Source organism: Protopterus annectens, chromosome 8.part0, assembly GCF_019279795.1.
Source record: "Protopterus annectens isolate FY-2018-M chromosome 8.part0, PAN1.0, whole genome shotgun sequence".
In the NCBI taxonomy this organism is placed as follows: domain Eukaryota; kingdom Metazoa; phylum Chordata; order Ceratodontiformes; family Protopteridae; genus Protopterus; species Protopterus annectens.
In genome coordinates, this window is record NC_056741.1 from 684976166 (window position 1) to 685120344 (window position 144179).

Consider the following 144179-nt stretch of genomic DNA (forward strand, 5'->3'; position numbering starts at 1 on the left):
TGCCCTTGTTCTAAAAAATCTAATCAAATGTTCACATATGGCCCAATTCCAAAACACGTACTCTGTATTACACAGGAATAAAGTCACTTACACTAAGATAGGGTCTTTTGGAAACTGGCCCTGGTGTAAGCCTGTTTATAGATATGTTTTAACATTGAAGTAAGTCACATACACTGACAGCAAGTCATAAACAGACCAGCTCTTTTGGAATCGGCCCATAGAATTTCTGTTTTCTGAATGTGGAATATCACAATAGGTTAAATAGTCAAATAAGAGGTGCAGTTCTTATTAGCACTTTACAAAGAGTACATGAAGCTTTTTAGTTTGAAATGGAAGAAAAATTTAAGAAACACCAGTAAAACAGCTGCTGATATTCGTATGCTAGAATTAAATTAATTCCTGAGCCACAGACTGGTGCCAGATTTGAAATTCCATCTATTTTTATAAAAAAGCTGACTTCAAGCTTCATGTTATGTGGTGCTTAAGTGTAAATAAGAGAAATAAAAGTATGAATGTGCAGTCATATGACTATACAACAGGTAGATCCACCACACAACGTACTCGCATGTAAGTGTAGGTGCAAAGGCCCAAAAATCATATTCAAACTCAAAAAAGGAAGCCAGCACCAAAGAGTGCGTTTGACTAATGCTCTTTACAAACATGTTCAAAATCACAAAACAGACAAATTTCATTTTACTGTCATAGACAAAATTTAGGGGGACAGATCCAGGAAAATGGGATGGCACAGTATATTGAACAATAAGGAGAAGGCTTGGATAATTAAATTAGGAGGTTTATTTTCCCCTGGCCTAAAGGATCATCTTTGAATGATGGTTTGTATAAGTTATGTATATGATTGTATGTACTGTGCTAAGTCTTTAAATGCTGATTGATCTGCTTAATTAATGTATTCAGGATACTATTTAAGTTTCCTTTTGAATGTTATGAGTGTATCACTGATGAAGGCCTTGGGGCCGAAACCGTTTTGATTTTTTTCTCACTCTTTGGTGCTGGCTTTCTTTTTTGCATTTGTATACAACAGGGATACCCTACTTATAGCCATAATTGTAGTCTGATGGATCCAAAGATATAAAAGATTTCTATGTTGTATTGTGAACATTATGCAAAACTGAATATTAAGAGTATAGAGGCTGCAGTTCAACAGAATGGTTTCCAAGTCATTCATTCATCCATTTGATTATTTATTCACTCATTCATTTATTCATTCTCCATTTTCTCCATCTAGGGATTGAAGATGTGTAGTAGCCTATACCAGAATACAATAAGGAAAAGTCAGATGAGTTACTCCTGGACAGGGCAGCAGGCTATCACAATACATGCCCACACACACACTTACACATGCACACTCACACTCACACATGTCCGTGCACTCCCATGCACCCAAGCATTTTGAAAGACTGAGTCCTTACCTTTGCTGTGTCCTTGTAACATGAAAGAAAACTGAAGTAGCCATTGAATCCCTGTGTAGAAACAGAAAGGAGATACAGACTCCACACAGAAAATCCAGCTGGGAACCAAACTGGAGTACCACAAAACACTAACCAATGTACCACTATGACAATAATATAGACTTCTGAAGTAAAGAACTTAATCAGTCTGGAAAATGATACTATCCTATGTGGCTTACTGGCAAGTGTGATCTCTTGATCGCTTGTCAGTGTTATAGCACCTTTACTAAATATTCTTTGGGGATGAAAATTTGTCTGGGATGCCCTGATACATATACTAGAAAATATGTAGCATTTATAATGGTAAGTATTTGCTCATTAACCTAAACCTTGGCAGCTCTCAGACTGCCAAACGTGTTTCCAGATTTGTAACACAAAGGAATTAATGATCAAATGTTTTAAGAAAACCTGTAGACATTTGTGTTGTTCTTGCAATATGAAGCTGAGAAAACCAAAAAGTAGCTCTTGTAGCTCTGAATATTTAGCTTGAGGTATTCTGACACAGAAAGCAGTTGTCTTGCAGGATTTCCTGCTTTGTGTTTTACCTTACATGTCTTACAGGCAAAATGGCTAGCATTAGTTGACTCTTTAACCTATAAATGTTTAGTGAAATTGTATTCATAGAAACAATGCTGAATGCGGACAAAAAAAGAAAATCAGCATTTTTAAATCCAAGCCAGTAATAAAGATTATGGGATTCTAACACTGCAGCAGGCACTTTTGCCAGGGAAAAATGCATACAAAACAGGGTTTGCACAGCTTACTGATTATTTATATTCTGATACACAATACAAAGAAATATGTATATGTAGGACAGGTATAAAAGAGATTCCATTGGAGTGGGAAATCACCCGTTGGCATCACAGAAGTGAAATCCTTTTCTCACTATGTCTCTTGGCAGGTATGAAAAAATAACATTCAGTCCATAACCTACAGGTCAGATTATTTGCAATGTGCCAGACAATGGTAAATTACACTTCAGTTTGATACAGACAGAAATAATTCTCTACTAATATAAAGGCAATTCAAAGGATTTTACAAACATGTATATGGAGAAGAAGTATGTGAGAGGAATTTAAACTGTAATAAATATAAGCTCTCTCCTATTATACTGAATAAAGACAGCTGTGGTAATTCTACAGGAATGCATAGAATAAATGGAAGATTTATAATTGTTAAAGCATTATCTACAACAGCCACAGACATAGGCAAAACATTCATGAAAAGCAGGTAATTTATATAAACAAAAAGGAAAATACATACATATGTAAGCTTTTAGAAACATGTCTCTGTTTCTCAGAAGGCTAGAATTGTGTGAAGTTGGTCAGGAAAGAATCAATGATTAATGTTGTATTACAAAGGGCAATGAAAGTTTTTAAAAAGAAGGTAGTGAAGCATGGATGTTCTTGCTCTGATAAGAGTTAAGGAAAACATATAACTTCCTAGCAAATCTGAATAGAAGAAAGAGGCATGTGAGAAAATAATTAAATGCTTATTAGTCAACCAAAGAAGGTGGTGTATAGGGACAATAGTCAAAATCATTATGAATGTTTTCTTAGCCTTAATTGACACAGACCTTTTAAAGAACTATGAATTCAGAAGCCATTTCTTGTTAGCTAATATTTACAAAAGGTAAGGATTAAGTCAGATACATTAAAAGTTTAATATAGTGGTGGATATAGTTTCATACCACAAAATTGAAAAATAACTACATTTTATACCTGAAAATTTTGAATATTTAGATAATATACTAAATGTATCACTGGAGTTCTAGATGTATAAATTATTAGAAAGGCTCTATGTAGCAAAATCCATGGTATTCATATACAAATTGTATGAAATATAATTTTCTAAGTCTGAGTCATGAAGGGAGGGAGCTGAATGCAAAATATATTACTGCTAAATTTAGTTGTACTTGCACACAAAATGGAATATCTAGGTTCACTCTGAGTTGTGTGTAACCTGTATGATGTGCAAAATGCTAGACTAAAACTGACATCTAATGTCACCTGCTAAAATAAGGAATGTATCCATAAGGACCAGTAAGACCCAAGTCACCACACAGATGATGGTCAGTGCTAGGTTCCCCTCCATGAGGAAAGGAGGTAAAAGGAAAATGAGTAAAAGAAGATAAACAAAATGACCAATTCAATTTCAATAGAGGAAACACAAGGCAAGTGAAATGAGATACTTTAGATAATTGAAACACCTTTATAAAATCCATTTTGGCTGAAACTTGAAAACAGCTGAGCAGAACAGTTACAGGTTCTGCCACCCACCCTGTGTTGGTATTCTAAAGAATATATCAATTTAAGTGATAAAACTAATTCTGAGGCTTGTAACCCTTAGAAAAATGTATGCCACTTGCACTGAATTGCCACCTACTCAACTGAACTGACTGCAACAAAGACAGCACCAGAGAGCATGCAATTAAATTTACACAGAGATGCTGTTATGAATTTAACTTACTACAGAGTTCATGAAATATTTTACTAGTATAACAAATGTTATTCTAGGTGATTATTTTATTTCAGGAAAATCATTTGGGGAAACAAATACAGTGTAACAAATACCAGGTACAACATTTTCTTTTTTATAAATTTAAATAATGAATGCTCTTTAAAAGAAAAGCAAAAAAAAAAAAAAAAGACAGGAAACAAATGGAAAATAGAACTATTTAAAAAAAAAATAATGATGAAAACAAATTAAAAACCAAAACCAAGTAACTGCAATGTAAAAAAGTGACTTTAACTGAAAAGTATAACAAAAATTAAAGATTTGCCATTGCGATAGTTCAGACGATTCTTCTCTGTCCACACTAATTGCCCAAAGCATGTTGGTTAAGTAGCACTATGCCTCTCAACCTGGAAACATCAAAAATCTGGACAAGGCCCATGAAAAATAGGTACAAATCTGTATGGTGATTAACGTGAAATTTGCATGCATAATTATGTAACCCCACCCACTCCAATGGAATTGTGGGATATCAACTTTCAAACAGAAATTGGAGAACAGACATCCAAAATATGGCACCAGAGTCCCCCTGTAGCTATTTCAATGTCCCATTACCTGGCTATTTTGCACAATGTACCATAAACACTAATGTGTGCATGCATTCTGCTTTACTTCTACAATGATTAATTGGATTTTATTTTTACATTTTATAGCACAATACACAAACACTAATAGATATATGCTAAACAAAGCAATACTGTCTCACAATGAAAATAGACCTGGCAATAAAACTTATCTGCCCTTAAAACTCACATTCATTGAAACAGCATTGAAACCCACACCACATCAAAGAAAATGCATCTGGCCAGTGGTGGGTAAAGATTACCTTTGGGCTGTTTTCAAATCATAGGCCCCTTGCACACAAAACAAGAAACATACATGTATTCTTTGATACGCCTTCCTGACGTTAGATTATATTCCTTGTGTAATACAGCACACTTGTTAGACTTAAGTTAGCGCATTTTAAATTTATTGTTTGAACATTTTTCCAGTAGGCAATGAAACAAAATGCATGAACCAGTAATGACAAAACTGCCCAATTCAGAACATTTTCATCATAAACATCTACTTACACACACACACACACACACAATATATATATATATATATATATATATATATATATATATATATATATATATATATGGGTCTACTTTGAAAGACCGACACGCTACTTCACCGACACAAAAATCACCGACGCCAGATAACCGACAACACACAAAACCAACAACGCAAAACACCGAACACCATAACATCGACACACCGAACGTAAACAACACATCACACTACATAGCATACCCACTAGCCCTAACCCAAACCCTAACCCTAAGGTCCGACACTATCGCACACTCACCCTACCTGCACCCTAACCCTAACTCACTTAACCCACCCCTAACCCCAAGGTCCGACACTATCGCACACTTCACCTACCTGCACCCTAACCCTAACTCACTTAACCCACCCCTAGCCCAAGGTCCGACACTATCGCACACTTCACCTACCTGCACCCTAACCCTAACTCACTTAACCCACCCCTAGCCCAAGGTCCGACACTATCGCACACTTCACCTACCTGCACCCTAAACCTAACTCACTTAACCCATCCCTAAACTACAGTCCCTCACTATCACACACTTACCTTACCCGAACCCTAACTCCGACACTAACACACACTCAAAAGTAGATAGTTCCTGGATTTCAACAATATAAAATAAGACCAGCTGGAAACCAGCAAAGAAAAATCCAGGCAAAGGATCCAAACACAGCTCACGAAGTTTATTGTACAAAGTAACACCAGTTGTTTAGCGCTTCCTGAGGAAGTCCATATGTTTGGATGAAAGCGCTAAACAACTGGTGTTACTTTGTACAATAAACTTCATGAGCTGTGTTTGGATCCTTTGCCTGGATTTTTCTTTGCTACTAACACACACACACCTTTCCCACAGCCTAACCCGAAATCCCACAATATCGCACACTTACCTCACCGCTCCTAACTCCGTCACTGTCGCACACTTACCGAGTCGCGATCACACATTACCCTTGTCGGTCTTTCTGCTGTCGGCAAATCACCCTGTCGGTAAACTTACCTCTCAGTCATTTGGTCTTCGTTTTCCGCGTGTCAGGGAATCGTCGGTTCGGTCTTTTAAAGTAGACCCATATATATATATATATATATATATATATATATATATATATATATATGTATATATATATATAAAATGACATTAGTGTAAGCCATAGGCATCTTGCATGGGGCAAAACACCAAAAACCAGGAACACATTTTAAACATTGCTTGTATAATTTTGGAAAGTTGCTAGAACAAAATGTTGTGTTACCACCATGCATTTCACTACCAACCCAAGACACTATGCACTATAGTCAACGTAACATACCACTATACCAAATCAGCAGTTTCCTGAAAGAAGACAGGAAGACTGAAACTTCAATGGCTATCATTTAGTGAACTCAGTTTTCACTTCTCATCATAGCTGTAAACCTCTTAACACAAAAACCTGGACAACGCCAAAAATGGGGGAATACAGAATTCAGTTCTCACTTCTCACCATAGCTCTCAATTTATTCTCGCAAAAAACCTGGATAAAGCCAATAATGGAGGAATACAGTCCCAAAATAGGGACAAATTTCAAATACTGATCTTATAAACTTAGAAAATTGCTAGAATAAAAAGTTTTGTGTTACCATTTATTATCTGAAATATGAAGTCTGAAATTCAAATGCCTGTTATTATTTAGTGAATTCAATTCTTCAGCGATTTGCCACAACAATCCTGAAAAACCACAGATTTAATAAGGAACAGAACAAAAATATGAGGCAAATTCACAAGTGGTGGTGGCTAGAGACTTTAGGCTCTTTTTACCTGTACCCAAGATACAGGGTTTGAGCCTGAGTACCTCTAGCCACCAGGTGTATTCCCTTGGGGGCATTTACACACACACACACACACACACACTAAATAAATGCACACTTTGGGCAGTAATATCCAGCTAAATAAATGCACACGTTGCACAGTAACATCCAGCTAAATAAATGCACAGTAATATCAAGCTAAATAAATGCACAGTAATATCCAGATAAATAAATGCACACTTTGCACAGTAATATCCAGCTAAATAAATGCACACTTTGCACCATAATATCCAGCTAAATAAATCCACAGTAATGCTAAGTAAATGCACAGCAATATCCAACTAAATGTTTCTCCTAACTAAATATTCAGCTAAATACATGCGCAGTAAATGTTTCCTGTAGCTGTTAAGAGAGCTGAGCCGAAATGCAGCCATTAACATACATAGTTAAGTTAAATCTCTCTCTCTCACACACACACACTCACACACACACACACACACACACACACACACACACACCACACACCTTTTTCTCCTTCCTGCAGCCATTAAGAGAGCTGAGCCAGAATGTAGCCATTAACACACACAGTTAAGTCAATGTTTCCTGCAGCCATTAAGAGAGATGAGCTGGAACTCAGTTGTTAACACACACAGTTATATTAAATCCAACACACATGCCTAACTATTTCTCCTTCCTACAGCCGTTAAGAGAGCTGAGCCGGAATGCAGCCATTAACACACACAGTTAACTTAAATCCTGAGATTTTGGGAAGAAGTCAAGCAACAGTTTCAGAGCCTGTGAAGAAACACATTAAGTAAAATAAAGTAATCATGTAAATTGTTCTGTTGTCTTAGTGCACATATATTCCTTTACATTTGTACCCACAGTTATGATTTACTGGGGGTCCCTATTTTGGTACTTTAAATTTCAACACATTCATTGTTTCTCAATATAACACACACACACACACACACACACACACACACACACACACACACACACACACACACACATTCCTTACTTGCATTGAGTTAATTCTTTCTGGCTGTACCCCAAACGTAAATAATCCATGTTGCTGTTCTGTTCCCGCTCTTGACATAATCCATTTGTTCACTGGCCTGTTGCTGTTCCCACTTGCATTTGAGCAACCAGGCCAGACGGAAATGTGTGGGCACCATGAGCTCAATTCCGACAGGCTGGTAGCCCTGACAGAGCTGATGTCATCGTGCAAGTAATGATGTCAGCTGAAACAGTGCAAAAAATAAAACACAAACGAAAAAATCAGAAATGAGGGGGTGCCACTCGGGAATCATGGCATCCCTTCATTTGGACCCCAAAACTTGGTAAAAACCAAGTAATTTGATATGGTTGGAAGGTATGAGTAGCACAACACAGAGAAATTATGATTCATAGATGTGGTAAAGCTGCACTGATACAGCTCTCATTAGAATCATATCATGCCACTGAATCAAACACTGTACTATCAAACCTGACTGAGATTGGTAAAGCTGCACTGATACACCCCTCATTAGAATCAGTTCATGCCTCTGAATCAAACACTGCACTATCAAACCTGACTGAAGCATACCCCATTACAATAATACCATGCCTATGAAGCAAACATTGCACTGTCATACCTAGTTGAGACTCACTTTATTGCAATCATACCATGCCTCTGAATCCAAGACTGCACTGTCAAACCTGATTGAGACAGACCTCATTAGAATCATATCATGCCTCTGAACCAAACACTGCACTGCAAAAACTGACTGAGATACACCTCATTACAATCATACCATGCCTTTGAATCAAACACTACACTATCAAACCTGACAACATTAGTGTTCTCCATGGCATCTCATGCATCAGATTAGCAAAGTTGCTAAATTATATGCACACACACACAGTCAGACATCCATGCACATGCAACCCTCCCCCCCACACACACACACACATACAGATATGTATACTGGCACAAACCCATTCTCCTGGCTTCACTTGACTTAGCTGTGCAGCAAGTACTCCCATTGAAGAAAATGGGTGACAGTCATCAAAAGACAGCATTCATGTTTTCATCCTATATTTTACTCAACTAAGTGTTAAAGCAGGCTCTGCAAACAAGTCTGGGGGAGACTACATGCATATTGGCAAAGGCTCTTGCCACCCCCATAGTGCCTTTTTTAGGCAAGGCTCAAATTCTAAACCTACCACCCTAGAACACAAAAAAGGAAAGAAACTAAGGGTAATGCTGCTCAATGCCAGAAGTCTCAATCTCAAGATGCACGCACTCAAGGCCCTTCTCAATATGGAGAACATCGATGTCTGTGCTGTGACAGAAACCTGGTTCAAGGCTCCTGAGAGCAGCCCAGCACTATCAGGTTTCACCTCATATCATGCGTTCTGGCCCCAAAATCCGGACAACACCAAGAAAGGAGGGGGGGTGTCCATATTCATAAAGGACACCCACACCTCAAGGTTGGTGGCAACGCACGATGCATCGGAGACCATCCAGGTGCAATTAACCATAGGCAAGACTGCTCTGCAATTTGTAGCATGTTACAGGCCACCCTCTCAAACTCAGGAACCTCACATGGCCTTCCTGAAAACATTGGAGGGGATAAATGTATCTCCAAACACCATCATACTAGGTGACTTCAACTATCCTAATATAGACTGGGAACACTACTCAAGCCCAAATACTCTAACCGAAAGATTCCTGGAGTTCATAAACTCAAATGCCATGGAACAACTAGTCACCATCCCCACAAGAGGAGAAAACATACTTGATCTCATCATCACAAACATGGGATCAAAATGTTCAACACCAGAAGTATACCCCTCACTGGTGAGATCAGATCATAAACTAATCTCGCTGGAGGTCCTCATCCCGCCCCCACCTGAAATAAAAAAGACCACAGTGAAAAACTTCTCAAAAGCCGACTTCACACTTCTAAAACTAGTGTGGTCTCCTTTAAGGCCCCTGAGCCAGTGGTAAACATTACTCAAACCACTGAATCACTTACAAATGCCTTCTACCAGCACCTACAGGACTGCATGGATCAGGCAATCCCAAACAAAACTAAGACTCTCTGTACCAAAGGCAAGCGTCCAGTCTGGTGGACCCCAGCCATAAACAAGCTCTACAACAAAAGGAGGAAGCTACTACAGGACAGAGCAAAATCCTTGAAAGGTAAGACACCTTTGATCATTATAAGTAAAAAACTAAGAGCTCTCATAAAATCATCCAAGGCAAATTTTGAGAGAAAAATCGCCAAGGACTCAAAAGACAATCATAAGGCCTTCTTTAGCTATGTTAGAAACCTAGGAGGAAACTCCCAGATATGCTCAGAATTAGTTCAAAATGATGTGAAGATTACTGAACCTACACACATTGCCAACATACTGGCTGACAGGTTCAGTGCAAACTTCTCCCCAAAAGGAGAGATATCTATACCAGAGGATTGTAGCCCCCCAAACATCTCCAATGCCCAGGTGAGAACTGCTCTCACAAAGGCAAAAAACACAGCATCCATGGGACCGGATGGTGTCCCCGGCTGTGTGCTCCACGAACTCAATGAGGAATTAAACCCACAGTTAGGACAGCTGTTTAATCTTAGCCTCACCTCAGGATACATACCCAAGGAATGGTGCACGGTGACTGTGGTCCCACTTCACAAGGGCGGTGCCTCCACCGACCCTGGAAATTACCACCCCATTAGCTTGACAAGCCTTATCTGCAAAGCCATGGAGAGGATCATAATGGAACTCATAAATAAAGACATAGGGAACTTGCAGAATTTGGATCCAACCCAGATTGGCTTTGTCAAAGGCAGATCGTGCCTCTTAAACCTGGTTGACTTTTTCGAGACAGTCACCAAGGCCATTGATGAGGGAAAGGCAGTCCATACAGCCTACCTCGACCTGGCAAAGGCCTTCGACACAATACCCCACTCAGGTATCATCGAAAAACTCATCAGCTTGAATGTAAACCCATACATCACAAGATGGGTTGCAAACTGACTAAGTGACAGAACCCACAGGGTCAGAGTTGCTGGAGCCATGTCAGACTCAAAGCCTGTCACAAGTGGTGTCCCACAGGGCTCAGTCCTGGGTCCACTCTTGTTCGGCATCTACTTTTCTGAAGTACAAGCAAACACAGGAGGGTTATGGCTGACAAAGTTTGCAGATGACTGCAAACTGGGTGCCATAGTCGAAAACACATCTGACACAGATATCCTTCAGAAGGGCCTCACAGAAATGGATAACTGGTGCCAGAGCCATGGCCTAAAGTTAAACGCCAAGAAATGCATAGTCATACCCTTCGGGAAAAACAAGGTTACCCCTAACTACCATATAGGTGGCAATCCACTGAGCACAGAGGAAGTCATTAGGGATCTGGGGACCCAGGTTGACAGTAGCCTTTCGTTTGACACTCATGTTGCTAAAGTAGTTAGGAAAACCTTCTATATTGCCCACCTGATCATGAAGGGATTCACATCTAGATCAAGGGAGGTCATCGTCCCCCTGTACTCATCACTCATTAGACCTATGATTGAGTACAATGCCCCGTTCGGAATGTATCTGACCCGACACCTGCTGCAGCTAGAAAGGCCCCAAAAGTTCCTCACCAAAAGGATAAATGGTCTCAAAAATATGTCTTATGCTGCCTGACTGAAAGAACTCCAGCTCTATTCAGTCTCATACCGCTTGCTCAGAGGTGATCTGTGCCTGACATATAAGGCCATGTCAAACCCAGATTTGATGAATATGCTTCACCTCAAAAAATCTAGATCCCTCAGAACCACAAGGGCGGGACACTTAAACCTTGACACGGTTATTAATAGAACATGCTGGAGGGACAGATTCATCACCCAGAGACTCCCTATGCTGTGGAACAAAATCCCGGTACATGTGAGGCAGAGCACCTCGCTGGCCTTGTTCAAGAGTAATCTTGACCAATGGATGGGAGATCGCAGATATACCCCAGGGATTACTTCAGTGTCACTGCTTGACAGAGGCACAGCAAAATAATAGGCATAGTTTTATCCAAACTAAAGGGGTGGCGAAAGCCACATAACTATGGGCTAGGCTTATAAATGCCCTTGGGCAGATAGCCTAGTATGAACCTATGAACCTATGAACCTATAATCAACATTACCATTCATGCAGACTGTCATGTGTAGCTTGACTCACAATACTGGTCTCAGTGCTAAGGCCCCAACAAGGAGAAAACTATAAGCAGAAGACTGGTCTATGAACCAAAAAGGCTTACCATAATGCAGAAACCTTCCAAGATAAGGCTTCTGGATCATGGTAACCCTTTCTGAATCTTAGGGCATATTCAGAGTAAAGGACTTGTAGAATTGTAAAACAGTTAACAGGTTATTTGAAAATAAAAAAATAACATTTTTGTAAGTGCTGAAATGGTTTGAATCAGTAACTAAATATGTTGGAACTGGAACACTAAGATAAAATTCAATATGAAACTTTGATGGTCTACTGGATACATGATTACATGTGATAAATGACAATGAGAAGCAGTAAATTGTGGAACTGTAGTTGAATAATATGGATTCATTCTAACTGAATGTACAATTTTATACTTTTTTTTAAAAAACAAATTTATTAATTTTCAAATACAGATAAACAATTATATAGAATGTTTACAAAAAAATTCAACCAGGAAGGAAGAGAATCAACAACAAAACACAACTAAAGTATTTACAGAGATTTCCACAATATAAAACTAATTTAAACCTTAATATACATAAGAAGATTTCATGAATAGATGCACTCTTTATCTAATGTTTCTTTGTGTCTTTCGGCTTTTCCCGGCTAGGGGTCGCCACAGCGGAACTCTGGTCCGCTAATGATTGGCAGTACAGTTTTATGTGCTGGCTTTCCAGGCCTAATGCACAGCCTTCAACGAAGGAACGCCCGTTCACGCATGTTGCCACACAGAAGACGCTCTAACTGAGAATCAAACGGGCAATGTCTAACTGTGAGGCGACAATGCTACCGCAGCACCACCACTGCAGTGCACTCTTTAAGACCCTTAATTTATACCACATGTTAAATGAAGATGTATTTCTGATGGTTCTTTATGTAATGGTCAATAATTCCAAATAACAAACTTCAGTAATGATATTTTTAAATTCTGAGAAAGAGAGTGAAGTATCAGACTTCCAATTTCTTGTTATAACCTTTCTAGCAGCAGATAATATAGACCAAACCAATGGGTATTTAATTCTTTTTACACAGTCAGGAACTGGTGTATTAAAATAGAACCAGAGATTTAAAATAAAGCCTGAAGTGAGTTGTTAATGTTGTCCCAATAGGTTTTAAGGACTATGCAGTGAAAAAACAAATGGAACCTGTCAGCCTTTGTTTCTATTTTACATCTCCAGCATAAACTGTCTCTCTTATTAATTTTACCCATTATGTGTGGTGTTACAAAAAGATCTGTAAATAAATTTCCAGGTAAACAATCTCAATTTAAGTATATTTTCTATATTGGAAAAACTGAGAGGCACTTTAAGGAAAGAGTATACGAACACACATACGCTATACAAAATGGAAAAACAGACAATGCACTGGCCAAGCATACTCTGGCAAACCCAGGCCACAATTTTAAATTTATGGCAATAGACCAGATACAGACTAGTATTAGAGGTGGCCCTTACAACTTGTTACTAGAGGAAAGAGAACTTTTTTGGCAATAGCGTACAAATGCATTTGTCTACCCAGGCCTAAATGACCACTGTAATATTAGTTGTTTACTTAAACTAAGGAGTTTGAACAGGAAATAACAACTTAATACCTTTACTTCAACTTTAGCATGGTCATACTCCCCTACTTAATAGGTTTTTTTAAACTACTATAATAACTAAATATTGGGTCTGTCACTATTTTATAATGATGACATACCTCAAAACACTAGACCGTGTTGAGTAGTTATTAATATAACACATTTGAAACAGTTTTTGCTTGTAAGATATGTATACATGTACGTCTTGTTGACTTTGTTTTAAGTCAGCTGATAATTTAAGATGATTAGATACTACACTGAAAATTCATACTTACATATAGCAAAATAAGTGGAAATAAAGTAGAACAACACTTTTTATACACACTCCTGTGTTTTGCGTAGTGACGTCGTATAATACTCTCTGGGATATTTTTGAGGCTAATTTGAACAAGGATTATATTGTCATATTTTAATACTTAACACTTATTTAATACATATTATATATTTACAAACATATTTACATACTTAGTCATAAGTTAATAATGTAGGGTATAGTAGTTAATAATAGTAGTTAATAATACTAGTGTTTACTAGAACTGATAAACTTTGTGTGGTTATTATACTATTTGAACAGAATTACAGTTACTAACATTGCACTTTGACTTTTAGAACTGTCAATGTAGGAGCGGAACCCTTTGTTCTGAGAGATAAATATCTTTGAATATTACTGTATAAGTGGACCTGGTTTGTCGATAAATGTTTGGCTCTTTAGCTTTGTATATATATATTTATATACATATATACAACTATATATGTAGCTAGTAGGTTTTTGCGAGTTGGTGCAGTTTTTAATAGTTTTTTAACAGTTTTTAACAGTCTTTTCTACATATATATTTTTTTACAGTTTTTCTTATGTAGAAAAATATACACTGATTTGAAGACGTTTTCTCTGAAAGTATATTTTTAAAGTAGATATTTTTAAAAAAACAGCTTCAATAGAGATGTTGAATTGTTTTATTTATTCTTGATGTAACTCCATCACTTTAACCCACAAGACTTAAGTATTAAACACGTGGGTTTTTGGTGAAGGGAGTATAAATTGTTAATTAGGTGGGTGTGTAACTGTCTGAGGAAGTTGCTCACATTGCGAGCAACGAAAAGCGCTTTACATCTATTCGAAATATATCCTTTTGCCTGCAGTCTGTGTTTCGTTGGACAATCTTTTTGTTCAAAGTTTGCAGATGACTGCAAACTGGGTGCCATAGTCGAAAACACATCTGACACAGATATCCTTCAGAAGGGCCTCACAGAAATGGATAACTGGTGCCAGAGCCATGGCCTAAAGTTAAACGCCAAGAAATGCATAGTCATACCCTTCGGGAAAAACAAGGTTACCCCTAACTACCATATAGGTGGCAATCCACTGAGCACAGAGGAAGTCATTAGGGATCTGGGGACCCAGGTTGACAGTAGCCTTTCGTTTGACACTCATGTTGCTAAAGTAGTTAGGAAAACCTTCTATATTGCCCACCTGATCATGAAGGGATTCACATCTAGATCAAGGGAGGTCATCGTCCCCCTGTACTCATCACTCATTAGACCTATGATTGAGTACAATGCCCCGTTCGGAATGTATCTGACCCGACACCTGCTGCAGCTAGAAAGGCCCCAAAAGTTCCTCACCAAAAGGATAAAGGGTCTCAAAAATATGTCTTATGCTGCCCGACTGAAAGAACTCCAGCTCTATTCAGTCTCATACCGCTTGCTCAGAGGTGATCTGTGCCTGACATATAAGGCCATGTCAAACCCAGATTTGATGAATATGCTTCACCTCAAAAAATCTAGATCCCTCAGAACCACAAGGGCGGGAGACTTAAACCTTGACACGGTTATTAATAGAACATGCTGGAGGGACAGATTCATCACCCAGAGACTCCCTATGCTGTGGAACAAAATCCCGGTACATGTGAGGCAGAGCACCTCGCTGGCCTTGTTCAAGAGTAAGCTTGACCAATGGATGGGAGATCGCAGATATACCCCAGGGATTACTTCAGTGTCACTGCTTGACAGAGGCACAGCAAAATAATAGGCATAGTTTTATCCAAACTAAAGGGGTGGCGAAAGCCACATAACTATGGGCTAGGCTTATAAATGCCCTTGGGCAGATAGCCTAGTATGAACCTATGAACCTATGAACCTATAATCAACATTACCATTCATGCAGACTGTCATGTGTAGCTTGACTCACAATACTGGTCTCAGTGCTAAGGCCCCAACAAGGAGAAAACTATAAGCAGAAGACTGGTCTATGAACCAAAAAGGCTTACCATAATGCAGAAACCTTCCAAGATAAGGCTTCTGGATCATGGTAACCCTTTCTGAATCTTAGGGCATATTCAGAGTAAAGGACTTGTAGAATTGTAAAACAGTTAACAGGTTATTTGAAAATAAAAAAAATAACATTTTTGTAAGTGCTGAAATGGTTTGAATCAGTAACTAAATATGTTGGAACTGGAACACTAAGATAAAATTCAATATGAAACTTTGATGGTCTACTGGATACATGATTACATGTGATAAATGACAATGAGAAGCAGTAAATTGTGGAACTGTAGTTGAATAATATGGATTCATTCTAACTGAATGTACAATTTTATACTTTTTTTTAAAAAACAAATTTATTAATTTTCAAATACAGATAAACAATTATATAGAATGTTTACAAAAAAAATCAACCAGGAAGGAAGAGAATCAACAACAAAACACAACTAAAGTATTTACAGAGATTTCCACAATATAAAACTAATTTAAACCTTAATATACATAAGAAGATTTCATGAATAGATGCACTCTTTATCTAATGTTTCTTTGTGTCTTTCGGCTTTTCCCGGCTAGGGGTCGCCACAGCGGAACTCTGGTCTGCTAATGATTGGCAGTACAGTTTTATGTGCTGGCTTTCCAGGCCTAATGCACAGCCTTCAACGAAGGAATGCCCGTTCACGCATGTTGCCACACAGAAGACGCTCTAACTGAGAATCAAACGGGCAATGTCTAACTGTGAGGCGACAATGCTACCGCAGCACCACCACTGCAGTGCACTCTTTAAGACCCTTAATTTATACCACATGTTAAATGAAGATGTATTTCTGATGGTTCTTTATGTAATGGTCAATAATTCCAAATAACAAACTTCAGTAATGATATTTTTAAATTCTGAGAAAGAGAGTGAAGTATCAGACTTCCAATTTCTTGTTATAACCTTTCTAGCAGCAGATAATATAGACCAAACCAATGGGTATTTAATTCTTTTTACACAGTCAGGAACTGGTGTATTAAAATAGAACCAGAGATTTAAAATAAAGCCTGAAGTGAGTTGCTAATGTTGTCCCAATAGGTTTTAAGGACTATGCAGTGAAAAAACAAATGGAACCTGTCAGCCTTTGTTTCTATTTTACATCTCCAGCATAAACTGTCTCTCTTATTAATTTTACCCATTATGTGTGGTGTTACAAAAAGATCTGTAAATAAATTTCCAGGTAAACAATCTCAATTTAAGTGAAGATGTAGTCGATTTGGATGATTCTGGCATTATTACTTATCGTGATCATCAGGTAAATTATTATTAACGAAGGAAAAATAATTCCAGTAATTCTCTGGGTAACTTTTTATTTCATTTTTAATTATTTTATATACTTGTGAGATTTTGCATTATTAGGAAATGTATGTTGTATAGATAAAACCAAAAAGCTGAATAATTTAGGGGCAGACATTTTTATAATAGGTGACATTCTATCTATTTTATTTAGCATGAACTGTCTGCAGGCTTGTATTTCCAACCATAGATTTTTACTTAGTTCAAATTCAGACAGTAAATAATCTGCAGATTTCAATTTATCATTTGCCAGCAGCTGAAACCAATATACTAAATTCTTATCCTTAAAAATCCTCATTTTCATAGAATCAGAATATGACATAATTCTTTGTATAAAGGCAATAGGGAAAAGAAGAAAAAGCCAGGCTTTATTGGCCAGGGTTTTGTAAATAAAGTTTCTAAAATTATTCAGAAATGACATATAATTGGATATATATGTTAGAGAATTGTGTGTAGTGAGAGAGTCCTTTAGCAACCATATAAATGGATTATTCCCTATTGATAGTTGGTGAGAATTTGAGTTATCGCATGGATTAAAAGACAGTATCTCTAAAAATTTCTGTCATTTAGCTGTATAATATGTGTCTGTTAATAAAGATATAGATTCAACAACAGAGGAAATTAAATATAATTCCAAATCTGGTAAACCAATTCCGCCATTAGACCAATCTCTCAGATGATGAGCTAAAGCCATTCTGGGTTTACTTGGAAACCATAAGAACTTTAAAATCACTGAATTAAAATCCTGTATAAGTGATTTCAGAGGTGGCAAGGATAACGACTGTACAATATATAAAATTTTTGGAAGTATTATCATTTTAATAATTGAGAGTCTCTCCTCTATTGTAAAGCTTATTCCATTTGTTTATATGATCTAAACTGTTGCTGTAATTAAGATCTATTATATATTTTATTTTTTAGTTAATACTATTCTTAAGTATGTTAATTGCTCCGACTGAGCTAAGTATTTGGAAAATATATCTAGTTTATTGTTATTAGAGTAAATAGGAAGTATATTTGTTTTATTATCATTGAAGAATAAACTCAACTTCTTTTGAATGTTTTTCATAATCTTAAAAACAGCAGAGATAGGAATATTATTTCTCTTCAAGATAAGGAGATTATCATCAGCCAACAACTGGATTTTAGGAGTCACATCAAGACTTAAGTAGAAACCCTCAATATCCGGTTCCATCCTTATTAAATGGCCAATGGTTCCATTACTAAGGTAAAAAGCAAGGGGGATAAAGGACAACCTTGTTTGGTCCCTTTGAGAAGTTGTATATTTCGCATGGTGTGAGTAACAGTTTTAATGTAGGCTTGACAACCTGTATAAAGATGCAAAATAAGGTGAATTAAGTTAGAAAAATTTAATTCTTCCAAAAGCAAGAACAGATAATTGTAATTAACAGAATCAAAAGCACAATTTTATCGATTATTTTAGATTTTTAGCAGAATCAATTAAGGTTAAAATTCTTTTTATGTTATTATATGCATTCCTGTTTATAATAAAACCTGTTTGATCTTTGACACAATACCCCACTCGGGCATCATAGACTAACTCACCAGCTTAAATGTAAACCCATATGTCACAAGATGGGTTGCAAACTGGCTCAAGGACAGAACCCACAGGGTCAGAGTTGCTGGAGCTATGTCAGACTCTAAGCCAGTCACAAGCGGTGTCCCACAGGGCTCAGTCCTGGGACCCCTCTTGTTCGGCATTTATTTTTCCGAGGTACAGGCAAACATAGGAGGATTGTGGCTGACAAAGTTCGCAGATGACTGCAAACTGGGTGCCATAATTGATACTCCAGTGGACACAAACATCCTTCAGAGAGGTCTCATAGAAATGGATAATTGGTGCCAGGGCCATGGCCTTAAGCTGAACGCCAAAAAATGTATAGTCATACCCTTTGGGAAAAACAAGGTACCGACAAATTACCACATAGGCGGTAATCCATTAAGTACGGAAGAGGTAATCAGGGACCTAGGGACCCAGGTTGACAGTAACCTCTCATTTGACACTCACATTGCCAAAGTGGTTAGGAAGACCTTCTATATTGCCCACATTATCATGAAGGGTTTCACATCTAGATCAAGAGAGGTCATTGTGGCCCTGTACTCTTCTCTTATCAGGCCAATGATTGAGTACAATGCCCCATTTGGGATGTATCTCACCCGACACCTGCAGCAGTTGGAAAGACCCCAAAAGTTCCTCACCAAGAGGGTAAAGGGTCTTAAACATATGTCATATGCTGCCCGACTGAAAAAACTCCAGCTCTATTCAGTCGCATACCGCCTACTCAGAGGTGATCTGTGCCTGACGTACAAGGCCATGTCCAATCCTGAATTAATGGACATGCTCTACCTCAGAAAATCCAAATCCATCAGAGCCACGAGAACAAGTGACTTAAACCTCAACACAGAAATAAATAGGACGTGCTGGAGGGACAGATTCATAACCCAGAGGCTCCCTACATTCTGGAACAGAATCCCAGTCCATGTTAGGAAGAGCCCCTCACTGACTCTATTCAAGAGAAATCTTGATGAGTGGATGGGAGATCGTAGGTTTACCCCGGGGGTCATCTCTGTGTCACTACTAGAATGAGGCTTAGTAAACTAAACCCTAAAAGGGCATAGTATTCTCATCCTAAGGGGTGGTGTAAGCCACATACACTCTGGCTAGGCTTATAAATGCCTTAGGGCAGATAGCCTAGTACAAACCTATGAACCTATGAAATGGGAGAAATATCTTTAATCCTTCTGTTAAATAGACATGAAATAGACATGAATATTTTATAGTCAACATTTAAGAGAGAGACTGGTCTATATGAGGAACAATTAGAAGGATCTTTGTTAGCTTTTACTATTGGAGAGATGAGAGTATATTTCCAAGAAGGTGGGGTGGTAGCTTTTTCTTGAGAAATAGAAAAAGCTTTATGTAATAAGTTTACAGCTTCTTTAGACATTATTTTATAGATTTCAGGGATGATTATGTCATTATCAGGGACTTATTTTGTTTTAATAGTTTAATTTGAAGTTGAATTTCAGAAAATGAAATACGTTTATCTAAGGATTCGACTTGTAATTTTGATAGTTTTTGTTTAGTGTATTATTTTAATAAAGGCTCTTATTTCTTCTTTAGAGTCTAAAATATTTGACTTCTGGTGAATATAATTAAAATATTCCCTAACGTCCAACAATATAAGTAATTAACATTCTTCTTTTTTCTTGAAAGAGAAAATGTCATTGATATGATTAAGTTTACTAAGTCTTTTAGTCTTGTTAACTAAATTATTTAGATACCCAGGGTTGATCGAAAAGTTTATAAATTTAAATTTCTCTAAACTACTCAGTTTTGTAGTTTAATATTTCCAAATATTTATTTAATGCATTAATTTCTTCTTCCTTCCTTTTTTTATTTGTATCATCATATTATAAAGTTTTAACTTGTCAAGTTTCAGTTGTATCTCATGTAGATCTTTGTCCCATTGCTTTTTTCTTATTGAACCAATTAATGATTCTCCCATATAAATAAGCTTTTAATACATCCCATATGTACATCACAGATGTGTCTGCAGAACTATAAATAGGGATGAAGTTTTGAATTTCAAAAGTGATAAAGTCTTTAAAATCTTTTAGTTTCATTATATAAGCAGGGATCCTTCTAAATTGAAGATTAAAGCTTGTGTTGTTATCTCAAAGGTTATAGTGTTATGGTCTGATAAGGGCAGGAAATTACATTTGTTTTACCTAAACTGTTAATCAGCTTATTTGAAATGAGTACTCTATCAATTCTGGAATATGTGCCATGTCTACCTGAGAAGAATGTGAAAAACGTGAGCCTGGCTCAGTAAAATCATTAATATCTTTTAAGTGGTATGTGTCAATAAAATCTCTCAAATGTTTAGCTGAAGATAAAATTCTCCTTTTACTAGAGGCATTTATATCACTATTGGCAAAAATACAATTGAAATCCTCTGATATAATAATATTACCCTTAGATAAATGTACAATTTGGTTTAAATGTTGTTTCAATGTGTTAGACCCAATTCCTGGTATCCAGTAAATATTTATGCGAGTAAATAATTTTCTATTTAGTTCTAATATAACAAAGCAAAAAAATCTGTTATCATCTTTATAAACATCAATAATCTTGGGAAGGGGGTAGAATCTTACTCCATAGAATAGCGACCCCTCTTTTCTTTTGGAAATGATCTGAATTAGATAGTACAGTGTAATATCTAGAATTGAGTTTAGCTATGTCTTTTTCTAAGGGATGTGTTTCTTGTAAAAAGACTAAATGAGATTTGTGAAATTTCAGATACTTAAGTAAACTTCACCTCTTACAAGAATTGTTTAGACCATTAATATTGATAGAAATACATTTTAAAAGATACATATTGATTACTCAGAATATTTTAGCTAAGTTTGACCATTAGTATGCTTTGTGCATAAGAACAGAACTTCATTCCATCAGCATCAAGAGAACTATTGAAAGGAAATATATCTGTCAGAATCCAATGATTAATAGAGTTTAAAACTGAAAATACAGTGGGCATCAAAAAAGAATATGGATAATAAGAATAAGAAGAATTTGTAATATTATTTTCAACCACCCCCTTCCTGGAGTCACAAACTCTCAACCTGAGTAGCATTCACTACTCAAATCAACCACCCATCCAACAATAGCAGTTGTTCAGCTTCCACCAAGAAAAATAAGTTATTTAACAAAACTACTATAATAAATAGTGAACTCATCAACTGTAATTCAGAATTTTTGAGACCAAAGAGTATTGATCAATTATTATAATAATCGGTATATCAATTAACCATTTGATTATATTATATTAAGTAAAAGACCTCAGCGCTGAAGTAAAGAGAGCAGAAATTGTCATGTAACATGTTTCAATGCAAACTGTTGCAGCAAACTGCAGCAGGGAAATTTAAGTATTATACCATCCTAAATAATCAATAAAATTAAAACAGAGTGAGATATAACATGTTGTATAGCAAAATGAACTTAACAATAGTGCTAATTTGGAGTTAAAATTACTTGTTGGCCACAGTCATAACATATACTAGTGACCTAATATGATAGTTACTAATATTCTAGTGCTTAAAAATGAAAACATTATCATAAAATAATTAAATAAAGCATGAATCATTCATTATTCTTTTACCTCAAGAATTATAAACGTTTCTAAATGATTATATAGGTAATATCAAATATTTAACATTACCATAGACTGAGAGAAATGTATCAAACATTCTATTAATGTATTTGCTTTAAGTGTATATTTTGTAATAATAGGTATCTAGTCTCCTTTAATCCTAAAGTCGTAAAAAGGATTATTTATATGCATTAATAACAAAAAAAAAAAAAAAAAAGATTAAGGTCAACAGATCACCAATTCAACTCAATAAAATATTTATAAAACTATGTAATAAGAGTAGCTATACATCCCTAATTATATCTTTGATTAAGCCTCATTACAAACAATTTCAGTAATAGAAAATATTATTAAAGCATCAAGTTAGACTATAACCATCTTTGTTAAATGACTAACAATAATGACATCTGGTTTCCATGAAGCTCAGGAAACAATGGAGTACTGCCTATATATTTCAAATCTGAATGATAATCATCTAAACTCCTAGCATATTAAACCATCTGAAAGACACAGAATGCAAGTTCTATGGTAACAAACCAAATAGTCATTGCAAAGTATCATATAACATTGTCGCCGGAAACATTTGTAACCAATGTATAATATAGAACAATGTGTTGACTCTGAATATAATATATGTCAGTGTGCATTTTATATAAGCAAACCCGAAATTGCTAGAGGTATTAATCACCTCCACAGTGCTATGGCCAGTTTACAACTATGACTTCCTCCCAGATCTATGTACCATCAAGTGATTAGTGCCAGATGTCATGACCATAACAGCAGTAATCCTAACATTTTGTGACATTCACTTTATATCTATCATTCATAATAAAATATATTGCTAAGTAGCAATGATATTATAAGACTGGTATGCTGGATACAAAAGAGAGGTGATTTATAGGTGAACTTGCAAGCATGTGAATGTGTGCATGTGTACCCATTGCGTGGTGTTCAGTACAAAATTTGTACTACTTAAAGACTTTCAATAACGTAGAAAGTGAGTAATCTACCCACCATAATGCTGTCAGCGTCATCACATTGTTATCTATTCAAACACATTTCGGTACTTTTGCATCATTGCAACCAGGCCCCAAACAAGTCACCCCTGACACACCACAAGAAGCATGCAAGCCAAATGCACTCAGCAATGACATCTCCATCTCTGGCCGGCAAACTAGTCAAGATAAACAAACTAAGCAGAGGCTTGAAGTAAGTGTGAGGTATCTGATGTTGCTTATCTGTGAAAAGTGGAGGAATTGTGTTTAGCTGCTGAGGTGTTGGTGTCATTCTAGGGGGCCCACCCGAGGTCAATGCTAATCTTCAGTCACCAATGTTTCTTCCTATTCACTTTCTCTTTTTAAATTCCTAGTCAACACTTCTATGTGGTAATACCTTTTAAAGGTCTGTTTTGTTATCCGGGAACCCCCCCCCCCACACACACACACACACACAAACAGACAATGCACAGCTACACAATTACTACACCCTCAGTGAAAATAATAACCATTACAATTAGCAGACAATATCCAGTCATTGCCTAAATGTCCATAGGTGCAAAGAACCTTAGCAGGTTTAATTACTTCCTCTAAATTTTTGCATGAGTGTGTGTGTGTTCTGTAGTTCTTCAGTTAAGATCACTTTGCAAACTATTTATAGCTTACCAAATGAAATATCAACAAATACAAATACCTCAACGTATCAGACTTTCTGACAAGCTAGTGCATGTAGTATATTTCAAGAACATATTCTGTTATTAAATAACTTGAAAATCAACTGTTTACAAGTGCTTTACAGCTGAAGTTGTTTGGTTGCTTAAAATGGCTTTTAAAAAAAAAAATATGACTTACTTCCATACAGCTCAGCTACAAAATTATTTGGAGCTTTACTGCCAGCTTGCAAAGAAAACCCATAATATCTAGGTAAAGGTACTCTGTACCTCCGGAGTAGGTATGAGAGGGCTTTACTTTACTTAATACTAATTGCATTATTTTTAATGTCAGTCTGAATGACCTCTGGTGAAAATAAAACAGGTACTTATGTATTATCATTTGATAGCCAGCAAAAAAAAATGCCACCAGTGAATATGCCGAACCCACCCACATTCCACAATGCACCATGACTGACCCACTCAGAGCCCAGCCGTGACAATATGCAAGCACCCACATTTCTTGCAAAAGGGGACCTGTGCATATTAATATTGCTGAGCTTTCCAACAGAAAAACAATTAAAAATAAGAACAGAGAACAAGCACCGCTATCCTGTCCCGAGAGACTGAGAGCAGAAATTAATACACAAAAAAAAAAAAAAAAAAAATAGAGGCAGTAATTTATGGCATTATAAACATATGTAAGTCAAAAACTGTGAAGTCCCTACCATGTTATGATACCTAATTATCATTTATAACATCTCAGGCAGTTTCATAGAATCTGGATATGTATTTCAGCTCCATTTCAGCCTGGAGCTGCAAAAGGATTACATTAAAGTGATAGAAATGCATGTTAGATTAACTGACATAAACAATGAAAAATATTATGTATTTAGTTATAAAGTCAAAGCAAGTGCTACATACTGAGAGCATAAAATCTTCCTTCATTGTGTATAACTTACATGGCCAACTTGTTGCAGCATTATTTCCTGGTGTGTATTTAACAGGTTAAAGCTCATGGGTTATTTCCTGTTTAGGTCGTACATATACAAGGCTGAGGAAAACTTGTCAGGATCTAAAATAGCTCTTGTGTGATATCTTAATGCAGCCAAACCAAAAAAAAAAAAGTGATTCTAGTGGGAAAATCAAGAAGTTTTCAACTGCAGATATCTGAGTAAGTCTCGTGATGACAGCAGCCAGTGCAAACAAACAAGTGCATTTAAACAAATTTAAAACTATGTCACACAGACACAATAAATGAAACTAAATGGTACATGTCTATTAGCAAATGCAACACAACCATTCATATTGTAATGAACACAAAAGGAATTTCAAATCATCCATAAATAGCAAAAGAGAAAACAACCACTCGACCTGTCTCCAAATGAAGTACTTACTGTGTAAAATAAAACAACTGTATTTCAAAAACATTGTAGTCAGAGTCCCAGAAGTTAAGGCATAATACCTAGTGTGAAATATAAGGATTTATGTATCTTCTTCCATAAAAGGAATAAAAACATGGAAAACAATATGGAAGATATGAGAAACTATTTGTATTTTGGTGTCTTTTTTTTTAATCTGAAGATTTCCAGGTGTTATTGTCTGCCATTCTCTTCAGTGAGTTATTAACCTATTCCATGTCCTCAGTTTTATCAAGTATTTTATTAGTTCTGATGTATATTTGTTTATTTATTTATTTACTTACTGACATTTGTTGACTGGGATAGTCCACTGGGTCAGAAACCCATTTTCAATGGTGGCCTGGGGAGAATAGCTCCACAATGAGTAAAATAACATCAGATTATAGTAGATAGGTAGTTATACAATTTTGGAAAGAAAGACGTTAAACTATATAAAAAAATATAGCTAACAATTATCAAATCATTGCAAACCCTTTTACAAATACTATAACACCTTCTATTTAACAAAGAGGTGAAGGTAAAGACATTTAAGTACATTGCCTTAGAAATTGAGATATATACTAGTACCAACTCACTATAAATATATATATATATATATATATATATATATATATATATATATATATATATATATATATATATTTTTTTTTTACCAGGGAATGAGTTAGGGAGAAATATTAGGTGGACTGGTCATTAAAGATTGGTTTTAGCTTTGGATAGGGAACCTACAGTCCAAGAGACCCGGGTTCAATTAGCAAATCAGGTGACTGATGATGTGGCATGGAGGGATAGGTGTTACCATCATGGGGAGGGTGGACTTGTGGGTGACTCCTGTGCCAATTTCTGGAGACATCATGTTGATAGGTGTGTCCATAAGGGTGGAATAGGGTGGAGTCTTGTTGAACTGCCTCAGAGTTAAGGTGATATGCCACATGCCTCCATTGCATGCCCTCCCCTTAGACTTGCCATAATGTACTTGGAAGGGAGGGAGGGAGAGACAGAGTAATAAATCATAAACCATAAAATGTATCCCCCCTCCCGAATAAATGTTTGACAGTGTGAATGCTTAGAGCATCCTTAGGATCCCTGCTGGCCCAGAAAAAAAATTGTGGGCATTAGACTGGGGTTATATTGGAATGGAGGCAGTTCCAGCAAGGGCATGGTGCAAGGATATAGGGCCCTGTGATAGCTGTTCGAATGAGAGAAAGTAGAGAAAGTGAAAGAGAGGGAAAAAAGATTTTTGGCATGTATTTGTTTAAGATAACCTATTTTATTGGAAATGAAAAGTATTTGATGACTATAGTTTTTAAGTATAACAGCGTAATAATGCAAATTTTTCAAATGTCTGATGAAATTTCTGAGAATTTTTAATATTCATATAAATATACAACCAACCACTGGTGCAAAAACATTTTTTTATTTCTGTCAGCCTGCAAAAACAAATGATCATGCTGTTTTCTGTTAAAATAGAAAAAAAACACACTGAACAACTGGAGAAACAGTCACCATCCACTTTTCCTGGGTTCCTAGTACTTCGGCATTAAGCCTTCCAGGGAATAATCATGCACAAAAATGGTGTACTTTATATATATTTCACTACATTCATTATTCAATTCAATTATACAATAATTGATCAATTAATCAGTGAGTCAAAAAAATTAAAATCTAAAGTGCATCCTGAGCAGTAAAGTGCTTCAGAAACATTTAAAGTGCATCAAAACATATAAAGTCCAACCCCTTACATTCCTATTGCATTTAACTTAATATTTTATGAAGTTCTTGCCAATGCACATATACATCTTTAGATTAACACATGGTTAAATATTTAAATATTTTACCCTATACGTATAAATCATTCATCCTATATGTCTATGCATTTATAAAATAATGCATACTGAAACATTTCATCCTATACATGTAAATCTAACTCCATATTAAGCCCATGGGGCCAAAAAGTTCCAAAATTAATAATATATCTTCTTTCCACCCTTAACAAAATGTGCCCAAATTCTATGCCTTGTACTGCATAAGGTTTGTTTAAAACAGAAAAAAAATAAACTGCTAGTGTTACCATTGTGAACAGCATGGAAATGCTGGGCCACAGGATTATTAAGCCTAACATGCCTCACATCCCCCAAATGCTCCATAATTCTTCTTTTCACCATTATTCTGGTTTGGCCTGTAAACCAACCACTTTTACAGGTAGACAATCACATCCAATGGCATAAACAACCCCACTGGTACTGCAATTATAAGATCCCAGGGCAAAGAACTTTCCATTAATCAAAGTACCTGAAATGTTCTTGACTTTGTCAAACACCTTGTACCTTCCACATCTAAAGGTGCCTACTGTGTTAGAACCAATTCCCATCCTACTTACCCTACAGTTTAATAATTCCTTCAGGTTGTGAAATCTACTATGAGAAAAAACAGCCCCGCCCTTGAAAATGTTGCCCACTTCCTCATCCTGCTGTATAATAGGCCAAAACATGTACACTAACACCTTCAATGTAGCTAAAAAAGGGGAAATGTATTAACAAAAAATATAGACCTAGACCTAGACCTAGGCAGAAAACATCACATTTCTAAAGAAACTGTACCTTTTCAAATATTCAGGACTACTCAGGACTCTGGGCAGTTCCAGTCCTATTGAAGATTTGAGATTAAGAGCTTCCAACTTCTGGAGTCAAGAAGGATAGATTACCTAAGTTATGTAAGGTTCTGACAGTTGTCCTGTATTGTCATGGGTTGCTCATGTTTGGAATTTTATTTTGTGCTTGAATGCAAGTTGGACAATGCAGGTCTTTGTTTTGGTTCGGATTTCTAAGTGTCAGTTCACAAAACGAATTATGTAAAACATCTCCAAGGCATCCTAGTTGTTAACTAGGTCAAGCAGTTTTGGTAGTTTGGAGGTGCTCCATCTAGAACCTAAATAATCACTGTACTTGGTGCATTTAGAAATCTAAAGTTCTACTTATGATATCAGTTAGACTTATCATGGACAGGACTTTGGATTTCTTACTGCAAGTTACAATTACAGTATGCAGACATTAATGTGGATCTTGCTTCAGGGGTCATATTGTTAGAATTCAGGCTGTAGACAGGCAGTAGTGAAAAAAACTAAGAGAGGAGATCATCATGAGAATTTATTTTCAGGAAACTTACAAAAACTTGATGTAGTGATGTTTGGTAACATACTATCTCCTGGCACTAAAAGAGCCAATGCTGGCCAAAATGAAAAAATCATGACTCTTGTGCTACTGTACTTATGTTGCTTCCTACACTGTGTAACTCCATTCTCTTCAAATGACAAATCAAAATGTGACAGAGAAAGAAACGTGAATATGTAAAATGTAAGCTTTTAACACTTCCGTGTATCTGCTGACATTTATGCATACAAAGAGGGCACCTTATGAATGTTGAAACATAATACCCTCTACACTTATAAAATATATGCAGATGTGTATATTCATAATGCCTGCCAACTCCCATCAAATGTACAGAAAACTAATCATGATAACACTATTCAGAAAAGAAACCATGCAAACTGCCAAAAGCATTGTTCAGAAGCAGCTGATGCAATTAATATAATCACTGAAGTCAAGGGGAAACACTACACTAACTAAAAAAGAAAACACAGAACAAATGACTAAGTGAACTCCAAATGGTCTTCTTTGTATGATATATCAAATATCTTGCCTTAGAGGATCAGTAAAGTAATACCACTTGTGAGGAAATTAATTTTCTAAACATTCAGTATCATTCATTTTATATTGTTATACAACTACCCCCCCCCCCACACTCACTTATATAGGCATGTTGGTATATTAAATAACTACTAAAGAAATAATTATGAATTATGTTATGCAACCTGCACTAAGTATTAAGATCCTTACATCCCTTAGTGGTAATGCTAAAGCAGTAATAATAATAATCATGCTTGATTAATGGATCCTTTAGTCGTAATACTTATGTAGTAATTGTAGTAATGTTGGAGTAATGGATCATTTACTGGTAATGCTGGAGATATATGAGGCAAGAAAGAAAGAGCACTTGGCTGGGCTTAAGTTTGATGATTACCTATATAAAGTAGTATGATTATATTATATAAAGTAATGTGATTCATGGAATACATGCAAGGTTACAATAATGAAGTAAATTATGAATAAACTGTACTTCCATCTAATGAAGATTGTTTATAATTAACCAAGACACACTCAAGAGCTTAAAATTATAAAAGTGTGTAGATGCACATCTGGTACCTCTTAGTTATTTTTACCAGAGGAAATCTAAGTGATAGTGCATTACTAAGGAAATGTTTTTATATCACTATGTTATGGGAAAATTCTTTTAATATTCTACATGAATTATTGAAAAGTCGTCTCTGTTTTTATCACATTTAGAAGCTCTGTATTTGAAACACACAACAAATTAATAAGCTAGTCACAGTGCTTTTGGTACACAAAGGCTAAGAGAGACAGGCAGAGAGACAGAAAGAAAATCACATGCTAAAATATAAAGAAATTGCTACTTATGCCTTAGACTGTTCCTTGAGACAGCTCGTATGTAGATAAAATATTTGCTAAAGGTCAATGAAGTATCTATTCTGAGAAACCAAGAAGACTGAACAAATGCAGAATATGCCAAAAACAAATAGCCCTTGAGAAAAGAATTATCTGCTGTATAATTAAAAAGGAGGAAAGATAATCTGTGATATATGAAAACATTATATTTTAAGATAGGGTTAAAGTATTTAGAATACCTTTAGTCATGATTGCAGGGGGGTGGTGAGAAGCTACAAGAGATCATAAAAAAAACAACTACAATATGAGATCTGCTTTGATGTTTGAAACATTTCTGAAAATGAGATCTTTAGATGTATAGCTCTGCACCCCAGTAAACTTAAATGTACCACATGCTTTTTTAAAATGAAATATTATTTAAAAAGACTGAAAACCCTTCTTAAAACCTAATGGAAGAAATGTTTTGTTTATGAAAGTATGTTAAAAAAGAATAAACAGAGAGAAGTAAATCAGTTTAAGAAAAATTTGAAGAAAATGAAAAATATTTCACTTTAAAAAAACACAAAAATATCGAGACATAAAACTGATAATATTCATGTTTATAATATATGTAAAATGAGCATAAATGGTATACAACATCTATTACATCTGTTTAAATCTATATCTAGAATCATTTTGCAAGTAACTGTCCAGGTTAAATTCTTTGTAACTGAATTCATAATATATTATCATGTGATTTTTGTCAAGAAATTAATAGTAATTTATTATTGACTATGACTTGTTCTCTAGTATGATCTTCTGATGATGTTAATAATGATGATGATGAATATTATGATTATTATGTTTCTAGAGAAGTTAGTAGAAATAGCCTCCCTTTCCTTGGAAATCATCTATTTTCTATCATTTTTGCCAGTATGGAAAGGTAGTGAGATGACATATACTTTCTGTAGGAATGACATAGCTTTGTTGTGAAGGATAAGGGATATACTACTACTGTATTACATTAATGTTTAATAAGGTTTTGCTTAAATGTTATAAAAATATGAATATTTTTTCTTCTTCGTATGAGGACTGCTCTGAAAAAGTATCAGTTAAGCACTCAATCATTTAAGACAAACATGATCATTGTATCAAGCAGGAGAAAGAAGTAGTTTTTGCCCTAAACTGAAGGAAGAAATATTAGTACTACTTACTGTTTGTGGACCTCATGCATATGTTGGCACTAAGGATATAAATGCTTTAACAAAGAGTAGGACAGTCTTCCACGATGACTCAGTAAGGACAAAAAAAAAAAAAAAAAACAGTAATACAATAACTTCACAAATCTGTACTATCAGGTAACCATTATTACCAAATATTATGTACTTTCTTAATGGTAATTTTGCTTGTTAATTTTTTTGGATTTCTTATTAACTTTTCCTACTCATTTACTTAGAAATTGCATTTATTTCTCTACGGATTATGTCCAGGTATCTTTATGTGTGAAAAATGTTTCAACAATTTCTGTTTTATTCTTCTTTATACTGAATATAATGGTAATATCTTCATACTATGATATGCAAAGAAGCTGTGTTGGAACAATCTGAAGAGTTTCTAATACGCTGATAGCATTTATTTCCACAGTCAAGCACATACTTTATTTAACATGTTATAAAAGTCTCCTAAGATGAATCTGGATATTTTTCCTAACAGCCCCAGTCTCTTTGCGCTTATTAAATGATTAAAATATCAATTCTACTTTGGCAGGTGACTTTGTAATCCACAGAAATAGAATTAAATTGAATTTAGTAGATTTCTTAGTAAAACACATACCTCACTGGTTTAAAAATCACAGGTCATGAATCAAAACTATTGAGAAAGCTAATTCCTCAAGGCACAAGCTATTAAGAAGTATATTTTAAAATGACTTTTATACAATGTGAGTATTTTAACAGCAAACTCCAAAAACACCACTCAACGAACCAACTCACTAAAAAAAGAAAAAAATAGAAAAAAAAAAACCGCACTGAACAACTGTAGAAACGGTCACCATCCACTTTTACTGGGCTCCTAGTACATCGGCATCAAGCCTTCCAGGGAATAATCATGCACAAGAATGGTGTACTTTATATACATTTCACTACATTCATTATTCAATTCAATTATACAATAATTGATCAATTAATCAGTCAGTCAAGAAAGTTAAAATCTAAAGTGCATCCTGAGCAATTAAGGTGCTTCAGAAACATTTAAAGTGCATCAAAAAAACTTTTAAAATGCAACCCCTTACATTCCTATTGCATTTAACTTAATATTTTAAGAAGTTCATTCCAATCAGAAGTTTAGAGCCTAGGTCTACGTCAGTGTTTTGTCTTCATGTACAAAGGCAACTAATATAGTTGTTTCAGTATGATACCTCAAAACCAAACTTTTCTAAACACGACTGTTTTCAACTGGCTTCAAAAAGCTACTTACTTGGGTGCGCATATGATTTAAACATGCACTTACATGAAAGTGAGTTCTGTAGAAGGGCAAAATGTAAAGTTAGCACCACCAGTCTAGGGGAATCTATCCCCATGACCTCTTACTTTATTATCCTCATTACAACATCATTCCATCCTAGAGGAAGAGTGATAATTAAATCATCTGAGAAACTGATTGGCTATTTCTTCAAGACACTGCACATTCTACATTAGTTGAAATAATCACAGGTTAAAGACCACACACTTTTCTAGAACATGTTGTGGGCAATTAATTCTAGTAAAGCAATGTTCTGCATAAAACTTCTTAAAGAAATAAGAAACAAGCAGAAATGATTCAAGCAGCTGAAGGGAATTATATGCAATGCATGATTCACAATTTTACTTATCCTGAATAATATATATTTCTGTCAGTGTAGTATAGCTTGCTATACTACCTCCTTTAAATACTGCAGTCGTGTTGGTGATACCTTAGCATTTCCATAAGATTACTATTAATAATTGTATAGTAGCTACTTCAACTATATTAACCTATATTTATACATCAAATGCCTACCTTATAGTTTCAAAAAAATGATTCAACTACTAATATATAAAAACACCATAGTTCTTAAATAATACATCAGCATCACTACATGCTTGATTTTTTTCATATAATACGCAGCAAATTACTACAGTAATACTTCTGCATGTTTTAACTGAAAAGGCCTCTTTGAAATCACATAAGTGAGCTAAATTAAGGATAGTCTTTCCATTTATAATACAGTATACATTCTCTGGGTACAGTGTTCAGCAGTTTTACAGTCATGATTTACACTACTGAGTACATGCGGTGTAGACGGAAGCATAAAAACAGTAACAGGTCAAATATGAATTAACTAAATTTTCAATAACTTTAATAAGAAGTTATTTACAGCAATTTACCAATAGTTCTCCAAAACATAGAACAAATTATATTCTCTATTTTGGGCTGGTAGCATAAGTATGCATATCCAGTCCAGGTTAGTACAAGGCAATTAGTTTGCTGAAAATTTCAAGCCTAGGCAAAAAAAAAAAAAAAATATTCAATATCTCCTTCTAACTTCATGGAAAGCAAGAAAAACAAACCAGGGGAGAATTTGAGGCTGTCCATCTTATTATCTAGGTTTACCTTGAAGGTGGCAAGAGTGCTACTCTACTTGACATATAATGGAAGTTTGTTCCAGTGGTGAGGGATATGTTGGGATATGAATCTATCACTCCAACATGTGTTATTTATCTGCTGATAAAGGTTTAGTTCCTTTCACTCAGTATTTGAGGTAGCATTAATTATGCAAAGGAATAGGGGGTCAAATAGGGTTGGATCTTTCATGGCACAAATTGCTAGACATAGGTCTACATGGAAAAGTCTGTCAGAGACTGAGTATAGAGAAAAGGTTGCCAAGCTCTCCTGATAGTTAACATTTGTGAGGCCACTGATCTTTTTAGCTATAAATATCTGAGGTCTCTCAAGTTGCCTGATATGTTTGAATAAATACATGCCAAAAGATGCATTATATTCAATAATGGGGCTGATAAGAAACAAGTAAAGGGGGAACTTAGACTTCTTTGGATATAGTGGAAATATCTTTGAAAATTAGATGGACCAGATAAAAGGCTTTCCAAACTACTGTGGAGACATGATAGTCAAATGATAAGGAATTATTAACAACAGTACCTAGATCCCTTCCAACGATTTCTGAATGGAGGGGGTACATCTCCTATATAGGTTCATAGGTTCATAGGTAGGTACTAGGCTATCTGCCCGAGGGCATTTATAAGCCTAGCCAGAGTGTGTCGGCTTTCACTGCCCCATTGATTAATTAACTGGTCCTCTGTCAAGCAGAGCCAATGAAGTGATCCCAGGGGTGTATTTTCTGTTACCCATCCACTCGTCAAGGTTTCTCTTGAAGATTGTTAGTGAGGGGCTCTACCTGATGTAATTTGGAATTTTGTTCCAAAGCATGGGTAGTCTCTGTGACAGGAATATATCCCTCCAGCATGTTCTATTTATTGTTGTGGTGAGGTTTAGCTCACTAGAGCATGTGGCTTGCAGTGACTTGGATTTCTTTAGGTGGAGCATGCCCATCAATTCTGAGTTAGACATGGCTTTGTAAGTCAGGCAGAGATCACCTTTATATATGTTAAGTGAAACTGTTTTTTTTTTACCAAAATTAACTATTCAGCATTTTTTTACATTTAAATTGAGACCATTGTCCTTGCACCAATTGTTAACATGGTCTAACCCATGTTGGAGCAATTCTGAGTCACAATGAAGATGGAATAACAACACCCAACTTACAGTCATCTGCAAACTAACTTAAACAAAGATCAGGAGTGCTAGGATGAAGGTCTGAGTATAATTGATAGAGTCTCTCAGATTTCTCAACTAGGCATCAGTATGTATGTCACCAGATGGGTAGCAAACTGGTAAACTGATAGAACCCACCTAGTCAAAATTGGGGAAGCCATCTTAAGCAGTAGATCTGTAATGAGCGGTGTACCCCAGGGATCACTCTTAGGGCCTCTTTTGTTTGGGATATACTTTTTTGAGGTGCAGGCCAAAACAAGTGGGCTATGGCTGACCAAGTCTGTAGATGACTGCAAGCTGGGCACTGACATCAATTCCCCTAGTGATATGGACATCCTCCAAGAGGGTCTCACTCAAGCAAATGACTGGTTCCAGAAACATGGCCTCAAATTGAATGCCAAAAAATGCATCATCATCCCCTTTGGGGAGAGTGATGTCCCCATAAACTTTCACATTAATAATAAGGTCTTAAGCACACAATCAGTCGTGAGGACTTGGGCACCCAGGTTGATAGCAAACTGACTTTTGACCACCATATTGCCTCCATTGTAAGGAAAGCTTTTTACATGGCCCACCTCATTAGGAAGGGTATCTCATCCAGGGACAAGGTGGTCATAACATCCCTGTATTCTTCCCTTATAAGACTCATTATTGAGTAGAATGCCTCTTTCGGCATGTACCTCACAAAGCACATGCAACAGTTGGAGAGACCACAGAGGCTCCTCACCAAGAGAATCCAGGGCTTCAAACATCAACCCTACATAGGCTCAAGGCCATGTCCATCTACTCAGTCTCATGCAGACTCCTCAGATGTGATCTTTGTCTGACATACAAAGCAATCTCTGACCCCACCTTCATGGGACAGCTGCATATCCGCAAGTCAGGCTCCACTCGAGTAACCCATACACACAACCTCAGCCTGGTCTGTGACATCAATAGGACTTGTTGACGGGACAAATTTGTTTCCCTGAGACTCCCCCTTCTGTGGAATAGACTCCCTCTCCATGTCAAGCACAGTACCTTATCAACTCTTTTTAAGTGCAACCTGGATAACTGGATGGGGAACAGAAAATACACCCCTGGCATTCCACCTGTGTCTCTGCTGGACAGGGGCATTGGGTGCTGACTTGTGGGAACATGGGTTAAATTCTTGGCTAGGTTTGTAAAGGCCTCAGGGCCAATAGTCTAGTAACTTCCTATGATGTTATGATCCTATAAGAGGGAGCCCAAAACTGAGCCCTGTGGTATGTTAGTGGCATTTTTGCTTTTGTAAGGAGCACCTGCTACTCTAACCATTTAGGTTCTGTCAGACAGTTAACTATCCACAGTGTAAGGATTTATATTCAGATTTATAAGCATATCAATAATGCTTGTTTGGGGAATGGCGTCAAAGGCCTTGGCTGGGTATAGATGTGCTCTGTGCACTTCATAACCACTATCCTTATTTTTGGTTAATTTTTCAAAGGAATTAATGAGGTAAAGAAGGCAGGACCTTACTTTGATGAAGCCAAATTGATAAGGGCAAGAGTTAAGAGATTTTCAATGTCCAGGTTAATGACGTCTGAGATAATGCACTCCATAGCTTTACACACAAGGCTAGTAAGACTAATGGGTCTATAGTTACCAGGCTCTGTGGTTGGACCACCCTTGTGTAATGGCATTACAATGGCTGTTGCCATGTGCTTTAGGAATGTAACCAGTGGAGAGGCTTAGATTAAAGATATTAAAAGTAAAAACACAACGACCATCCAAGTATTCCGAAACGTTTTAATCCACACACTAAGCGCTTTCACCATCAACACATGGCATCTTCAGAATTGTGAATTCACTGTGATTTTAAGAATGTAAATTTATGAATGGGTTTTAATTGATTGTTACATGATGTTGCCTGGCTTTATAAAGAAACAACAGAACCAGTATGGTTATTCTGAAAAAGTCAAGTATACAAATTGACGAAAGTGCTCAATAAATTGTCGCAGTTCTGGCCATTTCTTAGTGTGTGTTCTTTTATTTTATTTTATACAGAAACAACTACTTCAGTAGTATACATAGTACAGCAAGTAAAATACTAGCTTGACTAAGTTAGATAATACATGATAGTTTAAATAATTGCTAGGTAATCACAAAATTAAACAGCTAAGTATAAAGGACTTTACAATAGTATATGTTCTTGTGAACATAGAAACAGAAACCAGGTGATATTCCACAATTTCAAATATTTTTCAAATAGATTCCAATGACAGGTCAAATATTTCCTTACCTCAACAGTGTAATAGTACTGAGAAATGACTGTATGCATTGAGGCATGTGTAATTAGAATAGACAGAGGGAGGTGATGTAGTCAAAATTTCCTATAAAATACACAGAGGCAGTTGCAGTTTATAAGTGAAGCAAGGTAGTGGCAAGGTCAAAGAGAAATGTCAGTCAGGAGCAGAGCAAGGACACAGCCATTTGTAGAATAAGTGGGGTTTTAGTGTTGTTTTAAATTGGGCTAGAGATGTAATGGTTGTAATGTCTTCTGTTAGTTCATTCCAGATTTTCCTAAATAATTTGAGAAGAGGGAATCTGCTGCTTGATTTTTGGATGCATTGATTTTTATATGGTGTGTGTTAGTGGAGCATAAGGTTCTGTTAGCGGCATATGGTTGTAATAGTAATTGCAGGGCAGGTGTTTTCTCAGGTTCATGGAGGATTATATGGGCCATGATTAACTGGATGTAGTGAAGGAGTTGGGGGAGCTCTAGCCAGTTGAGTTGCTTAAGTGCTATACAATGGTGAGTGCTAGCAGGTAAGTTTGTACCATATCTGGCAATTTTGTTATAACAGGATTCAAGTTTTGCTAGCTCGGATTTTTTTAGATTTGTGAGTATGAGAGCTGAGTACACTAGTGTGGAGATTAAGTGACTCTGGGCAATGGTAATCTTAGTATTTTTAGTGAAGTAGTGTTTGCTCCTATACAATGTTATATACAAGTTCCTATACAAGTTTTTTGCGTACTTTCTTTATAGTTTGGGAAATGGGAATACCAAATTTTAGTTTGCAATCAATTTTGACTCATAAAAGTTTGGTGTGAGGTGATGGAGATATGATTGTGTTGTTTAATGATACAATGTTGAAAGTTTTAGTGGGTGAGGCTGATTTAGTGGGATGAAAGATCATAAGTTTGTTTTTGGGGGCTTAATATCCGTTGAGCATTTGTGAGCCAGGACTCGACTGCTAGAAAGAATTCTTGTGTTATATTTTGAAGTTCTTAAAGTGAGGGAGCAGTACATATCACTGTTGAGTCATCTGCATATTGGATGAGAGAGGATTTGTGGGGTGGATGTGTGGAAGTTATTTGTAAATATTGACAATAGTAGTGGGGCTAAAATAGAGCCTTGAGGTACCCCTAGAATCACTGACAGTAAGGGTGATAAAGTCTGTTGCCAAGAAACTGCTTGCTGGGATCCAGTAAAGTAATCCTGGAACCAGGGAATGGTAGAATTACAAAAGTTGGACGTTTAGACATTTAGTATCAAAAACCATATCAAAGGCTTTTGATATGTCAAGGAGGATAGAGGATACATAAGTATTGTTGTTCCTGTGATAGTTGATAGTTTTTGTAAATGACATTAGGGAGGTTGGTATGCTCTGAAATGGTCAAAAGCCATGCTGTTTGTTTGAAGTTTGTTAGTATGCAGGTAATCAGTAACTTGCATGTGAGTAACCTTCTTTAGTGTTTTAGACAGTGGTGATAATATTGCGATTGGATGGTAGTTACAGAGATCTGTTGAAGAGTCCCCTTTATAACATGAGAGGTTTTCCAAATGGGAGGGACTTGTTATCCTGCTATGGTTATATTGATCAGGATTGATAAAGGATAGGCTATTCCATCTGCTGTTAGTTTTAAGAACTCAGCAGATAAATTGTCTGCAGCTAATGTAGTGGGTTTTAGCTTTTTCAGCAGTTTTTTTAATTGTGTCAGTGGCTACAGGTTGCAGGGAGAAGGATGGTTTAATATTGGGAAAGTCATGGAAGATCACTGTACCTTAACATAGCTGACTGACCTAATCCATTTAACTATAATGCTGCAATTTGTAGCCTTTGAAAAAAGCAACCTGAAAGCACTTAAAACATACTACAGTTCTGTACTGAATAACTCATATGGATGGAAAAATTGAACTACAAATAAAGGATTTGGTAACTCTCATATTCATTTTATTACATGTTACTAAAAGGTGACCTCTTCCTGGTCCATAAAGCATTGTCTAATCTGATTCTGTTAGATAGTCAATGCCTAGAATGTATGACTGGAGGAACAAATACCAGACCAGGGTACCTAATAAAAATAATTATCAGCAAAACGCAAAAGAAAAAAAAGTAACAGATAAATTACCCCACACTTTCCAAATTGTGGAATAGGCTTACGCTTGCAATCAGAAAAGAATCTAGAATTAACTTCCTTTGAAATAATTTAGCTATCAATAGATAGAAAGATAGATATAGACAGATATAGATATATATATGAAAAGTTGACAACAGCAACATCAGATTATGGCAAGAAAGGTTCTTGAGGGTTAGTAATTGTACTGACAATCACACATATGAACTTATAGCCTAGGTAGATGGGGAACTGAGATCGCTTTCAAGTGCATCATTTATCAGTCATCCTGATGGGTGTCCACTTGACTTTTCACTATGGCCACACTGGCCATAGTGTGGTGATATCACTGAGATGCTTACAACTGCAGTGGCATTACAGTACACAATGACATGCACAGTGATTCTGCACTTCCAGACATTGTGAACAATTCATGGTTCCACTAGATTTTGAAGAGTTGGATATGGCCAGTTTGGCATGGTGATATGTTAGATGGCAAAATATCACAATTTCATTGAATGGTTACTTCAGTTAAGAAATCCATGAACTATGAAAAGAGATCTTCAACAAAACCATTGTCAGTCAATACACTGAAGAAGACAGAACGAATTACTGGGGCAAATTTCTTAGGCCACTTCTGCAAGCATAGCTCCAGTAAGCTGTATCATAGTCTATGTTAGTAAAAAGTGTGTCTTTTAGGAGCCATACCACTATCTTGGTGCTCCAGCCTTTCTTGACACCATGCTGCACATTAGAGTCTAGAGCATGTTTTCACAGATATGCTAGTGTTCGTGGGTTCTCCATTATCTCTGCTAAGACTGGCATTACTGAGACTGCCCTATAGTCTGCCATATTGGCTGGTGAACTGATTTGGGGTAATGACACTAAATGGGCTGCTTTTACTCTCCTAGTGAATATCACTCAGTTAGAATGTTGGAGACAAATGTGGGTGGTTTGTATACACTAGGAATACAACCATGGTTGTGGAATATTGGCACAAGCACTACTTCACTCAGACAAATCATTTGAGTAGACAGAAAAGAACAATTTGAAGTGGATCTTCCCTAACAAAGAAGAGATGGAATCCCTGGTCAAGTTCAGTTTTAATGTGTGCATCAAAGTACCGAGGATTTCAAAGTTCTTAACTGGTAAAGAAATGAGACTAAGAGAATATGATGTAGGCATATGATGCACAGGTGGGCAAAATTCATGAGATAACATTGGAAAAAAAGGAAAGGAAAAGCATTACCTGGGAGTGGGTGGGTGAGAAAGAGACCACAATTTACTCTTGACATGGGAAAGTGCTTTTCACAGAAAGGGTAGCTGACAGATTAACTTAATCACCAGAATTTGTTTAGAAGTTACAGCAGGTGAAACCTTTATATCAGCTTGGAATTCTTGGAGAAGTGTGAAAGGAGGGACACCTTTTTTAGGCTAGATATAATGACTTGTCAGAGTCGGTCCATGGACTGTAAGCCTAGTAGTTGCAACCTATGAACCTGGACAAACTCATACTGTCCTCCTGCCAGTTAGGTAATGTTATATTTTGTTACATGCCCAGATGTTAACCTGATAATTTATTTGAATATTCAGAGTTGTAGTAAATACTTTTCTTATATAACATAGAAGGTCTGCTAGCTTCCACGGTGAAAAAAAGCATTATATAGGGTGAACTGGAATGTTTATATCTGGCTTAGAGATGCTTAATCACTTTCCAGAAGATCACAGAAATTTCTGAGATACACTTGTTTCTCTTTATTGTAAAATGATTCTATTTTCTTATAAATTTTCTGTATTATTTCTTAGTGTTAGATAATGCTGTTTAGAGATGGCATCATAGTGTAATTTCTGACAGGCCAGGGATTAATAATCTGGGCAGCTCAGGTTTTCCTTCTGCTCTGATGTCAAGAAGGTAATAACTGTCCAGAAGTGAGTAAATTATTCTAATAATAACTGAGGTTATCTTATCATTTGAGATGACGTCCTGCTTCCAGTTTTGGAATTCAGAGAAACAGGTATAGTTGGGATTTGAACCCATAAACTTTATGATATAGTCAAGGGTTGAGTATTTGCAATTCTTAACTGAAGGTTATAATGTACTTGTGAGTGATCAGTTTTATTGGAAAATATACTTGAGCATAATTCATTCTGAATGTTTTGATGTAACATCTATTCTTAAAGAGAATGTTTTCCAGTAGTAAATTTACACCTTTTTGGTTCAGAAAAAGTCTTATAGGTTCATAGGTTCATAGGTCGGTACTAGGTACCTAGGGCCTATACAAGCCTAGCCATAACACTTCCCTGACTATTTCTTCCCACGCTATTTACTTCCTGGACCCCTGTCTAGCAGGGCGACTGACATGATCTTCAGGGTGAATTTCCTTTCTCCCATCCAATCCTCAAGGTTCATTTTGAAGAGGGCCAAAGAAGTGCTCTGCTTGACATGTATGGACAATCTGTTCCAGAGTCTAGGGAGTCTCTGGGTCAGGAACCTATCCCTCCAGCATGTTTTGTTTATTGTTATGACAAGATTTAGATTCCTGAAGCATGTGGGATTTCTTTAAGTGTAGCATGTCCAACAGCTCTGGGTTTAACATGGCATTGTATGTTAAGCAGAGATAGCCTCTGAGTAGATGATATGCGACAGAGTATAGCTGGAGTTTTTTAAGGCGGTCAGCATAGGGCATCTGCTTTAGGCCTGTGATTCTTTTAGTGAGGTATTTCTGCGGCCCTTCCAGTTGCTGCAGATGTCTTGAGAGGTACATACCAAACGGGGAGTTGTATTCTATAATGGGTCTAATGAGGGATGAGTACAGTGGGACAATGACCTCCTTTTTTCTGGATGAAATGCCCTTACTGATATGGTGTGCCACATAGAAGGATTTCCTGACTGTTGTGGCAATGTGGTTATCGAAGGTGAAACCACTGACCACCTGTGTCCCTAAGTCTCTTATCACACTTTCGGTGTTTAGTGTACTGCCACCTATATGGTAATTCATGGGTACATGTTTTTCCCAAAGGGGATAACTATACATTTCTTGGCATTGAGCTTGAGCCCATGGCTCTGTCACCAAGCATCTGTTTCTGTAAGGCCCTTTTGTAGCATATCCACATCATTTGGGGATTCAATAATGGCTCCCAGTTTGCAGTCATCTGTGAACTTTGTTAGCCAGAGTCCCTTAATGTTGGCCTGTAATTCAGAGAAGTAGATGCCAAACAAGAGCACTCCCAGGACTGAACCCTGAGGTACTCCACTTGTCACTTGTCTGGAACTGGATTGGGAGTCATCTACTTTTACAGTGTGTGTTCTATCAGTAAGCCAGTTAGCAACCCATTGGGTGACGTAGGGATTAGTGCCCAGCTTATTAAGTTTATCTATGATTCCAGAGTGGGGGATGGTGTCAAAGGCCTTGCCAAGGTCTAGATAGGCTGTGTGGACCACCTTACCCTTGTCCATGGCTCTGGAGACTGATTCAAAAAAGTCAATCAGGTTCAGGAGACAAGATCAGCCCTTCACGAACCCAAACTGGGTGGGGTCCAGTGTTTGAAGGTTGCCAATGTCTTTGTTTATAAGTTCCATGATAATACGCTCCATGGCCTTGCAGATAAAGCTCGTCAGACTGATGGGATGGTAGTTACCGGGATCCAAGGCGGATCCCCCCTTGTGGAGTGGGATAACTGTAGCTCTGCGCCACTCAGTGGGCACGAAACCTGAGGTGAGGCTATGATTAAACATGACACTTAGGTGAGGTGCCAGTTCATATAGTAGTTCATATAGTACACAGCCCGGGATGTCATCTGGTCCCATGGATGCTGTATTCTTAGCTTTGGAGAGTGCATTTTTTACCTGTGTTGCCGTTATTACTGGAATTTAGCAATCTTCCGGTATTGAGATGGGCCATTTAGGGGGTGAGGGGGGGTGAAGTTGGCACTGAATCGATCTGCCAGGATATTGGCAATATCCTTGGGATCAGTATATTTAATGCCATTCTGTTTTAGCTCAGAGCAGATCTGAGCATTGCCATTTAGATTCTTGACATAGTTATAGAATGCCTTGTGGTTGTCTTTGGAATCTTTGGCAATTTTATTTTCGTAACTAGCTTTGGAGGATTTTATGAGGGATCTCAGTTTCTTACTGAGGCTGGTAAGGGAGTTTTTTGCATCCTGGCATTTTCCTCTTTTCTGCAACAGTTTCTTCCTTTTGTTGTAAAGTTTGTTTATGGCAGAGGACCACGAGATTGGCTTTCTTTTTTTGGATGAGAGCATCTTGGTTCTATTTGGGATGGCACGATTCATGCATGAGTGGATATGCTCGTACAGTGCCTTAGTGTAGGATTCAGCAGTTGAACTTTCAGTTCCAGTCTGCATGGGTGTCATGAAGTTTGTCACTTCTGACTTGAGTAGCATGAAGTTGGCTTTGGAGAAGTTTTTTATGGAGGTTTCCTTACTGGGGGGTGGGGGTGGGATGTGGATGTTAAGGGTGATTAGCTTATGGTCAGACCTGACTAACGAGGGGGTGATCATAGGTGTGGAGCACCAATTTCCCATGTTGGTAATGACCAGGTCTAGGATATTGGAGCCCCTGGTGGGACTATGGATTATTTGATCCAGGGCATTGGAATTTATGAATTCCAAGAACCGGTGGGCAAAGGTGTTGGCACATGAGTAGTTTTCCCACTTAATGGCAGGGTAGTTAAAATCTCCCAGTATTAGGGTGTTTGGTTCTATCTTAATATTTTCCAGTATGTTTAGAAAGGTGTAGTAAGAATCTTGGAGTATAGTGGGGGATCTGTAGCAAGCTATAATTTGGATTGCAGTCTTACCTAGTGTTAGTTGCACCTGGAGAATTTCAGACGCATTGTGTTGGGCAACTAGCCTGGTGGTGTGAATATCCTTGGTGAATATTGACACTCCTCCACCTTTAGTGTTTCAGTCCTGGTTTGGTGGTCGAAAAGTGTGGTAAGAGTTGTAGCCTGGTATTGCAGAGGTGCTCTCTGGAGCCTTGAACCAGGTCTCAGTTACTGCACAGATATCAATGTTCTCCATTTTTAGGAGTGCCTCGAGAGAGTGCATTTTGAGGTTTAGACTTCTAGCATTGAGTAGCATTACCTTCAGATTTTGCATGCTTGTACCTGTTATGGTGGTGGTTTCATCCTTTGAACGTTGCCTAAAAAAGGCACTATAGGGGTGGCAAGAGCCTTAGCCAGTAAGCTGAAACCCAGGGGCGACAGGTGCAGACCATCTCTGGCAAAGCATCATGGTCTGTCGATCATGTTGTCCCAGGCAGACAGATACTGGATCCACTTTGAATGACACCAGAAGCTTAGCCAATTGTTGAAGTCAATCATTTTGTCTTTATATTGTGGTATCATTCTGGGTGAAGGCAAGATGCTACTCAGGGCTAGGGTCATACCTGCCTGGGCCACATGATCCGAGAGCTCTTTCATGTCTCTTTTCATGTAGTCCAGGGAGGTACATCTCAAGTCATTCACTCCAACATGGACAATGACAGAGTCATATCTGTACTTGTGGAGTGACTTGACTCCATGTGTTATGTGGCAGATCCTGGCACCTGACAGGCAGCTGACTGTAATTTTCTCCTTGTTCAGCCTGTTGAGTGGGACATCAGTGTGCCTGACTATAGAGTCACCTATGACTAAAGTGTTAGGTACATTGTCTTGCCTTAGGGGCTGTTGCTGGGTGGCACACTGGTGTTGTGAGCTATGTGACACTTTGGTTGTGATTGGTGTTTGCATTTCAGCTTTGGAGGCCCTTATTGCTTGGGCACATTACAGTTAAGGGCCTCTGTATATGTGGATTTAGTGTTGTTATGTGTGGGTGTTGGTGGTGTGGGTTTAGAAGGGCTATGTGTTGCTTGATGTGTAGTGCAGGTGTTAACCTTCTCCTCTTTACTGGCTGGAGAGAGCTTTGCTTCCAGTTTGGCTATGTAAGTGCATCTCTCACGGGTTGTAGTGTGGGGTGGTAGGAGGAGAGGGTTGTCTGCATACATGAGACAATTGCTGCATTGCCCCAGTATGCCCAGAAATCACCAGAAGCTGACACATGGACATGCCTGGTTTGGTGCTTTTTTTGTAAAGTACAGGAGCTGTTTTCCCTTACCTTAGCAAGCTACTTTGCAATTATAGGCTGTTTAGTGCCTATGATTAATTTCTCCTTATTAACAAGGAGAGTTGAGTGCTTGTATCAGTTTAAGGCGACCTATTGCTTTCCAGCAGGTATTAGAGCAAGTGCTAGTCACAGGGATGCTTAAAGGTAAGATGAGAAAAATTGTTTATCCTAAACACTGCAGTGTGCACTAGAGAAGTTAGATGTGAAAATAGGTAGCTTAAGTTTTACCTGTCTAAAAACTTAAGTTTTAGTGGGGAGTCACTATTTTTAAAACAGCAAGATAGATTGAAAGGGGGTGGTCACTTCTGTATTATGGTACTATGGAATACAGTAGGATGGCCAATAAATTTAAATAGTTGAAGGGGAGGGATTTCACAAAATGATAATTTTGTGCTTACTCACACAAGCCAATGAAAGCAGAGAGGAAATGAGATATATGTTCAAAGTAACATAAGAGGCAGGCAACTAGAAAGACAGTGCTATTTAAGAACAGAATAGTAACAGGGTGGGTGGGTAGGAAAATAATTCTGCCTGACTCACAAGAGACAGAGCTGTGGTCTCTTTTTGATTTTGATTTTGATTCTCCTGATTTAAACAGTAGTCTGAAATAATGCCTTTAGCTTCAACTTCACTGAAAATGTTTAATGTATTTCCATGTTGTTTAAAAAGTGGAGTTTGCGCAGCTAAATATTATTTATAATCAAAGTTAAAGGTGGAATAGTAGAAAGTATGGACACTACTGCTCTATTGATCTTGACATGTTCATAGATAGTACTACAGTAAGACAGTGATGGACAAATGCATTTGTGCTTCAGACATGAGTAAAGGAGCTAAAGTTAGGTTGATGTTATAGTGAAGTAGTAACCCACCACTTATCTTTGATAATGGTATGTCATGTCAAAAAGATGCTTAGTCACAAGGGAGATGACTTGTGAAAGGTATGTCATGTTTGAGCCATGATTTGGTTATAGGGCTAAGAGGAATCCCTGAATTGGATTGTGTCACTCAATGTTGCAGCTTTTCAAGTTTATTAAGGTAACTCTTCAAGATTGGTACAGATACTGTACAAGTTTCTTAGTGCAAATATCATTCCAAATCCAGACATACTGGTAGACAGAAGGTTGATGAATGTTTCAGGGAAAATGGTTTGTTCTTATGATTTACTTTCAAGCGAATGCTGATGCTGCTCCATGTTGCCAGTTAAGTCAAATGAGTTTAAACACAAAGCTGTAGATTAAATGAGTGAATCCCTCATACACCCTGTGCTCACTTCACTAATATGATCTACTCTGAAAATGTACAACCGTGATGTAAATTTAAAAAATGTGTACAGTTGATTCCATTCAGTAGATGGGTTTGATCAACTGGCACTTATTTATTTGACATTTGCTTACCGAGAAAGTCCGACTGGACATGGAGTCCATTTTCAGCGGAGGCCAGGGGGCAAAAGCACCACATTATAAACAGAATATTAACTTAACATTTTACATCATAGTGGATTTGTGCAATGACAATAACAATACCAATATAACAATACATGACAGTGCACAACCATAGCAGTTATATAGAGCATTATATGACACAGTCCATCATGTGAAATTGAGACAAGCTAAATCCATCAGCAAGTGTTGTTTTTCAGAGGAAAGCTTATTTGCATTATAGGTAATAAGAAAAGTATTAATGCACAACTGAACTGTGATGACTAATTAATTTACAAAGAGTGGGCTGATTAGTGAGAGGACTGTGGAAGAAGCAAGACTAAGGGAACTTGGTAAAGCTGTATGTGACAATATAGTGCAGAGTGATGATAGTCGAAAGACTGGTGTATATCAAGTTGAGAGAGAAAATAAAAGGGGTATTAAAATGGGACTAGTGTAGGGCGAGTGGAGGAGTTGTGAGAAGGTTATGTATTTGTTTATGTGTTAGTAGGGTGTGGGAAAGAGAGAGATGTGCATGTGAGGGGGTGTAGTCATCCAGAATTTATACAAGAGCAGAGCCATGAGGTGGATAGGTAGGCTTGTTTTAAAATGAGGCAATCACATGTTAAAAATAATTTCAAGACTAGTACAAGCTTAAGACTATGGTTTACATTTGTTACATCTAGCCATTAGCAGATGTTTCTTCAACAGAAGTAGTAATGGAATGTTTGAAAGTTTGATGTGCCAGATCTGATATTCCAGCATGCACTGCTCTTGTAAGGATAATGACAGAGTATGCAAAAAATGGTACTTTCCCAGCCATAAAGATGTAATATGATGCACTGCAGTCTTATCATGCACATGTGTGCACCGATTAGAAAAGATATCAACACAGAATTCCTTAGAAGGTTATTCAGAGACAGACTTAGTTATGGAGTAAAACAAGATTATCAAGGCCAACATTAGATACTTTTATTAAGGCTAAAGGCAGCATGGAGTCATTTATAATAAAGACATTTGTTGATTTTATATATGCTACAAAATGAATTATCTAAGGTAGGATGGGATAAGGTGCTGCAATGAATGTTAATTAAGGATGGAACATATAAAGAAGAAGGGGGAGGATACAGTACAATTAATCATATAGCACACTAAAATAACAGAATTGCTTTAAGTTATATCCAGTCAGAAGGCTGTTGAGGCAGAACATACAACCTGATGATGGGCAGGATGATTAGTGGAAGGACAAGGTGAGTCCTATCATCATTTCAGAACATGATCAGTAACTTGCAGACTATAAAAGGAACACAGAAGGAAGTTGGGGACACCTAAACTTGAAGTTCAGTGCAGTTTCTGAAAATAGTAGTACTTTAACAAAGTAAGTTGTCAGATACAGACTCACTAGTGCTAAAATAGCTTATGAAATTAATTGGCAGTGGCACAGAGGTAAAACTTAGATCCAAACCACAAGCACAGAAAACTCAGAATGTGGCACATTTTTATTGTCCTATTTAAAGAAAATATGTTAGAAAACACCATCCAAATGTGTTTAACAATAGCAAAAGTAACACAAATAAATGACTGGTGCCAAAGCCATGGTCTAAAACTAAATGTAAAAAAATGCATTATTATTCAGCTGGCAAAATGGAATTCCCTACAAATTACAATATTGACAGCATCCCAATATGTTCCGTGAGACTTGGAATGCAGGTTGATAGCAATTTGAACTTTGACCACAATGTTTCCACAGTGGTAAGGAAAGCCTTCTACATAGTGCACCTTATAAGCAAGGGCATAGCATCCAGGTCAAGGGATGTTATAACTCCAGTGTACTCGAACCTCATCAGAGCACTAATAGAGTATAATGCACCCTTTTGCATGTACCTCACCAAACACCTGCAGCATCTGGAGAGACCTGAGAGTTTTTTTAACTAAGAACATGCAGGGACTCCAACCATCACTTAAGTGGACAGGCTGAAAGCCCTGTCACTTTATTCATCAGACCACCAATAGAGTATAATGCACCCTTTTCCATGTACCTCACCAGCACCTGCAGCATCTGGAGAGACCTGAGAGGTTTTTAACTAAGAAAATGCAGGGACTCCAACCATGACCTAAGTGAACAGGCTGAAAGCTCTGCCACTTTACTGTGTGTCTTATATGCTGCTGAGGGGTAAATTGTGCCTGGCCTATAGAGCAATCTCCAACCCTACTCTCATGGAAATGCTGCACATCTGCAAGTCAAATGGCGCAAGAGTGACTCGCTCTAGGATCTCAACCTAGATTGTGACATTAACAGAACATGCTGGACAGACATATGTCTCCCAGAGACTGCCACTTCTCTGGAATAGACTTCCTATTCACATAAAACAGAGCTACTCACTGACCTTATTCGGAAGCAACCTAGACAATAGGATGGGAGACTGTAAATTCATCTCTGAGGTGGCACCTATGTCTGTCATGGACAGGGGTAGCCAATGTTGATCACAGACCTACTTTGTTCCTAAATTTGTTATGCAAACTACCCAAAAAGAACAAATGGGGATACTTAGGATTAACATGGCTGAGTTTGTAAAGGCTTTAGGGCCATTAGCCTAGTAACCTCCTATGAACCTATGAAAAGTCAATATTAGCATTACACAACTAACATATTTATTTAAATCAGTCAAAATTTCTCATAGCCTATCATTGAACATCATAACATAGTTAAGGTAATACTTATAAAAACTTGATAAAATTGCATGTGTTGTTAATAACGCAGACATCGGTATCCAACAGCAATGAGTAGCAAGTGCATTAGAGACTGCAGATGTATGTTTAGAAGAGTAAAAGAGAAGTAACTTGGGCAAAATAAATATTAAAGTAAGATATGCATTGAAAAAAAGGACAAACATTATATCTATTAGCAGGAACTCATTCTGGAAATTCTAATGTCATAGATCTATAATTAACATGATAAATCATAAACAAAGGTTAAAAAAATAAAGATTGTCCCCAGAACATCTGTGCCATTATGTGAATAAAGATAGCAGTTTCAATTAAAAGAGGTACGAATCAATTTACTATAGCCAGTGCACCATTACAATTCAAACAATAAGGCAGGGAACTTCAAATAAGTATTGCAATTAATTGCACAAGGCGAGCGGCTTTAAATAAAATAAAAATGGCATTCAACAAACAGATTTATGGCTTCAGACTGTTTCAAAGTCAGAGTGCCTTTGAGATCACTTGTACAAACCAAATAGCTTCAAGTAAAGGTTGCAAATGCCAGATTCAATAGCCAATTCACATTTAGAATTAAATGAATAAGGCAAATGACTGTAAATAAATAAAAGGTGCAACCTAAATGCAGATGTACTGCTTCCAAATGTCTTGAGCAGTGTTTGATAAGTAGCAAAATAGTCACATAGCACATAATGACTGACAAAAATGCTGCTCACTGATGAGGACTTAACTCATATCCCAGATGCGTCAAAACTCATAAAGCTGAACACAGTCTGAGTGGCAGAAAAGGGTGAAAGCTAAGCAGACTGGAGATTTAGGAAGGTATGCAGCATCCAGAGTTTCAGCTACATGGGTTTGAACTCTTTTTGAGGTATTCCAGCTATAAGTTAACTGTTTGTTTCTGAAAAAAAAAGTTGTAAACTTGTTTTCCACCTTTCCTGTTACTAGAGTAGTCCAGATACAGATTTGCTGTATCCAGGACTGTTCTGTAAGTTTCTGAGTTCCCAAAATCTTTCTGTGTTAAAGGGAAGCCCTCCAGCTTATCAGTGGGAGTGCTAAGCACTAGGTAGCCTATCTACCACAAGAGGAGTGGTTTCTGGCTCTGAAACTGTAGTTTATTGGCCATTTGGGCAGATTTTTCTATCCCTTTCAACTTTCTCTTCTCTCTTGCACTTTAGCTTATTTGTCTAGCACTTCATCAGGCTTTTTGTAGCAATTATTGTAGCACACATAAATGCTATCAGCACTAGATATCCTATAAGGAAACAGTGTCAGCACTTAGTAATGATGACCATCCCTCCTGGCATGTCTAAAGGCCAGTTTCCTGTGCTTTATCCTATTAACCTGGTGAACTTGGGCATTCTGAGGCAGTGTAACAACAGCCTCATGTACACAGACAGCCCTCTCCTATTACCTTCCAGCACTCAAACTTGTGAGAGATCTGCTTATATCTCCAAATTGGAAGCCATGCACTCCACAGCCAAGACAAGAATAGCTGGTCAAGAGGAGAAGGTCAACTCCTGCACCACACCACATAGAACACATACTCCTCCAGAACACTCACCATCACAGCCCTCACATAAAAACACAAACCACACACCCACCTTTGCGGAGGATCTCAATAGAAATCTACCCTAACAGCAGAGACCTCCAAGGCAAAAACGCACTTGACCACCACAACATAGCATAAATCACAAGACACATAGCTCACTTACACAGTGTGCCCCTCAACCTAAGCCCATAAGGCAAAACAGCTTGCTCAATACAATAATCATAGGTTACTCAATAGTCAGGCACACTGATGTCCCACTCACTAGGTTAAATAAGGAGAAGGTAACAGTCAGCTGTCTATCAGGTGCCAGAATCTGACACATAACACACGCACTCAGGTCACTTCACAAGTACAAGTATGACTCTTGTCATTGTCCATGTGGGTGTGAATGACCTGAGACGTACCTCCCTGGACTACATGAAAAGAGACGTGGTGGAGCTCTTGGATTATGTGGCCCAGGCAGGTATGACTCCATCCCTGAGCAGCATCCTACCATCACCCAGAATGATACCACAGTACCAACAGAAAATTATTGACTTCAACAATTGGCTAAATTTCTGGTGTCATCTGCTTGATATGGCATGATTGACAGACCTTGATACTTTGCCAGAAATGGCCTGCATCTGTCATCCCTGTGTTTACGGGTACTGGCTAAGGCTCTTGCCAACCCTATAGTGCCTTTTTTAGGTGGTGTTCCAAAGACCAAATTACCACCATAACAGTTATAAATAAATGCAATCTGAAGGTGATGTTGCTCAATGCTAGAAGTCTAAATGTCAAGATGCACTTGCTTGAAGCACACCTCAAAATGGAGAACATCGACATCTGTGCTGTAACAGTGACCTGGTTTAAAGCACCCCTATGCTACCAGGCTATAACTCATTCCACATCTTTCGGCCCCAGAACATGGACCGAAGCTCCAAAGGCGGTGGAGTCTCGATATTCATAAAGGATATGCACACCTCCAGACTAGTATCCCAGCATAATGCATCTGAGATACTCCAGGTACAACTAACATTGGGAAAGACAAAGATTCAGGTCATAGCCTGCTATAGGTCCCCAACCATGTCCCAAGACTCTCACTCCACATTCCTAAGCACCCTGGAAACTATTAAGATCCAAGTCAACACTGTCATACTAGGTGACTTCAACTACCCCTCCTTCAACTGGGAAACCTACTCATGCATCAATGCACTGGCCCAATGCTTCCTGGAATTAATCAATTCCAATGCCCTGGACCAGCTCATTCTTACCCCTACTAGAGGAAGCAACATCCTTGACCTGGTTATTACTAACATAGGTAACTGCTGCTCTACACCAATAGTCAATTACTCCCTGGTTAAATCCGACCACAAACTAAGCACCATGGAAATCCACATCTCACCCACACCCTCCTCAATGGTATCCACCATGAAAAACTTCTACAAAGCTGACTTTGGACTCCTAAAAACAGAGGTGGCTAACTTCATGGCAACCATGCCAATGGAAAATAGATGCATGACTGCTGAATCATATACCAATACACTGTACAAACACGTACATAAATGCATGGAACTAGCCATACCCAACAAAACCAAGATGCTCTCCTCCAAAAAAAGGAAGCCAGGCTGGTGGTCCCCTACCATTAATAAACTCTACAACTGAAGGAAGAAATTGTTGCAGAAAAAGGTGAAGTCCCAAGACAGGAAAAAATCCCTTATTAGCCTCAACAAAAAGTTGAGATCCCTCATCAAAACCTCCAAAGCCAGCTATAAAGGCAGAATTGTTGCAGAGACTAAAAACAACCACAAAGCCTTCTATAGTTATATCATGAATCTCCATGGCAATACTCAGATTTGCTCTGAGTTACTGCACAATGGTACCTCCTATACTGAGCCAACAGATATTGCTAACATATTGTCTGACAGATTCAGTGCCAGCTTTACCCCTTTCTCCCCCCTAAAGGACCAATCGCAATACTGTAAGAATGCCAGGCACTCAGCATTACTGCAGCACAGGTTAAAGCTGCATTGTCTAAGGCCAAGAATACAGCTTCCATGGGACCTAACAATATCCCTGGCTGTGTTCTACATGAATTACAAAGCGAACTGGCACCACATCTGTGTGCTCTGTTCACCCCTAGCCGAAACTCAGGCTTTGTCCCTACCATCATCCCTCTCCATAAAGGAGAATCGACTACAGACCCTGGAAATTATTGCCCCATTAGCCTGATGAGTCTGATATGTAAGGCTATGGAGCGCATCATCATGGACCCAATTAGCAAGATATAGGGAATCTCCAGACTCTAGATCCCATGCAATTTGCTTTTGTGAAAGGTAGAGCATGTCTGCTTAACCTGGTTGACTTCTTTGAGTCAGTCACCAGAGCGGTGGATAAAGGTAAGGAAGTTAATTCAGCCTACCTTGATCTGGCCAAGGCCTTTGATATAGTTCATCACTCAGGAATTATTAATAAACTCAGCAAACTAGGCATCAACCCCTATATCATTAGGTGGGTTGCAAATTGGCTCACAGATAGAACCCACAGTGTAAAAGTAGCAGACTCCAAGTCAGACTGCCGAACAGTCATGAGTGGAGTCCCACAGAGATTGGTCCTGGGTCCTCTCCTGTTTGGCATATACTTCTCAGAAGTCAAGGCCAACATGAAGGGACTCTGGCTGACCAAATTCACAGATGACTGCAAGCTGGGAACCATTATTAACTCCCCAAGTGATGCAGACATCCTACAGAAAGGCCTCACTGAGACCAATGACTGGTGTCAAAACCATGGCCTTAAGCTTAATGCCAAAAAATGCATCATCATCCCCTTTGGGAAAAATCTCAGATCCCACTAATTACCAGATCGATGGGAGCCCACTGAACACTGAAGGCGTGATAAGAAATCTGGGGACACAGGTTGACAGCAACCTCTTCTTTGACCACCACATTGCCACTGTGGTCAGAAAGTCCTTCTATGTGGCACATCTCATTGCAAAGGGTTTTTCATCCAGGAAGAAAGAGGTCATCATTTCTCTCTACTCTTCCCTCATTAGACTAATCATAGAGTATAATGCCCCATTTGGCATGTACCTCACTAGAAACCTGCAACAGCTGGAGAGGTCACAAAAGTACCTTATGAAGAGTAGCCTAGGCCGTAAACACATGGCCTACATGGACAGACTCAAAAAAGCTCCAGCTGTTCTCTGTCTCATATCATCTACTAAGAGGCGATCTCTGCTTGACTTACAAAGCCATGTCTGACCCAGCTCTGTTAGAAATGCTACATCTAAAGAAATCCTAATCCTTTCACACCACACTCTCCACCTCAACCTCATTACCACAATCAACAGAACATGCTGGAGGGACAGGTTCATAACCCAGAGACTGCCCATGCTCTGGAATAGCCTTCCCATACATGTCAAGCAGAGCAACACACTGGCCTTCTTCAAGAAAAATCTTGATGAGTGGATGGAAAACAGAAAGTTCACCCCAGGGATCACTCCAGTGGCTCTACTTGATAGAAGCACTGGGAACTAATGACGGGCAGCACAATGCCAGGGCACTTCTATGGGATAGGCTTGTAAAGGCCCCAGGGACATTAGCTTTGTAAACACTTATGAACCTATGAACCTATGAAATGCAGTAATCCAAAGTCATAGCTCTGACTTACTAAATCAAATATGTCCTATGGAATGGCACTGTTTTCCTTTCAGCATGAAAAAATTAAGAAATGTGTGTGCATGTTGGGGGACGGGGGTGCTAATTAGACACAGTAATCACTCACAATATGAACAGCCTATATAACTACAGTCCATTCCACTAAAGTGGTATTATTCATTGATTGTGATGATTAGTTTATGTTTTCTGGGAGTGCTAAAAGTCATTCCTTCTGAAGGTCACAATAGAGGAAATTCATCTTTTCCACAGTTTCAATAACGTTAGAGATGTGTATAGCAAATAAATGACTAAAGGAGACAAGAAAACCCACAGGAATAGTTGCCACTCTAAAAAAGTAGGGCTCATTTTTTGTCTAACTTCTATTTATCAAACAGACACAGAATCTAAAATCTTGCCATCTTCAGCTGTGGAAGGGTACATGTAAAAACTTCATGTACCTGTCACCTTTAATGGTTTGCATTAAGATTTACAATTTAAATATAGTACTTTTGTAAATACAAACCTCAGCTTAAATTACTGAATTAAGTTGCTGTATATGCGCTCTTCATGACAGGGCACAAATTTATCAGCATTTCATATAGTCATACACTAGGAAAAAAACTGAGAGGCTTGGTTAAATAGCTGAGTACTACAACTGGGAGGTCCTCAAAGCAGCAATTATATCAGATTTCAGGGATATGTGGTGCTGTTACTTTAATGCAGAATTATGAAACTTGAAAACATCATAGAATTTAAAGGGAGAATAATGTCTTATCCTGCAATTGTCCAAGATCACACAGAGGGGAATATATGGGGTGTCCCAAAAAGCTGAAAAAGAAGGAGAAATAAAAAATCCAGACTTTGGGCAAAGGCCAGCATCACAGCAGCTGTGCATTATAACAGCTTCTTGTTAACCAAAAATGAAATATTCATTTAAATCATAACAACAATGAAGACTGCAGAATGTCTTGAAACAGTAAATATAATAATTGTCACTCCAATGCCCTCAAGTGATCCATCTTCCCAATTGTTCAAACTTCTGTAACTGCTGTTACTCACAAACAACTGATGCTTGTTTTTATTTACAAAAATATCACTTTTTCAAGCCAGTTTCCATCCAGAAAATTAAAATCTTATGTAACTTGTTAATGGAATTCAGACATTTGAATAACAAATGCTCAATTTGATTTAAACTCTATGGATCACATAATCTTGGGAAAATTCTCTTGAAGTCCTCTCTGATTGTGTGACTTCAGAGCCATTGTTAAGCAGGGGGATTTTGTGGTGGCACCCCTTTTCAAGATGACCAAACTTTTAACATTTATCATTTTATGTCCATTCAAAAACTATTTGATAGTTAAACTTCTGGATGGGAAGGTTCAAGACACTTTACTAAATCCAATTCATTGTCTGAAGCTAATGCCTAATAATGACCAGTGTTTGTCAGCAAAACAAAACTACTGGAACAGATATTTATATGGGGAATTTATAAACTGATATTATATGATGAATTGCATGCAAGACATTGAGGCCTAGTCTGCCCTCATTCACTTTCTTTCTCATCTTAGTGAGCTGTTTAACTGTTCACCAACTTGCCCAGTTCTTTTATTTAAAAATTCTTTAAATACCCAACCTTACAACTCTGTTGAAACGGTTGCCATATTTAGAAACATAACTATACATCCTATTTTGTTTACTCAGTCTAACCATATTAATCTTGTATTCTACCTCCTTAACACATGAATCCTCCATTTTTGAATTAATAAATAAATGTTACCTCAAGGTGAAATTTACATTTGTAAGTGTCTCCAGTAGCTTTATAAAGCATCTCTTGTATAGCTCAGGGATGTATGTTTGAATTATCTCTTACTTTTAATCCAGTTTATTCAGATTTTGTGTACCTCTTCATTCACCTCTCCGTTCTCCATTTTCTATTTGCAAACCCATGTGGTATACAGATATCAATGTAAAACTTGTTTTCCATTGTGTAGTCATACCTTTCAGATTTTGCATATCATAAGTTACCTTTACTAAATGTAATCTGACCATAAAACCATTGCTATGCCTGTTTGCCTCATCATGTTTACCCTGACTTAATTCTATGAAGAAGTTCAGACGTCCTTTCTGAGATTACATTTTTTCCAGTATTTAGATTCATTACAAATTTCCTCCAGGTTGGCAAATGAGAACCTACTAAGTCTCAGGTAAAATTATCTATTCCTACATGGTATTTTATATAAGTTTTTTCCATGCTACCACATCAGTACATCTCTAAGAATCTGAATTATTCCTGGATTACAATGTAATGTAATTGGACTCTTTCACTGTAATTGTCTTTTATTTGGTAATATATTGAGGGAAAACTGCACATTTTAATTCTGGACCATCCTTAAAATATTTCTATTATTTTTTTCATGACTATTTTCCATTTTTTAATAAACATTTATTTATGTCCATAAATTATTGAGATACACAACTATTTATATTATTTTCAAATTACTAATTATTGAAAAACACCAACTGTTAGCATAGACAATCAGATACATATATTCTAAATTATTATATAATGGCACAATTCTATTGATGATTTTTGTAGTTACAATTTCAGTGTTGTCCAATATTTAAAATCAGGTTTTATTATTTAATGTCAAAGATATAATTATCACTTATTTTTGGCAAAGCACAGTGGCCAACTCTTTAAACTCAAGGTGTAGTATTTATTTTCCAACTTTTATGATATAATTATCCTAGCTATAGCCAAAATCTCCCATAGGAAGAGATGCTGAGTAATACTAATACAGCCAGAATGTGAAGACTTTTCATTACTAATAAACATGAAACAATCTACTTGACAAATACTACAGCTTTAAAAAGGGATTGGCTATCATCCCAAAATTGTTTAACTTTCTCACAGTCACAAAATACATGGTAATCCACTTTTAAAGCTTTTTTTGCATATATAACATATATTTTCATTAGCAGTAAGCATTTATATATATATATATATATATATATTGTATTATATATAATCTTTGAATGTATTTCCAAGTAAAACCTTTCCAAAAATTGATGAAGTTGTTAAACCCATTGACTTTTATATTGAGTCCTTACTGTTATGACTGTTAAAATCATTCATTAATTTCATATTGCATTATGAAATTTCACTACATACAATGCAGTATTGTAGCTTCTTCTAATATTAGTGTCTATAGTTTGAACAAAGCTGGCTTTTTATCTCTGTCTTCATTTAAAAATACAGAAAAAAGTTCAAGAATTTCATGAAGTTTTACTCTTGTATATCTGATCCAAGCTTTTTTTCAGCTTTGGATCTGACATTATACACAATAATCCAATTTATTGGATTTTGGCCAAATATACTTACATATTTATTAGTATGCTTTCTACTTGATTATAAAAGAATGCTACGTCAGTCAGGATTATGTATGGCAAAGAGTGGGAATGCAGTCCATGAAAGTTTGGGAGCCACATCCTATTATATTTACATGAAACGATATTAATGCAAAGGTACTGTAACTTCTAACTATGTCCAGCATATTCTCTGTTTGGCTGTATACCCTCTGGGTAAGATTAGAACAGTACTTTTGCTGTAGTATAATAATATCTCTGCAGTTTAGGAAAAGTCTTTTATTTCTGGAAGTGAGTATGTTGACAATGTACTTGTTGAGAAAAGGGAAGAATAAGAAAGTGTTTTGAAATACTGTCCCAGATCCCTACCTTCAAGTGAATAAGGTACTGGAATGTATACAGATTAAACATAAACACCTTTGGAATGTTTTACTAGTTTAGTTTTTCATCTTCTGCGGGATCATATCATTGGTACATATGATAAGTTTATTACAGACATGCAAGTGCTTATGTAGAATCTCTCTCTCTCTCTCTCTCTCTCTATATATATATATATATATATATATATATATAGATAACACACACACACACACACACACACACACACACACACACACACTGCGTTGAAAGTGTTTTGGGTTAAGGTCAGTAAGTTTGTCTGGTTGTTGGCTGAGCAAATTAACATGGAGTTGTCTGCATATTGAATACAGGTTACATCTGGGATAACAGTATGGAAGTCATTAATAAAAATGGAAAACAGGAGGGGTCCTAGTATGGAGCACTGGGGGACTCCTAGAGCATTAGGTAGAAGGCTAGATAGTTTGTCCTGCCAAAGGACAGCCTGTTGTTTACCACTCAAATAAGATTTGAACCAATGTAGGGCAAGGTTATTTAAGGAAATGGTTTTCAGTGTTTGGATGAGAAGTTGGTGGTTAACCATGTCAAAGGTCTTGGAGAGATATAGAAAGAGGGCTGAGGAAAGTTTATCATTATTTTTTTCTGATTTATGGCATTGGAGAAAGAAAGGAGAGATGAGGTGGTACTATGATAAGGTCTGAAGTCATGCTGAGTGTTCGCCAGCAGATTGTTCTGAATAAGATGGTTCAACAGTTGTTTGTAGATAAACCTCCATGATTTTGGCCAAGAGTGAAAGAATAGCTATGGGTCTGTAATTGGACAGTTCAGTGGAACTGCTACCTTTATGAAGTGGGATGACATGGGATATTTTCCAGATGGAGGGGATGGTGGCTTCTGTTATGGTTCTATTGATTAAGATGGAAATGGGATAGGCTATGGCATCTGCCGATTTTTGCAGGTACTCTGCAGGGAGAAGATCAGCAGATAGGGTAGTTGGTTTTAGTTTTTCTAGTAGGCCATGGATAAATGAAGTGGAAACTGGTAGGAAGCTGAAGGATAGTTGGGAGCTGGACATGGCTATATTTGAGTTAGAACAACAAGAGGTTAGTTGACTTGCTAGGGCCTGGATAGTTTCAGTAAAGAAACTATTAAAGGCATTAGCAGTGTCCTCCGGGGGTTTATGGATTAAAGCTGAGGGTGTTGGAGTAGTAGTTTGTCCTGGGTGGAGTAGTTTATTTATGCCTGGCCAGAACTTTTCAGGGTTGTTCTGATTTTTCTGTTGAAGATGACAGTAAATTTTTATTTTTTATCAGATATAATAGATTTTTTGGTCTCGTTCCTTAGCTGCTGGTATTTAATTTGATCTAGAGGGGATTTTGTATTACGCCATATGGCCCAAGCCTTGTTAATGAGTACGATTTTTGATTTGTATCTTTTGAAAGCAAAGGTGCTATTTTTGTTTTAGTTCTAGTTGTTCGTACAGGAGCATGAGAGTCAAGGATGGCAAGGAATTTAGAGATAAAGTAAGCAACAGCTTGTATAAATAGATTCTTATCTTGGGGAGCATGGAGTTTATCATCAACTTCAACCCAGATCTTGGACAATACATATCCCTGATGTTGTCCTAACTAAAGTTCTCAGTCGTCTCTTTAAGGTGCAAAATCAAAGCAGCTGCTTATTTATAGTCAAGCTTAATCTTTCTCCAGAATTCGATACAAGTGATCACAATTTCCTTTTCAAGTGGTTAAACTGCTGTTATGATCTCTCAGGAGAGGTCTCCTACCTTTCTTGATGATTTCAAATTGCTATAGAAATTCCATTAATCATCATCATTTTCCCACATTATTTGGATTCTTCTCTGGTTCCTCTGTTTTACTATGTGTACCTTTTATTTAGGAGGAGTTTGTGCACCATTACTAAGAACACAATGTCTTTGCTATCCATACTGTTATAATTCTCCCTCCCTCTGGAATCAATGTTATGAATTCTCTGTGTTATAATTTTGTACTGTCTCCACCAAAGGATGATCTATAGCTGTCTGATGCTCAACACTTCAGTGATAGCTGTCATGGCAATTCATGCCCCCCTGCTGGATTAAAATAATAAACATTTAAATTCCTGTATAGAGGTGATAGAGTGGAATTTTGTCTTTAAGTTGTACAACCCCATGATAACCTTGTATGACAGATAACACGTTATGACCACATGTTTTCATGCTTCCATCTTAGAAATATTGTCCTTATTAAGCATTTCATCCAGTTTGAGGACCTACCAGTTGAAGTTTGTACCATGGTTTGTTGTTTGGATTACAGCAACTCCATTGTACCTGGGTCTTCCAGATTCAGAACTTGTAAAACTGTAGCACCTGCTGAACTCAAAAGCCCTACTCCTATGTGACATTTCTTACTACCATCACATAACACCAGTTCATTGGAACATGAACATTTGGTTGCATATTACCTGTAAGGTACCAGTTTTTGGTCTATTCAATTGTACAAGGCATGGGTCTGCCGTTTCTTAGTGTTGATGGCTCCAAAGCACATTTCTTGTAAATTCCAGTCTTCTGCCTTGGGTAATCTGACATTTTCAGTGGTGCAGCTTCAATCTTCTGTTGTAGGTTCATTTACATTTCAGGCTGTGCACTCTGGTAATCATTGACTTTAACTCCAGAGGATCTTCCTCTGTTAGAGGCTTTACTTGATTAAATGTTATCATTTTTAACTGATCTTTTTGTGTATACATGTTTTATGTGACTGTCCTATGTTTAAATTTAAGCACTTCAACAAATTTGGATTTTAAATGTGAATTTCTTTATTTTAAAGCTGTTAAATATTGATGCATATTGATTTATGCACATAAAGGTAGTACTGAATTCCAGAATAGGTCAATGAGTGTGCAGTTTCATTTTAATGATTTCAGATTATGATTAACTTTTATGTCAGCATGATTAGAAGAGACCTGACATATTTGGTACAAGGTGAAGTGAGCCATACCTCAATATGTGCGTGCCAAACAGTAGCTGTTAACTTGGTTCATTGTTCAGCCACTGTAGCTGTTAACTTGTGTTATACTGCACTTCATCAAAGATGCATTCCTTGTAGCCTGCATTTTTAGTACAAAAAAAATGAACAGTTAACCCAGAAAAGATGTGTGTGTGTGTGTGTGTGTGTGTGTGTGTGTGTGTGTGTGTGTGTGTGTGTGTGTGTGTGTGTCTGTGCATCTTTGAATCCAAAGATGCTCACCTTATCCTCATGCAAAGGAGAGCACACCAGAACTATTACAATTAATATTCATTTTACCAATCTTCCATATAAAAACAATAAATAATACAAGCTGCAGTGCTACTGAATATGGGAATAATGAGCTTTAATAAATTAATTCATTAATTAAACATGCAACCAGTACATATACATAATCATAGTATTCTCTGTTTGAAAGCTCTTAATGATTTGTTTATTGAAATCTGATTGGAGGGTGGAGTGGCAAGAATATGCATCTCTGTGAGAATCTGTCTTAAATAAAAAAAAAAAATAAAAATATGATAATTTACAGAAGTGGTCCTTTCTTGTGCAATACAGTAGTGCAGCATGTGGAATTTCTACCTTAGAATGGGAGGTTCTCCAATTTATTTTTTTTGCCAGTGTTCTTTTTGTACCAAATGTATATATCCTACCTGTCTCTGTATGGGCTTTGCCCAGGTGCTATGGTTTTCTTCCAAAGATGTGGCAGTAAAAAAGCCAGTATTATTCCTACTGACACAGGTGTACTGATAGTATTAGAAAGAGTCAGAGTATGCATTCTATGACTGGCCAGAGAAAAGTTTTAGAGATAGTCAGAGTATGCATTCCATGACTGACCAGTTCACTGTTCAAAATGAGATTTTATGTCTTTTTCAATTACTAATGGGATAGCATTTGGTGTCCTCATAAACCAATAAGCTATAAAGCAGTTTATCAGACTATAGACTAACAGATTGTTTACCATTATGTGTGGTTGATGAGATGAGAATTTTATAATAATCACTGTAATCCAACTTCAGCAGCAGTAGAGTTTGATATTTACTGCACTACTGTGTAAATGTGGAGTAGGTATATGTTTGGGATGGTAAGATACAGTCAAATTACCAAATGCGTTTACTCACATTGGAAAAGAAATTCCCTAAAGCAGTCTCATCAGTCTATAAAGTTTGAACCTTTCCCAATTGTTGTGTGTGACCATGGAGTTGGTAAATGTAAGTTGGGGATAGGGTTCTCCCCCCTACAAAAAAGTATTTCTGTGGAATTTGCCAAAAGTGTTCATAGGTTCATAGGTTAGTACTAAGCTAACTGCCCTTGCGAGCCATTTTAAGCCTAGCCAATTATCCCTTGTGAGACTCAAACCCTGCACCTTGTGTTTGTAAGGCAAACACCTTAACCTTTTTTGGGAAGGGTGATTTTTCTTCTTTGTAATGGTATTCAGCATAAGTGGCTTTGGTGATTGACATAATTCCAGCAGGGCATGGGGATACCCCCTCCACATGGGCATGATAAAGGGTACCCTGAAATAAAACTTAGATTAGTATTTGCTAGACATGTTTTAGTGAATTATTTCAGTGAATTATAACTTGCTGAAAGTCCAGGCAAGCTAACAACATGAATACATTTATTATTAATGTCATGTGACTTGTGTGCTACTAATTATTTGATGGTTGTGAGCAATGTTTTTAACATTTAGAAATGGAGTGCTGTAACACAAAAAGGTGTTTTTATTTGTTTTTTTAATATAATACTTTACATATTATTCACCCACTTCCCTCTATATTTGGTTTACCCAGAATATAAAACATTTCTTAGTAATCTTTTGATATCTGTGAAATTAATAAAACGTTATTTGAAAAAAAAAATTAGAAAAGAAAAAAAAAACATGTCTTAGTATTTTGGGACTGAGTCATGGCTCAAATGCAATTGGAAGAAAACTATACAGCTTAGAATGGGAATGGTAGTCAACTCAATTTGTGAGGGCCTTCTATGCAGAGGGCTAGTCCTGAAGTATCTAGGTATTAAATACTAGAAACATGAAAGGACATAGTGCAGACTAAATATGGGGAGTGGGCTCAACTTATGTCCTAGCTTTCTGGCAGCTGGGGCAATAAGACCTCTTAACAGGATGGGGAGAAAAATGTTGTCTAAATTATTTTATTTTATTTATTTTACATTTGTTAACCGGGGGTGTCTGACTGAGCCGAAAAGGCCATTTTTCAGCAGAGGCCCGGGGAAAAAGCTCCACAAAGAAAAATTACAGACACATTTAGTTTTTTAGACATGATCAGTATACACACGAATTACAAGAGACATGTTTTTACAGTGGTATGCGGCACATAAACAGTTACAGTGGAGAGAACAAACAAAAAATATTAATTTTAAAAAAATAAAGGTAATTAATAGATTTGTGGTATACAGCTGAAATTTGGAACATAGGTAGAATACATACATAGTACACAGGTACAGTACATACATTGTAGATTAGCCAGTGTTTGTGAGTAAGATTGAAAATTATTATCAAGTGCTCTAGATTTAGTATGTATATGTTATCCACTTTCACTAGCCTGGGGAGCAATCATGGTACTGCCAACTTTGCTTGAGATGTTGCCTGATGAGGTCTTTAAAGGAGGCTTTGGATGATGTGTTTTGAATGCTAGTAGGGACAGAGTTCCATTTTTTAGCCACTGAACTACTATATAGCACATCTCCAAAGCTATTGTAGCTGTTGGTGACTTCTAGTAGTAGTTTGCTTGATGATCTAAGACGCCTTTTGTCTGAGTGATGTTGTACTAGGTTTGTGAGAGCAGGACACTTATTGGGGAGGTAATAGATAGAATGACAGAGGCAAAGCTGATTGTAGGTTAGGAGGTTGGGCAGTTCAAGCCAGTAGAGCTGTCTCAAAGCAGTACAGTGATGAGTTCTATATGAGCAATTTGCAGCAAAGCGGGCAATTCTGTTATAGCAGGCTTCCATTTTGCTTAGTTCAGTTTTGTTGAGATTAGTCAGAATGGGAGATGCATAGAGTAGGGTGGATAGAAGTTGGGAGCGAGCAATGGCTGATCTTGTGTTGTTGGGTAGAAATGGTTGATATGGTAGAGTGACCCCAGTTTGGTATGTACTTTTTTAATAGTTAAGTTGAGATGACTATCAAATTTTAGGTGGGAGTCTATGGTTATTCCCAATAGCTTAGTATGTGCCACTGGAGTAATTGGAGTAGCATTTGTGGAGTAGATAGTGAATTGACTGTTAGTGTTTTTGTTAGAACTGGTTATAATCATAAGCTGAGTTTTCTTTGGATTGAGGATAAGTTGGGCTTTGGTAAGGTAGTTTTCAATGTCAGAGAATGCTAGTTGAGTTGTTTGCAGAAGGGTGGGAATGTTTTGTGCAGCACAGATAAAGGTAGTGTCATCTGCATACTGAATTATAGATACATGCTGTGTGGAGGTATGGAGGTCATTTGTGAAGACTGTGAATAGTAGTGGTCCTAAGATAGAACCCTGTGGGACTCCTATAGTTATGGGCAGCTGAGGAGAGAGAGAATTTTCCCATTTCACAGCTAGGTACCTGTCAGTTAAGTAGCTTTGGAAGCAGGTAAGAGTGGAATTTGATAGATGATATTGGTTTAGTTTGTTTAGCAGGATTTGGTGTGAGACTGTGTCAAATGCTTTGGACATATCCAAAATAAGAGTTGACACCTGCAGGTCTTCATTTTTGAGACAGTTTACTGTGTCTGTGAAGCAGAGGAGGGCTATAGTGGTACTATGGGCAGGTCTGAAACCATGCTGAGTAGGTGACAGGATGTTGCTGTCTAGGAGATAGTTTAGCATCTGGGTATAGATGCATTTTTCTAGGATTTTGCCCAATGATTGTTTTCCTAATGGCGTTACACCTTCTAATAACTTATCTTTTGGATAAGAGAAACAAATGGATCCAAATGATTTAGACCTACTGCTATAGAATTGTGAGTTGTGGTAAATGGAGTAAGATGGAGAAAAAAAGAAATGAAAGAAAGAAAGAAAAAAAGAAAGAAAGAAAGAAAGAAAAACTCTGAGGACCTTATGGGCAGAGAATTTCAGAATTTCAATGTACAACCTGATTGCATCTCACATCTCTTCACTGAGAGGGAAAAGTGTGCTAATGAGCTGAACTGTTGGGATGCTGCTTGTATCCACCTACATCTCAACACTAAAGGTTTGGGACTTGGGGTATGAAAGATTCACTGGAGAAGTGCATTGTTTTTGAACACATATGAACAAGGACCTCCTAGGCAAATTTTGAAGATGACTTTCTGGATGGAGGACTTGGTTTGCTGAGAAGTGTATCTTAGGCAATCCTAAGAGATTCATAGAAGGCCAATTATTAAACTGAAAGATGTGGAGAAACAGAGGTATACAGTAGAAGTCTGGCTTCTTAAGTGACAAGGACAATACAGAGCAGGGGAAATACATTCATCCTGACAGATGGAGAAATGTTCTGCCAACAATTTAATGTAAAAATGAATGAGTAGTGAAGGTATAAACAACTGAACAATGGAAATTTAAAATCCACTAGTATTAGAGGCAGTTTTAAGGAGTATTTATAAAACTGCTCCAGTAATACATAGTGGGACAGAAATTCCTCAAACAATGGAGAGTTACACGTGTTACAAGTGTGTAAAACTATATAGGTTCCTAGTATCTAATAAATTCTCAAAAGCATTGCACTTGCTGAGATATGGTGTGGAACATGATAGAAGTGTTAAAGGATATGGGTTTATAATATGGAGACATGTAAAACAGAGTTAGGCGTGTTAAGTCATTTCTTGTGGCTTGGGACTAGCAAATGACTTTGCTCCACTGCTTGTTCAGAATTACTACCTAGTTTGTCAGAGAATGAAAACTAGGCAAGCGGATATGTCAAAGCTATGGGAGAGGTAAGTGTCACGTGTGAGAGTGCTTTATTAAGAAATGGTATGGAATCTTTGCCAGAAAGGTAACTATGGAGTAGAAGATTTGTGATTTTCGAAACTAGTAACAGGGACATTAATTGCAAGAGTAAAGACAAGGATTAGACCATCTACCTAACATATTAGCTTAATAGACTTTTTGTCAGATGTTGGAGAGAGAAGCGAAGAGGCATGACTTGAGACAGAAATGTGATAATGGCCCAAACTGAAGGAGAAAGAAATTCAAGACAGATGGTAGATAACATACTCAGTTCCATGGGTCCAGTGGGGTGGCAAGTAATTTGGCATATAGTGAATAGGGTATGAGAGTTTCAGGATAATGAAGTATTTTTATATGGTATACTGTTTCTATTAAGTATGTTTCATACTGTTATTATCTATGGAAATCTGCATTACTAATCTCTTGTTGGTATTGTTACTGACTACTTTCAGCATACCTACTGGATTGTGTGGGTTATTTCTGTGAATTTTGCTAAATAATTATATTTTTATAAAAAATTGTATTGCTGTTATATCACTCTCACTCATACAGGACAACATATTTTAGTCAAGCACCATGACATTCAGGGATGAAGCCTTGACTATGGTCTAGGTGACCCAAGTTTAGTTAGAAATTTGGGCCTCTGAGGCGCTGGCAAAGGTGGATGGGCTTGCCCATTCTAGGTGGAGGAGGTTGAAGCACAATAACAAGACACACTATAGTGGTCCTGATTCCCAGGTATTGACTGGGGAAACCACAAAGTTTTTCAGAGGCTGGACAGGTTGCCCTTTTCAGAGCTTACACCTGCAGCACATCCCTCCACAGCATGGTCATAGGCACATGCACAAGTGGAGATTGCAAGAAAAGACTCCCTAGCGGTACTATGATAGTGTAACAGTTTCCTTACTGCTTTCAGTGGCCTTTGACATGAGTCAGGTATGGCCCAAGGGAGGATAAATGAGGTTCAATGAGAAGAACAGGGAGCAGGGGAAAAATACAGAACAAACTTCACAATAATCACTTAGATATTTCAAAGTCAAAGTCAAAGTAAACTTCATTGTCATTCAGAAATCACACAAGTGCAAAAACTGAATGAAATTCTGTGTCTCCAGACTCAATGTGCAGACAACATATAGACTATTTTCGCAGACATTTACACATGTAACACCTAACTATCACATCACAGACATGCAGGTAGACAGACTAATATTGCACATAATTAGAAACACATTTTAACACTTTAAGAACTGAACACTTACTTGCACTAGACTTTAGTATTGCACAGGTACTTGGTTAAGACATTGCATTGATCCTTGCACAGAAAGAGACATATGAGTATTGCACTGTGAATATTATAGTATTATTACTGTGCTTAGATATCTGTGTATTTAATTACTCATTCAGCTATGCACTGCAGGCTTAATATTTACATTAATTCACTAAATGTAACTGCCTATGGGTTCAGCCATTGTAATTGCTTTAATTGTTATACTGCCTTTCTACCATTTATGCCTGAAAATATTCTTGCAAAGTTTCTAGTTGACTAGTGAATCATGCTACATTTCCACATACTCTCGCAAGGTTGGCTTAAGAGACTGGTACCTCATACCTTCCATGCATACAGGTGTGCTGTGATATGATTTTGAATAGTGCACAGCTTGTATAGATAATAATGTATCAGATGGCATTCCTTTCATTAAATCATAAATTTATCTCCAGCACTATTTCCAGTCCACTTACCCATAGCCTTCATACTCCAAATCACACACAAACACAAGCATAGACATACACAAATGCTGCGCACATACAGACATACACACACACACACACACACAAGCACATTGCACCCTCTCTACTTCAGTTCATGGACCCACCTGTACCTAGACATGTTAAATCAAACACATTAAAATGGCAAACATACCACTTTTTCTCTAAATTTTTAGCCCATCTGATCTCAACATGAAGATGCAGATGCAAGGAAAGAAAACTGAGAAATGTTAGATAATGTATTTTGTAATACCTTGCTGTACTTTCTATGCAATTTTCCTGCATTTCTGTAGCTACTGTGCCCGTGTGTGGGTGAGAGAACACAGAAGATGTGTGATAAATAGGGTTAAGAAGTGAAATTTACAAAAACAGCATTTCCTATCTGTGCTCTTGAACCTGTGAAAAACGGCTAAATGTAGTACATTTTTATAAAGCTTTGTTTCTCTGCATGTATTATGCTTATGTATGTGCATTTGGACATGTGTGCGCGCGTGCGTGTGCGCGTGTGCGTGCGTGTGTGTGTGACTGTGAGGATGAGCGTGTGTGCATGTGTATGCATTAATTATAACCCATTCTTTTCTTTTTCACCCTGAGTCTCTTTCACAGTTCTTCCTACTCCTGAACTCTGTTTTTTTCAGCTAAGATCCTTTTTTTGTTGTTCACCAATGTCCTTTCATTAATTTGGATTTTATGTTATGATTTGTTATTTTGCCTCTACACTTTTTGACCTTGTCCCTTCCAATCTTGTGTTTTCAAAATTGAGCCTTAGCTCAAAGGTTGTAAACAAGAAATTATTTTAGCACTTAATTAAGCACCAGTAAAATTAAACACCAGTAAATAAAAATAAAATATGCCAGCCTGCCTGTACATATAGGAGGCAGACATTTTAGAAATACTAACTTATTATACTTTATCTTAGCCAAAAGACTGAGAAGTAATATATTTTATATTATATAGATGGTTACATATCAAGAGACAGACAGAGAGACATTGATAGAAGGATATAAAATATATGGGATAGATACAGTTTATCGAGAATTCAGGTGGATGAGCTGGAAAAATCAGCTGATTGAAAATTACCAGCTTTTTTTTTTATTTGCGAAATCGTGGAACAGAAGGGATCAGTGAATTTGTCCTTTTCCCATTGTGATACAATCTTTGAGTTGGTATATTTAATTAAGGGATGCAGGAAGGGCAAACTAACTTTTTTTTTTCAGTTATTTCAGTTGTGCATTTGCATAAGTGGAGTCGACTATCTGGTGCAAAACAGTTTGTGCGTTCAACATTCTGATTTTCGGCACATTGCAGCCGACAGAATGTCATTCGCACAAACAATAGTAAACCTATGTATATATATATATATATATATATATATATATATATATATAAAATATAATATAAATACAGTCATATACATACACACATAACTATATTTAAAATCAAGCAAAACTGGGGCTTTGTTTCAGTGGCAAACTGAAAAATAAGAAGAAAAATGGGGGTCGTATTTATGTACGTTCCACATTAACACAAAGAAAAGACTATTAAGGATTTGAAAGAACATCCAAGGTCACAGTTTTTTACTTTAATACATGAATTCATTTTCTGCTACCCAACTTACTCTATACAGCATTGTGCAAGAAATGGAGTAAAGCAAGGATATGACATGAATATAACTCAGGATGGGTCCCCATTCTATTTGTGGATGCCCATGCATATAGACACACACACACACACACACACACACACACACACACACACACACATATGCAATCACAAGAAAAATGGGGGAATGCATGAAAGTAATCATGGACACACACACGCACACACACACACACACACACACACACACACACACACACACACACACACACACACACACACACACACACGCGAGTGCACGCTCATGTGCGAGCAATCCCAAGAAGGCATAACATGTGAAAATAATCCTAGATAGCTCACTGTTCCAACATGCATGTGTGTGTGCACGCACACAGATATGTACACAAACACACACACACATATGTGCAATCACAAGACAAGAGGTGCAAATAATGAAAATAATCCTGGCTAGAGCACTTGTCCATCTCGGGTGAGCACACACACACACACACACACACACACACACACACACACACACACATGTAATCACAAGGCAAATGGGGGAATGCATGAAAATAATCCTGGATAGGTCACCGTTCTATCTCTGGATACATATGTATACACACACACAGACGCACACACATGTGCTTGCGCACAATCCTAAGACTATGGATACAACCAGTGAAAATAATCCTAGATAACTCACTGTTCCAACATGCATGTGTGTGCACACACAGATGTATACACAAACACACGCACACACACGTGCAATCACAAGACATGGGGTGAAAATAATGAAAATAATCCTGGCTAAAGCAATCTTGCATCGTGGGCACACACACACACAAGCACACACACACACACACACACACACACACACACACACACACACACCTATAGGTAATTTTAAGAATCACCTAATTAATTTTACTTTTCACTGTAAGCATATATCATTGATGAGGGAGGATATCGAAGCCCCTGACAAAAGCTCTTATAGACACAGGAAATGCAGGAAGAGTCTGAAAACACCCTTGACAAAAAGCAAACCAGTGATCAAGTGCTGTGAACCAGCAAAGTTAACAAACCTAGCTAGCTGTTATGCACAGCTTCAGATCACGTGAACTACATTCTTCTCAAAAGTTTTTGTGATTGTACCTGTAACATGGCACAAATAAAACTGTTTACAAATCCTACACTTTAAATCTGGTGATCATAGCTGTATGTCGTCTACAAACCCCTACCCCATCACCTCTACTTATACTTCACCTGACTCCTGAAGTGCTTACACTATCTAGTGTCACTGTGGATGTTTTGTACAATATGGGTAGCCTATCATTTACCTCTCCTTATTATTATGTGCTTATTACATGATGGAGCAACACAGAACAGAGCATATTCTGGCTGCCAGACAGAACCTTTATGACTGAGAGGCAAAGCATAGACAGACTGTATTAAAATACTGTGGCAATGGTACATTGTTCCCTACATCCAGAGTACATTTTCCTGTATTTAAATTGAATAAAACAACTTCTTTCTCTTCTAATCTTGTTGATGAATGAAGGAACCGTGCAGCCTGGGCAGCAGATGAACTTTGTCCTCCCGCTGCTACTGTGGGGGCTCTCAGTACTGCAGCCCTCTTGGTTACATTGACTCTACATAACCCTCAGAGTCAGCAGCCCTTTACACATTGCAGTTTAAAATGCCTTCTGGGGCTCTTATCCTCCCAGAGTCCAATCACTCATATGTCTGGCTGTTCATTGCTGGAAGGCAGTTTGCTGTGATTGTAGAGCACTGAATTTTTACTTAAAAACTTTCTCAAAGAGAAGATGTCACATGAGTCCAAATAACCTTTCTTCCGCTAATTCACACTTTGCAGAAATTTGTATCATCATTGCGTCTTCTCATGTATTTTAAGCAAAATTGTCTGTCAGCAATGACAACAACATAAACTTGTGCTGAGAAAGCATGTTCAGGTCCAGCCTTTCAGTAGGATTTTTCTAGCTTCATTTTCATTTTCACCTCCATAATGCAAAGCTGACATTTTCTGAAGGCTTTTCCTGCAGGAAACAGCAGGCATAATCTGTCACCACTCTTAATCCACTCGATTGCATTTTGTGGTCAGCACTGTGATGTGAATTCTCTAGGTCCAGGAGCAAAAAATCTATACCCATGCATATGTATGAAGTCAATAGTTCTGAGATAATGAAATTTGCCTGTGAAGGTACACTGCTCAACTGAAAATGCTATAAATGCATAACATTTATGTATTTATTATGTATTTGTTTGTTGGTGGCACATTACAGTTTATCTATATAACATGAGCATACTGTTTACTTAAATGGGTAGATTACTTATGTGGCTGAATCTTATTTCGTAAGTGCTCCCTAAATTAAATTATATATACAAACAATAACTTCCAATACGGTTGGTGTTATCAGGAAAATAATGCATTCCCAGGGTTGGTATGAGGCCCAGAGGGGCAAGCTGAGGACTTTCCGTCCCTCCAAGGTATCCTTGGGCCTGTACATTATGGGTCATGTATGAATCCCAGTTTATAGTGGAGTAGGTAGCTGGCCATAAATGTGATATTGGGTTGAATGATAAGTGCATCCAATACATCTAAGTAAGAGTTATGAGTTTCCTGTGCATTAAAGCGGGATCTGTAGCTTGCAAGGATATGGTATAAGACTTTGCCTACAGTCATTTTGATATGAAGAAGTTCAAGCTCCCACACTGAAGGGCATTATTGTGATTACAGAATGGGCTATCTGTTAAATTGTTTTGTATTTGTTAGTTTTTTTATTACTTTATATTTTTCCTCCACCTAATGTCTCAGACGTGTTACAGTAATTGAAATTGTTATGTAACTATTTAATGTCTACACACACACACACACACACACACACACACACACACACACATTACTTTACAAGGATGGCCTGCACCTGTCCCCTCTAGGCTTTCGAATATTAGCTAGAACATTATCCTCCCCCAGTGCCTGTTTTAGGCAATGCCAAATTGACAAATTTTCCAACATAGCAAAACCAATCAAAGGGAATCTAAAGGTGTTACTGATCAATGCCAGGAGTATTAACAGGAAGCTCCATTCCCTCCAAATTCCCCTCATCCTGGAGAATTCAGAAATCTGTGTAGTTGCCAAGATATGGTTTAAAGTCCCAGCAGTGCAGATACAATACCTTCCACACATTTAGGCCAACTACTGCACAGGTGGGGATTATAGGTGGAGGTGTCTCAATATTCATCAAAAACAAGCTCACCTCAAGGATGGTCAAACATGATGATGTACGTGAGCTTCTTCATGTCCAAATTACTATTAAGTCTATAGCATATCCATGCAAGCTACAGGTCCCCCTCTAATGTTAAGGAAACCTAGGACTCAGACTTAAGTCACTGTTACCTCCTTTCTGACAGAAAATATGAGCCTCCAAAAGATGAAGTCCAACACGTCCCATACACTGCCAGAACAGTCTTTTATAGTTACCTTGAAGGCAGATCCCATCCAGGTATAGAAAGCCCCCATGGGGTGATGTGAGGTTTTATGTTTCCAGGTGGATGCAGGGAACAAGTGAGTTAACAAAGGTTTTACTTGGAGTAATATAATACTACAGGTATGGACATTTGGAATAAATGAAAAAAAAGAAAGGAAAAGAATCCATAATGTAGTATTTTCTGCTTGTACTCCCACATTAAAGAAACAAAGACAACTTGTTGTGCAGGAACTGCTTTAAATTAAACAATAGTGCATCAACAATAAAGTTATCCTATCCATTTTGGTGCAAAAAATTCCATGTAGTAACTCTAATTTGATTGTTTTTACTGCTAAAGGAAAACTACTTAATGTTTTTGCTTTTACTAGTAATCACTATATCTAAGTTTTATGCATATTACTTACTGTAATGCTTGACCATTCTTAAATTTGCTTGAAAGGTAATAAAAATGTATATTTATTATTGCAATATTCAAGCTTTAAAAAATTTATTTCATAATAACTCTCTTGAAGATGTTTGTGAACAATATTATCATAAGATTGCACTGTGTAATCTTGAAAGTCATTTAGTCATATGTGAGCCAAACATCACACAACACAATTTGTTTTATAATGTAAGTATTTCCAGATATATTTTATATACGGAATCACTTTCAGCCTGTTTCATGGTTTTACTCAAACAATAAGTGGAATTTACAGACAAATTACCTAAAATGTGCCATGTGTACTATGGGAATAGAGCAGGTTCATAGATTATTATATATGGCTATCATAAGGTCTATCTTAGAAATATAGAGGTGGGAGTGAGTAATGTCACAAAACTATGTTCCTGGCTGGAAGATACTAATAAATCTAGTCATATTCTACATATTGATGAAGAATGGTTTCTCCACGACCAGATCACCTAGAGCCATACTTACACCAGGAGTTACCACACTTTTCGGCCACCAAACCATGACCGAAACACTAAAGGTAGAGGAGTGTCCATATTCATCAAGGATATTCACAACACCAGGCTATTTGCCCAACACAATGTGTCTGAAATTCTCCAGGTGCAACTAACACCAGGTAAGACTGCAATCCAAATTGTAGCTTGCTACAGATCCCCCACCATGCCCCAAGATTCTCACTAAACCTTTCTAAACATACTGGAAAATATTAAGATACAACAAAAAACCCAGTACTGGGTGATTTCAACTACCCTGCCATTAACTGGGAAAACTAATCATGTACCAACACCTTTGCCCAGTGGTTCTTGGAATTCATAAATTCCAATGCCCTGTATCAACTAATCCTTAGTCACACCAGGGGCTCCAATATCCTAGACCTGGTCATTACCAACATGAGAAATCGATGCTCTACACCTATGGTCACCCCCTCATTGGTCAGGTCTGACCATAAGCTAATCATCCTTGACATCCACATCCCCCCCCAGTAAGGAAACCTCCGTAAAAAACTTCTCCAAAGCAAACTTCAAGCTACTCAAGTCAGAAGTGACAAACTTCATGACACCCATGCAGACGAGAACTGCAAAGTTCGACTGCTGAATCCTACACTAAGGCACTGTACGAGCACATCCACTCATGCATGAATCATGCAGTTCCCAATAGAACCAAGACACTCTCCTCCAAAAAAAGGAAGCCAATCTGGTGATCCCTTGCCATAAACAAACTTTACAACAAAAGGAAGAAATTGTTGCAGAAAAGAGGAAAATCCCAGAATGAAAAAACTCCCTTACCAGCCTCAGTAAGAAGCTGAGATCCCTCATAAAATCCTCCAAAGCAAGTTACGAAAATAAAATTGCCAAAGATTCCAAACACAACCACAAGGCATTCTATAACTATGTCAAGAATCTAAATGGCAATGCTCAGATCTGCTTTGAGTTACAACAGAATGGTATTAAATATACTGATCCCAAGGATATTGCCAATATCCTGGCAGATTGATTCAGTGCAAACTTCACCCCCCTCTCACCCCCTAAAGGGCCCATCTCAATACCGAACGATTGCCAAATTCTGGTAATAATGGCCACACAGGTAAAAAACACACTCTCCAAAGCTAAAAATACAGCATCCATGGGACCAGACGACATCCCAGGCTGTGTATTACATGAACTACAAAATGAACTGGCACCTCACCTAAGTGTCATGTTTAATCATAGCCACACGTCAGGCTTTGTGCCCACTGAGTGGCGTACAGCTACAGTTATCCCACTCCACAAGGGGGGATCCACCTTGGATCCCGGGAACTACCACCCCATCAGTATGTCAAGCCTGATCTGCAAGGCCATGGAACGTATTATCGTGGAACTTATAAACAAAGACATTGGCAACCTTCAAACACTGGACCCCACCCAGTTTGGGTTCGTGAAGGGCCGATCATGTCTCCTGAACCTGATTGACTTATTCGAATCAGTCTCCAGAGCCTTGGACAAGGGTAAGGTGGTCCACACAGCCTGTCTGGACCTTGCCAAGGCCTTTGACACCATCCCCCACTCTGGAATCATAGATAAACTTACTAAGCTGGGCATTAACCCCTACATCACTCGATGGGTTGCCAACTGGCTTACTGACAGAACCCACACTGTAAAAGTAGACGACTCCAAATCCAGCTCCAAACAAGTGGCAAGTGGAGTACATCAGGGTTCAGTCCTGGGACCTCTCTTGTTTAGCATCTATTTCTCTGAAGTACAGGCCAACACTAAGGGACTCTGGCTAACAAGGTTCGCAGATGACTGCAAACTGGGAGCCATTATTGAATCCCCAAATGAAGTGGATATTCTACAAAAGGGCCTTACAGAAACAGATGCTTGGTGCCAGAGCCATGGGCTCAAGCTCAATGCCAAGAAATGTATAGTTATCCCTTTTGGGAAAAAACATGTACCCGTGAATTACCACATAGGTGGCAGTACACTAAACACTGAAAGTGTGATAAGAGACTTAGGGGTACAAGTGGACAGTGGTTTCACCTTCGATAACCACATCGCCAAAACTGTCAGGACATCCTTCTATGTGGCACACCTCATCACTAAGGGCTTTTCATCCAGAAAAAGGAGGTCAATGTCCCACTGTACTCACCCCTCATTAGACCCATTATAGAATACAACACCCCATTTGGTATGTACCTCTCAAGACATCTGCAACAGCTGGAAAGGCCACAGAAATACCTCACTAAAAGAATCACAGCCTAAAGCAGATGCCCTATGCTGACTGTCTAAAAAAACTCCACCTATACTCTGTCACATATCGTCTTCTCAGAAGTGATCTCTGCTTAACATACAAGGCCATGTCAAACCCAGAGCTGTTGGGCATGCTACACTTAAAGAAATCCCAATCCCTCAGAGACACATTTTCCAGGGATCTAAACCTTGTCTTCACAATGAACAAAATATGCTGGAGGGATAGGTTCCTGACCCACAGACTCCCCAGACTCTGGAATAGACTGCCCATACATGTCAAGCAGAGTGCCTCTTTGGCCCTCTTCAAAAGGAATCTTGATGATTGGATGGGAGATAGTAAATTCACCCTGGGGATCATGTCAGTCACCCTGCTAGACAGGGGTCCAGGGAAGTAAATACTGTGGAAAGAAATAGCCAGGGAATTGTTATGGATAGGCTTGTATAGGCCTTAGGGCCAATAGCCTGGTACCAACCTATGAACCTATGAACCTATGAGCCTATGACAAGGTCCCATGAAAGCAAGTTTGGGCAGTCCTGCAGTGGTTCATAGTCCCAGAAACATTGGTAGAATTAGTGCAAGCTATGTACAAGGACCCAATGACTCAAATACAAACAGCGTCTTTTCTTGCAGAGGCATTCCCAGTAGGGGTGGGTGCATCATGGTTCAGCTCTGTACCCAAGGACAGGTCAACAAAGCTGCTGCATGCAAATGATGTGGCATTCTAGGCAGACCCTGAGCAAGAACTTCGATAAAGAATAAGGGAATGGGATGGAAAACTGTAGGCAGAAGGGATGAAACTGAGTCCAGATCAGACAGTTATAATGCTAGCAAGCAGGGGAAACCAGAAGAAGCTGAGAATTGAGATAGAAGGCAAAACAGAGGAACAGGTTAACAGCTTCAACTATCTGGGAGAGGTGAGATAGAAGGGAAGTCAGAATGAGGAGTTCAAAGCTAGAATCAGTGGTGCTGCAGCCACCTGGCACAGCGTGTCAGAGGTAGTGTATGACAGAAGAATGTCAAAGAATCTGAAAAGTAGGGCATGCAAAACAGTGCTGTGACCAGTACTACTCCAAAGGCAGGGCAGATGAGGAAGCTAGAGGTGATGAATATGAAGTTCCTGAGATAGGTGGAAGGATGCACACTGTGGGAAAGGTGAAGAAATTAGGACATAAGAGCAGAAGCCAAATTAACCCCAATTACAGTACAGGTCAAAGAGAACAGATTACAGTGCTTCAGGCACATGTACAAGAAAGTACACGACAATCTAGTGAAGAAGATTTGGGGCAGACAGGAAGAAGTTAAGAGGAAACTAGGGCAAAGTGGTGGATGGATTCATTGAAAGAAGATCTGCGACAGACAGGCATGAGTGTCAAAGAAGATAAGGAGAGTGGCAATGAATAGGGACAGATGGCGACAAGTGACATGACACCCCAAATGCATTTAGAAAATGGGGCAAAGGGGGTTGATGATAATGTTGATGATGAAGACTGGTTTTGGAGCATATGATTTTGAATGAAGTAAAATGGTATGATGATATGCAAGCTGTAGATAACAGTGGCGTCTATCTGGGAGATATACAGGATCAGATTGATTTGACAGGTGAAATTTTTTTTTGTGTATTAAATAACTTTGCATTATTATTGAACTATTGCTGCAATTTATTCACATGAAAACACAACATTCAGCAATAGCAAACTCTTGTGAAATATTCTGACTTCTGCCATGGTAGACTTGTGAGGAAAACGTCTCATTTAGTTGTACCTTTCATCATTTTAATTATGCAATTTTGATTGTTTTCATCATATCATCTTAATATTTTCTCACAATAGTGTTAAGAAGTGCTTTATAAACCACAACATTATTATATTAATCTTTCTATAACTTCTTACAGGGTGTTGTGCAATTACATATATATTATGAATTCCTCTTGATTCAGTAAGACATTTTCAAAATATAATCAAGCATTTTATTCAAATATCATCTTCTCGTTTTTGCTGTCAAATCTAACTGAAAGAGTCACTATGGCTTATTAGGATAAAGTATATGTAGCCGTATACTCTGTATTAAAAAGAACATAGCTGCTATTAATACAGTTCTCTCTGTTCTACTCCCACTCCCAAAATGTGACCTGCATATTCTTAAATAAATTTAGAAGGAGCTTGCCTGAGTGTAGACACAAGGACAGATTCAGAAAGAGTAGCTCTCTGTGTAAGTCTGCCTTGATTTCAAAAGACTAGATCTTAGTGTGAGTGACTTACTTCGGAGTAAGGTCTATCGATATACAGATTTACTCCAGGGGCCTGATTCCAAAAGATCTACTCTAGGTCTGCACACAGTTTAGGAAATCTTTTGGAATTGGGCCCACAGTGTTCCTTGGTGTATACTGTGACTTGACTTTCAGCCTCAGTATTGGCCTCATAACTCAGATATGTAATAAAAAATTAGTAAATATGATAAGTGAAATAGGTAATACAAGACACAACACAGCAAGCTGTATTTTTAAGATACAAGAAATTAACAGGACAAATAATACATTGACTCAATCTATGCATATTCTGGATGGAGACGTAAGGCGCAATATACTTATCTGATCACATAAAGCTATTCTGAAAATGGACAGTTTGGTCTAGGGTTGCCACCTTCAGAAGAAGCAAAAAGTGTACAAAAGCCACAGCACTTGCACCATTTCCCTGCCTATTCCTCCCCTTGCTCCACTTTATTCCTCATTTTCCTGGTCACTCTGTCTTACACCACTCATAATGAAAATGGAATTGTCGGCACATTAGTCCAAGAAGTAGCATGTCTTTGTTTTTCCCTAAACATTCCCAGAATCGAATATATTAGACTGAAGCAATGCCTTTACAAAAACAGAGGTCTGCAGTTGGAAGCTTTCTGTGGTAAAGGGAATGCATGAGTTTGTAAAGTCATTCTTAGACTATTAGATCAAAATTCACAGATAAAGGAGGCATTCCTAATTTTGTTTGGTGATCACCCTATTAAATCAAAATTCAGTTTTCTGGATAGTATGGACAAAAAAGGAAGTAGCAATCCTAATTTTCTTTGATGAGCACCAAGGAACAAAATTGTCCTTTGCCCACTTCAGTATGCACCTCTCACTGAGGTTTGTTGATATCACAGCTCATTATATGATACATTGACTGGCCTTTTGTATAAGTGGTAGGGCACAGCTCTATAAGACATCTATGTAGTGACTCATGAGAAATAAATGGTGGTCCTTAGTGTTGGTAATTAACAAGTTTTTTACAAGTGTTGATTTGATTAATAATGATTGTATGATTCATTGGTTGACAAGAAATGTGATCATAGGTGCTTCGTATTTAATCATGTAATTTTAAATGTTTTATTAGTTCTGATGAAGTTCCTTATGTAAAAGGAATGAAAGTGCTTAACTACTTTGTAATAAATTAAGTTGTTTATCAATAAGCATCTCTAGTGTCATTCTAAGTGATACAGGTCAGTGTCTGTAAAAGTTTGTGGCTTTCCTGTGGTTTACCAGTTTGTTTTGTGGACTCACCAGATTTGCCAAGCAATGCCAAATAAATCAACTCCGTTGAACACCAGTTTGTGGATATTGTTGAAAATTCCTGTACAGATAATATTTGTGAATATTCTAATCTTCAGTTATGACATAAATATTCATCACTTCATGCTGGAAAAACTTGGAAAAGCTGCAATACAAATGCAATATAAATGCTCCAAGCAGTTCCTTAATATGTAAGGATGTGTTTTGCTGTTAGCCTTGCATATACAAAAACAAATTGTAAAGACATAGCTCTAACTGCTAAATCTATCAACAGCACTACAATCCTGTGCTATAAAATTGAAAATGTTTAATAAGTTCTTAGGATTATAGGTAAGTACTATACTAGCTGCCATTGTGAGCCATTTTAAGACTAGCTAGTTTCCCTTTTTATGCCCATTTGGTTAGAGAATGGCCTTACCCATCCATTGGTCTATAATTATATATTACCCCTAATGATATTAACTGGGATCATACCACAGATAATTTGAAGGATCCATGCATGGAATATAGCATGTAGGAGTTGCCTCTGTCCGTTGGTAGTACAGGGAGTAATCCTTGGGAAAGTTTTCTGTTCCACATCAATAGATGCAAGTTGCACTTGAATCTGGACAGGGATGAACTTTGTTTAATGTGGATGGGGTGTCAATTCCAGAGCAGTGGTATCCTCTGCGAGTTATATCTGTCTCTGCAATCCATTCTGTTGATGTTGCAGATGAGGTGTAGATCCCTAGACTGAGTATTTTTAATGTCATTTGTCTTGCTGATGTGCAGTAAAGCTATCAGTACTGGGAAGGAGGATGCTTTGCATGCGAGACACAAACCATTTCTTAGCAGTCAGTAAGATACCAAGTATAGAGACAGGGCTTTGAGTCAGTCTACGTAGTGCATGCTGTTTAGGCCTTGTATCCTTTTACTAAGGTATCTCTGTGGGTATTCCAGTTGTTGCATGTGTCTGTCCAGACACATAATACAATTTTCACAGTGACCGCAGTGACAAATTATGGTAAATGTGACCATAACCTGTGCTGTCTAACATAATAATGATTGTTCTGTATCACTTTTAACCACTTTTAATATTATATGCATGTTAGAATCTATCTCCCTTACTGTTCAAGTTTTATTCGTTTTTTTTCTGTGATGTTAGCATACCAAGTACAATAAGATGCTTCTACTAATCTTGTCACTATCACCCCAAACTACAGTGTCAGAAGTCAGTATACAGTAGGCCCTACTCTTGAAACCCCATCCACTAAACGTTTACAGCTCTGACTGTAGTCTTTGTATACATGCTCCAACATTGTAGCAATCCCTTCCTTGCTATCTTAACAAGCATACTAACTACACTAAGTTCAGGCCCCAGCTCAAACAGCATCTGGGCAATACAAATGCAAATGCCAGAATGCAGGACATATCACTTAATAAACACTATTCGTTCGTATGATAATTCATTCATGTCACACGGTTTTTGCCACTACTCTATGAGATACCACTATGCACATGCTTCCGGTAAATATGTGTTTAGCTTCTCCTTTTCCTTGCTCACTGCTATCTTACATTTACCTTTCTCAGTCCTTCTGTGTCCTTGGATTTGGTGTCCTTACCTTTTCATATCTCTTGCTATGCCTTTAAACAACATTGTTACCTTCTACAATTTCAAAGGCCATGCTTGCTTCTCACCCTTTTCTTGCTAATCCTCTGATTCAACTTTTCTGCTTGTAAAATGTACAGCACAGCTTGATGTAAAATTTGATTCTCAGTTTTTTTTTTTTTTTTTTTTTTTTGTATTACCTTTCTATTCCACTGTTGGTTGTATATGTTACATTTTGTTGCCACTAGATTGTAAGTAACTTGACATAACGTGCAGTTGATAATGCTGTGATCAGTGCTTTACCCCAGTAACCAAAATGTAAATAAAATAATACATATAAACTGCATGCTAAGTCTGTTGCATTCATATTGTTAACTCTTGCTGTCCAAGAAAACAAAGGCGAAGCCACAACAATGTAAAAGCACCTTCCTCAGCCTCAACAGGCAAATAAGACAACATGTCAAATTCTCTAAGGGCTTCTTTGAGAAAAAACTTAGCAAGTACAGCCAAGGATAACCATAAGGCCTTTTACAGCTACGTATGTAGCCTAAAAGGTAAGACCCAAGCATGTGCAGAAGTAGTGACTAATGGTATTAGGCACACTGACCCCACAGAGATAGCAAACTTGTTAGCAGATAGGTTTGGTGAAAATTTCACTCTCTTATCCCCTCCAAACTTATCACAAATCTTCCCCCAAACATTCCCCCATACATATCTGAAGAGCAGGTCATTAAAGCCTTGTCCAAGGCAGAAAATACACCCTCTATGGGAGCAGACGGCATCTGAGGCTACCTTCCAAACAGGCTAAAACATGAACTAACATCACCACTAAGTACCCCTTTCAATCTCAGTCTAACCGCAGGCTTTATTCCTGTGGAATGGAGAACAGCAACAGTTATTCCCTTCCATAAAGCTGGTCTAACAATCGACCCAGGGAGCTACAGACCCATAAGCCTGACCAGCCTCATCTGTAAGGCCATGGAACATATCATTATGGACCTCATAAATGAAAATATAGGCAACCTCCAAAACCTTGATTCAACTCAATTTGGCTTTATCAGGGGCAGGCCCTTCCTGTTAAATCTAGTGGATGACTTCAAAAATGTGACCAGGGCCATTGATGAGATCAAATCTGTGCACACAGCATACCTTGACTTGGCAAAGGCATCTGATGCAATCCCACACTCAGGCATTGCCATAAACTTAGCAAACTGAATCTAAACCCATTTGGTGTAAGATGGGTTGCCAACTGGCTCACAAACTGGACACTTTATCAAAGTGGGTGGCTCCACATCAACCAGCTGACCTGTCACCAGCAGGTTGCCACAGCGGTCAGTGCTGGGCCCCCTAATGTTTGGTATATACTTCTCAGAAGTTCAGGCCAAAACTAAGGGGATGTGGCTGACCAAGTTTGCAGAAGACTGAAAACTGGATGCAGTTATTGAATCCGCAAATAGTGGCAGTATACTCCAGGAGGGTCTTATGCAGACCAATGACTGGTGTCTTAGTCATGGTCTCAAAATGAATGCAAAGAAATACATCAACATTCCCTTCAGCACAATGTCCCTTCACAGTATCAAATCAACAGCAACATACTAAGTACCCACGAAGTGGTAAGGGATCTGGAATCACAAGTTGACTGTGACCTTAACTTCGACCACCATGTGTCTACTGCAGTAAGGAAGGCTTTCTATATAGCAGACTTGATTAGTAAAGGCATCAATCTCTATACTCGGCACTAATCTGGTCCAGAATTTAGTACAATTCCCCATTCAGCATGTAGCTTACAAAACATCCACAGCTATTGTAGAGACCTCAGAGGTTTTTAACAAAGAAGATCAAGGGACTCCAGCATGTGCCTTACACAAACCAACTAAAGTCCTTGTAACTATACTCTGCATTGTATAGACTTCTTAGCTGAGACTTATGCCTGGCATACAGAACAATCTCAGACCCAAATCTAATGAACTTACTGCACATCCGTAAATCAAATGGGGCTAGAGCTACCCATTCCAGGGACCTAAATATGGCCTGTGACTTAAATAGGATCTGCTGAAGGGACAGATTTGTCTCCCAGCAACTGTCATATCATTGAAATAGGCTTTCAATGTATATGAAACAGAGCACCTCTATGACACTCTTCTTGAGAAACCTAGATGAGTGGATGGGGCACCGTAAATGCTTACTGGGGATCGAGCCCACAACCCTCCTGGACATGGGTAGTCATTACTAAATTCATTATTGGGCATTGACTAGCATTTCTATGGTATTACATTGGGATGAAATGGCTAGGCTTGAAATGACCTCCAGGTTGATAGCCTAGTAATCTCCTATGATCCTATGATAACACACTCAGGACTGCATCATCCCTTATTTTGCACTGTTGTATCATAAATCATTCTACCAAGTGTGGGAACAGATCCCATATTCTTTTGCTTCAAAGGTAAGTGTGATACCTGTTGTACCACTGACACTATTGTATGGAGCTGTCCATTTAATAAAAACAACTTAAAATCTATGTGTAAAATGTCAGGTAAAGTAAGCAGGATACAGTTTAATAAACCTTATTATAAATGATACAATAAATAACCGTTAATATTCAAAAGCATGCATGTTGATTAGACACCCAGTCAGTGTGTCCATTGTAAATCAAGCATATATCAATAGGTAGATGTCTGACTGCTTAAGACTTCTTGAGCAGACATCTTTCTATTAGAATGTGTAAGTTCACAAATGAATACTTTTACATGGGGCAGGGCAAAAATATGAGGAATATGACAGACATTCTGTAAAATTCTGGGCAGTTTAGAGATATTATTACAGGCAATACAAGTAGTCATACTGCCAGTAACCATACCTCCAAACCGCCCACACTTTTACAGAACATCCTCAACTGTCCTGATATATTGCTGCCACATCCCATGTAAACATTTTGATTTTATAGTAGATTACTGGTGATTTTTGTCATTCAATAACACCATGTTTCACACTTACTCTGGGTAAAAATTTCTTAAGGTGAAAAAAAAAGAGAGAAGCAGATACAGAGCAATCCCTTCAGATCTACTTATCCTGTACTGCACTGATGAACTGTGCAAATTTACAGACATAGGTATGTATAAGCAGTACATCAGCATACAGACCAGGAAGAGGAAGAACGCTAAGTCCTATTATGCAGTGAGATCATTTAAGAAAGGTAAGCAATTTCTTTCTTAAGTTATCTCATTGTATTATATCAATAATACATGTCTGTGTGTAGGTATCACAGGATTTTCCCACTGGTGCTTTGATTTAATCACTCTTGATTCACTATCATGATTGAACAATGCCAGCCATGAGTGAATCCTGTGATTTTCACACCCAGTCTTGGATCATTGCTTAATTATCTGCAATTGGCTGTCCATGGTCTGGCAATTGCTACAGAAGATTATCTACCTGAAGTTTTTTTTTTTTTGTAAGATCTTAGGATCATAGGATCACAGAATTTTATCAGGCTATTGACCTGGAGGTCATTTCATGCCTAGCTGTTTCATCCCAGTGTAATACCATAGATATAGGATGGTGCAGTGGTGTGGTGGTTAATGTTGTTACCTCACAGCAAAATGTTCTCTGGTTTGATTCTCAACTGGGGTGCCTTCTGTGTGGAGTCTGCATGTCCTCCCTGCATTCATGTGGGTTCGCTCTGGTTTTCTCCCATGCTACAAAGGCATGTGTCTGGAATGTTTCTCCCTCAGCCTCTGCTGAAAATTGGCTTGTTCCAAGTCAGACTTTCCTGGTAAACAAATGTTAAATAAAAAAATAATACAAATAATGTGCTACTCAATACCCCAAGATTGCAGTTAGTAATGACTGGCCATGTCCAGGAAGGTTTTGAACACTACCCCTGGTAAGAATTTATGGTGCCCCATCCACTCATCTAGGTTCGTCTTGAACAGTGTCATAGAGGTGCTCAGTTTCACATGAATTGCTAGACTATTCCAAAGAGGCAACAGTCATTGGGAGACAAATCTGTGTCTCTAGCATGTCCTATTTAAGTTGCAAGCTATATTTAGGTCCTTGGAATGGGTAGCTCTAGTCCTGTTTGATTTACATATATGCAGCAAGTTCATAGGTTCATAGGTAGGTACTAGGCTATTGGCCCTGGGGCCTATATAAGCCTAGCCAAAAATGTTCCCTGGCTTTCGCCACCCAAGAAAGTTATTTTCCTGTGCCCCTGTCTAGCAGAGCCACATAAGTGATCCCCAGGGTGAATTTCCTATTTCCCATCCAATTGTCAAGATTTTTCTTAAAGAGGGCTAATGAGGAGCTTTGCTTGGCATGAATGGGTAGTCTGTTCCCAAGCATGGGAAGTCTCTGGGACAGGGATCTATCCCTCCAGCATGTTCTGTTTATTGTGGTGACAAGGTTTAGGTCCATGGAGCATGTGGCTCGGAGGGATTTGGGTTTCTTTAAGTGTAACATGTCCACCAGATCTGGGTTTCACATGGCTTTGTATGTTAGGCAGAGGTTGCCTCTGAGTAGGCAATAAGCGATGGAGTAGAGCTGGAGTTTTTTGAGACGGTCTGCTTATGGCATCTGTTTGAGGCCAGTAGTCCTCTTAGTGAGATATTTCTGTGCCCTTTCTAGTTGTTGTAGATGTCCTGTGAGGTACATGCCAAATGGGGTGTTGTACTCTATAATGGGTCTGATGAAGGATGAGTAGAGAGGAACAATAACCTCTTTTTTTCTGGAGGTGAACCCCTTTGTGATGAGGTGTACCATGTAAAGGATTTTCTGACTACTGTGGCGATGTGATTATCAAAGGAGAGACTACTGTCCTCCTGTGTCCCAAGGTCTCTTATCAAACTTTCGGTGTTTAGTAGGCTACTGCCTATATGGTACATGGGTACAGTGTTTTTCCCAAAGGTGATGACAATGCACTTCTTGGCACTGAGCTTGAGGCCATGACTTTGACACCAAGCATCAGTCTCAGTGAGGCCCCTTTGTAGAACGTCCACATCATTTTGGCGATTTTATTATGGCACCTAGTTGGCAGTCATCTGTGAACTTTGTTAGCCAAAGACCTGCTGTATTAGGTTGGACTTCTGAGAAGTAGATGCCAAACAGGAGAGGACCCAGGACTGAGCCCTGTGGTACTCCACTTGTCACTGGTCTTAAGTTGGATTTGGAGTCAGCTACTTTCACTGTGTGGGTTCTATCAGTGAGCCAGTTGGCCACCCATTCTGTGACATAGAGATTTATGCCCAGTCTAGTGAGTTTGTCTATAATTCCAGAGTGGGGGGATGGCGTCAAAAGCCTTGGTGAGGTCAAGATAGGCTGTGTGCACCACCTTACCCTTGTCCACAGCTCTGGTGACTGCTTCAAAGAAGTCAGTCAGGTTTAGGAGACATGACCGACCTTTCACAAACACAAACTGAGTGGGGTCCAGAGTTTGGAGGTTACCTATGTCCTTGTTTATAAGCTCCAAGATGATATGTTCCATGGCCTTGCAGACCAGGCTCATCAGGCTAATGGGGCAGTAGTTCCCGGGGGCCATGGTGGCGCCCCCTTTGTGGAATGGGATAACCGTTGCTGTGCACCATTCAGTAGGCACAAAGCCTGAAGTGAGGCTATGATTGAAAATGGTACTTAGGTGGGGTGCCAGTTCATTCTGTAGTTCATGCAGAACGCAGCCTGGGATGTTGTCAGGTCCCATGTATGCAGTGTTCTTGGCTTTGGAGAGTGCAGTCTTTACTTGTGCAGCCGTGATTACAGGAGCTTTGCATTCTTGCAGTATAGTCATGGGCCCTTTGGCGGGCGGGGGGGGGTGAAGTTTGCACTGAACCTGTCTGCAAGGATGTTGGCAATATCAGTAGGTTCTGCATATCTAGTGGCATTGTGCTGTAGATTAGAGCAGATCTGAGTGTTGCCATTGAGATTCTAGACATAGCTGTAGAATGCTTTGTGGTTGTCTTTAGAATCAGTGGCAATTTTATTTTTGTAACTAGCTTTGGAGGATTTTATGAGGGATCTCAGCTTCTTACTGAGGCTGACCAGGGAGTTCCTACAATCAGGGGATTTTACTCTTTTTTGCAACAGCTTCTTCCTTCTGAAAACTGGTTGCAGGAAGGAGGGCATCAAACACAAAATGTAAGAACAAGCAGTTTAATCCAAAATGATGCGCTTTTCATCACAGTAAATACTGTGACTTCTTCAGATAAAAACAATATTAAGAGCATGCCCTTAAGTAGTCAGTGAGCAGTAGGTAATTAGTTAGGTAATTAACCAATATTAGTTAATCAGTTCATTTCATTCTTCTTGACAGCAAATTGAAAACTACTACTCATAGAAACTAAAGTTTCTAAAGACTACAAAAGTGTCACAACCTAACCCTATTTAAACAGTGCTGCGCAATGTGCAAAACCACACAAACATGGGTTTTTAAACAGAAAATGAAAGCGATAGAAATAGCTCAAAATGGCCAATAAAACTACAGATTCTGAGCTAAAACCACTCCTCCAGTGACAGATAGGCTACTCAAAGCTCAATACTCTCACTGATGAACAGAGAAGCTTCCTTCTATGTTAGTAAGGTGTGGGCAACACAGAAACTACAAAACAACCCAGAATTCAGCAAAATCTGACAACCGAACTTGGTTATAGAAAGGCGGGAAATGAGTAGAGAGAGAGGATTTTTTTGTTTTGTTTTGTTTTCAAAAATTAAAACAGATACAGTAAAACAAACACTTTTAAAGCAGAAAAATAGCTATCACACTTGAGTGCGTAGCCCTCAACAGTTCAACAGTTGAAAAATACTTAAAAATGATAAGTTAAAGTAGAAACAGTATCAGAATTCAAAAAACAGTTCCAATAAGTTGCAAAGTTAATTAAAATGCTCGGAATAGTGCGTCTAGCAAAAATAAGCAATAAAAAGTAAAACAGAGGTACCTAAATCCACTCAAAGTCTCCCTTTCCTCTCTCTGCTGCTGTAAAACTCCGCAGGACACCCAGGCAGGATCTTTCTGAGGTAATACAAGTCCAAAAATTGTGCAAACATGGGTTTTTAAACAGAAAGATGAAAGGGATAGAAATACCCCAAAATGGCCGATAAAGCTACAGATTCTCAGCTGAAGCCACTCCTCCAGCAACAGATAGGCTGCTCAAAGCTCACCACTCTCACTGATGAACAGAGAAGCTTCCTTCTATCTTAGTAAGGTCTGGGCAACACAGAACCTACAAAACAGCCCAGCATTCAGCAAAATCTGAAAACTGGATTCTACTGGTTATAGAAAGGTGGGAAACGAGTTTGGGTCTGAGATTGCTCTGTAAGCCAATCATAAGTCCCCCTTAAGAAGTCTATACAATACAGAGTATTTGTATCATAAACATGGCCACTAACTACCATGGCCAAACTTTTATTAAAATAAAGATAAAAACTGTATACAGGAATAAAAGATAAGTGCTTTCAGGCTAAGCCCTTCATCAGATTGTAACAATCAAAATTGTAACTCGGTATTTAAATGCACTTCCACCAATCGTAACAATGTTTCAATCAACATCCTTAATGAATTCTCCTTTTCTTCAAAACAGGTCTTAAAGGAACAGAGGTATTCATCCCAGGCAGCCTATGTACATGTAGCTTCACAATCCAACACACTTCACCACTTCTGTCTCATTTATTAAATCTACACCTCTTTTATTAGTATATATCAATTGTACCACAAAATAAAAACAAAATCCATGCTTCAGATTCTCAAAAATATGTTTTGCCAAAGCATTCTGTGTGTTCACTTTCTTAATATCATACATATATGCTGTAATACACGCTGTTTTAACATACAGTTCGGCTTTCCAACATAAAACTATGGCACTGCTGACAAGAAGCAAGATAAATTAAATTACTAGTTTTACAGTCTGCATACAAGTCAGGCTGAAACTTTACACCTGTTACTGTATGGATGAAATAATTTTGTTTATTAATATATTTACAGGCTTTGCAAGATAAGTGCCGACCCTATTCATCTGCAGATCAAACTTAGGATGTGAACCATAACAAAGCTGTCTTTTAAGGTTTAGTCCATTCTTAAAACAAAACCTTGGGTTCTCACCAACTGTTTCTTTCATTCTATCATCACATGTCAAAATATTCCAGTTTTCTCTAATTATATTACACACCACATCAACATTTTTCGAATATGTAATCAGTACTATTGTATTGTATTATTGAAAGCTTGTGCCGAAGGGAATTATGATGCATTTCTGTGCATTCAGTTTTAGACCGTGGCTAGGACACCAGACCCTTACTCCTTCTTCCACAAACATAATCTAATTTCTCACCATTTACCTACCAAAATCCATTTTCTTTTAAATAAAATTTCATTCATTCATTCATTACAATAACCCATATTACATGAAATAAATTCTTATCTGTCTTACTCACATATTCTTTCTTTCTATCTTTCTCTAAAAATCAGTTTTAATTTTCCATGTTAGTAATTTTTTCTTGAGAATTTTTAATTTCCTCATTTACATATTTTTTTTTTCAATTTTTTTCTTATTCTCATCATCTCTCACAATTTTTATACTTATATTTAAACATTTTCACTATTAATTTCTCATTGTCTTCTTTTACCTACTTTAATACTCTATATACACTTACAGAAGCAGATAAACAACTGGACTTAGTGATCCCAATCCCCTTTCATCTTCATTCATTTACAGCACACCTACTTTCATTGGGTTTCATTTTGAATCCCATAAGAAAGCAACACCAATTGCACAATTTCCTTTTCATATTTTGTAGTATCATATAAACATTTGACATAGATGCTACTTTTTCCCATTAATACTGAATTCACCAGATAAACCCTCTTCCTGAATGCCAATCTATACATCTTCCACAGAAGACATATTTCTTTCATTTCGTTTATCAAACCCTCCCATTGCATCATAAATACATATTTTACCAAATGTTTATCGCTAGAAAAGACTCCACATTCTTTGAAAAACGCACACTCACAATTTTCCCGACATCACCCATACTCTTACTTTTTTCTTTATTCATGGTCAGTCCCATTTCTTTTAAACATTCATTCAGACAAATCAACAATTCTCTCATCCAAATTGTGTTCTTAGCAGCTACAACTGTATTGTCTGTATATGTCAAAACTATTAGAATCGCAGGCTATAGTTTGACACGTTAATGTAGAAATAAATGAAAAAAAACATACATGTTAAACAAATGAAGAATAAACAAAGGAAGAATATTTTCTTTTTCACAATACAAAATCTAATCAGAACATAATTGTTTGACAGCATCCCAGGAGTTTGACTAGGTTAGTATTTGGGGTCTAGAAAGAAGGAAGGAAGAAATAAGTTGCCTTGTTGAGTAAGAAAAAAAAAGATGGATACGAGTGGTTAGAATAGGTGAGTAGAGGGTAGATATTGGTTGCTAAAGGATGCAAAGTACAGTCATCTAGGAGATGTACAGGAACATAGCCAGTGGATGTTGAGGTGTTCCTTGAGGAGTAGCTTAAATTTGAAAGTATTTGTGGTGTTTAGTATGTGCTGTGGGATTGAGTTCCAGGTTTTGGATACTTTGTTGGAGAACAGGGAATCTCCAAAGGTGTAGTTGGCCTTAATGACTTTTAGAAGAAATTTTTCAGATGATTTTAGAGTTCTACAGTTAGTCTATGTTTGCACTAGGTCTTTGAGGGCGGGGCAGTTTTGAGCTTGGTGAATGATGGAGTGGGCCATAGTTAGGTAGTTCAGGGATAGTAGGTTAGGAAATTTGATACAAATGAGTTCCTGTAGCACAATGCAGTGTGGTGTGATCGATGAAGATGGTTAATATCAAATTTGGAAATTTTATTGTAACATGCCTCTAATTTGCTCATTTCAGATTTTCAAAGGTTAGTAAAAATGTGAGAGGAATATAGAAGGGTGGATGTTAGGTATGTTCTGGCTGTGGATAGTCTGGTGTTGTTAGTAAGGTGTTGTTTGGCTCTGTAAAGTGAGCCAAGTTTGATGTGAACCTTTTTGATGGCTAGTGCTATGCATTTGTCACATTTAAGAAAGTTGTCTATTGTTACCCCTAGAAGTTTAGTTTGTTCCACAGGTTTGATTTTAGTTTTGTTGGAAGAGTAGATGATGAAAGGGGGAGAGATACTGTTCTATGTCAAGGAGGGATTTTTTTTTTCCTAGGAGTCCAGGAAAGTTTGGAACTGAACAGATGAGGGAGGAGTTCTCAGTGTATGGTACAATGGAGGCTAGGTGAGTGGCAGTGCAGAGTTTGTTAGTAAATATGATAAAAAGTAGGGGCCTAAGACTGACTGACCCTTGGGGGACATCGACTGAGATGGGTAGGAGAGAGGAGAGTTTGTTTTCCCACTTGACTGCTTGTTGTCTGTCAGAGAGATAGCTGTGAAGCCATGATATTGCCTGTTGGGTATGGTTACAGGATGATAGTTCATTGAGTAATTTTTGGTGGGATACTATGTTGAATGCTTTAAACATGTCAAGGAAAATGGAAGAGATGAGTTGGCCATTATTTTTAAAATGGTTTCCCGTATTGGTAAAGCTAATTAGTGTGGTAGTAGTGATGTGACTGGGACTGAAGCCGTGTTGAGAATTAGACATAAGGTTATTATTTAGTAGATAGTCAAAGAGTTGTTTATGAATACATTTTTCCAGAATTTTGGCTAGTGGATGGAAAATAGCAATTGGTCTGTAGCTTGAGAAGTCTGTTGAGGAGCCACCTTTTTGTTATGGGATAATGTAAGATATTTTCCATTGCTTGGTTATATATTATTCAGAAATAGAATGACTGATTAGGATAGATATGGGATAAGAGATGGTATTTGCTGCCAATATGAGAAATTCTTTAGGGAGTAGGTCAGCAGTGAGGGACGAGGGCTTTAATTTTTTTCAGAAGTTTTTTATGGTGCTAGTTTGTATTGGCCTGATAGAAAATGAGTTGATGTTTGGGCCTGGGTTGTTTAGAATTGAAAGAGGAGTATTGATATCATTTTTTTATGAGAGATGTTATAGAGTTAATAAAATATGAGTTGAATTGCATAGCTATGCTTTCTGTGGTATTTGAGGTGGTGGGGTAGTGGATTGCCCTGGATTAAGGAGTTTGCCCTGCATTAAGGAGTTGTTTGATACTTAACCATATTTTTTGAGGGATGTTTTGGTGTTTTTGTTGGGTTATGTGATAAAATGTTTTTTTGAAGTTGTTTTTGGCTAGGTTTCTTATTTGATGATAGATGTTAAGGTTGTCTTGGTTTTTAGTCTCTTGATATAGTGACCAGGCTCTGTCTCTCTGTTTGAGAACTAGCATGGTGTCTCTGGTTAGCCATGGCACTTGTTTAAATTTAATACAGATTTTCCTTGGGGGAGCAAGGTTATCTTAAATATTGAGAAATGTATCATTAAAGTGTTGAACTGCTAAGTCTAAATGGAGATGTTTTAAAGGAGCCCAGTCATATTGTTGTAGGAGGGTATCGAATATGTCTGAGGAGCCTTTTTTTTTTTTTTTTGCTATGAACATTTTCAAATATGATGTTTTTTGGAGTTCATATCCGTTGCCTGCGTAGTAAAGTAGATAGATGATCTCTTAGTCTGGGAGGCAACCAGATTGGTGACAGAGTTTGGGCCTGTTTGTTAGTATCCAGCCCAGGACTAATTATTTGTTGCTATTATTTGAGAGAAGTCATAGAGGTCAGTAAAGTTGGTAGGGTTTTCTGAGGAGCAGGTGTGCCAGTCCAAGTTAAAATCCCCTAAGATAATAGTTTCCTGGTTAAACACAGAAGCTGACCAGTAGGTCTGGGGTGGGAGGTTGGCATGATGGTTAAAGTGTTTACCTTACAGACACAAGGTACAGGGTTTGATTCTGACATGGGGTAATTGGCTAGGCTTATAATAGTCCACATGGGCAGTTAGCCTAGTACTAATCTATGAACCTATTCAATAATGGATTGGTTGTTACTTGGAGAGATGTAAGTAACTATTATTAGTATGTTTTGGGGAGTTTAGTTGTTTATGGGATATTAGTATTTCTGAATCACAGAGGTCTGGGGTTTATAATCTAGGTGTTCTAGTTTGAGTGTATCTTTGCACATTATTATGCCACCACCTCACTTGTTTATCCTGTCAAGTCTGAGTATGTTGTTTTTAAACTTGTAATACACACTTACAAAATAAACACCTGTCCCATATTTTAAACCCAAGACCATCAGACCTGCGGACCACTGCATTAATCTGACATGCCACACAGCTCTTACTTAACACAGGTGGTTTAAAGAAAACATAGTAATTGCCAGTTACAGTCATTGAGAGTGTTTCAGCAGAGCTGCGCGCCGTGCTGCACCACACAAACTTGATTAAAATGTAATTAAGGTAAAAAAATTAAAAATGAGAGTGTACCTTGGTCTCTAGTGCAATAGTACACCAGTAGAAAGACAAAGAAAGAATAATGGATGTAAGTGAGGCCTTTGATAGCAGGTAAATGTGCTCTTCATCAGCAACATGTAGAAAGACAACAGCTAAGGCATTAATATCAAAATACATGTTCAAGCTGGGACCCGGATGCACACATACATCCATATAAAGCCATGCACATACTGCTGGATGTAGAAGATGTATGTCACAGCCACCATGTGTGCACATATATCTTGCAAATGCAGCTGCTTCAGCATGACTCAGTAACTCAGTCTGTTAATTGCTTTGCAAATGGTACATTTTGCCACACACAGTCCTGGGTTCAAATTTAGTGGCGTGTATGTGTAGAAGTGAATTTACAGTATTGTAAAGGCAGCAATTAATGACTGAGTTATGCACTCTTTAGCCACAGAATGCATTTCAAATGACATGTCTGCTTTTCACTGATGCAGGTCCTAGGCCTGCAGGTAGGAACACACTTCACATATTCCTATAGCAAAACTTATATGTGCGTAAAGTGTCACATCATGCATTAATTTGCATTCACACAGAATGTCAACACAGGTATTGCAAATGACAGCCACTAATATCAGAGTGCACCACACAATCCTTCCAAAGTCACTATGCAGATTATCATAGCTGCACAGCTAACATACCTATTGGAAATCCCTGCTTGTAACAAGACCTGCCCTCATACACTCTGCAAATTACTACCAGACTGCAACACATGGCCTGGCAGTTGCCCAAATGGTGGACATATTCTTATATTTATACCCCATCTTACCCAAGGACACACCAAACATGTTGCCTAGTATTCTGTTAGTGATACCACTGCCTGACATATTTACCTTAAACATATGCCTTATTTGGTGTGGAAAGGGTAGCCTCACTCTGGCTCTGCCTCTACAACAAGGTTGAGACAGCTCCCACAGCTACTCCTACAGGTTGTTGTCCTCCAAACTGTTCACACTATCTTTCTATGTTTATCACCAGCAGCAGCAAATGCAGCCAGCAGCACACACATCTCTATGGTAAGGTTTCTGCTACAGACCTACCCTCTGCAACTGTGTAGTCTCCTCTCCCCAGTAATGTCCAGCACAACATATCAGAAAGGGGCCCTAACCTATATGAAGGCCTTACATATTGTACAGTGGTTTCATGTCATTGGCTGATGATAGTGCAAATCAGCTGCATTGGCTGCAGTTAGCATTTCAGACCCACAGATTGGTTTAGAGGCAGTCACCTGCTGATGAGAAGCATGGTTAAAAGGCAAGTAGCTGGCAATGGGGAACTAGTCTGTATGAGACTTTCCTCACACAGAGCACAACTTTGTGAAAACTTTACTATCACTACATATCAACAGAGGACTATCACACTCCATCAGGTATGTAACTGATTTTGTGTACAACAGGATGCAGATGGGAGAAAAAAACTTGATTTACTTGAAGTGATCTATATAAAGGTCTTGAGATGAATGTGTATTTTGTTCTGAGGAAGTCTATTTCGGATGGAAACAGACAGGGCAAATTTGACTGCTAATCCAGTTGTGGGTCTTTGTTATTATGAGTACTGGTTGATTTTTCATATACAGTAGTGAAGGTATTCATGTATTGCTGTTTTCTTTCTTATCACAGGTGACCAGAGGTGGTTGGTCACTGTCCCCTACACAACCTGATGTGAGTGTCTCTATGGACTCTGATGCCAATGGCACCCACAGTGAGACACAGTTGGGGGTGTTGGGGGCTGAATATGTCCCAGAGGTAGGCAACCCTCTTCTGCTTCCATTGTCACAGCACACAGTCAGTACATCCACACATACCCTGTCCCTAGAGGCCACAGAGTGGGGATATTAAACAGGAAAGTGTGGCAACTATGGTTCCTGTGAGTGTAGACACTGGCCTTAGCCAGACAACTGGCAAGGTCCCACACAGGTGGATTGACAGGAGTGCTTGTAGGATGACTGCTGTCCATCCATTAGTTGCAGGTGTCACATCAGGGATCACTCAGCACATGTTTTAGGCTGTCATGGAGGCACAGGCACATTCTGAACAGAACACCAGACATATACTTAGGGTTATGGATACAGCTGTGACTGCCTCCACTGCATTGGAGACACCCTGGATTGGTTGACTGAAGCAGTGGACAGAATGTGGGGTTAGACAGTGTCTGTCTTGGACTGCACATTGTCTGTGCTGGAAAGTGTGGTTGGAGTTGAGTGGCAGACTCATGGACGTAGGTCAGCAACTCAATCTACTGAGAGTCCATGTGTCCATACACAATCACCCTTCCATAGTGGCAATACATCTATCACTATAGAGGGGACTGTGCTGTCCACACCACAGTGTGAGAGGCAATGGACCTGTGGCCCTGGGTGTTTCTGTGGGGTCATGGCCTCAGCAGACATCAGCCACTGCCAGGTACTAGCACCACTTCTGACCTTGGGCATGGAGGTGCCAGTGCAACTATTCGCAGAACCAGTTCTTGTGTTTGGGGCTGGAGACAGTGAACTGTCAACTCTACCATGTACGGTACAAAGCTGTCCAATGTACACACATGTATGGCTAGCACTAAGCTTGACTGTGTACATGCACACACTTACACACCACTGTCAAATGCATGTCACCTACAGACACACACAGCACCTTTCAATGGTCCATCTCACTTGCTTCCCTTCCTGACTCACACACATGCTGTCAACCATTTGGGTCAGCCTAGGCCTCCTGCACCCCCACACAACACCCTGCGCAAGTGATGATACCTATGCTATATCCATGTTATCCTCACCATCAATGCAGGAAAATTAAGCTATATGTCTGATGCTCAGGGTGATTATATTAATTAACATGTAATGTACTTGTGTAATGCAGTGTTGTTTTGCCATGCCACTTGTAGTGGTTAATGACAGATACTGTATGCTGTCAGTTGTCACAAGTACGCCACATACTTTTGTGTACCTTATGTTGTATGATGTTGTAATGGCGATATACTTACATGATGACAGGTGTGTCACTGACCTGTTTATGATTATGTTTCAGGGGTCTGTTGGGATAATCTTTGGATACACAGTGGCAATGAAGCAGCACAGGATGGCATGTCAGCAGAGCAGAAATATGTCTTCAGCAAGGTACAGCACTATAAGTGCATGGTTCCATAGGTTCATATGTGTATAACAGGCAAACAAGGACAATGGTGACCTTAAGCATACTCATGCATCCCTAATCTGTGAACAGATTTGCTACCCTCAATAAGTGTCACCAGGATTTGGGAAACTCACTCATCTACAAGTCGTGGTATTGGTGGTGACCCATCTACAAATATCCTGTGTCCAATACAGAAAGTTTCCTGACACCAGCTATGATTGACATGCTCTGCATCCCAGACTGTAACCTGCACATGATTTGTCACAGCAGATGTGTGTTTCACATGTATGGGGGGGTCTGTTTCATGCAGGGTGTACTGTTTGTGTTACAGACCTGTCTCTCCAGCATGTACTATGTATACCACAGTGATGTTGTAAATGTGTAGTGATGTTGTAGGTGTGTAGAACAGGTAAGACATGTGTTAGCCCTGTCATAGATACATGAGAGGTACACAGTGGGATCCGACACCTCACTATATGAAACCAGACACATCCCCTCCGAAGCATTTAGGGGACAGACTACACATGTACGGTCATAGCACAGACTCCATAGGACATCTTATCTATGCGGTGTATTGGTGCACCATGGAACCTGGGTGGCTGCTACAGCTGAATGATATGACTGTGTAGTGACATAGCAAGGGTGCGATTGCACACTATGATAGCATTGATGACTGCCACATTCAGTATAGCACTGACAGTCTTGGATTTACATCCCAAACCTGTCAGTGTAGTGTGTACAACAGTGAATGCATCACCACATCTTACCGACCAGTGACACACAAAGGCTACATTACTCTCATTGTCCATAACACCATGTGCAATGGCTCAACTGTGTGTGGTGTGCAGACACTACAATATTTTGCAGGGGTAGATGATGTCCCACAGGATAGTGTTGTGCAGTTGTTGGCAGTAGTTTGTCTTTGTCAGTGGCTCAAAGTACAACTGACTGTGTCTTAGGCCATCCTGGATACCTATTGGTTCTGTGTGGGAGTCTGCATATTGGGAGCTGTCAAAATCACCTGCTAATGTACTCAGAGGTCACTGGCACTGGCTGTGACTGTGAAGAGGGAATAGGTAGATGTGGTTTGCCAATAATGGATGATGGTGAACCCCACTGGTGACTGGCATCATTGCAGCGCAGGTCTCCCACTGCTACCTTCCCAGAGAATGACTGTCAGACACTTGCATATGCACCAGCTAACATAACACTCTGTACATGATGTACACAGTTTCCAGCAAGGCCTGCTGGCCTAATATCATCATACACCTTGTCAAGCCATGGTTGATGGAGTGAGACATATGTCTGACATCCATTTCATGGTGTAACACTCGATGGACTCCACCGGTTACAGCCGGTTGGCATAATCTGGCCTTACTCAAACGTAACAGTGTTTGGTCCAATATGACTAGGTGTACGGCAGTGTCAGTGCTGGTATCCATGCTAGCTGCTATGATGGTATTTCAGGTGACATGAATCAGAGATCTGGGGACACCACTTGTTACTACCTGCTATCTGTCCTTCATGCAAGTAAGTTTTGCGATAACTTCACTCATGTTGCAGGAAGAGAGTCATGCAAGGTGTATGTACAGAGCACAGAGAAACTTGTTAGGGAAGTGTAAAATGTATACACTGTGTTGCTTAGTTGTGCTGCATCTCACTTGCTGAAAGGATGGTCCAGGTCCTTATCTACAATTCTCTGCAGCAGTGCTGTGACATCCCCATATGGAGAACCAATGTAGTGCATCATGTGTTTACCAGTATAGGTGACCAGTGCAGCCCCCCAATATGAGGTCCTCCCTGATGGGATCTGGCCTTAGATCAGTCTACTTAGAACTACCAGCATGTACCACCCCTTGTAGACAATACAGACATATATGTCAAGACAGCCATTTATTACCTCCTGTGGGATGGTTGACATAGCATGACTGCACCCCCCCCCTTCAGATGGGACAGGAAAGTATACAAAGCTCTATACCAAGCAGCATTACAATAGCATAACTCAGCTGTATGTGACAGGAGGGACACAGGATCATCTTGGCTCAGCAAACCTGACTGGTGGAGAACTACCATTAGCAGGCTGTACAGTAACGGGTGGACAGTGCTGTGTGAAAGTTGGGATGAGGGTGCCCCCCTTACCTGGATGCACTACCTCCTTAGCTAAGAGATACACATAATGTTGTTAGGATGTTGACTAGATATGATAAGTGACAAATGTAGCCACCCATGCAAAGCAGAACCAAAATGCACAACGTACTTACATGTGTGACCTCAAAGGATAGGCCTAGATTGTCAGTGACCTCATACAGCATGATGCCACATATGATGGCTCTGGACTGATACCTGTCTGGTGCACCCACACTGTCTGTGCCAACTACACTCCCTTGTCTCCACCACATGTGACACTAGACATTCCTTCAACCTGTCCCATAACATCCATATTTACAGAGCAGTTCATAACTGGCCTCTCATTGGAGGATACACAGCATCTAATGCACATGCTAACATTCAACGCTACATCCCACATGTGATCTGACAAGGATTACTAACACCATTGGGACACTCTTGCAATAATATGGACACTAATGGCTGCACACCAGCTGAGTGGACAATGGCAACTGTTATACTCTTGCGCAGAGGTGGTGCATCCACTGCCCGACATAACTGTACACCTCTTTGTCTGATTATCCATATCTGTATGGCTGTTGGGGCGATCATCATGGAGCTGATCAGCACACATATGTGAGTTCTACACACAGTTAACTGTACACAGTTTGGATGTGTGACAGGGGGAACATGTGGTGGACATTTCTGAGGAAGTGACCATGGACCTGGGTGAGAGTACATCAGGGCATACAACACCCTAGACTCAATCAAGCAGTCTGACTATATCCCCCGCTGAGGCAACATTTACAAAGTACCCACTCAGCATCCACGATACTATCATTGTAGGGGTCACTAAGTGACCCATTGCTGGTGCACATACTCAACATAGGGACATCCACCTCCAATAGCTGATCTGTCAGCAGCAGTGCTCAACAGGGTGCAGTCCTGGGTCATCTACTGCTTGGAATCTATTCAGCCACAATACACATGACTACTGACTGCCTGTGGCTAACAATGTTGGCTGATGCCTGCAAATTGTGAGTACTCATAGAGTGTCTGTGGTATGTCACTATCCTGCAAGATGGTATTGCAAACACATGCCTGTTGACATTGTAATGGCCATAAACTCCATGCAAATATATATGTAGTATCAGTTCCATCAGTTAGACCTATGTACCTGGTAAGAAGCACACCAGTCGTAGCATATGATGTACATATGGGTGAATAAACTGGGCACACAGACCTGGCCACACAGGTTTACACCCAATGTGCCTCAGATCACCCTGTCCCTACAGTGGTATGGCAAGAATCATATGGTATAACTGAGGCTACAGTCACCTGTCAGTGACATGCTCATAGCCTCCAAGTATTCTTCTTTCAGAATACCAATATCTGAGTGAAATGGACATTTGATAATGTATCTTTTCAAGCAGTACTGGGAATTGCAAACAACAGTATGGTCCCTCACAAGATCACTTCACATCTCCAGTATGTGTTTAATGGGGATAGTCTGCAAAGAGCGGCATTGTCACCTGTGCCATATAGACTATGCAGAGATGATCTGTGCCTTGCATACAGGACAGTGTGTGACCCTGCTTTATTGCATATGCTGCTTATATGTAGGAGGCATAGTAGATGGATAACCCACTGTAAGGACATTAACCTCATATGCTTGTGAGAGAGATTTGTCTAGCAGACTTAAACACATCCTTGAAACAGAACCCTGCCTAATGGCATACAGAGTACCTCAGTGAATCTCACCACATGCCATCTGTATGAATGGCTAGGTTACTGTTATCTCAACACAGGGCTCTGCCTGTGTCTCTCATGGACTGGGGCAATATGTGTGGATCCTATAACTGTGGGTATAAAGACGTGTATGATTTTGAGGGCTGTATGGTCATTATGCCAGTGATGTTCAAACATCTTATGGTTACATAACCTGATGTAAAATGCTCTAAGAGGCTCACATACAACCATGACTACATTGAGGCTAGCACCACTTCCAATCACTGTGTACAGGACATGCTAAGGCACACGCATAGTGCAAGTTGGCTGTATGTAGATGAGAACACTTACCTATATAATGGTACACACACTACAGATCACAGTACATGATGTACACTACATATCTCATGTCTGCTAGTACTATCAGTTCAGGACATACTATGCTTTATGACATCAGTAGGTCTTGTTGTGGTCAGTCCATTGGAGGGCCACATCACACACTACAAATAAAATACTAAAGAACCATATCTATTTCTATGTTACCAGGATGATCATATTTATGCCATTGGGATACGCATGCACACCATGTAGTCTGCAGTGAGATTAGAACCTGCCTATCTAGTTTTATTCACTATAGATCACAGTATTTATGACACATGCCAAGACTTTTGCCCTGAGCCAACAGCAAGTTACAGGCCAAAAAGTGTATAACCATTGCAGGTGGATAGCCCATGAGGACATGGCAGTTGTTTTACAGGGGTATACGTACACACCTGCACCAAGTTGCCTGCAGTGAGATTAGAACCCCTACCTATCTAGTCTTACACACTGTATTTCACACTATTTATCACACATGCCATGACTTAAGTCCTGATACTACACTGTCAGTTGGTAGTCTTAAGGTGGATCACATCATCAGGCCTTGTAGAGGAGGGCAGTATAGAAGCCAGCAACAAGTTATGAGCCAAAAAGTGCATAACTATTGAAGGTAGATAGCGCATTATGGCATGACAGTTGTTTTGCAGGGGTATGCACACACACACACACACACACACACACACACACACACACACACACACACACACACACACACACACACACACACACATGCATCAAGTAGCCTGCAGTGAGATTAGAACCTGTGCCTATCTAGTCTTATTCAGTATAGATCACAGTACTTATTGCACAAGCCACACATTGAGTCTGTTGTATATGTGAGTGCAGGGACAGCACTTGTGCTTTACACAAACTAGGCTTGTATTGAACAGCATCTGTGGTCTGAAGAGTGATATTGCCTCATACTGTTATCTGCATGTAGTATCCTAGCAATAGGATAACTATTATTATCCTAGCTATGTGTGTACATTTACCAGTATGGCCATAGGTGGCTCCTTGCAGTTAGATGGGCGAACCTGTGGGCAAGAATAATATGCCCTGTCTATGCATGCTTTGACAATATTGTACATTACACCACCTGCTTACCTGTGTCTCTCTATGTGGTGACATCCAGCAGGCACAGTGGTCTGTAGGTAATTGGATTATCTACTGTTGTGCCCACAGTTTGGATCCATTGAGTGACAGTACGAATGTGAGATAGTGCAGATTTACTCATCATTATTAGGGTATGTAGGACAATACAGACATCCACATACATATTTCTACAATTAACAGGGATGTATATATAGATTTAGCTGTGTGTGTGTCTATGATATGTATAGGTGCTATGCAGATATATGTGGAGAGTCTCTATATCAATGTGATATATATAACTATATATATTGGTATATATCTGTTGGACACTATATAGCAATAGATGTATTATGCATGTGAGAGAGAGAGAGAGAAATAGTGACAGACGGATGTGTATACGTGGATGCCTATCACTTCCCTGAAGTTTCAAAACTCCGAAGACCATATGGCTGAGACCATATCACCGAAGTTTTGAAACTCTGAACACTTTGTATTGGGATCGCCGTATAGTGCAAAACTTGGGATTTGCTGTTTTGCTCACTGTAGTGTGATCTCAGAGTTGGTATATTTGGGTTTATATCATAAGATCGAACACTTACAATCTCGAATAGCACTTCATCGAACAGCAAACCTCAAAAGCAAAAAATAACGAAAGCTCAGAATGTCGAAAACTGAATTCACGAATAGCAACACTTGGCCATCTGCTCACCCGTGCAACCTGACACCCAACACTAACAAACAGACACCACCCCTCCTTAACCGACAAGCCTACAACCTGATCAAGTGCCCTACAAACATGTGCTCAATGGAAACTAAATAGGAACATCAACACTAGCATAGTAGCAGACCACAGAAAGTAAATAGCAATATCACAATCTGGCACATTAGCACATGTGCCAACGGAAGGTAAACAGCAACAGCAGAAGCCGGCACATTAGGACACACCAATACCCACACAGGCATACTAGTACAAAACAAATCCCACACTACAATCCCCACAATTCCCACACTACAATCCCCACACTGTGCACACACTATTTACAATAACCAAATTATTTACAAGTGTTGGTATGCAGTACTACTGTACCCGTCACCCTACAGTGTCAATAGGGTAGCTATTGCATGTATGAACGCAACAGTGGTATACTCTGACCTGCAATGGATCATATTCTCCAGCCTCTGCCGTCTTTCCCTATTTTTATATTTCTTTGGAGATGTACAGCAAGCAATCTGACCACATTAGTATCCTCATATCATTCACCCTATTCTGCTCCCTAACAAGGATATTGATAACAGCAGGTATGTTGGCAATGCATCTCCCTAGTAGGCACCGAAGATGCCTGTGCCATCCCTCCACATAATTCTGGGTCCTGGGTAGTGACAGTTCATTGAGGTCATGCACATTCCAGAATTCCACTGGAAACATCGGCGGGAATTGCTGTACACCTGCCTTCCGGGTCTGTTGCTTTCTGGGATGGCCTGAAACATACACTGCAGCAAAGTACACCAGCAACTCTTTTCCATCAGGGTGAAATGTCTCACTGATACACCTGAATGCCTCACCTATGTCATCTACACTTAGGAATGCCAGGGCTATGAGACATTTACATCCAACTGTAAAGAAGCATACTTCCCATACACACTTGCTAGGCCAAGAGACTGTACCTTTCTCCACACTGCCTGTGTGAAATGAAAGAAGCATCCCTTGCTGATCACGGCCGTAAAGTTATGCCTTACACTTTTTATTGCAGCCAACTCAAAGTCTGTAAGTATGTACTGTACCCTATACTGTAACTGCATTCGAGACAATACAACAAAAAGGCACTCCCACAGGAAGTTGTATGCCTTATATGACTACTTCGACATGAGTGTGTGCACTAGAGGTAAACATTTAGTGGACTCTGCAAAAGTCACCAAGGCATGGGTGGTATATAATTGCCTACATAGCCTACCCTTGGTTAGGAATATACCATCCATGAACCAGATTTGTGTACTACACAGATCACGCAGTTTCCCTTCTGTGCTAAACACTAACACATGTGTATTTGTGTGGATGTCTGCCTTCCATGCTTGGATAAATGTGCCATGTTTCAGCGTACATGTGGTTGTGTCAACCACACCAAGAGTACTACCCACAACTTTGTATGTCCGCATCTTCCATTGCCTAATCCTATTGATCTGCTGGAGCATGGACCTCCTGGATGGCAATGACATTAGTGTATCTGGCAGCATCATCCACCAGTAATGCTGAAGTGCCTGTACTGCACCTTGCACTCTCCTTTAGGCTATGAGACCCCAGTACTTCTCCACTTCAGCTAGACTGGGGGTATGCAGGTGACCAACTGACTTCACTAGACGTTCTCCACCCACCTCAGTCTTTGTTATAGCCCTGCCCCTACATTTAAGTGTAAACTTACTTTTACAGCACCAGTATGTTTTTTTTTCCATTGGTTTTCTCTGCATTGTACAAATACCCATTCAACTCTAACATGCCTGACCTCTTCTGGGACATGACACATTCGTACAGTGACCCTAGGATTCTGGGAGCAGTTGCGTAGGTAGCAGCAGCCATGTTGCTATTCAGTCAGAGCATTGCGCACAGGGGGTGGACGTGGAAACCCTGCATTTATACTTCAGAAGTGTCACATGTACTATTTCTACTTTGCACTGTCATGGGGATATCTGAGACTGTATGTATGTCTGTTTTGTATGTCTTTTGTTGCGGGACTACGTTATTTATTGTTATCCTGCTGACTGACAGTGGTTCATTGGGGCGTTACTGATATCAGTACGCATTACCCACTGACATTAGGATGTGGTTCATAGGGGGCATTCTTCTCGTTCAGCATGTCTCACTGAAGTCAGCTTTCTGAAATCCAACTATACATGTCAGGGGTTTCCGTTTTCGGAATACTGAGCTTTCGTTATTTTTTGCTTTCGAGGTTTGCTGTTCAATGTAGTGCTATTCGAGATTGTAAGTGTTCGATATTATGATATACACCCATATATTTAAGTAGCTGGAGGTGCTGAGGGGCTTGCCTCCCTGCAAAAATATACAGGTAAGTTGTTTTGCTTTATGTTCTTGTTTTTTATTTTTGTTTTGGAGTTTCAAAACTTTGGAGATATGGTCTTGGCCATATAGTCTTTGGAGTTTAGAAACTTTGGGGAAGTGATAGGGATCCATATATGTATATGTCTGTATATATAGACATATCTATACATAACAGGTCAGTCTGATGATGAGGCAACAGAATTGCACTCATTTTGAATAAGTGTTTAGACATGCCCAGTGTGACTAAAAGTACTTATACAGTGACTGTAGGCCAGACTTACCTGTACTCCAGTCTGGGATTTTGTGTGTTACAGACTATACCTCTAAAATTTCCAGAGTTTCGCAGAATGTCCAGAGTTTTGGCTCATGATCTGTTCCTCATAAAATGTGTGGTTTTCTGGCAAATAACTTGGATGAACTTAGGACTGAAGTCACTAAATAGTGACATACATCTGAGTGTCTGACTTCAAATCCTTCAGAAAATTGGCTGTTGAAACAAACCCTATGTTATTTTAGCAACTGTTTATGTTTATGATTGCAGCATTTAACATATGCCTCTATCTGTGGGACTTTGTCCCCCCGTTTTGTTGGGCTTTGGACAGATTTCTTGTACTAAGATGTTGAGAGGTATGTTACAGACACTGACATCTGTCCCTGTACTGCACATCACTCAAAATGTCCACAGTATTGCCCAGCTGCCTGCTGTAGTTAATATGTGACTGAGGTTCATAATGTTAAACTACACACAGACAGTCTGTGAAAACAACAACATAATAATATCTCACATGCAAAACATGTGCCTACTTCCAGATTACAAGCAACACCATCACCCATGCTATCTTCTCTACTCCACTGAGCCACACAGGCTGCTAAACAGAGTGTGATCAAGTTCTATGTTACAGTCCTGAGATTGCCTGGTCTGCTGATATACCATTCCTGACTTACTGTTAAAGCAGTTATATGGGAACTCTGCTGTATTGGGGGTGGGAGAACAACAGCACATGATCTGCTGGGATAGGCAGTAGTTCAAATGTCATTTGACCCCACTGTTTAACATCACCCTTGCCTGATGTAGTTATTTCAGCCATGAAGCCTAGTCATTATTATGGAACACATACTGTTGGACTGGGTACCTGTAATCCCATGTGGATGTTACTTCTGTCCACATAGCTCACTATATTAACTTGCATAAATGAAGCAGATCCATACATATGATACCATATTATAGTAATCCTTGCAAGTAGTGTGTAGGTTAGAGACTTACCTTGTATATGGAGCAGTTGACAGGACTGTATTTCAGGGCTGACTCTGTGTGATGTAAGCAGTACACAGCCAATACATGGATAGGTATAGGTTGTGTGGTTTGTCTGGCATCAACAATTTTACTGTATGCATGTGATAAAGAGTAAGGTGTCAGTCCCTAGGGCCCTAGGTTGTCAGTGAATGTGTTATGCATTGTCTCTTAACCAAAGCCAGGGCATAATGGACATGCCTACGTCTGCCTACAGGGAGATCATAAGGGGGTTCCTCATCCGAGTCCTCCTGTGACTATGGCTGTGGTGACGTAGGCACTGGTGGGGGGCTGTGTATCCCTTCCCTGTGTTGATCCTGTTGCAGCTGTTTCTGCAGGATCATATTGTGTAGCATGGCACATACTGTGAACATATGGGCAGATGTAGCTGGAGAGTACTGCAGGGCTCCACCGGATATATCAAGGCACCAAAACTGTGACTTCAGAAGCCCAAACACATGCTCTATGATGTTCCAAGTTTGTGTGTGTGCCTCATTATGATGTTCTTCAGTGGGTGTGTGTGCATTTCTGATAGGTGTCATCATCCATGGTTCCAGTGCCTAGCCAGAATCCACCAGTGAATGGTCATTTGGGATGTCCTCCCTAGCAAACATCTGGTACAGCTGTGATGCATGCCAGATATAGAAGTCATAATAACTGCCAGAGCCACCAGCAAACAGATTCATAATAATGCCCTTGGCATTGCACGGGACCTAGCAGCTGATGGAGTGGTACCCCTTGTGACTGATATAGATTCTACCCTCCTCAGTAGGTGGTGACTTGATGTATACATGAGTGCAATCTATGGCACCCAGTACTGCAGGGTAGTGTGCTACACAGTAAAAGTGTTGCATATTGCTGGCCCTCACCTCAGGGGTGAGGGGGAAATAAATGTGCTCTATGGCATGTGGTAATATGGCATCCAGGAAATGGTGGTGTACCCTGGAAGCAGATGCCTGTGAGACTCCCATCATGTCCCCAGTTGATCTTTGGAAAGTACCTGTAGCCAGTATCCTAAGGGCTACACATACCTTTAAGACTACTTAACATCAAGTCTTCCTGAAACACTAGACCCACTCCAATTTGCTTATAGATACAATCGCTCTACAGCAGATGCCATCTCACTACCACTTCACTTATCCTTGGCACACCTGAAGAACAAAAAATACTAGTCCGCATGTTATTTATTGACTTCAGCCTGGCCTTCAACATGGTCATCCCCAACATATGATTGAGAAATTGGTCCATCTGAGTGTTAGCACTCCTTTATGCAACTGGATTCTAGACTTTCTTAATGACAAACCACAAAAGGTATGTGTAGGCAGCAACACCTCGATGAGCATCACACTGAACACTGGAGTACCTGAAGGATGTGTTCTGAGTCTCTGCTGTTTATCATGCTAACAGATGACTGCATCACTAGGTACAACATAAACCACATTATTAAGTTTGCGGATGATACTACAGTGGTGGGTCTCAACAACAATGGTGATGAAAAAGCCTACACAGAGGAGGTGAACCAATTGACTGGTGTGACAACAACAACATGGCTGTCAATGTGAATAAAACAAAGGAGATAGTAGACTTCAGGAAGAGATGCAAGGCTCATTCTCAACTCACAATTAAAGGAGATACAGTGGAAATGGTGAAGAGCACCAAGTTTCTGGGAGTGCATATTGCTGAAGAATTGTATTGTTCAATAAACACTAATCACATTGTCAAGAAGGTGCAACAACATCTGCACTTTCTAAGAAGGTTGAGGAGAGCAAAACTACCACCTTCAGTTCTCACAACCTTCTACAGGGGTACTATCAAAAGCATCCTAACTAACAATATCTTGGTGTGGTATGGAAACTGCATGGTTTCAGATCACAAATCTCTTCAGCGGGTTGTGCAAGTGGTAGAGAAAATTATCAGGTTCACGCTCCCATCTATCCAGGACTTGCACTCTGCTTGGTGCCTCAGTACAGCCATGAAAATAGTCAAAGACTGCACTCACCCGCAACATGGTCTGTTCTCGTGTTTGTCTTCAGGCAGGAAATACCGTAGCTTATGTTGCAAAGCCACAAGATTTAATAGAAGTTTTTTTTCCACAAGCCATCAGACTTCTGAACTCCAGTAATAAGATTCACCATGCTAGACATGGAGGTCTGGAGTTACAGTGTTGAAGTAATTCACAGACGTACACAATAACTCTATGAAAGTACAATCTCATACCTTATGTGCAATATTAACAATGCCAAGTTAACATTCTGTGCAATATATCAAGTAAGCATTCTGATTTTGATCTGTGCAATATATTATCTGTGCAATAATTTGGGTACTGATGAAGACATGTAAGTGGAATAGCCTTAGTGCATGTCATTGTACTTGTTACTGCACTGCATAAATGTATTATTGTTGCTATTGTTGGATTAGCTTTAGTATATGTGCTTTTGTTGTATTAATATCAGTATATGTTCTATGCACATTGATTTCAAAGTAACGCAATTTTGTTCAGTGGTACTGCTGTGCGGTCGAAATGACAATAAAGTTCACTTTTACTTTGACCTTTGTTTCCACTGGGATGGGTTTCTCTCTATTGGCTCTGGTTTGATTTGAGGGCAGCAAAACCCAAAGAGTTCTTGTAGTATGTCCCTGTCCACCCTGTAGTGCTCTACAATCTCCAACTCATGTAGCACCTGGAAGGTTACCCTGGGCCTGAACACTCCTCTCCTTCTCTTTCTAGGCCTATTGTTAGCAGCAGCAGCATTGACTTCAGCATCTAGCACATACAGATGTAGCAGTCCTGCAGCAGTCCCTAGCATTCTCTCAGTTAAAATTCCCAAGTCTATACTCCAGTGGTGCAGAGTATGGGGGAAAATCAGATTGTAGGCTGTATGCATACTTTATAGTACTCTGCTGTAGGTGCTGACTGAGTTATTGGCTACCTATGATGCATTCCACCTGTCTGGTATATCATTAACATCATTTAATGGCTCTAGTTTGAGTTAAACAGAGGTCAAACCTAATTAAAATGTCACTGGCTTTTAGATATAATCAGCACCGTGGCACACCATGCAAACCCATGCCCCATAGGTAAACAAAGCTTAGCAGTCAGTGTACACACCCCCACAGACCTCCATGCTCAGCATAGCGGTGCACCACACAGACATGCGGAAACATGCTCCCCTTATCTAATCATAGTGTAGAAGCTAGTGCATGCACACCCCATACAAGGATATGCTCAGAACTATAGAGCACCACTCAAACAGGCTGAAATAAGCTTGGAAGCCATTGTACACACCCTCTTCTGATGTCAGTTGCCTCCTCTGTAAACAACAACATGGTTCTCTGCCTAGACAAAGAGGATATGTGGACACGATCACCCCTTTGTGCTACTCAGTAACTCTACCTCATTTGCATAGGGATCCGTGCTCACAGCCTAGAAACTACGCACTTCAAAGCCCTACCACATTAGCATCAGCACCAATGCACCATTGCAGATACTCCATGCAGGGTCCTTTAAGGTGTTTGTGTCACATCATATTAATTTTGTTTTTTCCACTTTTTTAAAATTTTTTTATAAAGCATGTTTGTGCACTGTGGTGTGTCATGCAAACATGCACAGATTATTAAAAAAAATAATTTAAGTTATTTCCTTTACTTTGTTAGACACACAGGACAGTTTCACTCATATCTGTGTATGCTATGCCATTTCTGTCCATCTAGCTACGTTTTTACAGACCCTTTTGTCTGTCTATATTCCTGTACATGGAATTTTTCCATGTACACTACGGACACTGACATGGGATCTGCAGAGCTGCCTATCTGTTTTCTGTATCACTCTACCTGCCTCATTTGCAGGAGTTTCACCTGCTTATTAGGTGATTTGCATACCATGGAAATTTCTGTGTTGGCTCACTCGTGCACGCCACTCAGCAACACTTACTGAATCTAAAAATGTTTGCATCCATGTTGGCAGCATGGCCAATGCTTACATGAAAAAAAAATGTGTAGGCTTCATTAAATTATCCCAATCATTAATTAAGTGAGAAAATTCCCCGTTAAAGAAATATGATTTACAATGGCCAGCACATGTTAATGTCTCTCTATGACCATTAACAAAAATAGCACTTAGCAAGTGTTTCACCAAGTCTTTTTTCATATTCCAAAATAAGCTTTCAACCACCACCTCCTTTCCATAGGTGTTTCTCATCTCCACCTTTCACAATATTATCAACAGTTTCACACAGAACCCAAATGCATTTTTTAACATCATTGTCTTCTAGTTCATCAGTTGTGAACTGCAAAGTAACTTTTTTAACATTTAAGTTAATACCAAAAAACAAATAATTGTTCCTTGGATAAATGTTCTTCTTTTGTTGCTACACATTTCCAGAAAGTTCTTCATCCGTTCATCGGTTTCAAATGTTAAGTCACTAAAAGTCATTGTCCCAATATGTATAAAAAAAAACTTTCTTGAGCTTTAAACCTGAAATAGTTACCAAATTCTGCCATACATATCTATCTATTGCAGTGTCATTTGCCCCGGGATTCATGAAGCTCGGTGCAAGGACGGTGTCAGGCTTGCACCAAGCATGCAGCGTAGAGATGGCGCAGCAGCACCATATGCATAATAATGAAGGCGCACTGCTGCACCATCCACGTGCACAGGAAACGTGCGTAAGTGCAGTGGGTGTGTTTAAGCACTGCACGAAGGTGTGAACATGTCCGCTACAGTCACGCAACCTAAAATGCTGACTAGTACAGCCTGCCTCTAATAGTAATCAATCAAGAGAGTTCCGTGAACACCAAAATAAAATCACAGGAGTAAACACGTAGCTGAATGTTTAGCCCCCGTCCCTAGAACTATTACATTTAAAACCCTGTGTCCGTATTTCATTGTTGTGTTGATTTTTATACCAAGTGGAAGTGAAATGCAGCATGTTTGAGCATCGCTGCCCTTTGCTAAGCCTAGCCCAATGGTTAGCGCATTCGCTTAGTATCTGCCCATTTGCAGTCCGAGTTGTCCTTGTCTGGACGGCCTAAAAATGAATGGGTATAACCTGGGTCAACCTACCATGTCATGAAAGATATGTATTTCCATGTACCTATGTGCGTGAAGTACAGCATGTGGAACACCAAATATGCTAGGGTTGGCCTCACAACCATAATGGTATCAGGGATATGTAGAATAGGCAATGTGTACTGCTGTCTGTGCTATGGGCTAACAACCAGAGAAGGGATGGATGGTGTGTATGTGGATTTTGGGGGTGTAATGGGTAATGTAATAATCTGCCAAGGGGAGACTGTGTTGGATATACAATAGGTGAACTGGAGGTGTATGAGGGAGAAGTGTGAGAATCCAAAAGGAAACTAAAGAACATACATTCACATCCCCAATGCACCATGTCAGGTCATATTGCAAAACACTATCCCACAAACATATGAACATTGAAATGTACACTACACATGTACAGAAATGGTACTGGCTCACACCACATAATGTTTTGGCCTGAACTGAGCCATCCAACCCCTGCACACCTGGATACATAATTGAATACCCATCATCCCCCTCCACAGCACACCACCCCCCCTTGCTAAATGTCCACCAAACCCACCCATACTCGGGCTGCTAGCTTGGGCCAGCCATATCTGCACATAGTGTCCCCTACCCACATCTAGTAGGCAGTTTCACCCTAAGCAGTCTCAGGCCTGAAAACGAGGTATCCCATGCATGTATTACACTCCCTCATTTTCATATAACCAAAAGAATGTGGGTCATCGGTGTCCACTATTTTTGGACATCCCTCATGGGATAAGTGCCTGTTCTGAAGATTAGACTTGGTGGCAAAACACGATATCCACCCCAGTTGACATCCAGACACAAGTTGGATTAGCAGTACTTGTCCACAACCCTGCTCAGCCTCCACCCGGTCCTGCAGAACCTACGACCTGGGATTAAACACCTGACCATGATGCACATCTCCCCATGTGCATTATCGGGAATATATACCTTTCACATGTTTCCAAGAAGCTTCCCCATAGCCATCTTCCAAATAATACACGTCCACAAATCATATACCTTGTCCAGGTTCCACATCATAATGATGCACACAACCCCTGTATACAAACGGTACAGGTCCCTCCCGGATGCGGGTGTTCATATACATAGCCATGTATAACCCCAGATATGTAGTCATATATCTATAAATGTACATACTTATATTCGCATAGCTACACATCACACATACCTGCATATAAGTAGTCGTCAAGTATGTGTCCTATTCATAAATATGTATACTTGCAAATGTATACATATGTCTCTCAGAAACATATGAGCATTAACATGTACTATCCATATGTACACCAACCAACTGTCACACTTGTTGCCAGTAGTGTGGAATGCCTGTAGTAAAGTCATATATCCTAACTATTATCCATGCAGAATGTATCATGGATGGTATAGTGGTCAAACCAGTGACTATGGTGTTTCTTTTCCTGGGTCCAAGCCATGCAAGAGCTACTAATTTTATATGATGCCCAGAATAATGGCTGTCGGATATAGGGTGATTAAGGCACTTTCAAGCAGACATAAGCGGGTATGCTCGGCAGTAAGTGGCAGTCATTCAACAGTATGGGAAATGTAAATAAGTATGTAGGTGTATATGCATGTGTATGTACAGACAAATATATCTATCTATCTATCTATATATATATATATATATATATATATATATATATATATATATATATATATCCATGAAGAATGAACATGGTCACAATACAGCATTCATAACGTATGCAAAGGAAAACAGCAGGGGAACTCCCGTATTATTTAGTGCTGTCATATCAAGCTGGCCATAGTTGAGCAAACCCCCTGTATCTCCAACCACAGGTAGGATGCTAACAGTGGGACTAACTTTTTCCACATGCTAAGTCTGACTTTAAAACAGGTACAGGGCAGTCCCAGTCCCCAGTCGGACAAGCTGAAAACAGGAAGACTATTTGAACACCCTGACCATTATATGAACGTATGTTCCAGGACTATAAGCTCGGGACAGCTGAATATACTTGTAGTGAGTCAACATGCGGGACGGATCTAGAGCGGTAGGGAGTGGCGCATGTGTAGTGGTGTGGTTTTTCCAACTAGAGAATGGATGACTGTTGTGTTAGTGAAGTATTGAGGCATGTGTTTTTGTAACTATGAACCAGAAGCAGCACACCAATAGTGTAGTGGTTAGAGCATCCGCCTAACAAACAGGTAGTCACGGTTCAAGTTCAACTATAGCACATATCATTTTCCATTTGGAATGAATGTCATTCTGCTGTAAAACTGACATAATAACATGTAAAAGTGAACTTGAGTATCGCATGGGACTTTTAACCAAAACCATTCAATCAAAGTGGTGCTATCATAATGAATAAGGCACAAGTAGGCATAAATAAACAGCAGTAAACATATATAACAAACAGTAAGCAAATCTGAGTCTGCTTGCATGGGTGTAAGCAGTTCCCAGCATAGGAAATGTATATAAGTATGTACAGATGAAATATATATATATGTACATATATATATATATATAAATATATATATATATATATATATATATATATATATACACACACACACACACACACACACACCTATATATATATATATATATATATATATATATATATGTATTATATATATATATATATATATATATATATATATATATATATATATATATATATACACATATATATACACACACACACAGATATAGAAACATATATATATGAAGAATGAACGTCGTAACAATAAAGCATAGAAAAGGAATGAGAAGGGAATCAACAGCAACTATAGTATTATATAGTGCTGTCAGCGTATGCCATATTAAGCTGGCCAGGAGTGAGCAAAGCACTGCTATCCACACCTCAGGCAGGGTTTTACCAGTGGGAGTAACATTGCTGATCTGCTAAGTCTACTTTACAAACAATCAGAGGGTAGTCCCCAGTGGGACTAACAAAAATTGACAGCATATTTGGATCTCTGTCCATTACACAAGCAACGGCAGGTATGTTCAAGAACTAAACGGTGGGAGAGCATGATAATACATGTGTTGGGACAGCATACGTGTAGGGCCCCTAATGCTGGGGGGAGGGCAATGTGTGTAGGTGTGTCATGGCCATGAAAGCAACTGGATAATGGATGGATTGCTTGTATGTTGAACTCTATGTGGGGTCGAGGAACCATGGGTATGTGATTATGGATCCAGGCGTGTCATGGTTGGATGGCCTTGTTGTAATTGGGCTGCCTCGTGGAGGCCAGCGAGTTTGTTATAAGTATGTATGCATACACACATGCATACATCTGTATGTAGAAGTACATTCCCTGTAACATATCCATTCCATTTGCAGACATAAACACATGAATGTGCCTTTACAAACTTCGACAGTAGATAGAATAATAGGTAATGCATAAGAGGGAAGGGACGAAATTGCTAAAACGTAGAAGTGTGTACAATGTCCAAGTCAGTGCTGTGCTGAATAAATCAAATGTGAGAACTTTCTCACACAGGGAATTATCCCTGTGATCTGCCTGCAACGTCAATGCCAAATACTAAACCGGTCTATTTGTAAAAGAATCACTCCGAACACGTACATAATTAGTTCTCATGTGTAATGTGTACATTACCATATAGTCAGACTACTTAATTCATTGTAGTGTCATGTTAATGGGAGTAAGTATGCAGGAAGTAAGAGTCTAATCTTGACATAAAGACAAGTGTGTTCTATGTGGGATAACGCAAAAATTGTGAATAGTGTCCTATTGGTCACCCATGTCACCAATGTTTGTGGATTCTTGAGGATACGTGTAGTGAGTCAACTGATGGGATGGGTCTACAGGTGTAGGGAGCATTCAATGTGTACTGGTGTGGATACACCGCGAATCCAACTGGAGAATGGATCACTACAGTGTTAGTGAAGTGTTGGGGTGGGTGTTTGGGGAACTAGGAGACATGGGTATATGGATATATATGCAACTGAAGCAGCACAGCATTAGTGTATTGGTTAGAGCATTCACCTAATGAACAGGCATTCATGGTCCAAGTCCCACACTAGCACATATCATTTTCCATGTGGAATGTATATATAAACATATTTATACATCGTATTGCTGTACAAGAACATGTACACGTGAACTGGAGTACTGTATGAAATGTTTAATTAATGTCATTCAGTCTCAGTGTTAGTGACATAATGAATAAGTTACTATTAAGCAGGTGTAAGCACAAATAAGCAGTAGTAAGCATATATAAGCAGCAGTAAGCATGTTTAAGTGCGTTTGCGTGGGGGTACTTTTCCGTTAACGGAGCAACACTGTTAATGCGGTTGCTGACTTTCAAATCCAGTGTCAAACCATGCATTTACATTAGTCTTAACATGTGTGTGTAAAATGCAGAAGTTACAGTTGTTTTCATTTTGTTTTTACATTTTATCCATTTAACTGATTTACACACAACTGTTAACATTAACATCCAAACAACATGGCTTGGGGTTGGAGTCGGAGCTCAGCACCCACATTGAAAGTGTTTGCCCGAAAGCAAAACAGTGCAAAAACAAAGACAAAGGTGTACTATTACAGCAGTCTATCAATTATAGGGAAAGCAGGCATTGTAGAAAACATTTTCATTGTCAAATACCTGTTGTCAACATCTCTAATTATACTTACTCGGCTTCTTTAACTTTTTACTTTAACACACTACAGCATTACGCAGTTACAGAATGCGCTACCAAGATTACTGGGTCACAGCAGTCTGAGAGGGGTATTTCTATGTGGGTGACATCAGCAAGATTGCCAAAGTTGAGTATATGAATTGTACGGAGTGTGAGTACTCTAAAAGCATTGGTCTGTCCTCAGGCAGATGGACACACATGCACTTGGCATATCTGGGATTAGAACACTGACCTACCTACTTTATCACACTACAGCAATATGCAGTTACAGAACACACTACAGAGACTACTGGGCTATGATTTTCCCAGAGGTGTATTTCTAGATGTGTGACATCAGCAGCCTTGCCAAAATTGAGTATATGAATTGTACGAGCTGTGAATAGCCGAAAAAGCATTTCTCTCTTCACAGTCTGAGACAGACAGACACGCACACAGTCACACACACAATTGGCAAATCTGAGGTTAGAACAACTACCTAACTAGTATAACACCACAGCAGTATGCAGTTATGGGACACACCATGGAGATTACTGAGCTACAGCTCTCCCAAAGGTGTATTCCACATTGGATGACCTCAGCAGGATTGTCATAATACTGCTATGGGGAGGGCAGTGCGTGCATGGGCCATAACCCATTCATGTAAGGGTTGACATGCCACATGCAGGCCACACAGGGTCATATGCCCCAGGTATGTGTATACAGCTACTAGATGACTACTTCCTTGTACAGTCATGTTGCAGAGCTGGCACGTGTACCACATAGTCTGTCATACTGACAGATACTGGTGGCTAGTATCTACAGTGAATGACATCTGCACCTCATGTGTTTGGGGCCCTTTGGCTGTGTGCTGGGTGGGACAGGCCTGGATGGTTTCTTGTCATGCACACCCTCTTCCACACATCTATGTCCGTCTACATTTGGCTTATTATAGTGTGTTTTCCTTACATATATGCCTGCATTCCTATCCACTGTGTGTGCAAGGCAGGAGTAGTGCATTCTGACATGTGTCTGCACTAAGAACTGCGACTGCCAGATATGTCTGGACCACTGGTATTTGCAGACATGGCCTTCATGTGTTTAAGTGTATGAGCATGCCCAGTATGACTTGTCATTATGTTGTTGACTGACATTGCCTTCATATCTTCAAGTGTGTGAGCATGCCCAGTATTGCGATCTGTATCGCAAGTGTGGATCAAGTCCAGGTAGTTTGTACTGCGGTGCTGACCTTTGTGTTGTACACTGACAGGTAGCATACTGTGTCTGCAGGGTATCCATCGGTCATTTGGCATTGACTGTTGCTACATGTCTGCATAGCGGGGGGGGCACCTAACTGTATCTACTTTCCTACACAGGAGCGGGGGGCACACCTGACTGTTGCTATAAGTGTACGTTGGATAGGGGGGCACACCTGACACTTCTACACATTTGCTTATACTGTGCTGGTATGTCAGGTATTCCATTTCAGTGTGTAGTCTTACCTATTGTGCTGGCTAGAGGCATACCAGTGTACTACATATCTTAGCTTTAATTACCAACATATTAGTTTCTGACTTCCTAGCCTTCACAACTTACATCCAACTGCCTGGCCTGCTGTAGTCTGTCTGTGTGAGTCTGGGGGAGGGGTTACCCATAGGGCACATTCAGAGGCCATAGTACAGCATTTGTTTGTGTCTGTCCACACCTCTCCTGCTGGTTGAGACTTGTGTGAGTCTTATGGACACACATGTCACTCAGCCCATTGCCTGTAGTTGGTTTTGTCACCCTGTGTAGTACTGGCTACTATGATGACTCCAGTATGTGTTACAGATGTCATGGTGCCACTATGGGTGTCTACTGTCTGCTGCCTTAACATTCGGCCACCCAATTTCCTTGAATGCTCACATCCATACCATAGCTACAGGTAACAACACATTCTACTCCATTTGGCAATTCTTAGGTTGATTGACTTACCTTGAGTGTGTGCGAGACTTGAGGATGGTGCTGGAGGGCTGCCTATGTTGGATGCACATAGTACAATCCCTATACATGGTTGAGCACAGGTAGTGTCATGTTTGGCATCCCTTTTACTGTCTGTGCGAGTCAGAGACGGTGTCATTCCCTACTGTGTCAGTGCATATGCCATGTGTTGTCTCTTTGCCAAGGCAAGGTCATAGTGGGCACGCCTCCTTCTGCCTACTGGGTCAGGCTCAGGTTGTCCCCCCTCCGAGTCACTCTGTGCCTGTACAGGCCTTGGCATTGGTGGGGGGCTGCATTGCCCTGCCCCATGCTGTTGCCACTACAGCTGTTTCCGCAGGATCATATTGTGTAGCATAGCACATACTATAACAATTTGGGTGCATGTAGCTGGTGAATACTGCAAGGCTCCACCGGATGTGTCCAGACACTGGAACCATGTCCTGAGCATCCCAAATACATATGCTATTATAAGTCTGGCCAGTGCGTGTGCCTCATTATGGCGTTGTTGTTCAGGTGTGAGCATTTCTGATGGGTGTCATTAGCCACGGCTCCAGTGGGTACCCAGCATCCCCCACTAGGTGACTGTAGGGGATGTCCATATCGGCAAATCTGTGTTACAGCTGCATCAGATGCCGTATTTCTGAATCGTCATAGCTTCCAGGGCAGCCAGCAGATACATTCATTATAATGCCCTGGGCATCACATATGACCTGGCAGTTGCTGGAAGGGATGCCCCTGCAGTTGATGTAGGCCCTACCCAACTCACCCGGTGGTGCTTTGATGCATAAGTGTATGCAGTCTATAGCACCCACTACCCCAGGGAATTCTGCTATTTGGTGGAAGAGATGCATATTGCTGGTCACCACCTCACATGTGTTGAGGAAATAAATGTGCTCACTGGCATGTGCTGATGTGGCATCCAGGAACTGGTGGAATACTCTGGATGCTGATGCCTGTGAGATCCTCATGATATTCCCAGTTGTGCTTTGGGAGGTACCTGTGACTAGTATACCTAGGCCTACTCATACCTTGGTATCCACTGGGATGGGTTCCCCTCAGCCAGTTTGATGTGTCAGGTGTGACTGGCTCAGCTCAACAATTTGCTGTAGGTGGTCTATGTCCACCCTATAGTGTTCCACTATCTCCAGCTCATGTAGCCCCTGGTAGGTTACCCTGAGTCTGTACATTCTTCTCTGTCTCCTCACTGTGGGTTGTTCAGCAGCATTCACATCCTCACCACCCTCAGCCTCTTGCACATGTTGTTCTATGTTGCCTGCTGCAGCCCTTCTCATTTTGTAGGTTTGTTTGTTAAAATTTCCCCGCTTGTATAAACTGGTGGTGTAGAGTGTGGAAAAATCAGAGGGAAAGGTGTTTGCTTAGTTTATAGTAGTGTTCTGGGCTGGGCTGGTCTGCTGCCTCTGTAATTGGCTGATCCTGATACATTTCACCTGTCAGCTCAGCTAATTCTCCTTGATTACTGTCTTACTGCTGTTTTCCCTTCTGATTGCCCTAGGCAGGTTTAGACACACCCCTAGCTTAGCCGTGCTAAGCTAGGAGCAATCCCGAGCTACAGGGCTCCAATCCACTTACAATATGCCTGACACACACACCCCCATGATGTCACCTATATCCAAGTCTTGCACCCAGCTATCTATACTCTTACACTCTTGGGACTTGCCTCACACCCTGGGGAAAACTGGTATTCACTATCCTTCACTTCATTTGCATAGGAGTGCCTGCTAATGCATAGTTACATGTCCCATACTGAGCCTCCCCTAAACTCACGCAAACCCACACACACCTGCTCACAACAGCTTAAAAGTGCCTTACGCACTCCGAAGCCAATGGCCCTTGTTCTGCCCAGCAACAAAATAACCAGCTTCTGCAATGTTTGAAACCAGGACCCTGCACACCACAGCTGATGTGCTTTACCACTATGCCAAGACAGTTATACAGACATGGGATGTTATCACGAACTGGTGTAAATCCCAAGGCAAGTGTGTTTCTATCCGACACATGGGTTCAGAATGTATTCTGGGTAATATTAGGGTGGCTGACTTTACTCACCAGGCCTATTGCCAAATGTATGGGTATGTTTTGCCAACCCAGTCTCTTGGCTGATTATGACATATATGGCCACTATATAGGGAAACTACAAAACACACTCCTCAACACATCCAGTGGCTAGACACTCACAGCCACCAACACATAGGATATGACTGACAAACACACACACCTGCTATGCCTTGGAAGAGAACACTTACCTGACTAGTTTATCACACTGCAGCATTAAGCAGTTACAGAATGCGCTACCAAGATTACTGGGTCACAGCAATCCCAGAGGTGTATTCCTAGGTGGGTGACACTATCAACTTGCCTAGGTTGAGCATAGGAATTGTACAGAGTGTGACTACTCTAAAAAGGATTGTTCTGTCCTCAGGTAGACACACACACACACACTGGGCATGTTTGGGATTAGAACACCAATTTAACTACTTTATCACACTACAGCATTACACAGTTACAGAATGGGCTACCGTGATTCTTGAGTCACAGCACTCCCAGAGGTGTATTCCTAGGTGGGTGACACCACCAACCTTGCCAAAGTTGAGTATAGGAATTGTATGGAGTGTGAGTACTCTAAAAAGGATTGTTCTGTCCTCAGGCAAATGGACACACACACACGTAGCATGTCTGGGATTTGAACGCCGACCTAACTACTTTATCACACTACAGCATTACACAGTTACAGAACACACTACCAAGACTACTGGATTACAGCACTCCCAGAGGTGTATTCCTAGATGGGTGACATCATCAGCCTTGCCAAAGTTGAGTATAGTAATTGTACGGAGTGTGAGTACTCTAAAAAGCATTGTTCTGTCCTCAAGTAGGCAGACGCACACACTTGGCATGTTTGGGATTAGAACACCAACCAAACTACTTGATCACACTACAGCATTATGCAGTTACAGAATGCGCTACTGAAATTATTGGTCACAGTGGTCCCAGAGGTGTATTCCTAGGTGGGTGACATCATCAGCCTTGCCAAAGTTGGGTATAGGAATTGTACGGAGTGTGAGTACTCTAAAAAGCATTGTTCTGTACTCAGGCAGATGGACACACACACCAGTGGTGGGATCAGAACACCTGCCTATCTACAGATCCCTATTACAGTACTACATAGTTACGAGTCACACCACAGTGGTTACACATGCCAAGGCAGTCATCATGACATTCTAGGATTGCAGACATCAACAGGGATGCTGACAGTTAAGATGTACATATCTGTGAACCCGTGTGTTTAAAGTAAGAGTCCAACTTGAACAGGAGTATGCCCATCTGTAGAATGGACGACTACTATCACTATACAAGGTTACAATGGCCATGCTCATACACATAGAAGCACATAACTTTCACAAGGTGTCAGTGGGCATGTTCACACACTTAGTAGTACAGGTCTGTTTGGGATGCACTCTGATTCTAAACACGGAAGGCCACAGTGGCCATGCTCATACAGTTAGACATACAGAACATGTTGTAATGGACTCTGGTGTTAGTAGTTGTCATTGTTAGCAGGAACGCTGCACTACATATATCTGACACTGGTCATCTACACAATGTCTGCTGTTGTCCGTCACCTTAGATGTATCAGTCTATACCAAGCACAATACTACCACCCACAGTGATGTCATGCTAGGAATGGCAACTGCTTGACCAACATAATGAGCCAATGTCCTGCTGTAATTATGAGGTTGCCCAGTGTCTGTCATTCTGGGATGACATGACTGACAGAAGACAAGCCTTTGTCACAGATCAGATGCATCCATGATTCAAGGGAGTGGTGTTAATACCTAAGTCACATCTACCCATATAGTGTCATTCCAAGGCAAATGTCCTAAACACAGGATAACACCCTGACACATAGAAGACAATTGCATTGTATGCTTATGCTAATCAGTGCTAGATGTGTTGCTGTCATAATCACAGGTGCTCACTGTAGAGCCTACAATGGGGAATACTGACATATGTGCAGTGAGGAACACCTGGCTGAAGGCTCTGTAGTGCACAATAGCACTACCACCATATAACTCAAAACCAGACATGTGGGCCATAACACTGGTATGGACCACTCCAGGTGGTGGTGTCCCCACATTCATAATGGCTACTCACACGTACAGACCAGTACTCCAACATAAGTCATCACAGATGAGCCAGGTGTAGGTTACAGAGTCAAAAGCTGCATTCTGGGATGCAATCCATGGACATCACCATGTCCTCAGACCACCAACACACATCCATACATGTTGTATGACATATAATGGTACAACACCAAGTAACCTTTGACTGGTGGACTGTACCTAGTCCTACAATAACTGTGAAGAGTACCCATGTACTGACACAGTTGCATCATGTGTTATGCAATGCAATGATACCACTGTTTGTAACCAGATCAGCTGTACACATACTAGGGTCCCTCGGATATCGACAGCATTAACAGATGACTGTTGCTGTGCACCATTCAGTGTGTACACAGTCTGACATGAAGCTATGATTGTATATGATGTTTATGTGGAGAGCAAATTGTGTTGACATTCATGTAGGATACAACCTGAGATGTGGACAGGTCCCATGCAGCCTGTATGTATGGCATTAGAGAGTGCAGCTTGTACCTGCATAGTTGCTATTACAGGGGCTCTGTAGTGTACATGGATATATGAATGTGTACCTGTTGGGGGGCAGTGTGTTTATGTTATCCAAGACCCTATCTGGATGAACAGGTGCTATTTCAGTAGGTGCAGTACTTCTCATACCATAGTGCTGTGAAGCACAGCAGAACTTGTTGTTGCCATTATGTTTCATGACACAGCTATGGAATCCTCTGTGTTTGGCCTCATAATATGTGGATGATTAGTTACACAGTAGCTTTGTGTGGCATTATATGGTATATCTGCATCTTACCGAGTCTGACCATGGATCAACTTCCACTCATGTGTGTTGACTCTTGCAACAGTTACTACCTTCTGTGGTACAGTTTAAGGCAGGGTACCACCGGTTTGCCTTCATGTTTGTGTTTGGTTGAATCCTATTTCTGTTTCAATGGCATGTTCACTGCACATATGTGAGTGAACTCATTCACTCCGAAGCAGCTCTTTTGAGTGTGCACCTTTAACCCCTAGTGGGCGTGGCTTAAGCCTTTAAAAACTAAGTTATCACCTTAGAGTTCTAGAAAACTCTCATTGAAAGAGGTCAACTATCAATAGAGTTGTGTTTGCCATCACATATGGCTCAAGACAAAATATCCTGGTACCTTGTAAGTAACATGGTTTTGGAATTATTAATGCAAATATGAACAATCCATATTTTACACCTAGAGGAGCAGTAGGGGTTAACTGCAGAAGACGCCTGGAGGAGCACTCGGCTGTAATTAATTAAAGTGCATTTGTGTAGGACCCAGCATTTGCACATGCATTGTACATCTGCATGGGTGCCATGAAATTCACTACTTCACTCTTAAGGAGCATAACATTGGCTTTGAAGACTGACCATGTGTGGCATACTGTTAGCCCTGTTGGTGTGACTATGGTGAGCCAGGTCATTGGTGTCGATGAAATCCAGCATGCATTGAGCATATGCGTTGGTACATGATGAGTCTTCCCAGTTCATAATGGGATAGCTGAGTGGCCATGTTTATGGTTTCCTGTCTCAAAACTGGTATTCCCCATTACAGCACAATGACAGTTGGGAATTCTGAGGCATGGTGGATGATCTGTCACAAGGTGCAATTTGGATTAAACTTTGGCACAAAGGTAGTTGTTCAGCATAATGCATCTTACATTGTGCAAGTTCAACTAGCATGGGGGTGTACATATCCCTCAGGAAGTTGGACACACCTGTGGCCCATGTGTTCCAATAAAGGATGATGGTCAAGAGGTGAGGTATGTGTTATACCATGGTCATGAAGGGGTGCTCTCCAAAGCGTTGAACCATATCTCAATCACTGCACAGATATGTTCTCCAGGTTTCAGATTGCCATAGGTGCGTCCATATTGAATACCTGATTTGTATCATTGAGTAGCAAGACCCACAGTTTATTTCTTGGCTGTCCCTGTTACACCAGTGGACTTTCACTTGAACCTGGCATGATGAGGGCACTATAGGGCAAGCATGGGCCATTGCAAGTATCCAGATTCTCAGGGGTGACAGGTACAGGCCCTGTCTGGCAAAGCATCATGGTCTGTCAACCATGTTATCCCAGGCAGAGAGATGCTGGATACTCTTTGAATTACACCAGTACATTACACGATTGTGGAATGCAATCCTTGTCCCTGTACTGCTGCAGCATTCTGGCCAATGGCAGAATGCTACCCAGGACTTGGGACATACCTGCATGGGCTACAAGACTTGACAGTTCCTGCATGTGTTTCCATGCAGTCCAGGCTACTGCATCACAGGTCTTACACAACAACATAGAATATGCCAGAGACATGTGTATAGTTCTAAAGGTGGTATAAGTGTATGGGTATGTGGCTAATCATGGCAGACAGGCAGTTGACAGTATGGTTGCCCTCATATAGCTTGGTATGTAACATAGTGCTAGAGTTTGCATTCGCAAATGAGTACTGTTGGCCATGTTTCTGGCCACGTGTTCTGAGGTGTGACACAATTATGCAAACTATGTTGTGTAGTCTTTGTATTCTGTTGTCTGTCTATTCCAACTTGAGAGGCCTCTTGCTTGGCCAGATACTTAGAGGCCTCTGTGGATGTGTGTGATATCTGGTGGCATGTGTGTGTGTCCTTACTGTGTTCTGGTAAGGGTATGTGCTGGCTGTGATGATGAGATGCATGTGTTAACCTACACCTCTTGACTGTCTAGACCAGTCATGGGTGTAGAATGGACTGCCTCCATGCTCACCCCAGTAGCTGCATCCCAGACAATGTGTGGGGTGTGGTGTTAGGCAGATTTGGTAGTGTACATGGCATAGAGATTGCATTCCCCCAGGATGGCCACATACACAAAGCTGACATTAGTAAACACCAGTTGCTGGCTAGTGGACATGCCTGTATGAGAATTCAGTACTACAAGTACCACATACTGTATTTAGTTTACTTACTGCTTATGAAGATGTTTTGGACAGTGATGCTTACATGTAAATATTTGTGTTATGGATGTGGCAACACTAGCTATTACAGGAACATGGTAGCTGCCTTTAGTAGCAATCCCCCTCTGAGGGCCACATCACATCCTGATAGTTGATCACAGATGATGAAAGTGTGAACAGGGCTGTATCCTTGTCTTGGTATATACTCACATACCCAGCAGAACCATGAGCCCTGTTGGGCACAGACACCCACTCCCCACACAGAGTCAAATATCAATAGACTCTGCTGCCACTATCAACATGATCAGGATATAATCAGATAGTGTACGCCATCACCTATGAAACAGCTATTACACATGGGCAGCAGTTTCCTACATCTTACACTACATCTGCAGATGTCACACTGGAGTTAAAGATGATATGCACCCTGTTTCATTACCAGTACTGTCAACATATTTCCAAGCAGCTGTTAGTCTGATAATGAGCGGTTAGGCTACACAGATCTGAACGTTCAACCAGTGTGTCTCTACTGTCAGTATACACTCTATGTAGGTGTGCACATAGCCATTTGGCACAGCCCTGTAACAAGGGTCAGTAAACATTTGCAGAACATGTACACATGCACAGCTGTCATTGCTTGCAAACAAAACTAGAGAGGTGGATACTAGGCAAGGTGGGCATTTAGGCAAGGCTCAAAAGACAAACCCACCACCATAAATAGCACAAGTAACCAGAACCTGAGGGTATTGCTACTCAATGCCAGAAGTCTAAACCTCAAACTGCTCACACTCAAGGCACTCCCCAGTATGGAGAACATCAATATCTGTGCAGTAACAGAAACCTGGTTTAAGGCTCCAAAGAGCACACTAGCACTACCAGGCTATAACTCATACCACACCTTTTGGCCACAGAACCTGGACCGGAACACAAAAGGCGGGGTTGTATCCATATTCATCAAGGATACTCACACCTCCAGGTTAGTGGCGCAGCCCGATGCATCAGAGATCATCCAAGTGCAAGAGACAATGGGCAAAACTTCAATCCATATTGTAGCTTGCTACAGATCACCCACCATGACCCAGGACCCACATTCCACATTTCTGAGGACACTGGGAAATATGCAGGTCCTACCAAACACCTAAATACTGGGTGATACCCAAACATTAACTGGGAGAACTACTCAAGTACTAACTCCCTTGTCCAGTGCTTCCCCCCACCAGAGGGAACAACATAATGGACCTGGTCATCACCAACATGGGCGACCGGTGTTCCACACCCGACATCAACCTCTCGCTGGTTAGATCAGACCATAGACTAATCACTCTGGATATTCACATTCTGCCCACAACCCCAACCAAGGAAACCACCATGAAAATCTTTTCCAAAGCAGATTTCATGGTGTTTAAGACCGAGGTGGAAAGGTTCACGGCCCCCACACCAATGGACAATGCTGCCCAAGATGCTGAAACTTATACAACGTCACTCTATTATCATCTGCAGGAATGCATGGATCATGCTATCCCAAGTCAAACCTAGACTCACTCCTCCTAGAAAAGAAAACTGGTCTGGTGGACCCCTGCCATAAACAGGCTATACAGTAGAAGGAGGAAACTAGTACAGATAAGAGTGAAATTCCTAGAAGGACAGACATCCCTAATCAGTATCAGCAAGAAACTATGATCCCTTATGAAATCATCCAAGGCTAGCTTCAAAAGACAAATTTCCAAGGACCCTACAGATAACCACAAAGCGTTCTTTAGCTATGTCAAGAACCTAAGTGGGAACTCTCAGATCTGCTCTGAGTTGGTGCAGACTGGCACAAAATATACTGAACCGACTGATATTGCCAACATTTAGGCAGACAGGTTCAGTGCAAACTTCACACCCCTCTCACCCCCTAAACGGCCCATAACCATACCAGAACAATGTACAGCCCTGGCAATCACTGACACACAGGTTAAAACACCCCTATCCAAAGCCAAAAACACAGCCTCAATGGGACCGGACAATGTCCCAGGCTGAGTCTTTCAAGAGCTCCAAATGAACTAACCCCTCACCTAAACACGCTGTTCAAACCCAGCCTCTCTACAGGCTACATAGCTACAGAATGGCGCACAGCAACAGATATCCCACTCCACAAAGGTGGTGCCATAACGGACCCCAGGAACTATTGCCCTATAACCCTGACTAGCCTGGTCTGCAAGGCTATGGAGCGCATCATCATGGAACTCATTAACAGAGACATTGGGAACCTATAGACACTCGACCCAACCCAGGTAATTGAGTGCAGATCATGCCTACTGAACCTGTTTGATGTCTTATAGTCACCTAGACTTTAGGTGAGGGGTGTGGTAGTTTACACATACTACCTGGACCTCACCAAGGATTTTGACACCTTTCCCCACTCAGGTATTATTTATAAACTTGCCAGCCAGTACATTCACCCATGCATCACAGGTTGGGTTGCCAACAGGCTTGCACACAGAACCCACATGGTAAGCCTATCAGCCTCCAGGTCCAACTCTTAACCAGTCACAACTGGTGTCCCACAGGACTCAGTCCTGGGACCCCTACTGTTTGCCATATTCTTTTCAGAGGTACAGGCAAACACAGGTGGACTACAGCAGACCGTGTCTGGTGATTACTGCAAACTGGGAGCCATAATTGACAGTCCAGCTGTCGCAGACGTCCTTCAAGGGGCCTCACATAGACCAACACAGGGTGTCAAAGTCATGGCCTCCAGCTAAAGGCCACAAACTGCATGGTCATTTCATTTTGGAAAAACTAAACACCCATATATTAACACAAGTGGCAGCCCCTTTAATACAGATGAGGTAATGGTTATGTGGGGACTACATTAGATAGTGATCTCTCCTTTGACAATCATATCTCCAAAGTAGTTTAGACATCCTTCTATGTAGGCCATCTGATTACGTAAGTGTTTGCATCTGGACATACTGAGGTTATTGTGCCCCTTTACTCATCACTTATCAATCCGATCATCAAGTCAGATAACTCATTTGGGATGTACCTCAGAAGACACATCCAATAGCTGGAGGGTCCATGAATGTACCTCACCAAGAGGATTACTGGCCTCAGACATGTGTCCTATGCTGCCAGACTGAATGAACTCTTGCATTACGCAGTGGCATCTCGTTTACTCAGAGATGATCTTTGCTGGCCAACAAAGCCATGTCCAAGTCAGGCTTAATGGAAATGCTCCACCTATGGAAATCCATGTCACAGTGAGCCACACACTGTAATGAGCTACACCTTGCCACTACCATAACGGGAAGATGCTGGAATGACAGATTCCTGTCACAGGTACTCCCCATGCTTTGGGATTACATCCCTGATTACATTATATGGAGCCCCTCACTAACACTTCAGGGAAACCTTGCAGAGTGGATGGGGAACAGTGGATACACCCCAGGGATCCTGCAATTGGCTCTGCTCCACAGAGGGACAGTTAGTTAATCAATGGAGTGGTGACAGCTGACACATTTTGGCTAGGCTTATGAATGTCCTCGGGCGGCTAGCCTAGTACCTACCTATGTACCTATGAACCTATACATACAGTATCAGCACATGCTGATAGCTTAATTTACTGTTCAGGTTTTGACTTACCTTGTGCCAATAGCAGTTGTGTGTGCAATAGTTGAGGACTGCCTATGTAGGATGCATACAGTAGACCACCTATACATGACAATTTACAGGTGGTCTTGTGTGTGTGCCATCCATGTTTACTGTGTGTGCAGGTGGAGAAGGGTGTCAGTCCATAGGTCCCTACACTATCAGTGTGTGTGCTATATGTTCCCTCTTTGCCAAGGCATGGGCATACTGGGCACACCTCCATCTGCCTACTGGGGCTGGCTCCGGGTGTTCATGGTCTGAGTCCCTCTGTGCCTGTGGGGCCCTTGGCAATGTTGGTGGGCTGTGAGGGCCTTCACCATTCTGTCCCTGCTGCAGCTGTTTCCGCAGGATCATATTGTGTAGCATGGTACATACTATGAAGATGTGGGCACATGTGCCTGGAGAGTACTGCAAGGCTCCACCAGATATGTCCAAGCAACAGAACCGTGATTTCAGCATCCCAAACACATGCTCTATGATGATTCTGGTTTGTGCGTGTGCCTCATTATGGCATTCTTGCATGAGTGTGTGTGCATTTCTGATGGGAGTCATCATCCACGGTTCCAGTGCATAGCCAGCATCCCCCACCAGGTGGCCATATGGGATGTCCCCCCTGGCAAATACATGATACAGTTGTGAGGCATACCAGATGTGGAAGTCATGATAGCTTCCAGGGCTGCCAGCACACACATCCATGATAATGCCCTGGGCATTGCAGAAGACCTGGCAGTTGATGGAGGGGTATCCCTTGCAGTTTATGTATTGCCTACCCTGCCCACAAGTTGGTGACTTAATGTGTATGTGCGTGCAGTCTATTGCACCCAGTACCTCCTGGTATTCTGCCACATGGTGGAAGAGATGCATATTACTGGCCAACTCCTCCTGTATTCGGGGGAAGTATATGTGCTCATTGGCATGTGGTAATATGGCATCCAGGAACTGGTGGAGTACCCTGGATGCTGATGCCAGTGAGATCCCCAGGATATCCCCAGTTGGCCTTTGAAAGGTACCTGTGGCTAGTATTCTCAAGCTTACACATACCTTTGTGTCCCACTGGGATGGGTTCCCCTCTGTTATTTCTGGCTCTGAGGCGTGGCTGGTAGAGCTCAACAAGTTGTTGTATGGTGTCCCTGTCCACCCTGTAACACTCTACTATCTCCAGATCATTTAGCCCCTGGTAGGTTACCCTGGGTCTGAACACTCTTCTCCTCCTCCTGTGCCTGAGGTGGTTGTCGGCATCATCCTCCACACCACCTTCAGTCTCCAACACATGCTGGTGAATCAAAGCTATGGCAGCCCCTAACATGTACATATTAAAAGTTCCCCGTCTGTATACAACGATGGTGCAGAGTGTATGGGAATACACAAGTGTGTGTGGGGTGCTTTCACACTTTATACTATTGTTCTATGGATGCTGTTGATGTCATTGGATGTGTATGTGCAATTCCAGCAGTAGGGCATCTTAATTATGGGTTTTACAGTACTACAGTTGTAGGGCCTTTGGTGTTGAATTATGCTTGCCTGCCGTGATTCATCTGTTGCCCTTTAATTCACTTTTCAACCCAAATCCCCTCTCATTGTCAGGCATGCATCCAGCTGCCGGCTTTCTTGTTTTGTACTTTCCCTACCCAGGAATATGTTGCGAAATGTGTTATCTAGCTGTTCTACTGCAATTTTGCTTTGTTCTGCTGTGACAGTACTGTTTTCTTTGCAGTACAGCACCTCCCCTTTCCTGTTCTGCAGGTAGCTGCTAGCAGCCTTATTAGCTGTTGTCTGGCCTACTGTGGATTCCTAGGTGTTAATTACTCATTGTACTCCAACTTCCATGCTGCAGCATTTCCTAATTTTTTCCCAGATCCTTCCTGTTTACGCTCTGGTGCTCACCGCGCACAGCCGTTTACCGGGTTTACAGCACGTTTTCATCCACGTTCACATGCACATTCGGTTACCTTGTGTGCTCTCAGCTAAGCAAAGCTATGGCTACTTCAACACACTCCTATCCTGCAGCTTTGCTTAGCAACAGGCAAACCAGATTAGCAATGCTCCAATGTGCTTACAGCAAAGGTGGCACACCCCTCTCTTGATGTCATCTTTATCTCCAGGGCACACCTCAGTGTTGTAAAGCTACGCTGTGAGGTACAGCCTTACACCAGCAGGGAATCTGTGATTCACTATTACTCCTCTCATTTGCATGGCATTGCCTACTAATACCTAGTTACCACGCAGAACACTGTCAAAGCCCATTAGCAACCCTTGCGCCATGGTGTGGTGTAGCATGCGTGCCATTGACTATTATGGGGAAATCATGAAAAGTGTTACATTGCAGTTTTATTCCATATAATTTTATTTTCATTGTGATCCCATTTGCGCACCAATAACCTGCACTTTAACTTCGTGTTAGTGTGGGCATAACATTAAATGTTCTTTTTAATATTTTGTGCATTTTCTTATGCTAATGGTTATATATTTAGCCATTGGCATATATTAACAGTATAATACATGTGTTTGGTTCACTGTCATGGCTCCGATTTTATGTTTGCAAAAATGTAAACCGTTCTTTTCGGTTTACATTTCTGCAAGCTTACACTATGCCTGCACCACTTCCTGAATCACTATATACCTTCATTTGCATGCTACACTGCTGCACATGGGGTGATTAGCAAACAGGCGCCAGGAGGTGTGCGGGGGTAGTATACGCAGGTAGTGCATGTGGAATCAGCTCGTACCTGAATCGCTTGGTGGCCATATTTAGTGTTAGATTGCCGACGCTTCGCCTGCACCTGGCACAAGCTTCATGAATCCCGGGCTTGGTCTTTTCTTCTTTGTAAACATAGTTTTACACAGTTTGCTGCTTCTTCCTTTTTTACTGCTGCATAAGCTTTAGTTTTAAGTTTTAGTTAATACATTATCTACTACCAAAAATTGACATTCTCAATTTTTTGCTGCTTTTCTTTTCTACTTTCTGTTACTGCTGCATAAGTTTTAACTGTTGCATTCTCTTTTGCCACATCACCTGGTTCCTTTTCCACATTACAATTTTCAGCATTTTTGAAAAGCTATCTACCAACTTACCACATGAAACAGCAGAACTATTACCTGGATCATCTTGGTTAATTATTTTTAACAGAGCATCATCTGCAAGCCTTTGTGATGCTAGTTATATTATCTGCACCACTTCAACAGACTAGCATACTTCTTTCTCCATGAAAACAGCTAAATGCTGCTCATTTGTATCATCTACTACCAAGGACTCTTTATTTACATTCCAAAGCTTCATACTGAACAATTTTTTTTCTTCAAATTCTCACTTTCCACCTGCAAATCTCCATGGCTTTTCTCTCTTTCTCCATACTGCTACTTCACTTAGGCCTCTTCCTTGCTGCTGCTGTAGGAGCTCTCTTGTATCATCTAGCAGCACAAAATATCTTGTGTGTTAAACATCCCCCACTTTTTTTCCATGGCCAAATATGTATCTTCTTCAAAATCTCTGATAATGTCCATTTCCCATTAAATTTTATTTCATTAAGTTTCTCAATCCATAATGTCTACAGAATGAAAATATTTATGTATCAATTTTTTCAACCTCTTTTCATTTTTGTTACCATAATACCCATATTCGAACATTTTCATATTTAAATTTTCAACCTTTTTGAAACCTTTCAACATCTTATTACATACTTCTCCCAATAACTTCATTACTCAAGAACATTTCAAAACACATGCCCTCAGATTCTGCATGCCTTGCATGGCGTGCAGGATTAGTGCAGGAGCTCTAGCAGGCAATATGTATGCTGTGCGATCCAGGAACAGCCAGCAGGTGCGTGCACGAGTGCTCAAGGACTAAGCCCCTGTACGCAAATCACCCCATTTGCAGGAAAAACCTATGCAAATTAGGTGAAATTGCGATCCAGGAATCTTGAAATCAGCCTTGCAGGACTAGTGATATCTGCAGAAATGTACCTGGTTAGTAACCGAGTACATTTCTGCAAAATCCAAAACAGAGCTGTGACAGCTCTAAATAAAGACTGCATATCAGTCAGGAAGCATGTCAATGGCCAAGTATAAGGCCATTGGCATTGCAAACAGCTTGCAAAATAAAAAAATCAACTTTTATTTTTTTTTAGCCAATCTCAGCTGTTTAAGAGTAGGGCAACAGCGAGCAAATGGGATGGGGGAAAATAATAAAATAAACCTAAAATAATAATTCTAACTAAAATCACTATTCTGCCATGAAAGTCAATGGCAGGTAGAAGACAACATGGCTAGTGTGTAGTGGTTGCTAAGGGGACAGGCTCAGTGTGAAACATGTAACTATGCATTAGCAGGCAATTGTATGCAAATGAGGGGAATGATGTTTAATCCCAGTTTTCCCCAGCATGCTAGTCAGGTCCCAACAGTGTAAGAGTAGGAATAGCTTGGTGAAAGCCTAGGAGTAAGCTGACATCATGGGAGGTGTGTCAGGCATACTGTAACTGGATTGGAGCCCTGTGGCTCAGGTTTGTTCCTAGATAAGCACAGCTAAGCAAGGGTGTGTGTCTGAGTCTGCCTAGCACTCTTTACATTGCCCAAGTGGGTGAGTGCGCCACACACCAGGTTTTAAAGGAAAAAAAGTTAATCCAGGAAATAGCAGCTCTGTGCACATCTGAGTACTCTGTTTGTGCAGTGTGCCCCCGGGCTTAAACAGGAAGGAAATGGGAAGGGAAAACAGCAGTAGGAAGGTAATCAAGGAGAACTAGCATAGCTGGCAGGTGAAATGTATCAGAAGCAGCCAATTACACAGGCAGCAGACAGCCCAGCCCAGAACACTACTATAAATTATGCAAACACCTTCCCCTCTAGTTTTTCCCATACTCTACACCACCGGTGTATACAAGCGGGGAACTTTTAACAAACAAAACTACAAAATGATAGGGGCTGCAGCAGGCAACATAGAACAACATGTGCAAGAGACTGAGGGTGGTGAGGATGTGAATGCTGCTGATCAACCCACAGTGAGGAGACAGAGAAGAGTATACAGACCCAGGATAACCTACCAAGGGCTACATGAGGTGGAGATAGTGGAGCGTTATAGGGTGGACATGGCCCTCCTACAGCAAATTGTTGACCTGTGCCAGCCATGCCTGACACACCAAAAAGACCGAGGAGAACCCATCTCAGTGGATACCAAGGTATGTGTAGGCCTAGGAATACTAGCCACAGATAACTCCCATAGCTCAACTGGGGATATCATGGGATCTCACAGGCATCATCCTCCAGTGTATTCCACCAGTTCCTGGATACCATGTCAGCACATGCCAGTGAGCATGTACATTTCCTCAACTCTGTAATGTGCTGGCCAGAAATATGCATCTCTTCCACCAAATAGCAGAGTACCATGAGGTAGTGGATGCTAGAGACTGCACGCACATATGCATCAAAGCACCACCCGGTGATCAGGGTAGTGCCTACATCAACTGCAGGGGCCTCCCCTCCATCAACTGCCAGGTCTTGTGTGATGCCCAGGGCATTATAATGAATGTGTGTGCTGGCTGCCCTGGAACTGTCACGATTCTTACATCTGGCATCTGACGCAGCTGTACCAGAGATTTGCCAATGGGGACATCCCCTACGGTCACCTAGTGGGGGATGCTGGTTACACAATGGAGCCGTGGGTGATGACATCCATCAGAAATACACACACACTTGAACAACAATGCCATAATGAGGCACACTGACAGACCAGACATACAGAGTGTGTGTTTGGGATGCTCAAGTCACAGTTCCAGTGTCTGGACACATCCGGTGGAGCCTTGCAGTACTCACCAGCTACATGTACTCAGATTGTTATGGTATGTGCCATGCTACACAATATGATCCTGCAGAAACAGCTGCAGCAAGAACATCATGGGGCAGGGCCACACAGCCCCCCACCAATGCCAAGGCCTGCACAGGCACAGAGTGACTCAGAGGAGGAACAATCTGAGCCTGCCTCAGTAGGCAGATGGAGGTGCACCCAGTATGCCCTGGCCTTGGCAAAGAGTCAATGCATAGCACATACACCGAAACAGTAAGGATCCAGGGAATGTCACCTCTCTCTGACTCGCACATACAGTAAAAGGGATGCCAAACATGACACTACCTGTGCTCGACCATGTATAGGGAGTGTACTATGTGCATATGACATAGGCAGCCCACCAGCACCATCCTCACTCCTGGCACACACACACATAGTAAGTCAATAAACTTACCAATTGCCAAATGGAGTAGAATGTGATGTTACCTGTATCTATGGTATGGATGTGAGCATGCAAGGGAATTGGCTGGCTGAATGTTATGTCAGCAGAAAGTAGACACCCATAGTGGCACCATTACATCTGTAACACATACTGGAGTCACCATAGTAGCCAGTACTACACAGGGTGACAAAACCAACTTCAGGAAATGTGCTCTGTGACATGTGTGTCCATATGACCCACACATGCCAGTCAGGGAGGTTCACATACCCAACAGCAGTCTCAGTCAGCAGGACAGGTGTAGACAAACCCAAACAGAGCCTGTGCTATGGTCTCTGAATGATGCCTGTGGGTAACCTCCCCCAAGACTACACAGACAGACTACAGCAGGTCAGGCAGTGGGATGTTACTTCTGAAGGGTAGGAAGTCAGACACTAATATGTAGGGCAACCAAAGCTAAGACCTGTAGTACACTGATATGCCACTACTCATTATGATAGGTTAGAATACAGAATGAAATGGAGTATCTGACATACCAATACAGTCATAGCAAATGTGTGCAGGTGTCAGGTGTGCCCCCCCATCCTATGTAGACATGTAGAAACAGTAAGGTGTGCCCCCCAATCATGTATAGAAATGTAGTAACAGTCAGATGTGCCCCCCAATCCTGTGTAGAAATGTAAAAACAGTCAGGTGTGACCCCCCCATAATCCTATGTAAAAATGTAGTAACAGTCAGGTGTGCCCCCCCTACACCTATGTAGACACGTGGAATCAGACAGGTCTGCCCCTTCCCCCAATCCAGTGTAGAAATGTGACACTCAGGTGTGCCCCCCCAATCCTGTGTAGAAAATATATGAGTAGGTATAATACGAGTGGAGCACAGATGCCCAGAGGTGGCCAAGATACCTGGACAGGTTGTAGCATTTGCACAATATGCAGGTCTGTATGTGTTAGGATGGTGTGTGTTTCATAATGTGTGAGAGTGGTCAGTATGTATGCATGTTGAGGTAAGACATGGTGGCCATTGGCTACTACTGCTGGTAACAGGGACAAGCCCTCACGACTGCAGTGCCAAAGACAATCCCCACCAGTATAACATATGCTAGCAGTAAGCCATTGTAAATGTATGGTGGTAATATGTGTCAGCATTTGAAAGACTGACATGGCATGGCTGTTGGGATAGATATACAAGCAGTACACAGGGGAAAGTACCCCAGACATACAGTATATATTGTGTCACTGTGAAATGGAAACACCCTTGGATTTGTACATATAGGTATGCATCACAGTAACTGGACCTGTAGTAGGGGATATCGGTGATGTTTGTCTGAACACCTGCAGATCACAAAGGAGGTAGGACTGATGTATTGGGGATCAGCTGATGTACCTGCACATGCCAGCATAACTGTAATGCCCACTGCATATCTGTGTGTCAGATGCAAGTAGTGTCCATAGCACACATGCACCCAGCCACGCAAACACCACCCATAGACACCTTTCTTGCAATATTCCTACTGTGAGGAATGGGTACATAAGACCCCACCTGTATATGGCAATAGCGGAAGACTGCAGCATGCAGTGCAGGTGTCCCATGCAGGTGTCTCCCTAGCTGTAGGTAGCACCCTGCCAGCATCCACACCACCTGATCAAGGCCGATAGAAGGTATTGGCATGAACAACTATCACACCTACCCTGTCACCCCAGGGGAATATACTGTATGGTGGTCTGAGACTGTAGGACTGACAAAATGCAATGTCCTGCCACATCTGGCCTGCACCAACACCTAATGCCCCACAGCTGCCTGCCAAAGGTCCATGTCTCACATGTACTGCCAATGTATGTTATGTCATGGACACACAAATAACAACATAACACACTCCACATAAGCCATATGCAAAGCCAGGTCAAAAGACCACAGTAACATGACTATCATGTCCCACTGCATGAACTGTGGACCAGCACTAACACACATCTGTGATTTTGTGATACTCTTAGGGAAAGTATCAGTGAATGTATGCATAATGTATGGAAGAGGTTAGAATAACAGAGGGGGTGTGGGAGCATGGGCAGCATGGAATATGCAGAGTCCAACACCAAGTTGTGTACACACACTATCCCTGGCTGAAAACACAAAAATGAGTGGCTACACACCTGCCCGTACACCACAATAGGGTAAATGTCCTGACCCATGGCCCCTGCCTCTGGCTAACCTGTGCAAATCTGTACAGCTGTGAGGCATTGCCACAACAAGATAAGGCCATACTGCCATGTTGATGGGCAGACAAGTATGGGATCCTATGCCAGCACTGTACCAAGATGCTGAACTGGATACACAAACCCAGCACCAAGTGTCTGCAGCTCCCCCTCCAGAATGGCATAACTTACCATGAATATGTAGGTGTCTACCCACAATAGCAGACACAGCTGCAGTCACCCTTGTCCCCAAGTCATCACTGTGAGCAAGAATGTCCACCTAACAGTACATGAGGACAAAAAACATCACTGTGTTTAACAGTAGACATGTCTGAATATCTCTGCTAACAGCAGTACCATGCAGCTGAAGCAGCACAGACACAATCATCTACAGTACACACTATCCCCTGCACATTTTGTCCCCATATTGCCAAATGACCGATGGATACCCTGCAGAAACAGTATGCTACCTGTAGGTGTACAACACAAAGGTCAGCACTGCAGTGCAAACTACCTGGAATCGATCCACACATTCAGTACAGAAGGGCATACTGGGCATGCTCACACACGTAGAGAAATGAGGGCAATGTCAGCCAACAACATACCGAAAGGTCATACTGGGCATGCTCGCACACTTAAATAAATGAAGGCCATGTCTGCAAACAACAGTGGACCACACATATCTGGCAGTTGCAGATGTTAGTGCAGACACTCCTCAGTACGCAGCACTCATGCTTTGCACACACACTGAATAGGAATATAGGCATATAACCAAGGACAACACACTATAATAAGCCAAAAGTAGACGTACACAGATGTGTGGAAGAGAGTGACTATCACAAGGGCCCCTCCATTATGAAGCCTGTCCCACCCAGCACACAGCCAAATGGCTATAACCACATGAGGTTCGGATGTCACTCACTGTAGACTTTAGCCACTGGTATCTGTCAGAATTATGGACTATGTGGTGCAAGTGCTAGCTGTGCAACATGACTGTACAAGGAAGTAGTCATCTAGCAGCTGTATACATGTACCTGTGGAATATAACCCTGCGTGTGCCCACATGTGGTGTGTCAACCTCTAGATGAATGGGTTATGGCCCATGCACACACCCTGCCCTCCCCATAGCCGTACTATGAAAAGCCAGCTGAGATCATCCACTTTGAAATACACCCTTGTGAAAGGTGTAGGCTAGTAATCTCCATGGCACTTCCTATAACTGCATACTGTTGTAGTGTGATAAACTAGTTAGGTAGGAGTTCTAATCCCAGACATGGCAACTGTGTGCATCTCTGTCTGTGTAAAGAGCAATGTTTTTAGGCTAGTCACACTCACTACTATTCAAATGCCCTACTTTGTCAAGGCTGCTGATGGCATACATTGTGAAATACGCCTTTCAGAAAGCTGTAGCCCAGTAATTTCTGTGATGTGTTCTATAACTGTGTACTGTTATAGTGTAATAAACTAGTTAGGCAGGAGTCTTAATTCCAGACATGACAACTGTGTGTGTGTGTGTGTGTGTGTGTGTGTGTGTGTGTGTGTGTGTGTGTGTGTGTGTGTGTGTGTGTGTGTGTGTGTGTGTCACCATCTCTGTAGAGAGCAATGCTATTTAGGCTAGTCACACTCACTACAATTCAAATGCCCTACTTTGTCAAGGCTGCTGCTGTCATACACTGTAAAATACACCTTTCGGAATGTAATAGCCCCTTAATCTCTGTGCTGCATCCTATAACTGTGTACTGCTGTAGTGTGATAAACTAATTAGGTGGAGTTCTAATCCCAGACATGGCAACTGTGTGTGTGTCACCATCTGTGTAGAGAGCAATGCTTTCTAGGCTACTTACACTCACTACAATGAAATTGCCCTACTTTGATTAGGCTGCTGATGTCATACACTGTGAAATACACCTTTTTGGAAAGGAGTAGCCCAGTGATGTCTCTGGTGCATCCTATAACTGTGTACTGCTGTAGTGTGAAGAACTAGTTAGATAGGTGTTCTAATCCCAGACATGGCAACTGTCTGTGTGTGTGTGTGTGTGTGTGTGTGTGTGTGTGTGTGTGTGTGTGTGTGTCTGTCTGTCTGTATAGGGAGCAATGCATTTTAGCCTAGCCACACTCACTACACTTCAAATGCCCTATTTTGGCAATCCTGCTGATGTTCTTCATTGTGAAATACACTTTTGGTGAAGGCATACTCTAGTAATCCTTGTGGTGTGTCCTATAACAGAGTCATGCTGTAGTGTGATATAGAACTTTTGTAGGGGTTCTATTCCCACTCATTTTGGTTGTGGATGTTTTGCGTGTGTTTCAATGTCTGTGTAGGGAGTAATTCAGTTTAAACTAACCACACTCACTACATTTCAAATGCCCTACTTTGGCAATCCTGCTGATGTCATTCATTGTGAAATACACCTTTGGAGAAGGAATACTCCTGTAATCCCTGTGGTGCATCCTATAACAGTTGCATGCTGTAGTGTGATATAGAACTCTGGTAGGGGTTCTATTCTTACACATGTTGGTTGTGAATGTTTTGTGTGTGTTTCAATGTCTGTGTAGGGAGCAATGCATTTTAGCCTAGTCCCACTCACTACAATTAGAATGCCCTACTTTGGCAATCCTTTTTTTTTTTTCAAAAAACTTTTTATTGAATTTTAAAACATTTGAAATAAGAATACAACAACAACAAAACTAAATTAAAATACATATTTAAAAAGTGAAAATTTAGGAGATATTTATGATATCACATCTTTTGTATGATAGATTGTTTTATCTCAATACTATCTGAAAACATACAATAACTATGTACATCATATACTAGTGTCAACCAAAAAAAATATATCAAAGTAAGTATAGGATTGAAATAAAGCAGATATGGGACTATAAAGGAGACTGGGGTCTATATATTCCAAGAGAAAAGTAGCCACCTAATCACTATTGATAATATGTAACACCTTTTCAATAGCTTTGTTGATATTAGTTAACTTCTTGGGACTTTTCACTAACATTTTCTGCGCACTAATATATGTACAGGCTAAGATTTTAAAATTATTCCAATTCATTTTAGTACGATCTAGCCAATTTTGAGTGATGTAAAGTTTTATAAGTGAACATATGTAGATTAGCACTTGTGTATCCAATTTGGAAAGGTAAATATTTGGTATGTGTAATATTGCAATCTCCCAGGATAGAGTGGATTTGTGATATCCCATTTTCTGTAAACGGACTTTTAGGGAAGTCCAAAGTTTGTGTGAATGGTGACAAGACCAAACAATATGTAAAAGATCTGCATTAGGGTGAGAACAACAAGAACATGAGGCCGGTTTATTGGTATCAAATTTGTTAAGTTTAGAAGGAGTAAAGTATGCATTATTATTAATCATTAATTGAGTGTAGTAGAGTTTTTTGAAGGGTGAATATTCTAATGAATTTTTAATAGCTGAGAGTTTCTATTTTGTAGATATATGAGAATTGTGTTTGTCCCAATAATTAAAAAATAGACAATCTGTATTATGAATTATCTGATTTATAAGATTATAAGATTTGGATAACATTTTCTCTGGAAGTGTGAGAATTTGTATAACCACTTTATAGTTAGTGAGATCTGTGTTGTCTATTTTGGTGTGTAGAAACTTGGCATTGATAATATCTCTCAAATGACGTAAAATAGTTATATAATTAGCATTAATCTTAAGAATTTTACGTAAGTTGATGAGAGTTTCGTTTTTATATTGTATCAGATCCCAAACAATAAAATCCTTAATCAGGGGAAAACTTGAAAGATTAATAGGTATGTTATCTAAGTTAATATTTGGGTTTAAATGGAGAGGTTGCATTAATTGAAATATATTTTCTAATTTGACAAGTTTTATCAGTTCTTGAAAAGCGTTGATTTTTTGTTTTAAAGAATTAGGGATTTTTAAATTATACATGACATCTGATGAAAGAAAAGGAAGAGCTAATGGATTAATATTTTTTGTTAGAATGTGCTGATACCATAATTTTGTCCAAATAGGGCATTGGTTGTGTCTCTCCATATTAGAATTCAAAATGGATAATAGTTTATTTGCCGAGATAATCAAATAATAAAGATGAAAATTCGGAAGACCAAGTCCTCCCCTACTTTTAGGAAAAATCAATTTAATGTAAGAAATTCTTACCGATTTGGGAAACCATAGGAAACTAGCCATTAGTTTATTAATTTTTGAAAAAAAAAGATTTTGGAATTAACTGGTCTACAGCATTGAATTGAAATAACAATCTGGGGAGTATATTCATTTTAATTATTGCTGCTTTTGATAAAAGTGATAAATTTAGTAATTTCCATCTATTCAAATCAAGTATAATAGACAACCATACTTTAGCTAAATTATTTTGAAAAGTGGAGAGACCATTATGATTTATAAGAATCCCCAAATATTTAAAATTCTGAACTATCTGAAAAGCAGAGTTGGGAAATAAATATGATTTGTGGGCTAATGGATTTATGGGGAAAATATATGCTTTTTGAGTGTTAATCTGGTATCCCGAGGCCTCTGAAAAACTTTCAATAGAACCAATTAATTTTGAAAGGTCTGAGCAAGGCGTTTGAAAATAGATTACAAGATCGTCAGCAAAAGCCGAGAAACATACTTTAGTGTTAAGAATTCTAGGAATCTTGTGAAAGGTATTTTGAGATATATATAACAGCAAAGGCTCTATGTATAAATTAAATAAAAAAAGGAGATAATGGGCAACCTTGCTTAGTACCATTGCTGATCTTTATGCTTTTGGATACTTTCTTATTTATATAAAGAAAGGTAGAGGAATCTTTATATAAGATTTTAATGAAGTCTATATAGGTAGATGGTATATTGAAGCAAGACATAATATGAAAAAGAAAATCCCAATTAACCCTATCAAAAGCCTTAGCGTCAAGAATCAGTGCATACATCGGATTTGGGTCATTTTTAGCAAAGTGTATAAAAGAATCAATTGTCAAGGTATTATCCCATGAATGTCTGTGTGACATAAAGCCCGCCTGTTCCGAAGAGATCAAGAAAGGTAAAACATTTTTCAATCTAAAAGCAAGTAAAGAAGCTAAGATTTTAATATCAATGTTAATCAAAGAAATAGGTCTATAATTGTTGGGATCGGATTTTTCTTTATCTTTTTTCAAAATTAAAATGGTTTTTGAGGTGTTCCAGTGTAAGTCCGATATACCATAAATCATTATGTAATTAAAGATTTCCAAAAGAAGGGGTGTAAGCACAGATGTGTAAGTTTTAAAAAATTCAGGCATGAATCCATCTGGTCCCGGAGATTTACTAGTCTTGAGTCTACGGATGGCTTCCGATATTTCTTTAATAGTCAATGGGGCAGAGAGTGCATTCTTTTGTTGATCATTTAACCTAGGAAATTTAATAGAGGATGCAAAGTTCATTATATGCTGTTTAACCCTAGGTTCATTTTCCTTAGAATATGTCTCTGAGAACAATGATGTAAAAAGCTGCATGATTTCCAGATCAGTATTATAAATCTTGTTGTTATATTGTAATGACGAAATTCTAGGAAGAGATTGATTACCTTTAACTATTCTGGCTAACATTTTAGAAGGAACCTGTGCTCATTCAGAATATGTAGCTAAGAGCCTTTGTTCTGATATGGTAAGATTATGTTGATGTAGAAGCAGTAAATCTTTTTGGGAGCTTAATAATAGTTCATATGAAGAGGAATTAGGACTCACTCTATATTGATTTTCCAGGATTTGAATTTTTAATTTTAACTGCAATTCTTTGTTTCTATATTGTTTTTTTAAGATATGATGCCTTATTAATTAATATGCCTCTAAGAGTAGCCTTACATGCAGCCCATTGTATGTCTAATGGAATATCTGATGTGTCTAAATTAAGATATGTTTCATTTATTGTTTCATTTATTAATTTATGTATATTTTCGTTTGAAAGTAAATTGTTATTCAATGTCCAACTATTATATGAAGATGTATCTAATGTATTTGCATTCAGACTAATCCCAAGAGATATTCTAGAGTGATCAGAAAATAATCTGGGCTCAAGGGAATAATCAATTTTCCTATGTGTAAGAGAGTTAGAAATAAGGAAAAAATCCAATCTTGACCATGTCTTGTAGCATTTTGAGTAGTATGTGAAGATGTCTTTTTTGTCATATTGTCTTGTAAGAGAGACGGGGTCTGTAAGACTAAGATCCATTATTATTTCTTCCAAAGCAATGGATGCTTGGAAATTATCTGAGAGGGATCTACTAGTGCGGTCAGTGTCAGGATTAATAATAGCATTCCAATCCCCCCTAAAATAAAATAGTGGTCTTTAAAAGAAGAAAGAATATTAAAAATCTGTACAAAAAAGATGTGTTGTTGTTCACAAGGACCATATAGATTAAAAAATATAATTGGTTTATCAATATTGTGAAAACAGGAGATAATGTAACACCATCTTCCATTTACGTCATATTTCACATCAGAAATGGTTCCTGAAATTGTTTTTAATTATAATTGCCACCCCTCTTGATTTTGGACTATTACCAGCTGCTACTATCAATTTAATCCATTTTTTGTTTTTTTCTTTATCAAAGTCTTCTCTATTTAGATGTGTCTCTTGTAGAAAGCATATATTAGCCTGTGACTTAAATAGAAGATGAAACAATAAGGATCTCTTGTTTTTATTTTGCAATCCTCTTACA